This window comes from Convolutriloba macropyga, chromosome 3 (genome assembly GCF_964194025.1).
Source record: "Convolutriloba macropyga chromosome 3, txConMacr16.3, whole genome shotgun sequence".
Lineage (NCBI taxonomy): Eukaryota > Metazoa > Xenacoelomorpha > Acoela > Convolutidae > Convolutriloba > Convolutriloba macropyga.
The window spans coordinates 46,950,309-47,094,487 of NC_134470.1; the positions used below are offsets into that span (position 1 = coordinate 46,950,309).

General features: G+C 36.9%; 1 protein-coding gene across 1 annotated transcript; it reads left to right on the top strand.

Annotated features, from left to right (window-relative positions):
* Positions 1–4,942: 4,942 nt before the first annotated feature.
* Positions 4,943–58,687, top strand: LOC142337095 (arylacetamide deacetylase-like). The gene is made up of 5 exons (XM_075386173.1): positions 4,943–5,458; positions 21,884–22,133; positions 39,245–39,486; positions 39,614–39,713; positions 58,072–58,687. The coding sequence occupies exons 1-5, from the start codon at positions 5,300–5,302 to the stop codon at positions 58,596–58,598; spliced, it is 1,278 nt and encodes a 425-aa protein (XP_075242288.1). The 5' UTR covers positions 4,943–5,299; the 3' UTR covers positions 58,599–58,687.
* The last annotated feature ends 85,492 nt before the right edge of the window (positions 58,688–144,179 follow it).

The window sequence follows — 144,179 nt, forward strand, 5'->3', positions numbered from 1 at the left end:
AGAAAGTTATGATTGCAATCTTGAACAACCAAAGCCTCATAGGGAGGTACTCAGTACAACAAAGTGTATTGCAGGAAAACGTCTCAATGCAAGACCCCTGACAGCAGTAAGTGACGACCCCGAAGATTTGACAGCACTCACACCTAAACAATTCTTGCTAGGTCGAGAAAACGCGAGTGCTCCATTAATGCCATCCAGTTAGCGCTACCATGACCTGAGAAAATACTTTAAAACGGCCCAAATATATGCCGACACGATTTGAAAAAGAGGGACTCGTGAATGTCCTCCACCCACAATTGAATCAAAGGTCGAAGAGTTTAAAAGCACATGTGCGAAACATGAAAGAAGGAGAACGTGCTCGGATGGTAGATGATTCAAAGAAACATTTAAGAGACAAAATGGAAGGTGTCATTCAAGTCCTCAAAGTCAACTGTGGCGTCGTACAATTAGCGAGGGTCAAAATGGCAGATGGAAAATTCAACAGACGAGTAACGAAATTGGCGCCATTGTTCTAGAAGATCAAAACTGGAAAATTTTACAAGTTGGGAACGAAATTTTGTACACAACCGATTTTGGGAAGGGAAACCCTAAGCAACCTGAGATTAAGCGCACGGTTAGGGTAACTTCCAAACTAATTATGCTCCTAATGAATGTTCTGGCATCAGACCCACAAGCGTGGCTATTAGCATTTAAATTGAGCAAAAGCTGCATTTTTTTTGATTTTTTGATATTTAATGTAAAATTTTTTACACCGTCAATTCTACGATCCTTTATGTATTTAATATATGGTCGAATGTCATATTTTGAGGCATTTAGAGATACGTATGTATCAGCCTTGCTTAAATCAACAAACGCAATTTTTGCGGTAATTTGACCTTTACTATGTAAATATTTACATAAATCACTTACTTGATTAACCCATCATAAACGATTAACAATGATGTTATAAATGATATATAATTGTTTAATTATTTAGCTAGCATTTGACTGAAAGATTACAAAATTCAGCGCGAGATTGAACATAGTTTCTCACGAAGGATATTCTCAACTTCAATCAAAATGGAAGTTAAAGCCCTTTAATACAACCATGCGACTAGAAGTTCCGACAAAATTGTTAGTCAATTGGATCCAAATGAAGAACCAAGCTGGCGTAAAACTCGAGAACCAGGCCGTGAAGATTGAGTTCCGCTGAGATTCTTGAGCAGCCGCAACCCAATACTTGTGATCCATATACTATACTTCACTACGTGTAATATATTACATGTGATTATTTGTTGCTTTAAAGCTATTCTGTTTATGAAACTTTCCTTTCTCTGTTTGATGGAAGAGAAATGTCTAAAAACTGTTGGTATAGTTCACTCCACTAATTCGATGCCTCTTTATAATGGGCTGTAGATGCAACGATAATGTTGATATTAGCTGGTTTTCAAAAAGACGTAACTGGTATAACAATGAAAAGGCGGGCTTGATGAAATCAAATTTTCTTGCAACAACGAGTACGCAAACAAAGGATTGAGCAGATTTTACTACAATTCCCCCTCAAAAAAATTAGCGTTAGAATATTTTCAAAAACGGTCAACAGATGCAAGAAAATGAAAATCATTTCCTTTTTCGTTCACAATTGGTCCTTCAAAATCATGTGTGTCACCGTATGATTTGCGAGGTTGGTATAGTTGGTTTTGTTTTATTGTCCTGTTCCAGGAATGGGACATTCAATTGAAGCGGTTATGACAACTCGATGCAATTCCAACATGAATTCGACGCAACCGACTCCTCAAGCTCCAGCTTGCGTCCAGTGGAGCGACCAACATTTCAAGTCGACTTGGGTTTCGTCGACATACAGGCAACAATACTTCACAACGTGATGGTCTCTACAAAAACAATGGATGCAGGGGCTTATGGCCTCGCACTGTTCTCTATCTTTTTTTGATAAATGAGTTCCAGAAGTCTCTTTTAGTCCGGCAATTTTTGATGTACGCATTGTGAGCAAAGTCTTTGTGAGAAGCTGGTTAAAAATTCTCTCCATGGTCTCATGAGATAATTCGAGGTCCGTAGAATCTTTCATTTATTATTTTTTATTATTGTGGCTCAGATAACTTTTGACAGTATCTGTGGAATGTTTTCTCTGAACAACTCGGAACATTTTTGCATCAGGTAGATGATCAATCATGAAGTCAAATGGTAAAATCAATCAGTCCAGGAAGTCAATCTGTTGTGTGATTCATTTGAACGACGTTCTTTCAATGTTGAAAATGGGCTGGATGATCTTTAACAACAGGAAAGGGTTTTCCAAACAGATTTAAAGTAGATTTAAACAGAGTATCTAAAGTAATGAACGGCATCAACCAAACTTCTAAAAATAAAATCCAGCGATTCTATTTTGTTCATCATTGGCATTGAGAATTTAAAATTCGACTGCAATTAATTTCCACTCATTTTTTAATCGGCGTTTTATTGCAGCGCCCGATCCATTTGTAGACGCATCACATTCGAATTGCCTTTGCAGATTAGAATCGCAGTTTATGTTTTTCGTTGCTCGTGGTATTTATTTGTTGTTTTATATATTCAGAGAGAGTTCTGAGTGACCGGCAACGTAAAGCTAATATAGCTATAAATTTGCAAATGCGTTGTACTGATTCTAAGAGTAAGCATATTTTTTTCAAGTCTTCTCAGTCGAAATAAATTGCATTTAAGTTTGCTGCTGTTATGGATTCGAATTGTTTATGTCAGTCGATAAATGAGCCATTGAGTTTCAATTTCTGTAAAGAACATTTCCCTGTGTTTGTTCTTGGAATGTCTACATCTAAGATTTGTAAGCTATCTACCAGTTTCATACGATGCTCTACAGTACCACAACTCACAAAAATTATATCACCATGGAAACAATACGTCGTCTTCAGTCCTAATAACTTGAAGTCTACCACCTTTTGAAACTCTGCTGGCGTACCTTTGAGAAAACATGAAAATGTTTTCAATGATTATGTGCCATTCAAATCCCCACTAATCATAAAATTTTACAATGCTGTGTTCTTTCTGGGTGCAAATTTAGTCGACGGTATAAATTTTGCAGGTGAAATATTGAAAAATTTGTTGTTTTGTTTTTTTTTTATCAGATTCATTTAAACTATGAGTAGTGTTGGATTCTGTTGAATTGTTTTGCATATGACATTAGTCTTTATGGAGAAACTGATTTAATATTTTAGAAGCACAAGCTAACTTTACACGATGATCTTGCGTAACCGCATTGAACAACCGTTATATGAAGTTTTGATCCGAGCACTTTCAATTTTCTCTACATGTTCGTTTTTATGAGGTGATTGATGAGTTGACTTTTGGTTGCAAATTTTCCAGAGATTTCATTTTTTGAAGTGTCCTCATCGTTAGCGGACTTTTGGGCGAAGAATATTTTTCTGGCCAATACGTGAAACGTCTAATGGAAAGTCTCTGTGAAGCGTTTTTTCAATGGGTTTTGATGCTGGATCCGCTTAGCGAGATTATTGAGGCTTGTTGCATAAACATCTTGTATCAATGGTGATTTGTGACCAACTTTTACAAGTTTTTTGTCAACTGGATTTTCTCTCCGATTGTTAAATGAAATTGACCATTGTGTCATCCCAACCGTTTGCTTCTACAATGAGTTCCACAAACTCCGGAACATACAATAAAAGGTCATCTGTTGATACCATTCTATTTGCTAATTTATTATTCGCGGAAGTGCAAATGCAACTTTGCCAATTATAACCATTTAGGTTTTACGTTCTATCAATTGAGTATCGTGAAATATTGCAGCTACAAAATTGTCATCAAAGAATGAATAATTTGACTCACATTGGGGGCCATAATTAAAATGATTGTTAGTGTGCCAAATTTTATAGCTGTACACATTATTGGCACGATCTGGCTTGTTTATGATTGCCAATATTGATTGACACAATTTTTTGTATTTTCGTTGCCAGAACGATTGACATAATTGAATGTAGTGAGTTCGTTGAGAAGTATGAGTTCGCTGAGAGGAGGGAATTCCAGTTTCGATACTGAATTCTGATCTCGTATTGATCACTGATTCCAAGGCTGGCTCCATTTGGTTCAAATTTCTGCACTGAATAATTTTCGATGACTTCACCATAAAGCAGGTTCGCTACAAAACCGTCGCCCATAGGAGGGTCTTCCTTTTTTCCCAAACCTACAGTTTTCAGCTAGTTCTTTTAAGCTTTCAAAAACACTTTCAACAGAGTCGCCTGTCTGTTATTTTCTCATCAATGATTGATAACGATCAAAGATAATTCGCTCTTTAACGAATGCTTCATCCATTGCAGCCCACATTTCCTTTAGCTGTGTTGTCAGGAAGAAAATCCAATTTTGTGTGTGTGTGGTGCGAAAACAGACTTGATATCTGAATAGCGGATATTTGCGTTGCAAAATTATCGGCTGCAGTCGGTGAGAGAAATAATTGTCTTCAATTGAGATTTAGGAGACTAGAGTTTCTGATGATTTAGACGACCTGTCACAAACACATAAATTGAAGAAAGTGAATTAACAAGGAAAATAAGTGTTCAGCAAAATGATTACCTTCAGAGATGTATGACTAAATATACATATCGAACGTTCAAATGGCGAACAAACGCAACATGAACCGATTATACTGCATTTATGGGGCGATTATGACTTCTAAAACAATATGGCTTCCCGTATAGAATTTCTTCAACGATCTAGTTAGATATTCGAACTACTGGAGGTCTGACACACGCTTATTGTTTGGTACACCGTATTAACCCAAAACCATTTTATTACTGCCTCTAAAGTGCACAAGGAGAAATCCCACTTCAAACACGCAAACTTTCTTTGAGTGAGCTAATCATCATAACTTTTACCGCCAAACAGTCATAACTCGGCAAAACTATGTCAATTAATGTTTGTCATCCTTGAAATCAAAGCTCCGATCATACCGATAAGTTCTGCATGCAGACTGGTGCCGTTATGACCTACCATCTACTGCATCATCCTGTGGAGATACCAGTTATACATCTTCCATATTCTCTGACCTCTATCTTTTTATAAGATTCAACTATTATAATTATCCCAACTTATTACCATCTTCGGTGAAACGTTCTGAGAGCATCGAAAAACTGCTTGATTATTCTAATAAAAGATATTCGAGAAACTGTTAACTATGTTTATTCTCAAACATAATACAACAATAATTTACTTATAGTGTTACTTAAACATTTGCTTCAACAAATCACACAAAGCAAAAACAATTTCAACGTTACTTAAGCGCAGTCGAGTTTTACATCTCAGAATGACTTCTTTTGCTCGATTCTGTATTTGCCTGTTGAGTATTATTGTAGCTCTTTTTGCATGTGCAATGTATCAACACTGCATCACAGATGATAGACTGGACCTACCATTTGTGTACACTCATGTGTTGAACCCTTTCAAACGAGTTCTGCCAAAAGTTGTAAGTTTAAAACATTCTGACTTTCATCCCATTGTTACTTCTAACAAAAATTTTTTCATCGTTTCGAGGTCGCAAGCTTCACAACAAAATTGCACAGACTTCAGGTTTAGTGAAATTATAGGAAATTTATGTAGACAAAACCAGCAAAGGACAGTGTATTCGAAATCACAGATGAAGAATCAAGCGTTTCAGCAGCAGCGCCCATTGATAGGTGTTTGACATTTCTTTCCTGACCGAAAGACGCAAAATAGCATCGGGCCGTCAGAAACTGGAAAATAATCCACTTCGGTTTTAAAAAAATGCATCTAGTAGGAACATTTAAAAGTTAGTTCGTAGGAAAGGAGTGCCTAAGCGGCACTGTGTTAAAGAACACCATAAAAACAGCTCAGTTTCTATGTAAACAGCAAGGACTGAAACTGATAAGAATGGTAAAAAAAACGAAAGACAAAAAATCAATATTTAACGTTTTTAACAGAGTTTTTAGCAAAAGGGGCATCTACAGAGGGCAGATTGTTCCATTGAACGTCGAAAAAATAGAGCGAAAATTTCAAGAGTTTAACTTTAGACCTTTTACTTCGAGGGAAATCTTTAGAGTTATTGACAATCTAGACAACAACAAAACACCAGGGCCGGGATACATCATTACTTGGGCATTGAAATCCGAAAAATATGCTATTGGGACACATCTTCAGATTATATTTAACGATTGTATTCAAGAGAAATTTTTTCAACAAATCTTAAGGATGGACACATCACACCAACTTTCAAGAAAGGAGATGTTTCTGTTTTAACTAATTATCGTACAATTTCTGTGACACCAACTTTCGCAAAAGTTTTTGAAAGGCTTTTACTTAATCAGTTAGTAGACTATCTTGAAAAATTTGCGCTCTTGAACAAAAAACAATTCGGTTTCCAACCTCGAAAGTCGACTACTGTTGCTGTGCTTTACCTTGCTGAAAAAATAATAGGAAATATGGATGATAATGACACAGGTGCTGTGTTCTTAGATCTTGCAAAAGCTTTCTATTCAATTTCACATGAGATCTTTCTCAAGAGAACTGAAAATTTCAACCTCTCTCAATCAACAATTTTACTCCTCAAATCTTTTCTCGATACTCGAACACAATGCGTAAAACTGGGTATTGACTTATCAGGTAAAATAACCATTGATTATGGTGTTCTACAAGGAACTGTGTTAGGACCTCTTATTTTTCTATTATATGTGAACGATTTTTCTGAAAAGCTGGAAGGTGAAAATGGTGTTGTTCAATTTGCGGATGACACCAGTGTTATATGCAAATTTGAACGTAATGAAAATATTCCCAAAAAATTGAAAAAATATTAGAACACACAGACAAATACCCAACTCACTTTAAATGCCGATAAAACAGAGATGTTATTCCTTAGAATTTCTACTACTTCGAATCCAGCGTTTTCTTTTAAAGGCAATGTTGTCAAACCAACTCATGCATGTCGTTCTCTGGGAGTAAAAATTGATTCAAACCTAAACTTTGAAAATCACCTGAACTCAGTTTTTAGCAAAATGGCTAATGCAGTTCATTCTTTGTATCTTGTAAGAAATCAAATACTTTTGAAGTAAGAATTGATGTTTTCAAGTCGGTTGTACTCTCTCATCTTACTTTCAGTGGAGCATTTCTTCAAACTCGTACACTGAAAAACATAAACAGCATAAACAGGCAAATTGACTGGGGAATAAAAGTTTTTTATATTCGTCAAAAAGTTGACCACTCCATTGATCTTCTCATTAAGGATCGTATCCTGCCAGCTAAATTGTTTATCTCAAAAGTTAGCCTAATGAAGCTACAAACAGATATAAGACAATGGGAAACATCCGAAAATATTGAAATGTTTACTGGTCGCCATAACGCTAGACAGAACAAGAGAACAAATCAAATTATTATGAAAAAGAAAACGAAAACGAAGTGGAGTAACAAATACTTAATCTTTCAAAAATGGAACAAATTGCCCTCTTCAATGAGAACTTTTAACAGTAAAACTTAATTTTTTAACCGAGTTTTTGCTCGATCAACACAAGAAAGTACCCGTTAATAGACAAATAGGAGCCTTCAAATCCTATTTTTACCTATGAAAACGAACAGCCACAAATTGAAGAATATTATAATAATAGCAATGCTGATTATTTTATTTAACATTTTAGAGCATGTAGATATCTAACCTTAGGGTTATAGTCTGAGTAATTTACATGTTTCAAAAAAAGACTGTTCTGGAAAGACAAAAAGACGCCTTAAAGTCCTAATTTTGATTGCCAATTGCAAAAAAAGTGTTTCGTTATCACCAAAAGGCCATTTCCAAATCACAATGATAATTAATGTGTCACCCCTCTGGAGACGTATATAGCCAGAAAAGGATCGTCAGATTAACAAATCCAGCTCTCTCGGATATTAGTCTAAAGTTGTTGATTGTTGTTTGTTGTCTGATTCAAACAGCCGTTTGAATATGGAATTCAATGCTACTATGCATGATACAAATAGCTTAACATATTTAACGAGCGTTTGAACATATGGTGTAACAAAATTTGCAGAACGATGCAAAACGAACAAAATGCTAAAATGAGGCATTCTTAATGACTGAACAAACCCATTTCAAAACTCAAGGAAACCAAACCTTGATACTATGAACTATGCATCTCAAAAGCCCTCGTCTAGACCTGGAATTGTGAAAAAACCTATTAAATTCAGATGTGGGCAACTAAATTGAACTAAATTACACGGTCGAGGACCCTAGTTAAAGTCCAGGTAAATTCTTTTCATAAGTCCTGCCAAATTCTTCTCATGGCGCGAGTTAAAGTCTTTTTTATAGGCATTTTGAGCCACGCAGGCCTTTTTCATGGTTATCTTCAGTACGCGAGACTAAGTAACAATATTTCTCGTGTAATATTCTTCCGCCAAAAAACCTTTGACAAACGGGACGGTTTAATTTCGTTTTAACTTAATGAAGAGAACAACAAAAATTCTTTAACGATCTAAACGTTTGGTTACCATAGAACAACGGACAGAACAAAAGTTTTTGATCCAATCACCAAAATCAGTTGACTATTATGACCAATGAAGCACAGCCACCTGCAAATAACTCACGGCCGACTAAAAAATATATTTGCCTGTCAATGGGGATTGATAACGTAAAAGCAGATCAAGGAGTTTGAAATGGAAAGGAAAATGTTTGAGCCAGAGGCGCATCGTTGTAACGGTTTTGATTAAAACTTTTCACCTAATCTGGACAACCAGCATGAAGTCCTTGGAGTAAAGGACGCACATCCAGATAACGATCTTGCTACGAGTAATGGAAGTCCATATTCAAATGGATAGAACAAGAAGCAGGGAAGTGTTCTCCTGGCTTGACTAAAAAGGGAAGATGAAAATATATACAAGCATAACCGTTCTATCTAAAAAACCAGAACATGCATACCAACGGTTAGTTAACTTTGACCCCGGGTGGTCACACAAGCCACGATCATTAGGTAAATGTAGTTACTTTTTAACTCACGGTCAAGAGAACGTTAAGCCTTACAAACTCAGTATAAGCAGTCAGCCAAATTTTATTGGATACACTCTTTGGCGACCAGCTCGAACGACTAGAATCGTCAAGTACGTTTGTTGCTACTAGTCATTGATGTAATTGCCCTGCCTCAGAAACAGCCTCATAAAAACGCTATCGAATGGTTAAAAACCATCAGCTATTTCAAATATCGGTTACAGGATGTTCATCTGCGCCCAAGCCTGCCCAGGTTGAGGTGCCATCCGGAAGTGACCCCTGATCAGACCCTCCCAGACCAAAGTATCCTCTGATCAGACTAAAGTGCGCTCGAAACACCGTGTGCGCTCTAAGTGCGCTCGAAACTGTCTCTGATCAGACCTTCCCAGACGGAAAGGACCTCTGATCAGACCATAATCAGAACATTGTCCAGACGATTGTGCGACCATGGCCCAGTTCAAACCCAGACCATTGTCCAGACGATTGTGCGCTCAAAATCACTTCTGATCAGACTATTGTGCGCTCAAAATTACCTCACCGCACGAATTTTGTTATAATATATTCATTTCATACAAAATTATGTTTGCATTATTATATTCATCTAAAAAAGACCATTCTAAAAGTATTATTGCTAAAGAAAAGATAACCCAACTGCTGAGTAAAAAATTATTTAGTATACATTAGTGCATATTTCCAACTCAATGGATAAATTTAGAAAGTTTTTAGACTAAGTAACAATATTTCTCGTGTAATATTCTTCCGCCAAAAAACCTTTGACAAACGGGACGGTTTCATTTCGTTTTAACTTAATGAAGAGAACAACAAAAATTCTTTAACGATCTAAACGTTTGGTTACCATAGAACAACGGACAGAACAAAAGTTTTTGATCCAATCACCAAAATCAGTTGACTATTATGACCAATGAAGCACAACCACCTGCAAATAACTCACGGCCGACTAAAAAATATATTTGCCTGTCAATGGGGATTGATAACGTAAAAGCAGATCAAGGAGTTTGAAATGGAAAGGAAAATGTTTGAGCCAGAGGCGCATCGTTGTAACGGTTTTGATTAAAACTTTTCACCTAATCTGGACAACCAGCATGAAGTCCTTGGAGTAAAGGACGCACATCCAGATAACGATCTTGCTACGAGTAATGGAAGTCCATATTCAAATGGATAGAACAAGAAGCAGGGAAGTGTTCTCCTGGCTTGACTAAAAAGGGAAGATGAAAATATATACAAGCATAACCGTTCTATCTAAAAAACCAGAACATGCATACCAACGGTTAGTTAACTTTGACCCCGGGTGGTCACACAAGCCACGATCATTAGGTAAATGTAGTTACTTTTTAACTCACGGTCAAGAGAACGTTAAGCCTTACAAACTCAGTATAAGCAGTCAGCCAAATTTTATTGGATACACTCTTTGGCGACCAGCTCGAACGACTAGAATCGTCAAGTACGTTTGTTGCTACTAGTCATTGATGTAATTGCCCTGCCTCAGAAACAGCCTCATAAAAACGCTATCGAATGGTTAAAAACCATCAGCTATTTCAAATATCGGTTACAGGATGTTCATCTGCGCCCAAGCCTGCCCAGGTTGAGGTGCCATCCGGAAGTGACCCCTGATCAGACCCTCCCAGACCAAAGTATCCTCTGATCAGACTAAAGTGCGCTCGAAACACCGTGTGCGCTCTAAGTGCGCTCGAAACTGTCTCTGATCAGACCTTCCCAGACGGAAAGGACCTCTGATCAGACCATAATCAGAACATTGTCCAGACGATTGTGCGACCATGGCCCAGTTCAAACCCAGACCATTGTCCAGACGATTGTGCGCTCAAAATCACTTCTGATCAGACTATTGTGCGCTCAAAATTACCTCACCGCACGAATTTTGTTATAATATATTCATTTCATACAAAATTATGTTTGCATTATTATATTCATCTAAAAAAGACCATTCTAAAAGTATTATTGCTAAAGAAAAGATAACCCAACTGCTGAGTAAAAAATTATTTAGTATACATTAGTGCATATTTCCAACTCAATGGATAAATTTAGAAAGTTTTTAGACTAAGTAACAATATTTCTCGTGTAATATTCTTCCGCCAAAAAACTTTTGACAAACGGGACGGTTTCATTTCGTTTTAACTTAATGAAGAGAACAACAAAAATTCTTTAACGATCTAAACGTTTGGTTACCATAGAACAACGGACAGAACAAAAGTTTTTGATCCAATCACCAAAATCAGTTGACTATTATGACCAATGAAGCACAACCACCTGCAAATAACTCACGGCCGACTAAAAAATATATTTGCCTGTCAATGGGGATTGATAACGTAAAAGCAGATCAAGGAGTTTGAAATGGAAAGGAAAATGTTTGAGCCAGAGGCGCATCGTTGTAACGGTTTTGATTAAAACTTTTCACCTAATCTGGACAACGAGCATGAAGTCCTTGGAGTAAAGGACGCACATCCAGATAACGATCTTGCTACGAGTAATGGAAGTCCATATTCAAATGGATAGAACAAGAAGCAGGGAAGTGTTCTCCTGGCTTGACTAAAAAGGGAAGATGAAAATATATACAAGCATAACCGTTCTATCTAAAAAACCAGAACATGCATACCAACGGTTAGTTAACTTTGACCCCGGGTGGTCACACAAGCCACGATCATTAGGTAAATGTAGTTACTTTTTAACTCACGGTCAAGAGAACGTTAAGCCTTACAAACTCAGTATAAGCAGTCAGCCAAATTTTATTGGATACACTCTTTGGCGACCAGCTCGAACGACTAGAATCGTCAAGTACGTTTGTTGCTACTAGTCATTGATGTAATTGCCCTGCCTCAGAAACAGCCTCATAAAAACGCTATCGAATGGTTAAAAACCATCAGCTATTTCAAATATCGGTTACAGGATGTTCATCTGCGCCCAAGCCTGCCCAGGTTGAGGTGCCATCCGGAAGTGACCCCTGATCAGACCCTCCTAGACCAAAGTATCCTCTGATCAGACTAAAGTGCGCTCGAAACACCGTGTGCGCTCTCAGTGCGCTCGAAACTGTCTCTGATCAGACCTTCCCAGACGGAAAGGACCATAATCAGACCATTGTCCAGACGATTGTGCGACCATGGCCCAGTTCAAACCCAGACCATTGTCCAGACGATTGTGCGCTCAAAATCACTTCTGATCAGACTATTGTGCGCTCAAAATCACCTCACCGCACGAATTTTGTTATAATATATTCATTTCATACAAATTTATGTTTGCATTATTATATTCATCTAAAAAAGACCATTCTAAAAGTATTATTGCTAAAGAAAAGATAACCCAACTGCTGAGTAAAAAATTATTTAGTAAACATTAGTGCATATTTCCAACTCAATGGATAAATTTAGACAGTTTTGCATATAAAACATCGTATTCTACAGTTAAACAAGGATTCCTTGTAAGGGGACTGACTTGTTCAATCAGTCGGACCCCTTAAGTTCTGATCAAAGACATCAGACTCTAGATCTGTCTGTGATCAGAATGCTGCTTTTTGTTGCCTCTTGACAGAGCCGACATCTCTCTTAAAAAAACAAAAAATCAAAAAAAATCCGCGCGAAATGGTCGATCAGACTAATGTGCGCTTGAATCCACCTCTGATCAGACCATTCCCATCCTGAAGTGACTTCTGATCATACCATCTCCAGTCCGAAGTGACCTCTGATCATACCATCCCCAGACCGAAGTGACGTCTGATCATACCATCCCCAGACCGAAGTGACCTCTGATCATACCATCCCCAGACCGAAGTGACCTCTGATCATACTATTGTGCGCTGGAACCAAATCCCAGACCCTGTAATTTTGGTCTGGGAACACACCGTGTGCTTTGGAGTTGGTCTGATCAGAGGTCACTTCCGGATGGCACCTCAACCTGGGTGGTCACCAATGGAACTCAAATTTAGCCGCTCACATCTGACTGTTGATTTTTAACTTGCGACGCTCACTAAACAATACCACAGTGAGCAAAAAACCCACGCTTCACCTGCTTCAAAAATAGCTCAACAACGATAAGCAATTTTGTAAACATCTTGGAATAATGCAAACTTAAATGAGATTTGTAATGACGCGCAACGTTTCACACAGAAAAACTGCCGCAACGATCCAAGAATGGCCTCTAAATGTCAAAAAGATTTGATGGTTTTTGCAGATGATTGCCAGAATGATAGACCGGATCTCATTTTGCTTTAAACATGCTTTACAAAATTGCAGTTGTGCTCTAAAGTCATCGAATTTGAAGCTGTCCAATAAGCAACAAATTGAATATCACTTCGTGGTATGCCGCAGTCCTAAGCAACGCTTGTGTTCTGGGTGTCTCGAAAATGGATATGCAAAAAAAAGATTACGCAATCAACGCTCATTGTTACACTTGGTTGTATCAAAAACAACAACCTCAACACAGGAAACCAAGCGAACAAGTCTAATCACGCAGTGATTGTAAGTGCAGCAACAATGAATCAAGGCAACACAGTTATAAGTTTCCCTTAATTAGTTCCTGTGTTACGTCAGAGCGTTTGAAAGAAACCTAAAACTTTGTTCTCCCAATAGTGGATCAACTGTATCTAACGTTTCTTTCAAGTCCACGTAACTAATATTAAATTCAAAATGGCTAGCATACACGGATCAAAAGATTTGAGAAGAAAAATATTCATGTCAAAAAACGGTCTACATTTAATGTTTCAATCCCATGAAGCATTTGTACACTTCTCAACGTCATAGGAAGATACGAACAATGACTACTGCGAGCTGAAACAACGTTTCCTTTTGAAGGTTTCATACTAAACGGATAATTTAATTTGATGGCAGTTGCAACGTTTTTGGGGTCAAGATGCAGTTTAGAAGGGCAAAAAAATTTCAGCTAAGAGATAGAAAAACAAAATGAAACATTAGTTGTCCCAGTGAATATGGGGCGGTCTTTCGTTGGTCCCATGACAACCAAAATGTTTGCCGCTTCGCCAGCAAAATTGTGAAAATAACTAAGAGTACCCTAACTTTTCAACATGGAAAACTATGCAAAGACGGAAATGAAGACCGAAAAGATACTGGAGTGTACGACAAAGTTTACAGCTAAATGATACAAATTGAAAATGCTTTGAATTGTAGCAGAAGGAAAGCTACAAAACAACCATAATTATGCTTTGAATAAGCCTACTCATTTGATCGAAGACTACAAAGGGACCCAAACGTTAGAAGTGTGTATCAACAGTAACCAGAAGTAGAAGTTTAGGAAAGATTCGCAATTATAATGAACGGATCAAAAGTAAAAGACAATTTTGGGAAAAAAGTGTTAGTAACAGCGTTCGGTGGTGTAACCCAAACAACCCGTAAATGTCCAATGTGTTAGCATTTCTGCATCAAAATATAGAAAAATATGCCTGAACAACAAGCAAATAGCAGAACCTGATTTACTGCATTGTTTCTTTTGAACAACATTCAGATTTTGCGAGGACAAAAAGACACGACCGCCGCAACACAACGCATGTTGAGGTTGAACCCAAACGTAGCATTTTGCAGTGCCTGGACAAACAGCAAGTGTTTCTAACGGTATTCTATCAAGTGTGCAGCGGTACCAACAAAGAATTCTAAACCCCAAAAACCCAGAGGGAGATACTCTAACTAATATCCGCAGCGTTTGATACAATCAGATTTTTGATCCTTTCGTTGTTTACGTGGTACGACTTCTGAAAAGCATGAGGACGACGAATGCAGTGAAGGAGATAACTGAATTTCATGTCACTGCTGACGCATCTGATGTCATGATGAGAACTCTGGCCTAATTAACTTTACAGCCACAGTACTACTTAGCCGAATTAGTTTTAGTGAGGTTGTCAGGGAACGTGAGATGATGATCTACAATTGCAGTTATTGGACAGACTAAACCACGGTAGTGCAAAGAATACATAGCTGGCACATCAAATAAGAGGGATTTTTGGACAATTGAGGTTGCTGAATAATTAAAGGGAAGTGAGTTGCTAACTAGGCTGGCTTGGTTGAAGCAAGCAGCTTCAGATGAAGAGAAAAGACTGGCATTTGTGTTTACTAAGCAAAAAGAGGAAAAGGAACACATGTTTCAGTGCGAAAGAACTATCAACTTCAACCGACTGGTTATTACAATGCATCTTGTGAACAACAAGAGACCAGCATTAAGGTTAATTGACAGTGAAGAAAAAACGCACAGTGAATTATCTTTACGTTACAATATAAAGAAGGGTTTGTAGAAGAAGTGGAATACATAAAAACCGAAAAAGAAGTGCGAAAAAGCAGCCACATGGAAAAACGCTTAAAAGGGGGACTAAAACAGCAACACATTACGCAATTAACAATAATGCCACAGAAAAGAGTTCAATTTCTATATTCAGCAAAATTTTTGAGAACACAAACTGACTTGAGCCTTAAAACGTGTTAGCGTGTCTTGTTACTCTACTTAATTTTCAGCAGTAAATGTTTATTATGTCTTGCATTGAGAAATTTTCTTTGGTATTAAATTATTTGTTAATTCCACTGTTATTCTCCCAGCTTCTCGTTTTTCAATTCGTGAGTACAGAGATCAAAATCCAACCTAAATTTAATTTAAAAAATTTCTGCATAAGTTTTTCTGTGGCATATATCCTCTCATTTCCCTATCAGACTGAACTTGTATGTACAAAGATTCCCCAATGCGTGATCTGGATCAGATTCATTCCAATTTGATATTGAAAAACTAAGCTTAACAGATATTTAAAGATCTAGCTTGTAGAGCAATTTTAAAATAATATAGCGTAATTAGTATTAGTGAGGTTGTCAGGGAACGTGAGATGAAGATCTACAAATGCAGTTAGTGGTCAGACTAAACCACGGTAGTGCAAAGATTACATAGTTTGCACAGCAAATAACAAGGATTTTTGGGCAAATGAGGTTGCTGAATATTTAAAGGGAAGTGAGTTGCTAACTAGGCTGGCTTGGTTGAAGCAAGCAGCTTCATATGAAGAGAAAAGACTGGCATTTGTGTTTACTAAGCAGAATGAGGAAAAATAAAACATGTTTCTGTGCGAAAGAACTATCAACTTCAACCCACTGGTTTTTACAATGCATCTTGTGAACAACAAGAGACCAGCATTAAGGTTAATTGACAGTGAAGAAAAAACGCACAGTGAATTATCTTTACGTTACAATATAGAGAAAGGTTTGTAGAAGAAGTGGAATACATAAAAGCCGAAAAAGAAGTGCGAAAAAGTAGCCACATGGAAAAACGCTTAAAAGGGGGACTAAAACAGCAACAAATTACGCACTTAACAATATTGCCACAGAAAAGAGTTCAATTTCTATACTCAGCAAAATTAATGAGAAAACAAACTGACTTGAGCCCTAAAACGTGTTAGCGTGTCTTGTGACTCTACTTAATTCTCAGCAGTAAATGTTTATTATGTCTTGCATTGAAAATTTTCTTGAGTATTAAATTATTTGTTAATTCAACTGTTATTCTCCCAGCTTCCCGTTTTTCAGTTCGTGAGTACAGAGATCAAAATCCAACCTAAATTTAATTAAAAATATTTCTGCATAAGTTTTTCTGTGGCATATATCCTCTCATTACCCTATCAGACTGAACTTGTATGTACAAAGATTCCCCAATGCGTGATCTAGATCAGATTCATTACAATTTGATATTGAAAAACTAAGCTTAACAGATATTTAAAGATCTAGCTTGTAGTGCACCTTTAAAATAATATAGCGTAATTAGTATTAGTGACGTTGTGAGGGAACGTGAGATGAAGATCTACAAATGCAGTTATTGGTCAGACTAAACCACGTAAGTGCAAAGAATACATAGCTTGCACAGCAAATAACAAGGATTTTTGGGCAATCGAGGTTGCTGAATATTTAAAGGGAAGTGAGTTGCTAACTAGGCTGGCTTGGTTGAAGCAGGCAGCTTCATATGAAGAGAAAAGACTGGCATTAGTATTTACTAAGCAGAATGAGGAAAAATAAAACATGTTTCAGTGCGAAAGAACTATCAACTTCAACCCACTGGTTTTTACAATGCATCTTGTGAACAACAAGAGACCAGCATTAAGGTTAATTGACAGTGAAGAAAAAACGCACAGTGAATTATCTTTACGTTACAATATAAAGAAAGGTTTGTAGAAGAAGTGGAATACATAAAAGCCGAAAAAGAAGTGCGAAAAAGTAGCCACATGGAAAAACGCTTAAAAGGGGGACTAAAACAGCAACAAATTACGCACTTAACAATATTGCCACAGAAAAGAGTTCAATTTCTATACTCAGCAAAATTAATGAGAAAACAAACTGACTTGAGCCCTAAAACGTGTTAGCGTGTCTTGTGACTCTACTTAATTCTCAGCAGTAAATGTTTATTATGTCTTGCATTGAAAATTTTTCTTGGGTATTAAATTATTTGTTAATTCAACTGTTATTCTCCCAGCTTCTCGTTTTTTAATTCGTGAGTACAGAGATCAAAATCCAACCTAAATTTAATTAAAAATATTTCCGCATAAGTTTTTCTGTGGCATATATCCTCTCATTTCCCTATCAGACTGAACTTGTATGTACAAAGAATCCCCATTGCGTGATCTGGATCAGATTCATTCCAATTTGATATTGAAAAACTAAGCTTAACAGATATTTAAAGATCTAGCTTGTAGTGCACCTTTAAAATAATATAGCGGATATGTAGTTTACAAAAGCGAATTGCAAAAACCTAATATGGGAACAGATTTGTAACCGCTGAAACGAACTGGGTCGTATAAAGTAAACTGATCGTGTCATAATGTTGAAGAGCAGCAATTACAAAATTCTAAAAATCATTTTAAGACAATTCAGCTTTTCATCCCTCAGTTCTGAAGCACCTGATTGAAGCTGTGAAGCAAAGACAAGCCAGGCAGTTTTCCCGATTCAATCAATACAATCTCATCAATTAGAACTTGGTTTGATGAGTTCTATGCAAAACAAATTGAATGAATTGGAAAACATCTGGCTGTTAATTGTGTGCGGCAACTGATAGTGAAAAACTTCAGTCATAACAGCTTATCATCACCAGGCGTTAAATCAGGGTGCAAATGAATCAGGGTGGAGAATCAAAGTGGTGAATCATAAAAAAATATTTGGATATGGACTCGTATTCTGGACATAGTTTTGGTCTGACACGCCCAAACTTTGATCTTTCGATATGACTAGAATTTTTTTCTTGCTCTGTCTGGCGCATGAACAAATTTCAGTTGTCAATAAGGTCTATTTGCTGATATGGATAAGTTTTTGAATCTCCTCTTGTGGATAAGTCTTTAGTGGAGAGGTAATATTAGTATAACTATAATCAGAGTTCAAACTATATTTATCGATCGATGGAAGCCGAAATTAAGCCCAAGGCTGGAGGAGAGGTGTGCTGAATTGACCACTTTCAAAAGCGACAGTTGATTAATAATCAACAACATAGTATTAGTCAACACATTAATCAACAACTACCCTATCAACATCATAGTGTGGGCGATTTAGCAACTTTATGAATTCGAAGAAATGTTTTACTGTTCTTAGAATTGATGTTTTGCAGAGTCTGTTCAGTAAAAAAAAATTAACATTGTTAATTTCCTCTGGTACACATAAGAATAAAATGCAAATGGTAAAAGAGGCAATGTGAAGTTAAGAATATAACATTATGTAAAATTATAAAATTATTAAATTACTTAACTAAAATTTTGACCTTACATTAGTAAATAATGGCCTAAAAAGCGAGCATAAAATGTTCTCACAATTTTATATGTACATCAAGAAGATTAAAAAACTAAAATTAAAATCTAATGCTCTCAATGTTATCTTTCATATCAGTTACTTTTGAGTCCTTCAAAAATTCTTTCCAAAAAAATTCTTTCAGTTCCTTTTTTAAGGAAGCTTTGCTTTCGATGTTGTTTTCAGTCTAATATTAGAAGGCAGACTATTATAAATTGGAATTGCTTGTGCAAAAAAATCATCAATTAAAAACTTATTGTGCTTTCTTATATCGAAAGTTATTTTTTTGACCTGTCATGATGTTTTATTCTCATGGTAGAGAGAGGTTCAATTTTATATGCTGGAAGATCGTTGCCGGGTAAGCGAAGAAAATGTTTTGAGCAATGATATTCCAAGAGAAAAGAGCCTGGTAATATTTCGTTGCGAAGTTTGAGATCTCTGGACCGATCGTATTTTTTCCTATTAAAAATAGTTTTTCTTCCCCAATTCAATTGTTTTTCTTAAGTTGTGAGTAATGAATTTTGGAACCCTATCAAAAATAAAGCGGAATTATGAAGACGACTTTTTACTAATGCATTAAGTAACAAGATGTTTGTTTTCTCTGGTAAACTTTTTAATGTATTCAAAACTTTAATTCCACAAGCCATTCTCTGAAGAATTGTTTCACTTGTCCATCAAATTTTAGTTTGCTATAAATAATTACGCCAAGATACTTCACACTATTTGATTCTGCTATTTTTTCTTTGTCGACATTCAGAACAGTATTTGTTAACCTCTTCCTGGTGCTGAACACAATATATTCTGTTTTTTGTTTATTCACTACTAACTGGGAGTTTGCAAAAAAATCGATAATTTTTGAGATTTTATATTCAAGTTTTGTTTTTGACGAAATTTCATCAGTGTCGGATGTTAAAAGAAAAAAGTCGTCTGCATACTGGACGACCGTGCATATCTTTTCTACAATCTTTGCTAAATCGTTGACGTAAATTTTAAATAATAGAGGTCCTAAAATAGTAACTTGTTGAACTCCTCTTCTCAAATTTATCCAATCTGACTCAATTCCATTTAGGGCGAAACTTTGCGTTCTTTCACTCAATCAATTCTCTATTAAATTGGTAGTATGTTCGTCAAAACCTATATTTTCAAGTCTACGTAACAGTATTTTGTGGTTTATAGAATCAAAAGCCTTTGAAATATATAAAAACGCAGCTGTAACATTTTCTTGTTGAGTTCTAATATTATTTGTTGTGTCGTTTTCAGAATGGCATCAATTGTTGAAAATTGTTTTCTATATCCAAATTGACTAATCGACAATAATTGCTTCCTTTCTAAGAAAATTGTGATTTGTGTACTGAATGCCTTTTCAAAACAATTTGACAAAACCGAAGTGACAGATATAGATCTATCATTGAGTGGGTCTTCGGGATTTCCTTTCTTGAAAAGTGGAGTTACACAAGCTTTTTCAGGATCTTCTTGAAACTTTCCTTCTGAAATCAACTGATTAATGAGATAACCAAAACTTCCGCTAGCGCTGCTTTAGCATCTTTTATCGCCCAAGCTGGTATTTTTGAAGGACCGAGCGGTTTATTGGTATGAAATGAATCAATGGGCACATTTGTTTCCTTGGTCGTTATGCATCGAAATTTAAATCAGTTTCTCGGAGCAGTTTTGAGAGGAATGTTGTTTGTTTGGTTGCAAGCCAATGAACTCTCCTAGAGTAGAAAATCTGCAATTTAAATATTTTGCAGTTTTCATAGGCTTGTTTATCTTATTACCAAAACTGTTTAATAAAAATTGAATTCTTGTTTGAGTCTTTTTTTATTACGACGATCTTGAATGAAGTTCCATCTGTAATTTTCACCGTTTAACTCCATAAAACTTGAGAGAAGTTGTATTTCTTTTTGACGAACTAAATAGCTTTTAGTTTTATCATCGCTAACGCTTAAAAACTCTGCTTTTTTGTTTTCTCACGTAGTCATTTTTCTTGAAGCAAAAACTTTGGTTTGTCTTTCCTAATATAACAAATTTTAATTGGAGCAAGTAGTGCTAATGCTCTTTCAACAATTCTTTGAAATTCTAATAACATCATGACTCCCGTCACAGCACCAAAAAAGTGTCTCCAGTCTAAAATTTCGACAAAGATTTGGGCTGAAAATTTTTTGTCAAAATATTTCTGTTTTGTTTTTCTTTGATTTTAGCATCACCGATTTAAGAACTGTGATTGTTGCATAATGATCAGTTTTCAAAGTTCAATCCGGTACTAAGCCTGTTTCGTAATCGTCTTTTATGATGTAATCGATAAGAGTTGAAGAAAAGTTAGTCATTCTTGTAGCTGTATCAATAATCGATGGTTTAAGATCACATGGAGAAATTACAGATTGCAGCAGACGTCTGTCGCACTTCGCAAAATAGTTTAAATTGTAGTCTCCAGCAATTATGACAGGTTTTCCTTCAGTCATAGCAAGATCAATTCCAAGGACCAATTTTTCCCAAAAACATTCTTAAAATTTTTTTTGGGAGAGTATGATAAATTTAGTACGCATTTCTTTTTTGTATGCTCGACTCAACCCACGAACTTTATATTTAAAATTTATATCCGGGTAGGAGTTGAGATCATCGCGGAGACGAAGTTTTAAAAACTGTGGAATTTACATTATAATAACACCACCTTTTGTTTTTGTCGTTTGGATGCGATCTTTGTGAAAACGGTCAAAGTTTTGCTTATCTACAAGCCAAAACTCTTCCGGACGATTTTGTGACAACCATGTTCCACTAAACGCATATATGTAGTGGTAATTTTAGTTGACATTAGTTGAACATTAGTTGAATTTGGATGTTAAGGCACATTATTTGCTGCTACAGCTTCCTTCGAATGAAGGTGTTCGAGAAAAACTGCAAATAAAAATTTTTGAGATACTATCGGAGGACATGAGTAGTACACATAGTATAACTATGAGTCGAATACTTGCCATGTTAAGCAAAATATGATTATAAAGCATTACACGTTGCAAAACAGCTTAAGAAACAACAGAAACTGCAGCTAAAACCCATTGTATAATTTAATGCGCGCGTCTGACCAACGCGCGCAATAAATTCAGGATTCAATCCTGAGAAAACTAACTTGGCATATAAATAATTTTCACAGCTGCCACCTTCGATGACCCAGGGGACCGCTTTCTTAGATGTAATTGCCTTCATGGCAAATCTGAGGAACCGGATACTTGATAACAAAGCCCCGCTGGAATTGGATACTGTTCACAAAGACAAAGATGGAAAAGGAGAGATTTTGAGGTACAAGAAGGACAGGGAGCAGCAAAGTCAAGGGGAGCAAAATGGGAAACGGAAAGGGGCTCTAATCTATATCCATGGAGGCGCATATGCATTCGGATCGCCCGGTAAAACTTTGCAAGTTTTCGAGGCTTTTCTATGGTTTCAGTTTCAGCAAGTATGTGATGAGCAAGTATGATAAGGCAGGGCGGGTCTTTCCCATTATAGCCTTCCATGAAAATTATAAAATTATCTCCCATTATGGTGGGGGGGGGTATAGGTTATCTGACCGCTAAGTTGGGGGGGGGGGGGGGGGTTACTGTCGCAAAAACATGCAACAGTAAACAGAAATAGGTTTTAAATTCATCATTCAATCAGAATCAAGAACACAAAACGTGAATCAGATATGAAACGTGAATCAGTTGAATTGTGATGGTTGGCTTTCTCGGTACTGGTTGCTGGTGGAGGTGGTTCTCCTTAATCTCATGGAAAGATTTTATGAAAGATTTACTCAAAGGTGTAAACTATACAAAATATTTGTTGAATGCACGGCCAGGAAACGAAATGGAAGTTCCCGTGGGTTATTATAATTCCAATTTGTTTGTATCGATTTTGTCAGAATTGCATTTTTTCGGAACTAAAAATCTGTTTTTCCAATGTGAATGCAAAAATAAGCGTTGGATTGGTATTGCGGAGAGGACTTTGCCTAGCGTATGCTCTGATGTAATCATAACCTGAAGATTATTTTTATAACAGAAACTCAAACTCGAACTTATCTGAGTCACCGTGTGCAAGGATTAATTTTTCATTCATATCTTAAAAACTATATAAATCAGATGCCGACAAATTTTTTACTCGCATACAATAATTTTAGAGTGGGAAGAAGAATTTAAAAAGTAGGGCGTAACGAAGCAAAATTTTAAAGAAGCAAAAAAGTTTAAAAACGTCTACACCTATATTTTGTTGTTCCTTTCTGTTTTTATCCGTTGATAGCTCATCCACGGATTTAAAATTATTTGTTCATCACCTGTGTTAATGAACTATGGCAACAAGAACGAGCAATTAAATCAGAACATGGAACAAAAAAGAAATCCGCAAATTTTTTCAAGTTTAGTATTCAAGCTCTCTTCAGCACACATTACCACAGTTTACCACATTTTATCTATATCGCTTAAAGTAGAGGAGAGGCAGATACGTAATTTCAAAACAGTTGCTTCAATCGGAAGATATACGTATAATGCATGAAGCCCGTAGAAATGCATCACTCCTGTTCACAAATACCATATAAGAATTATCAAAGGTCAACCATGAATCAATTTTACCACTCAATGTACAAGTCATAAGAAAAAATTTCAATAGGTCGATATATAGTCATTGCTATAGTAAAAATGAGCACAAAATGTCCAAAGATTCATCAAACTTCTACTCAAATAGTGCATATCAGTAGAGACAGGCCAATTGTACTTCATTTTTTTTACTACTTATTGTACATGTGGCATGGAAAAACTTCTTCAGTAAAGTTTTTTCAATATTGAAGATTTAAAAAAGATGAAACGTTTATCATCTTTCGTTATATATATAGTACATATGATTAAAGGTCAACGGTACATCAGTGTTTTTCTCCCAATTTACACTTCCTACAGATAAATTTCTTAGTTAGAAGTAGTTTCCAAAACAAAATCCAACACAAAAATGATCAAATTTCCGTCAATATATTAAATTTGGGAAATAACGGACCAATGCAAACATTTTTTAACTATTGAATTACCAACTGTACGAAAAAAATTCCTTGATGAAAAGTTTTCACTTATTGCAAGAGAGCTTACAAATGTATCACTTTTGGCCATGTATAGTAAATATGAGTCACCTACCACCAAAGGTGCTTTCATTTTAACCTCCCAATTTGCTAATTTTACAGACAATTTTCCGATATTGAAAATCTTTTTCTATCCAACACATGAATCATCAAAAAAATCCATTATGATCAAAACTATTGTTTATGAGTCATCGAAAATCAATTGCGTATCTTTTTTAATTCCTCATGTAGTTTTGCACAAAAACGTCCTAAGTGAAGCCTTTCGAAAACTGAAAAAACAATTTCGAAAATGAATTTTGTCATATTTTCTTTACAAAACGAGTATTAAAATTCAATTGTATATCAGTTTTTAGTTTTCAAGTTGTATATATAAATTTTTAAAGTAGTAGTTGTTTCAAAATGGAATCCATCGCGAAAAAGATCAAAATGTATCAATAATTGTCTTGTATAATATATTTGAGGCCGCAAAATCAATTGCCGTAGTTTTGCAGAAGTTAATGTACTAGATTTATTGTAAATATCTTAAGTAGAAAGTGTTTCGAGGTAAAAACTAACAAAAATAGATTTTAAAAGGTGCAAAAAATGGACTTATATAGTAAAAAAAAGTGTCATTAAGAAGCAATAGTTCATTTTGTTTAATCCTGAGTGTACAGTTAAGACAGAGAAACTTCTTAATTGAGAGTTTTTTCAATTGTTGAGGAGGAACTCAAAAAATCTTGAAATATATTAGTTTTTTCGCATATATATAACAGATGAGTCATCAATTTCTACCGTAAATCTCTGTTAGTACAAATTGGAATTATGGTGGAAAAAGTCGAATTGGATTTTAAATAACGAATGATTCGTATTAGTTTTTTTGGCAGTTTTAACTTGCCACATAGTAATTCAATGATCCTGCGTTTATGAGATTCTCTTGCAGTAGCAATTTGAAATGCGACTGCAGAAAAGGCGTTCTTAGAGTGAACATCAGCCCTTCTTCCTGAAAAATTGAAATCGAAAACTGTTTTTGTTTTAATCGTCTACAACAGTTCGCAGAGAATGGTGACCCCCACATGTGCTTCTTTTGGATTCTTTCAGTATTAGCAGTTTCAAAAAAATCAACGAGTAGGCAAGTTGAGAGAAAGAAAAATTGAGAAAACTTAAAAAGTTTCACCATTGTTTATATATTGCCTTTTCTATGACATTGATAAACAATTGCGATAGTGCAATCAAGAAAAAATTAAGGTTGACGAACTTTTTCTGATGGATTTAAACCATCATTCTGCATATATTTCTGCCTATTTTGGTCTAGCCTTCTCTAAAAACAATAATTTATTCATGATCGCAAAAACCTCGTCCTGCAAGAACCTCTCTTAGTCGTTGAATGTGTTTTTTAAACAAATTCTTGATCACTTGTTTTCTACGAGACAGGTTTAACCTCTCGTTAACGTCTTGTGCCTAAACACAAAATCAAAAGTCAAAATCATAAACTTAGGCGTTTTATATGGAAAGCAAATTTGAACTTAAAAACCAAGTCGAATTCTCCCATAGGACATTTTGCATTGAACAAACGTCATTTTAAGCTAATGCTCAGTTGGTTGCACCAGTGCGTTTCATGTTTTTGGAGTAGCAAAAACAAACACACTAAAGATCTTGAAAATCACAGGTTGATTGGGAAGATATGGTTGACAGATGACAACATAGCCAATAATGAAAGGCGTTGGCTGTTCAGTCAATCGACCAATTCGATATAGTCTTTTTAAAATTCAAGCTCATCAGCGGCAGCAGAATCTTTTTTAAGCCTTCCGCAATAGTTTGGAATCACTTCCCTCCAAGTATTTTGAAAACATAAAAGAGGTTTTGATACTCAATGCTTGCATCAATATTTTTTGCATCAAAAACATGAACTGAGGGTATAGGAACATTTACAAGCCAAAACTGCACAATCCGATTTTAGTTTATATGGAGTTCCGCATGAAAACGATGTCCATTCCAAATTTGAAAAACAAAACACTTTTGGAATAATCGTATTTGGACTCTTTAATAGAATAAAGTTATTTGCAGAAATTTTTCTCTTATTGCTGTTCAACGACAAAGCTCTGACCCATTATTGCTTCATAACAACTTTTCATGCTATTAGGGTTGGTAATTTTGAAGTAAAGATCCATTGAAAATTCAATAAATGAGAACTCTGTTTTCATGTGTTTCCGAAATTACAAACACCGGGTCATAGTTTCTAATTCTGTGGAGAGCACGAAGTTGTTCACATTGCCATGTCAATAAACGAATCTAAGATAGAGTGCGCAAACTGGCTCAAATGTTTCTCACTTCCCTATTTTAAAGTTTTATTGAACCTCGTTTTTTCCTTTGACATGAGAATAGCTGCTTTTTGTCAATGAGTGATGAGAACTGTAAAATCGTGCTGCTTTCGGAAATTTTTCCTCAGCTTTCATATATTTCAAATCTGCATTAAATTTTTCTTGCTCTAAGAGTTATCTTTTTTCTTCCACAACCGCAATTAATTTTGTTGGGAATTGCTTGTTGTTCACGGTTTCTGCTTGAGATTTGAACAACGATAGCAGTATGTTTGCTTAGACTGAAGCAAGTTGACCTGTTCGAGCTATTTGTTTTTCGGTGGCTGCCACCAGACTGGCTCAGTTAACCACCCATCTATCTTTATTTTTCAACATTAGTAACCCTTGTGCCGCCGATGACCGCTGGGTTGTGAACATGACACGCATGTTTCTACTGTCAAAAGTCATTTGTACCCGGCGTCTCAAACCCTCAACTGGCTATAAAAGTTTGTTGTTTGCCGTGAGAGCCATGTATCCATTGCAGTCTTGTAACTGAATTCAACCAGAAATAGCAACTCTGTATAATAATTACGTTTTTGGACTGTCTATGCTAAGTTGGTTGAATATTTTTTTGGTTGTGAATCTTGATACACATCTATGGAAGTGTTAAGTCGCACTTGTGTCTTTCTCTTTTTCACTCCAAGGAGGGTTCTCATGTATTTGCAATGGAGAGTTGAGTTTTGGTCGCCATAAAAACTTTGGATCTATTCTGTTTCGGCTCCCAGTGCTTTTTGTGACCCCCAGTTACAAATTATATATTGTTATATAGAAAGTTAATATGTAAGAAAACAGCAGGTGCGCCGGGGGCTCATAAATGATTTATGCTAACTAAGCCGGGGGAAACAGAATAGATCCAAAATTTCAAGCAAATCTTTTCCCATTTGGGAATTGGCACTGGAGGAAACAGTGTTTCAATGCTGAGCAGCAAGGCATTTAGTCCATCGCAAGATTTGAAGATTTTTCCGATCAACCCATGCGGTAAATCATGTCCAGCCGGCAGGATGTCGTTCAGCCGGGCTTTCTTGTGTTCTTTATATCGTCTTACCTTTTCCGACTAATTCGCTGTTTTCATAAACCCTTTTCAATATTTGTATCAATCGACTACTGGTACAAATAATCATTTTCGAGTCCCTTTGGAATTATTGTTCCAGTGGTTATGCTGGTCAAATGCAGAGCTGTAGTTCTTTGGTAGATTTGGCTCTGATCCACTTTAATGCAGGCCTTTCTCGTATTGCTCTCCTTAAACCTTTAATGTTATTTCTATCATATTTTCTGCTCGCAAGTCCTTCTTCGACCGACAGACCAAATTGTTTTTGCAAGTTTTGATTTCTGTGTTCCACATAGTTTGGATTTTCTCAATAAAACTTCCCACCTTCTGTCCGCGTGGAATGCCTCAGCTTCTCTCTCCTCACCTGCCCGTCATGGGTTTAACTACCACTCATTCAACTTCTGTTAGGGCAGCCAGTTGATGACTTCGTGTTTTTATCCTGCAGTACCGTGACACAAAAACAGAGCATTTTTTTCATATCGATATTGTTGCATTGAACGGGATTGAAACATTATTCGAACCTGTTTTATTCAGAGTTTTTACACGAAACTGATTGGTGTACAAATGCCTCATGTTAGTGCATTTTTGAATATGATCCGTTTATTTGACATGAAAGTATTCTGTTTCCAATCTTTGTTCTCTGTATGCCTGCTATGTTAAGCAAAACATCAAAAATATTTGATTGCACAATTTATTTATCGCTTGTAAGCATGAAAGAATTGATAGAGTTTGTTAAAATTTCATCCACAATTGAGGAAAGAAGGAGAACAAATGTGTTCAACCTGTTTTCACCACTCTGTAGTGACACATCTCCAGGAAACTCATAATATTGTTTTTTTTGGTTGATTGTTTCTGCGCTTACCTTGACTGCGTGATAGCCCTCGTTCATTTGAACTTTTGAGTGTAGCAATCAATAGTGCATTTGTTACATTCACTTATGCCAAAGCGTTTACCTTGCACTCTTTGATTGCTTTTCTTTTCCCCAGACATCATTAACGTAAAGATTTTTTTTCTATTTGCGGTATATCGATCAATGATGTTCATGGTCTTTAACAGAAAGAAGTCCAAATTTGAAGAGTGTCATCTGCTAACTGGAGATGATGATTTTACGTTAGCAAATTCTCTTTGACGTTGATGCTGGCACTGAAATACCATTGAGCCAAAATTCTTTGAAAGTATTTTTTACTACTTGTGGTGCATCGGTCTTCGTTTTTGCGTTCACATTGAAGCACTGAAAACGCTTCATGCACGAATTTTAATCTAATTAGTCATCTTCTAAACCAGATCATGCCTTTCTTCGTCCTTATCAGCAAAATAGAAGATCTATTATTCACTCAGGACCTTTGGATGCGTATCTATTGCCTTGAACAATGTTGAAGTTGGTTTCAGATCGCCAATATGTACAATGTGAAAACGTTCACGAATATAGATAGAATACAAAAAAATAGGCAGTGCTTCCTCAATAGTCAGTTTTTATTTGATTTGGATTTCGAAGGCCCTCTAGCTGTGCATTTATAATATTGTGGTCTTTCACGAGACATTTCTCTAGAATGCCCCGGAACGCAAGGTAAATTTTTCCAGGAATTTATTCCTGCGATTGCAGTTTTTGCTTTCACCATTAGAAGAGATATCAAATGGCTCAATTTCTATTAATTAAGATTCACGCATTTATATAATGTTGCGGTAAACATGCTAGACCACTCAGGCAACTCCAGTGGGCTTCTGTCGGAATTGTTTAACCTCAACTTTCGTAAACTTCTGTAGGTTGTGTGTCCCGTGTGTGCTCGTTCCAGTTTCAAATCAGCTCAAAATCATTCCCAAAATCCTCCCTCGTTTCTTCAATTTTTTTGTCGGCTAATGATGAGTTTGCTCGTATGTTTTGTATATCAGTATTTACAATCGCCTCGCTCGTGCTATCCTCTCTTTATTTTCATTGTCAACTGATAAACATCAATTTTTTGTGTTAGTTGCGGATTGTCCGAAGTTGATTCTGCTTAGTTACTCTTACGACTTCTTTGGCTTTGTTGAACCAGCAAAATTTTCTGCCAGTGGAAAATTGTAACCGGACGGTGTTTACGTTGTTGAACAATCATTGCCGTTTTGTTTTTTTTTGCATGAAAAACGAATACAAATCTAATCTTTTCTATTGAGTTGCCCGAGAAAAATTGTATTCTTTTGTATCTTCTGACAGGCAGGGCCGATCTTTGTTTTGAATTAGATATTACCCTTTTTCATGTTTAGTGACACAATGCAGTTTTTGTGGTTTTCTGTTTCTTTTTGCAGTTTGCTAATGTGGCTGTATATCAGCCTTATTTTAACCTTTGCACTACATTAGGTCAACAACTACTAATGGGGCTTAGTTTTGTCAAAGTCATTTGGACTTGAAATGCTACTGGAGATCACAAAATTTTGGTTCTCGTTAAGTAAATTAGTTCAATCTGAAAAGAAAACAAATCGAAGACCTGCCCATTGAAAAAATTTTTAACCTTAAATTTAAGTTGGGGTTTACTCTGTGAACAAACTAGCTGAGTTAAAAAACCAAAATCTGGGACAGCAACAGTTGATTTGCAGCTCAAGTTATTACATGTTCAAGTCCGTTTTTTGTTGGAACATTTTTGTTGAAAAAAAAAATCGTGTTTTGAGGCGATTGGTGTTGAGTGCATATTCTGTTCTTTTTAAGTCCCTTTTGATTCCTTTGTTACGTGGCTGTCACTATAACTGTACTTATAACTAGGACTATGACTATAACTATGAGGTAAATAGTTGCTATAACAACAGAAAGGGGATCAAAATGAACAACGCTAATAGTCTTTTACCCTTAGCACTGTTCACTGTTTCTTTTATTCTCCTACACAAGCTTAGATACAAAAAAACTGTTCTCTATGCTGTCAAAATCGTTTTAGCAGTATGTTCTACCGTCGATAAAAAAAGCAGATTTCATTCCCTTTCAGCGCTAAATGAGGTAAAGCGCAGGCAAAAAAAATTGGCAAGTGTTCTGAACATTGGAAAACATTTTCATTTTAAAGAGTTTTTCGACCGAACTCTTAATATATAAAAATGAACGCGAAACAACTCCATAGCTTCTCTCAATTTAATTGAACACGGAATTCAACAACAGAGATTGACAAAGACTCAGCTGCTTGCAAGTTCAGCGTTGGTTGTACTAATATTAGATACCAAATCGAAAGCATATGATAGAAAGCTTTTATTGGAAAAGGGAATTTGATAAACTAGAGTTAGCTCATTTACTCTGTTTACTCTGTTAAAAGACTCTTATTATGATTCAAAGAAGTGACCATAACGTACTTTCTGTTGGTTAAGTTAAGGAGCAAGAAACCGCCCTCAATTACCATACTTTTAAGGACGGTAAGCTTCAGGATGGTTTGCTCAATTAACCTAACCAACTGTTACTGAGTAAAGCGAGAGATTATTAGCCAATCAGAATCGAGTATTTAAATACGTATAGAGTTGCGTCCAATTTACGTACAAAGCTCGGAAAAGGTGCAAATAACATAATTTCATTAAACCTAATAAATAAACCTATCAAGTAAGGCTCGTTTGAACTTAATAGTTTTCGGTTTTTTGCACGGTTTCGAATAGAATGGTGACCAGCTTTGATCTCAAGTGTCAAAGCTAGACTGATACCAGTTAAATGAGCAAAAAGACTTTGCTGTCTAAAAAACACTTGTTGCTATGTACGTATTTTAGCTTCTTTGTTGAATTGTTGACCTTTGCTTGCAGAACACGTTGCTTTGTACACCGATAATGCTGACACGTTGTTGCTATCATCGATGAGTTAATACGTTGATATGCTCGCCGTATTCTTAATACGTCATTCTAAGCTTAATACGCTACTTTATGAAAGTTGCTATGTACTTACGATAACTTATACGCTGCTTTATATCGATTTGGATGAAGAATTCAGCTTACGAAAGAGTGTTTTCACCTTTAATACCAACATAAAATACGTTATCGTTGAATATTAAATAGATTTGCGCTCTAAAAAACAGAAGTGGTAAAACTGGGAGTTCATAAGTCTTCAGTACCATATGGGCTGATAGAAGGTGCTTTTACTCAAGCGTGTTCAAGGAAAACGCATTGGAAAACAAAAGATTTGATTTTGTAAATTACTTTTTACGATAGGAGGCGAATGAGGTGTAATCAGCAGTTTTTATTAAAAGTTTCCACAGCCGTTTCCAATTACTGGTCATAAAAATAGTTTCAATTCTATTACCTGGTTGCAAAAATAGTTTGAGATTCGAAACTTTGCATCAGTTATTCGAACCAATTGTTTTTTTAAATAATTCCTTGCCTATGTTTTTGCTGAGTTAAAAAGCGAATGCCGCCACTACTAAAACTTTTCTGCTACCTATGTTCACATTTTTTTCGCATTTTCGCATAAACATTTGCGTTAAAAATTTAAGAAAATTTTTGCTCAAAATTTGAAAACTGTTAAGTAAGTTGACCGATTGCAAAAATTGTTCACAAAAAATGGTTGTTTTCACTTCGACTCGAGTACCTATAAGCATAATTAACAAAAATTGGACCAGAGGTCAAGTGTTTAAAAATTTGTTGGGGAAAATCATAAAACCAATTAAAAAATTAAAAAGTATACTATAGGCAAAATTAGATGTTAAAATTAGGTTTTTTTAATATGCGTTATTCTTCTTTTTTTTTGTCAAAAAATGTGCATGTTTTTGTGCACAATTTCTGATTGTTTAATATTATTCTTGGAAGAGTTTTGCTTCAAGGCGAACCAAATGCTCTGGAATGCACTGAGCAATGAAAAAACTAAAAAATCAACAATTATTTATCATTGCGACTTCTCAAAGAAAAATTGGAAGCATTTGTTAGCAAATTTATACCAAAAAGTAATATAAACTAGTAGTAAGGAATGGGTAAACAACTAAAACAAGAGCGAGTGCAAAACGAATACAGAAGTAATCCCTCTACGGAACTATATGGCTCAACGAAAACAAACAGATAACAACAGTGCAAAAAATTATTTGATGACAGAAATTCAGGTTTTTAATAAAAAAGCCCCAGGAGAATAGAACAAACTATTTAAAAAATTTTACTTCATAAAAGAAGTGAGCTAGATCAAACTAATAACTAATCTGAAACGGCGAAAAATCAAATTCCAAAACAATTCAATCAACGTTGTTCCAATTTTTCACAAAATTAAAAATAGGTCCAAATAGCTTCTGCCTCAAAAGCAATACTTGTCAAGACGTTTTGATATTATATACACATTTAAATAATCAGGAAAGATATTTACAGCAATCAACTAATTTGTGAGGATATTGCTTAACGTTTTCAGTGAGACTATTTGTCTATTAACCAAAACAACTTTCGACAAGCGGACTCTTCCTCTTGGTCCAATGCAAAGTAAATCCTGTCCAGCGAAGAGCGTGAAAAACAGTTGCTCCAATTACAGACCACTTTACCCAACACCAAAGCAAAGCAAAGTCTCTGAAAAGATTTAGTCTAGTGATTTTAAGATCAAATCAACATTTTCAACTGAAATCAGTTTGGGTTTGAGGCAAGCATGATACAATTGATGCAGTAATTAATCTCAAAAAAGTTCAGCGAAAAAAAATATTGATGAAAAGATACCGAGAATTTGTGACATGACAAAAACCTCTGATACTATTAGTTATAGAGTTTCAGTTCAATTAGCAGAAAAGGAAAACTGTAATTGAAAATTGAAAAAGGGTTATCTTAAATAGCAAACAGAATACATTTAATATGCTATCAGAAAAATAAGTGTAAAAATTCTCTAGTTTAGCAGGGTGAAACCCATTGATCGTTGCTTTGCCCTCTACTTTCTCAACTTTATTTAAATCATTTACCTGCTATATGCAAAATTACTTAGCTCATTATGTAAGCGGAAGAAGTCTATAATGAAAATAGCAATCTACAATGGGATAAGAGATTTGTGATAACGATGAAATAATGGTTCTAGTGTATCCAATGTCTAAATTGTTGACAATACAGACAAATGAATATAGACAAAACAGTTTTGATAGTAAGGTAATGAGAACAAAATTGGTGATTTTAATACAAAAATGTCTATCTGGGAAATAGGTGAGGCTCTCAGCTAAGTTAAAAGCGGAACATTGATAAATTTTTGAGATGAACGGCAGGAAAATCCAGTGTTAGTTGTCAGTTGAGAGAATTCTTCTCTAAAATTCAATTTATGCACATTAAATCTGCGGCATTGATTAAAGAAAAGCAAGGAAATCAGATTTAATTACTCTTGACACCCAACAAAAATGGTTTTTGAGATTTTCAAGTTAAAGATGTTTGCTTGGCTGAAACAGCTAAGAACAACAAGTTAAAATACGATTGCGAATTGCATAGACTTGAGGATATGAGGTAACAAAGACGATGACTACAATCTTCATAAAAACAAAAACTGATAAGAGATTTAATTTAAGCTTTAGCAATGATAAATTAGAGATATCAATCTTAGCTCAATCTTTGATCGCCAATTTTAGGCAAAAAATAGAAATAGATGCAAGATGACAATCATGAAAAACTAAAATGCTAGAAGAAAGAGCGAGTATATTTTTTGATTTCCTAGCATAACCAGACCTAAATGTAATTGAGAACACAGCTCTTTGAGGTGGAGATAAAATTAGGAGTCTTTTGCATAAAAATAGAGAGCTATTTATTTATTATATTGCAATAATCATTTCTAATAACAGTTAATAAATTAATTAAGATTTTTTTATTTCTCTCTCTCTCTCTCTCTCTCTCTCTCTCTCTTTCTCCTAACGCTTCGCCGCCATTTTTGAACTTTTTTTTGATATTAGATGGTCAAATCAGGTGTTTCAAGAAGTCGAAATGTAGAATGATAGAAGAATAGAAAGTTGTATGAGACTGCCCCGAAACAGATGAAAATATTGCAACAAATATTTGAAGACGATAACTCATATTTTTGTGGGAATTAGTCACAGAGAAATAGTACAAATAGTTTTAAACAAAAATTACGCACAGTGAGCAATAACACAAAGAATTGAACAATCTAGAACAGCAAAAAATCCAACTGTGAAAAAATTAATTGAATATTTTCTTGAAATAGTTGCAAAAAATTTATTCTGGTTCTAACTTTCTTTAAAATTAACAAATTTTCCTCAAAGAGACTACTCCCCAAGAAGTCTTTGATAATAAATGCTTCTTAAAAACCAAAACCAAATAAAAAATATTTAGAGCAATCAACTGGAAGTTTTCAGTGATGCCATCTCTCCATTACCCAAGAAACTTTGAAAACTTTCGACAAACAAACTCTTCCTCTTGGTTCAAGGAAAAGTAAATCCTGTGCAGAAAAAACGTGTGAAAAATAGGTGCTCCAATTACAGACGAGTTTCCCTATCAGCAAAGAAAAACAAAGCCTCTGAATTGATTTTGTACAGAATATTCTTGTGATTTTTAGATCAGTTCAACATTTTCAACAGAAATAAGTTTGGATTTGAGGCAAACGTATTAGATGATGACGGATAATGTTTCACAAAACATTTTGCAAAAACGCTAAGAAATATGATAGCACAGTGTGCAACTTTTGATGCGGTGAAGCCTATGTTACTGCTAATCATATAATTTTATTGCAAATTGCAGAGATTGATTTGCAGACATTGTTCAATGTAAATCAATTACCTGTGATATGCAAAATTATTTCCTTCACCAAAAAAGCGGACAGAAACGTAATCTATAATGTGACTATTTTTGATAAAAGATTTATGATTGGGGTCGAGCATTCGATGTCAGAAAAGATTGACTTCGGATATAGACAAAACTGTTGTGCTAGAAAATGGACGCAAAAATCATTGGATGAGCCCAACACAAACAATGTCTCCTATCTAATAAATAAGATGTAATATAAAATAGTCTCCGTTGAATAAAATAGAACACATTGATAAAATTATGAGATGAACGGCGAAAACATTCGGTGTCAGTAATTACTTGCGGGAGTTTTTCTCCGAAGGAGAATGGATCCACTTGTACTACATTTACTTGAAATGACTTTACCAAAATACAGTATTGACCAATTGATAAGCAAGGAAACAAGGAGGCTCGTTAATGAGCGTTCGCACATGATGTTCCGATCCGAGCTTATCAACATTCTTTTACTTAATTGTCAACCAAATGACGATATAACAAAAATAGATATTTGAGTTTAAAACAATCGTTACAAAACTAACCAATAATTGAATTACATAATGCCATGCCTCATTACAGAGCCAACAAGATCTGCCGATAAAGAGACTGCGAGAAAAAAAAACAAACAAAAAATTAGCAAAAACAAAAACTTCGCAGCAAAAACTGAATATCAAAATTTAAAAGCACCTAGTAACAATCTCAAAATGCAGTCAGATAAAACCTTAACTACACAAATTTACTTTTTTCTAACTATACAGCAGATGGAAATGTTTCTTAATGAGAATAGGTAACAAGTCGACAAAGAGAAGGAATAATGAGGCAAAACTCAAAAATAGTTCAATATTTTATAAACCAAGAAACTTCAAAAAATTAAAAAAGCATTAGTTTTTAACTAAATAAACCTTGACAAATTACTAAAAAGTTATTACGAAACCAAAAGGATTTGTATTTGGTCAGACTAAGCCTTAGAAACGGATTAAAGATGCAGAACAACTCAAAACATTACAAACGATTTGCGAAAACACAAATTATTGATACCATTAAAATCATTAGCTTTTATCTGAATATTATGTACTTTTAATTCAATTGAAATTCATACTAATTCCACTAAAGGATTTATACTGAGATATTAACTAAGTTTACCTGGGCCACATTTGAAAATCATTGGCATCTGTTAGTACGCGACTGTGTTGAAAGAAGAGAGAAAGAAACACAAAACTGGCCACTCAAAAATTGTATATAAAAAAGCATATTATCCAACAAACAAAACTTCAGTGAAATATCAAATAAGTAGATATGTTATTTTTTGAAAAACAAGAAAACGAACGGGATCCCTCAATGATAAAAATAAGTTACAAGTTGACGAAAAGAACATCAAAAACTGAAAATTTTGAAAAAAATTGAAAATGTATATCATAAACTTTAAGACTTTTCACTATAAACTGAGTTCTTCGGGTAAAATCATTCACTCAATCTTCAACTACAAGCTTATGCGACCGGTCAGCAACTTACGGCTACCTAAATAACAAAAAAAACAGGAAAAAACAGCAAATTCAAAAAAAAAAATTGAGCGAGAAAAGTGTCGAAGTCGTTAAAAAGCGAACTTTCAGAAAAAACTTTTCTTGTTTTAAATAGTTTTTTAACGGCAATGAGATTCTTCTTTTTTAACAATATAACTTCAAAAAATCATCAAATATGAACAAATACATTAGAACCACGAAATTTTAGAACCACCAAATACATTAGAACCACGAGAAAACTCGTAGTATTAACGCCATAAAATTCAATAGCTTTCAACGGAAGCCTGTAAATATGCTGAATTGGTGGGACAACAACGTTCTTTGACATTCAAATTTCATCAATAAACCATTACAACAGGTCATTTACTATGAAAACAACAACAAAAACAGGCAAAAACGAAAAAGTCAGTAAAAAAGTGCCTGAAGAAAGGGTCGAAGCAATTTAAATCATAAGCTCTACTCTGAAAACTTTATTTGTGGTCCATGGAACGTCTTACTTAAAGCATTGGGAAATATCAGTATTAGGGTAATGTAATAAGAAATCAAAGCGAACCAAGAATAAGAAAAAGTAACCAAAAATTAAAAAATTATTAAAACCCGTGCCATTGAAGTCTTAAAACTAATAGGTAGAAAAAACAGCAATCCAGACTAATTTTGCATGCAGTAGAAAAAAGGTGGTCCTCTCTATACTGAGACTGACTAACAGTTCACGAAAATTGTTTAAGTTTGGTTAATGTTTAAAAAAAATTTCAAAAAATTATTTTATAGGACTTAACAGCCATTAAATTCAATAGCTTTCATCAGAAGTCAATAAATACACTCCAAAATGCCTCGATGGGAGCAAAAGGATATTTATCATGCACAGTTAATCAATAAAACGTCACAATAAGTCCTATGACTATGAAATCAACAACAAAAACAGGCAAAAATCAAAAATTCAGTAGCAAAATGCGACAAGAAAGTGTCGGAGAAATTTAAAACATTAGCTTTTCTCTGAAGGCTTTATCAGTGATCAATTAAACGTATGTTCTAAGCCAATGGGAGCTATCAATATTTGGATAATATGATATGAGTTCAAAGGTAACCAGTAATACGAAATTAACCACAAAAATTAAAAAAAAAATCTTGAGTCATTGAAGTCATATATCCAATAGTCAGTATATGAAACCGCTAACCAGATAAAATTTGGTTGGAATAGGAAGGAAGAGGGTCCGGTCACTACTGAGACTGACTAACAATTCACGAAAAAAAATTATGATTTGGTTAATGTTCAAAAAAAAGTTATTTTATTCGAAAAATTCTTCTTAAAGTCTTAACAGTCAATAGCTGTCCGCTCAAAGCGCTAGATGTGTCCACTTAATGCTCATTATGGAACATATTGCACCTTTAGTCAATGATTTTATGCCTTAGGACTCTAAAAAATTTTCATTTGAAGTTTCGAAAAATCAGTGTCGAAGCCAAAAAACACATGAGCAATTCCTTGAAAACAATTTTTATTGTTCATCGGGCTTCCCTTGACTGTAAATGAGGTTTGTCGTTATCGGAACTTCGATATGAAAAGTGTCTAGTCTCTAGGTGACTTAAAAAAAAACAAAAAAACTAAAAAGTTTTCTAAAAAAAGAGCTCTCAAACAGAATTCGATTTTTTTTATAGTGAACTTCCCTATGAGCCAAGAACTAGTCTTTTTATCGCCTTCAGTCTATTAGGAACACACATTTGGTTCATTTTGTGGCATGAAATTTAAATTTGAAATATTTTTTTTCATAGAAAATATCTTAATTTGAAGAAAAATTACACTAAATGTGTACAAAATCATGCCAAATATCCCGTGTTCACACAAAATTTCATGATACCACTCACATTTCTTTACGATGAATATATCGATCGGCCAAAATTGACTGAGCAAAAAAACCCCATTTGAGTATATAGTTCCTCCCCCCACAAGTGGATTGGAACAACAAGACTTCATCACGCTGGAGAAACAACAAAATCATATATGATAAACTGTTTTAAAAAGATAAAGGAGTTTGCTTCTCAGCAACAGTTAAAAGAAAACACAAAATAATTTATATTCGCGAATTGCACATATATATTAGGATATGAGGCGCCAAAGACGATGAGCACAATCATCAGAAAGACAGAAATTGGGAGGAAATTTAGTTCGTGCATTAGCAATGATCAATTAGAAAGATCGCTTTATGCCATGTTTAAGCAAAAAATATAAACAGATGCAAGATGACAGTCATCAACAAAAAACTGCAAGAAAATAGAGCGCGCGTATTTTTTTGATTTCTAGCACAACCAGACGTACGTATAATTGAAAATATTGTTCTCTGCAGTGGGGATGTAATTAGGAATCTTTTGCTTAAGATCAGAGATCTATATTTGCGACATTGATCAACTCATCAGTTTTTGTGGAAACAATTCCCAAATTAATTAATTTCTCTTTGAATCACGATGTGCAAAAATTTTGCTCTAAAAAGTATTACTTGAAGGACTCTTCTTCTGATTGATGACTTTTGCAATTGTTCTTTGATTTGTAAAGATTGTTGTAATCGTGTTAAAATTATGTGGTATACTTAATATTGTTTAATTACTGTTTAAAAATGAATTTTTGATTTCCATTTTGCAAAAATGTGTATTATTGGTTCTTGCGCAGACAATTTTTATCCTTTTTGAGTAGTTTTACTATAGTTCCAAATTGACAGTTAACTCCTTTTATTGAAAATAGTCTTGTTCCTGGCTAGATCTAAACTCCGGTAATGCCTCTGTCCAGACATTACCTCGTTCAAAATAGGAGTTCTCAGATCTGACCTTCGAAAAAAAAATAGAACAGCATTGGTTTCAAGTTAAATTTCAGAGGGACTGTCAGGAACTGTAGCAGAAATTGAGACAGAGACTGGCAAAGAACTTTTCTTCATAAGGTACAGATTGGCACCTCAGCATCGATTTCCGGCAGGGATACAGGACTGTATTGGGATGGTGAAATGGCTGTTTGACAACAGCGAAGATCTGGGTATCACTAAGAATGATATTCAGCTATTCGGTGACAGTGCCGGAGGATCTTTAGTCACTATCATTGCAATAGAGCTGCTAGAGCAGGTTAATAACAAGTATTCACTTTTATTTATGGCACGGCTTCATTCATCAAACAAAAAGAATTTCAATATTTTCATTCTTTAATATGAATCATGATCTCAAGAAGTCTTCGGATTTTTTTGACGTTTAGAGTGACTTGTATCCAATAAAAGGAGTGCATGCAATCTACCCGTGGTACAACATGCTCTATGATCTCCCATCAGCTTACGAGTTCTCTGTTGACCCAGCAGGTAAAATGCAACATTTACATAATATGCAAGATTTACAAAGGCCGATGCTCACAGCTAAATTACTTACACAATTAAGAAACAAACTTTTTAATGCAAATCTTGAGTCATCTTGCAGAATGAAATTTTAGATATGACTCGTAGTATTATATACGCAGATTCCGCTCGCCATTTTTGTCTTGATCAAAAAGAACTGTGGATATGAGCAACGTTTCCGTTTTGTTTTGCGGGTTGATTATATCTCAAACTATTTTAAATGTATGTTATTCGCTTATAGAGAATAATTGAATTTACCAGCTGAAATGTTTCATTGTTCGGACCCCACTTGTGGGGGGGGGGAACTCTATACTCAAATGTTTTTTTTTGTTCAGTCAAATTTTGGCCGATCGATATATTCATCATAGAAAAATGTGAGTGGTATCATTAAAAAGCTCGTCCAGCGTAGAATTCGAAATTAAATATTTTTTTTTGAATTTCGTATTTTTCTAGGAGTTATTGAGGTTTAAAGTTTTGTGTGAACAAGTGATATTTGCATGATTTTGTTCACTTTTAGCGTAAATTTTGTTCAAATTAAGGCTTTTCTGTAAATATGTTATTTCAAAATTACACTTTCACGTTACAAAATGAAACAATTTTGTGTTACCAGAAGACCGATAAAAAGTCTAGCTCTGGTATCGTGAGAAAATTTACTATAAAAAAACTCGAATTCAATTTGAGAGCTTTTTTTTAGAAATTGTTTCCTATTTTTCACTGTTTTTTAAGTCACTTAGAGACTAGTCATTTTCATATCGAGGTTCCCTCAATGACAAATCTCATTGACAGTCACATGATAATCAATGAACAAAAAGTTCAACTTCAAAAAAATGCTCATGCCTTTTTTGTCTTCGACTCTTTTGAGTTTTCGAAATTTTTAATGAAATCTTGATTTCTTTTTGAGATGTAACTAAGTTTTGGGAGCCCTATGGCATAAACTCGCTAACTAATAGTGTAATCGGCTTTCCTATGTGTATTAGGTAAACCTCTATAGCGCTTTAATTGGACAGCTAATGGCTGTCAAGACTTAAAAAAAATTTTGAAAATTTTTTGAACAATAAACAATATTAAATATATTTTCATGAAAAATAAGTCAGTTTCGGTAATGACAGGTGACAGGACCCCAATCATTTCAACTGCAATCAAAACTAATCTGGGAAACGGTTTTATCTACTAACTATTGGTTCTATGACTTCGACTATACGAGTTTTTGTAATTTCAAAAAAACTTCGGATTTTTTTTAAATATTGATTCCTTTTGAAATCTTTTCTGGTTATGTTTGCATTGGCAGCACCCATTGGCTCAGTAAAGACCTTCAATGGATCCTAGATAAAGTTTTCAGACAAAAAAATATGGTTTAAATGACTTCGGCTCTTTCTCCTCAAAATTCCGCTGAATTTTTTTTTGGTTTTTGCCTGTTTTTAACGTCGTTTTCATAATCATAGGACTTGTTGTGATGTCTTTTTGCTGATATATTGATGATAAGCATCCTGTTCTGCCCATCGGAGCATAGCGTAGTGATTTTTTTTACTTCCAATGAAAGCTCTTGAATTTAATGGCTGTTGAGACTTTAATAAATTACTTTTTAGAATTTTTTTGGAAAATAACTAATCTTAAACTTGTTTTCGTGAACTTTAAGTCAGTAATGACATGACCTTTTTTATTATACTGCAACTAAAATGAATCTTGCTAGTAATTTTATCTTCTAACTACTGATATTATGACTTGAGGACTCGAGTTTTCATAATTTTTTTAATAAATCTTTGTATATTTTTTTTGTAATTTCGTTTCCCTTTAAAATTTCATCACCTTAACCTAATAGCAATAGTTTTCAGTGATATAAAAAAGGCGTTCAATGGATCATGGTTAAAGTTTGCAGGAAAAAATTTATAGTTTAAATGGCTTCGACACTTTCTTGCACTTTTCCACTTAATTTTTGGTTTTTGACTTCTTTTGTTGTTGTTTTCATAAGACCTATTTTGACGTCTTATTGATAAGCTAAGTATGATAAACATCTTTATTTCTTTATCGAGGCGTAACTTTGCGTATTTTTTTATTTCCGTTGAGAGCTTTTGAATTTAGTGGCTATTAAGACTTAAAAAAAAACATTTTTGGACACTAACCACTATTCAAACAATTTTCATGAATTATGAGTTAGTCACAGTAATGACAGGACCACCCTCCATTTTACTGCAATGAAAAATACTTTGGAAAATTGTTTTATCTGCTAAATATTTGTTTTATGACTTCGATGCTGTTAGTTCTCATAATTTCAAAAAAAATTCGGATTTTTTTTTGTAAATTTGGTTCCTTTTGAAATCTTATCTCTTTATCCTAAGATTGATAGTTCACATTGGCTTATAAAAGACGTCCAAAGAATCATAGATAAAGAGTTAAGAGAAACGGGCTTGGTTTAAATGGCTTCGATACTTTCTTCTCGGAGTTTTGTACTGAATTTTTGGTTTTTGCATATACTTGTTGTTTTCATAATCATAAGACTTATTCTGATGTCCGGTTATTGACTTATGATTGATAAAAATCCGTGCTTTCTCTTAAAGGCATAACTTAGCATCTTTTTTGTCTTCCGGCCAAAGCCATTGAATTTAACAGCGTTGATATAACGGGTTCTCTCAAAAATTTCGTGGTTTTTTTTATATTTGTTCAAACTTGTTGATTTTTGAAGTCATATTGTTAAAAATGAGAAGAACCCCATCGCTGCTAAAGATTTATTTGCGATTACTACTATTTTTTACTATTTTTTTTTCTTGGCTCCGACACTTTTCCTTGCTCAATTTTATTTTGAATTTGCATTTTTTGCCTTTTTTTAAATTCTTCATGTAGTCATAAAATGCTGACTGGTCGCATAGGCTTCTAATAGAGGATCCAATTAATGATGTGTCCAAATCACTCAGTTTATAGCGATTAGTAGTAAATTTTACGATGTTGTTCGTTCTAAAAATTTTTTTTACTTCTATGTTTTTGTTCTTTTCGTCAACTTGTAATTTATTCTCATCCTTGAGAGGTTCGATCCAATTTTTTAAATTCAGAAATTATTTTTCGATTGATATCATGTCGTAACTGATGTTTTGTTTGCTGGACAATATGCGTTTTTATAAAAGTTTTGTGAGTGGTCAATATTTGTGTTTCTTTTTCTCTGCTTTTATCGTATTCGCTAAAAACTTTTGTTTTTGCTTATTTTGTTATTTATTTTCTCGTAGTCTTTCTAATGGCAGATCTTGTGAGCCCTGTATTGAGACATGGTATTATGCAATTCCTTTAGTAGTTCAATTTTGTAACGATTTTTTAAAATTCAAACGTCTATTTTTAATTAACTCATCATTAGGTTGACAATTAAGTCAAAAATGTTGATGAGCTCGGGTCGGAACATCATGTGCGAACGCACATTAACGAGCATCCTTATTCCACATAGAAAGACAGAAAGGTCACATCTTCCGACCGCTTCGTTTTTTTAAAGTACATCATTGGTAATTCAGGTTAGGTATTTGCGATTGCAGTTTTCTTTAAATTTCTAAAGTAACAGGCTGACTAAATAGAGAAGACAAGGATAATTGGTAATGTGTGTTCGCGATAATTTTCTAACTGGTCATAAAAATTAAATTTTGAAAGGACAAAATTCGACGTTCGCAGATGCACAGCCTCAGTTATAAATTGAACATACTTACGACCCTTCTCAAGGTCAACTTAGATCTAAAAACGACATTTCTAAAGTATTATGAAAAAAGAATCAATTTCTGCGCTCTTCTTTTTCCTTTATTTTTGTGGTCTTGAATTTTGATCACTGATATCGCAGAGGAAGGATTGAAAAAGTAATAGAAAAATCACTATTGACTCTCAAAAAGTTCCTGAGCAAATGCCGATGAAAATTTGTATTTGTCCACGGCAAGTGAAAGAACTCGTACGAGGAGGAATACAAAACAAAAAAGTTTAGGGCTCATCAGAAAGATAATTTTAGAATTTCTCGTCCACAGAGATGTATTTAACAATTTTAACCAGTTTGCAATAAAACTATAAACCGAAATATTACCACTGATGGTTGTCAAAATAAACTGGTTATGGCGATATCTAGAGAAATTGCTGTAAGTTTGAAGAGATCTGCTTCTTTTCACACCGATTTGTTTAATCCGCTATTATTTAACCCCATATAAAATTATCCCGCAGTCATTTAACCCCGCAATTTGTTCACCCCAAAATCGTCTGAACACCAAAACATTTTATGTATTTTGGCGTCCAAAAAACAATTAGCAAAGCTGAAGTTCACAGGACTTAAATAACTCAAAACTTCTGACTTTCAAGAAAAGGACATTGAACAGCTTGCTTGTTTTAAATCGAATAATGACGTAGCGCCTTTTTAGCGCATTGCATTCGAACGAAAATGAACACTTAACAAGTCTGACCTCTTTTATTGTGCAATTTGACTTGAATCAAAAAAGTTTAAAAACTGTCCTGGTCTATATTACGGAAGAAAAATTACTTCCCAAATAGAGGGAAATTTTAAAGCCTACTTTCTGAGCAAGCATAAAGGTGCAAATTAAAAAAAATTTAAACCTGTGTTTATCAGAACCTACAGAGAAAACCAGATTTTAATTTTTGCTAACAGCTATGCTGTGCAAGTTTCATACCTAAAGGTTGCAAAACTGTGCTCCAAATTAGAAGTCTTATCATAGAATCAAGGCCTTGGATCAAATTCTCTTATGATTTACAAAATGAGGCTTTAACGTAACTACGTGAGGACTCAATGAGGCCGCCAACTCAAAAATATTATGATGGATTTCAAATTTAAATTAAAACGAAAACACATAAATAAACACAAAAATATTTTAAAAACACAACTATGACAAATTGGCAATAGCCTTGAAAAATAAATTTTAGTTTCATCCTGGAAACTCTCCATCAAGTTGCGCACCTTTCCTCTCAAGCTCTCATACCTTTTTCTTTGGGTATTTTTGCCCGGATGAGGAATTTAGAAATTTTAAGTATGCACCACATCGTCTTGTTTGCAAATTAGCCAAAACATTTCAAATTTTGGATTGCGATCTGCTGAACATGCCATGTATCCCATAATGCCTGCTATCAACAGCATTAGTTGTTCTTGCAATGTCCTGTATTGCTTTTTGATTCTAGATTTGTGCGGGAATATATAAAGAAAACTTGATATAATTTGATTGAAAATTTAAAGATAGCCCGTCTATTTTTCGAAAACGAAGCTATCTAAATGGTGTTGATCTGCGACATGGTTCATTTCCGCGACAATCAATTCAAAAGAAATTTTCTATTTCCCCAAGTTTTTCAAAAGTTAGAGCAGAGATCATTATAAGTACCACAGCCACTTCATGACTATCGGTCACCAGCTTCTTCAATCCAAGTTCTTCACGCTTCCAATCAAAATGTTGTGTAAAATAGAAATAGTGGCCCGAAAGTGTTGAAGCTGGATGTTCTTTGTGCATTAATGCATTAATTGGGGCAAGTCCGAAATATAGCAAAATCTTATTGGGCTTACAATCTGGAGCAAATGTGTCCGAGCCATCAGGTAATCGGCTGTACGTTTTTCCGTTTTGTTTGGAAGGATAGCATAAACAAGCCGGAGCAATACCGAGAATATATATATGAAGGGTGTGGATTTGGTAGAAGTTTTCAAGTGATAATTTAATTGTTTTTTTCCGCAAGCCAAAACTAAGAACCTTCAAGAACCGATATCACAAACGAATCACTTTTAATTTAAATACGCTCGTGGTTGTCTTTTTCCGCTGTGATACTGCAAAAACTCTTTAAACACGTCTGGTACATCAAAACGACGGTCCGACGGATCATGAATTGAGACAGTTTCCATAGTCTTTCTTAAAAGATGCGATGTTTGTTTTAATTTGGGTTTCAACGGCAGCGAATACTAACTGTGTGGTTAGAGCTTCGGTTACTGGTACCATTGCGGACGCTACAGCTGATGCGGGCTTTAAAATTTTCTCTCCGGGCTTTGATCTTTTTTTATAACTTTTGTAACTTTTATAACTTATGGCTGGCTTTCCAATAGAAGCATTATGATTGTGCTCACGGTTTACGCGAATAAGACATCTTGTGGAAATGTGGAAAAGAGGCACTTGTAGTTTTGATATTTCAAGCAAATTCAGGCAGTCGTAAACGTACTTACGTATTCAGTATAAAACTGATGGCCTTGGCCTTCCACAACCATTATTTTTTGTTTTTGGAAGAAATGGTAAATTCAAAGTCGGCAGTTGTCATAAATATTTCAAAATGCAAAGTGACAAGAAGTGTTCTAGAGTTCCATCCTCGTTTCAATTGCTTTGATTTGCCAATTAGAGACGTGATGAGATAACCAATTCGCTAATTGTTATAGTTTTGTTTTTAGCTATTGAGTCGTAGGCTTTATTTATGAGCCATAAATTTACAGACTAAAATCGGGATGAAATGATTGAGGTGTGAAAAGTATATTCTCACCGCGATCATTTCACCGCTGTTTTAATGTCTATTAATTAAACTAATTACAACTGATTGAGAACTAATTATCCTCACGTGTAGGAAATTTAAAATCGGGATGAAACAGTATAGGGGTTAAATTAATGAGGGGTTAAAGGATATAAGGGTTAAAATATAAGGGGTTAAAAGAATAGAGGTGAAAAAGGACACCGTTTCAAGACCAGAGTAAATTCTTCTTCTTACATTCTAAACGCTTTATTAATTAAAAATTTGAAGTGGCTCATTCTGAAACGCTAACAACGTTGGCAGCTAATTTCAAAAAAGAAAACTACCGTTCAAAGAGAGCGCAAGAACAAAATTCTAGGTTCTTTGTCAAATTTTTAAAAGCTGAAGACTTTTTTAAAAAAAAACAACAGAGCTCGGATACTCTTCTTGCCTAAAACTAAGGCCAATGATTCCAACCTGATGCTTTTTATTTATTTTCTAAACGCCCGATATACTAAACGCCCGATGGTCGTTTAGAAAAATTTTGAAGACTTTATTTAAAACCCTACGAAACGTTTGCTTTTTTTCAAATAATAAAAATTGATCTTTTTTTAAATGCTGGAATAAGTGGAATTCGTTCTTTTATGCAAAGCAATTTTCAGTGCGTTGTGATTGTTCGAAAATGAGATCAAACATTTTGTTTCCTTTAAAATTTTTACTTAGGCGGAATCTACCCTGCTTTCAACCATTTGTATCAACGCGTCACTTGATATATATTCTACAAAATATATGCGGAAAAACTTGCAAGGTTTCCTTTTTTCTTGTACATGTTTCGCATGCTTCAATTGAATGAACACTTTTAATAGGGGACCATAGCCTATCGCCAACCCAAAGTCAGCAATAAGTCTTTCACAATGAGTAGTGTAGGCAGTCGGTCATCCTTACCGCAACCCCAAAGACACAGCCCTTCAAACCATAAAGTTATGTCTCGAACAGCTCCGGTGAAATGCATACTTAGAGTATTGCAAGCCAAACGACTCTAAAATAAGTTAAGGCCCCACGGGCGTTAAGTATTTATCTCGTTTTTGAGGACGAAAAATCAAATTGGTCAGAGAAAAAACCGGTAAGGAAAATTTGCATAACAAATAGCCCGCAGAAAACCGGAAACAACTCGACAAGCCGCACCAATTTCTCTAAATCAGAAATATCAAAAAATTGCCGGTTTTCTACCTAACTGAATAACATATCTTAGGAAGGTACGTAAGTGGGCGTGCAGACAGGTTGCGGCTTGAGTATGCAGTTTGAATAGGATGGAGGGAGTGTTATGGGAAGAAAACATCTCAGAACAACTTTTCCAACTTGAAAATTACCAACATTTCCAATTTATTATGGGCAAGAAAATCAGTTGATATTTAAGTCCATTAGTCGAAAAAAGAAGTCAACGTTTCTAAAACAGTGTCTGAAAACAAATTTCAAAATTTTAAATGATGATAAACTTGAGCCAGAGAAAACATAGCCAGCCGAATACCGGAAACGACTCAAAGAGTCGAGCAAAATAATCAAAAACATAAAAAGCGAAAAAGAACGAAAGAATCTCATTATTACTCAATAGAGAACATGAGATTAGCTCCAAAGTAACTAATAAAAAGACCAATGAGACGTATCCCTAATTATACTATGTGATACAACAAAAAAGACAAAAATTGGCAATGTAAAAAAACTGAGTTTAGAGCTAGTCCTGTGAAAGTAAAGAAAACTGTAAGATATGACTAAAAACCATTTATTAAATTTAATGAAGTTTGGCTAATGAGAGAGACAATAAGAGCTGTGCAAAACGAGACTTAATGACAGGATAAGAAACAGAATGAAAAATTGAAAAAAATCCAAAAAACCGTTTACTTTGTTTGAAAGCAAGTAGCGTCAACTTCGTTAAAACCATTAGAATTGGAATCCAATCAGGACATCATTTATATATAACCCAATATAGAGCCATTGGGACCTATAATTAACGAGAACGATTTGCAAAAGAACAAGGAACAACAAAAGAGTTAAAATCAGAAAAATCACAGATCTCATGAAGACAAATAGAGTTTAAATCTTTAAAAAAAAATTCTGCTTCCCGAGAGATTTAAACAACTGCAATTGTGCATTACTAGGACATATCTATCACCTTTTAAAAGTTTTCTAACAGAAACCAAGGAGAACACGGTGACAACAGAAGTCAAGTTGAGTTAGGTGTGTGGTACGATTGTACCATATTAAGTTCATGTTTATTAATTTGTACTAAATTATTTTATGTTTGCCCTTGTCAGGCTATAAGTCATAGTTCACCTACAAGTAATTTACCGCCGACTAAAAAGTCAATATTTCAGATTGTCCACATCCCCCACTTTTGATTATTTATTCATTCTCTTGAATCTTATTACTGAATTCAGTTGCATTCAATCTAATCTGTTTTGCACTAATCGAGATCCTATCGGATTTGAGGAGAAATTCCACTCTCGCTAATTTTGTCTGCAATTGCAGCACGATTGCTAAGTAAATCTAAAAGTGGTAATCCAACAACTCAGTAAAACTTGGATTCGCATCTCGAATCCATTCACCCAATTCTAAGTGGATTTGTGACACGAATTGTATCTCTACAGTCAGAGATATCACATGGCGCAGTCAGCAACTAAAGAACGTGCACTCTTGGGAATCGAGCCCTTTTGGGAAAAACCAACACTTGAACCTCCATTGCGATGGGATAGATGGCAGATCATGCTAAAAATGGCTATCATGGCTAAAGAAGGCATTTCAATTGACATTCTCCTTGAAGACCCTCCGGACAAGGTCACCCTACACCCAGAACCTATTTACGAGGATGATGCCGAAAATAGCACAGCTGAAAGTGAACGAGATCGACGTACCAGAAATGAACAGCTCAAAAATTCGTGGCTCAATCGATGTCAAAAAATAGAACTTGTTGGCATACTGTGTGGAGAAAAACCTTGGAAATATTGTGATAGCAAAGCAGTCTCTCTAACATACCTCAGCTTGGGAATGGAGGGGAGACGAATATTTGGTTCTCAAGAACCGAGTATCCAGATCGATAGAGTAACAACAAAAGTTCTTTGGGAATGCCTTGATAGGGTTTCACTAAGCAAAGAAATATCACATTTGATCGATACACATTTCTCACTAGAAAACAAATGAAAGGAGAACCTGTGGAAAAGTTCTACGGGTGTCTTCGAGAGTTGTCTCTAAACTGCGACCTAGGAGGTCACGAGGAGTCGATCATTCGGGATGTCTTCATAGCTAATATGCAAGATGGCGAGATCCAAAGGGAGCTACTCAAAGAAACACGGACGGCTAAAAAAGCTCTTGAGGTTGCGATGAACATTGAAATGGGAATACAAAACCAATTGAAAGTTTCTGGAACTCCAACTCCCACACCACAAAAAAATTTCAAGTCAATCGATAAATAATGTTCAGGGATCGTGGAATAGATCCCGAGCACCGACAAACCAGTTTGTCAAACCTACGATTTGCCCAAATTATGGCTATCGCTGGACTCCTTCTCATAGACAAAACTGTCCTGCCCGTGGAAAAACTTGTAAAAATTGTGGAATTGCTAACCACTTTGCAAAAGTTTGTCGCAAATCAAAACAATCCAGTAAACCAAAACCTAGAGTAAATTATGTAGATGACTCGGTTTCTGAGGCGGCTAGAGTAGGTACTTCAGCAACGGCGGCGGAACAAGTTAACAATATCAGCAGGCTTCTACAGCAGGAGAGCATCTACGATGCCAATTACGACTCCGATTACGATGATTATAACGATAACTATGTAGCTGCAATTTCCATCAAAACCGACACTCGTGAGGTAGAACCCGTAAATTTAGTCATTTGTGTTGGAAATACGAGCACGAAAGCATTGGTGGATTCGGGAAGCGTATGCACTATTGTGAACAAAAGTCTGGCGGACACAGTGGTGTCCGAATGCAACGAAAGCTATTGGGTACAGTCATCCGAAATACATGATCTGAAAACTTTTTCTAATGATATAATCAAGATTGTTGGTGTAATCAATACATCAATAAAGTGTAATGGCTGGACAGCCACGGGCTTTGATGTCACTGTAGTGGAAGACGGTCACCGACCCATCATTGGACGAGATCTCTTTCAAACGCTAGGCTTTTCTGTTATTCAATTGAAACAAGTTGCAAATATTGATCAAAATCATTGTCCAATCAAGAGGCAGATCTCTTTTGATTTTCCAGATCTCATCACCCGTGTCGGTAAATCTTTAAAACATTCAGAAAGTCAACATTTCATAATGAATTTACACCTACACATCAAAAAGGACGACGAGTCCCAATTAACTGACAACCACTAGTTATTATAGAACTTAAAAAGTTACTTGACGAAAAACACATCATAAAATTAAACAGTTGCTCAGACAAAAATTTTATTTTATTTTATAGTAATTACAGTTAAAAGAGATAAAACAGTTAAATTAGCTTTAGATTCCAAAATCTTAAATAAATCTATTCATAAAAACAAATATCAAATGCCAAATATTGACAATTTGATTGACACAATTCAATAGAATTTGAATACATCCGCATCACAAGAAACAGCATATTATTCAACATTGGATTTGAATTACGCATACAGTCAACTTAAATTAGATCCGGAAACGGCTCAAAACTGTAACTTTAATATTATTAGCGGTGAGAGAACTGGAACATACCGCTTTATTACAGGTTTTTACGGTTTAACTGATATGCCAGCAGTTTTCCAAAAAGTGATGGATTATACATTAGTCGGACTTCAAAATACTTATTGTTTTCTGCATGACATTATAGTAGTTAGTCGTGGTTCTAAAGAAGACCACTTAAAACTCGTCTATAAATGTTTAAAGAAATTAGATGAGGACAATTTACGGATAAACTTACCTAAATGTCATTTTGCAAAAACAGAAATTGAATGGCTGGGACATAAAATTAGTCAATCAGGAATAGCTCCACTTGAGTCAAAAACAGCGGCAATCGCTTCTCTATCAGCACCTTAAAACTTAAAACAACTTCGATCTTTCTTAGGTTCTGTTCATTATCTAGGAAAATTCATCCCTAATTTATCTCAATTGTGCCATCCCCTTCGTACATTATTAAAAAAGAACACAAAATTCATTTGGAACACTGACCATGACACACACTTTCAAGCAATTAAAGATAAAGTAGCAAACGCCACAGAAAAGACACATTATAATCCTCACTTGGAAACGCGGATCAAATGCGATGCTTCAAGAGCGGGTTTAGGAGCAGCATTAGAACAACGTTCGCCTACGGGCTGGCATGCAGTTGCATTTGCGTCTCGTTTCCTCAACTCTAATGATGAAGGCTACAGCATTAATTAACTAGAATTGTTAGGTGTAGTGTGGTCTGTAGAATATTTTAAATATTATTTATTTGGCAAGTCATTCACAATTATCACTGATCATCGAGCATTACTTTCAATTATGAAAGAACCAAGGTCTAATAAATCTTAGAATAGTAGATTAACACGCTGGATCGATCGTCTTTTACCTTTTGATTTTAATATCGAACATATACCTGGTGCAAAAATGGGGCTGGTAGATTATATTTCTCGCCAACCAAATCAAGAAGCAAAAGTTACAAACAAATATGACGAGGAATTTGCGGTAGCAACAATTAGCCGCATTCGCGAGGCTATTGCTGCAATTTATGTAAATACCACACCACAAACCTGTCAACCACAGCACTTTAACAGCGTCACTCACACACATTCCACACGTGCCTCGCATCCTCGCTCAACAACCTATTCCAAATTGCTTTCTGCCATTAATCGTAATACAACTCAGTTGCTTCTTGAAAATTCTGCAAACGCAGCACAAATCCAGTCTACTTCTACTACTAGTACAACGCCAATTCAAATCCAAACACATCTCAATACTCAATCAAACACATCTCATATCCATTCAATCCACAATCGCACGATGAGCAGCTCAGCATCTAACCCGCAAACTCCCCCTACACACAGCCGGGTCACGTTTCAGTCTACTCCTAATTCCGCAGTCAATACTACCAGATCGTCTAATGAAGGCCAAACTTCCCCAAACTTGGACCTGTCAAAAGAAGAGGTCTTCGAGAACAATCTCACGCAACTCTTCACGAAGGGCTTCTTGGCGGTTCTCACCAGTAAGGATGCAGTCTTGAAGGAAGTACGTGACTGCATTCTTCAAAATGATCCTCAAAGATGTAAGGAAGTGAATCCCTACCTGTTCTTCTACTGGAGAGACCTACATGTGCGCTCGGGCTGTGTTTGAGTGGACGAACGAGTAGCAATTCCGCACTCCATTCAGGACGCTGTCTTGGAAAGCCTCCACTTGACACATCCGGGAAGTTGGGGCATGATAACGCTCGGGCAATACGCGTTCTGGCCGTATATGCACCGAGAAATTTTAAACAAAGCGGCTCAGTGCAAGCCTTGTACTGATATTGGTAAGAACCTTAAGCCTGTTATTCCGGCGTCTAAATGGAAACCTTTGCTACCATGTACAGAGCCTAATGAAGAAATACAAATTGACTTTGGAGGACCTATCACAAATGAAAAAGATCAAGATATTTATTTCCTTGCATGTTTTGATCGTTTTTCTAAATATCCCACTGTAGAAGTATTTGACAAAGCTAATGGACCAAATGTTCTTAAATTTTTAGACGACTACATTCAAATCCACGGTGTGCCCCGAAATATTAGATTAGATCAAGCACGTTGTCTAATAAGTTATAAAGTTAAAAATTGTTGTAAACAACATAATATTAACATACTCACTGCCCCTGCAAACGATCATAGAGCTATAGGATTAGTGAAGCGTTTGATACAAACTATTAAAAGACGCTTAAGCTGTATGAAATTAGACATTAGAAATAAAACATTCACAATTAAAGAAGCAATAAAGTCAATAATATATCAATTACGTATATGTAAACAAAAGACAACAAACTTAACACCTTTCCAAGCACATTTTGGAAGAAAGCCAAACACACCACTAAGTAATATAAGTACACTACCCAAATCATCTAATCTATCATATGAAAACATTCTTCACCACTATTTAGATGCCGATACAGTCCCTGTTGAAGATTACTTGGACGAAAATGGATGGGTGACGGGGGATCGAAGCAATATTTTGATTGAAGAGGCGATGCAAAAAGCACAGGTAGATGCGGGACGCCGCTATAATGGGGATCACAACAAATCTATCTCTCGTTTCATCATGCATCCCAAACTGAACAATCCGATTCCACGGACAGAGCAGTCACTGGATCTTAAACTGGCTCGAAAAGCAACAAAGCGCTCCAAACGGGATCTTTGCGGACTATGGGAAACCCTGGCCCCGGGTAGTACAGTTGTCCGCACATCTGATACCACTACTGTTATTAAGGAACCAGGAGTAGCCGAAGTCTGTGTCAGAAACAGTGATATTGCCAAATTCGGCACCCGCGCCGAACGAAATACAGATCTGTGGGAATACGCCAAACGACGACCTCTTCCATATGAGAAAACTACGGAGAAGATTTCTCAACACACAAAAGAAGTAAAGAAAAAATTCCGCGGAGAGATTAAAATCCGTCATCGACCAACCCAATCTGATGCAGCATCGGGAGTCTCCTCGGCGAATAGCAACATCTCTAAGGCAATGGCGTCTCGAAAACCTCGAAAGCCCCAAGCAGGAGGAAAGCGTTCTCGAAATACGTCTGCAACTTTGAACACATCCAATGCCTCGTCTGTTGCTGCCTCCTCAGTGACATCATCTCTTGCTTCCCCCTCAACTTCTCGAAATAAACGTACTCGCCGCGCTCCCGATTACTTCGGATTTGAGAGTTCGGTGTGCTCAATAAGTGATGATTCAGCCGCTCCTGTTTCTAAGAAACAAAAATCAACGAATCCCGTTATAGAAACTATCATTCAGGAAGAAGCAGCACAGCCCCCTGTTTCTGATACACATTACGAGCTGCGAATAGTGAGCCCTCCTGCACCTCCTCCAGTGGGAACATGGTCCCCTGAGAGCTACGAATATGAGGACTATGCACGAGAAGTTAGTATGAGCGTCTTTAACGCAGAAAACCAAATTTGAGTTAAAACTTTTAGACTAAAATTGTTAAATTGTTCAAATTTCAATTCTGTAATTGTTCATTTAGATATAGATTAGTATCACTTTTCCATTCATTTCGTGTTTGTGTTCGCTAAATAACTGTGTTCGTGTTAAATATACTTTAGTTAACATTGATGTTGCTCATGTAACCATATTTTCTGCGTTATTAAGTTTGCGGGATTTGCATCGCGATTGTGCCTTAATTTATATTGCATGCATATATTTTATCGTAAATGTTGAAAGTTTGCATTGATTCCGTTTCCTCCTGCAATTGAACCTCCTGTCCACTGTTCCTTCGTCACTTATCTGTTGTTGCTCACAATTCTTATTATTTATAATAACCAGTACATATGTTAATATCATAAATTTTACACTGTTACAGTTTAAAATTTTGCTCGAGCCCAGGATATGTGGTACGGTTGTACCATATTAAGTTCATGTTTATTAATTTGTACTAAATTATTTTATGTTTGCCCTTGTCAGGCTATAAGTCATAGTTCACCTACAAGTAATTTACCGCCGACTAAAAAGTCAATATTTCAGATTGTTCACATCCCCCACTTTTGATTATTTATTCATTCTCTTGAATCTTATTACTGAATTCAGTTGCATTCAATCTAATCTGTTTTGCACTAACCGAGATCCTATCGGATTTGAGCAGGAATTCCACTCTCACTAATTTTGTCTGCAATCGCAGCACGATTGCTAAGTAAATTTAAAAGTGGTAATCCAACAACTCAGTAAAACTTGGATTCGCATCTCGAATCCATTCACCTAATTTAAAGTGGATTTGTGACACGAATTGTATCTCTACAGTCAGAGATATCACAAGGTGAAAAAGTCTCTCTCAAAAATGGAAAAACTGTTATTACACCATATTTTCGTATTACTTTAAAAGCGGTTTGCAAAAATGTCACACCATAATTTTACTCGGGTTCCGTACTACACCATCGTGATTACGTCACTTCTACAATTTGACTTCTCATTGACAAGTTAATGTCGCAATTGGTGTCAACGGAGAGCGCACCAATACGATTCAAATTCTCTGAATGGCAGAAAAGCTGTAGAATGACAATACTACTCTTCAAGTCGTAAAGAACATGTGGAATACCAATATTCTTTTTCGAGTGGTGAAAAAAGACCACAGGTCTAATAAAAATGCAGAAAACTGGCTCAACTTAGAATTACGATTTCTTGCTCTTAAAATCGTTAATCACCTCGAAGTTCTGATCATAACTGTAGTTTTAATGGGTACTTAGGAAAACATGTATAAACACAGGCAGTGACCTTTAATTAAATTGGAATGCAACTTTTTCAGATAATAAAATTTGCTCGTTTTTTCAAAATACTGGAATAAAAGGAATTCGTCCTTTTATGCAAGCATTTTTTAATAAGCTCTCATACCGATGTCAATATTGGCAAAAAAGATCCGAAAAACCTTATTTCCTCCAAACTATTTAGATAGACTGAAAACTATCTTGCGTTCATAAACAATTGGAGCAGCGCATCACTGGATATATTTTTCAACAAAAAAACATCAACCCAAACTCAACACTATATCTTTCAATGAGTAGTTCAGGCAGTCGGTTATCCTTATAGCAACCTCAAAGACACCGCCCTTCAAACCATGAATTTATGTCTCGATAACAGTTCCGCTTAATCGCATACCTAGAGTCTTGCAAACCAAAGGGCTCTATGAAAAGTTAATGCCCTCCGTTTGTTGTTTCTCGTTTTTGAGGACGAAAAATTAAATGAGTCGGAGGGAACATCGGCCAAAGAAAAATTGCATAAAAATATAGCGCGTTGAATGCCGGAAACAACTCGAAGAGCAGCGACAATTCTTCTCAGTCGGAAATACATAAAAGAGCCGACATTCTACGTAAATAATAAAAATATCGTGTTTTGGCAGTTGTGTGGGCGTGCGAACAGGTTGCAGCTTGTGTTTTTAAATTTAACAGTATGGAGGGACTGTTTTGAGAGGAGAATTTCTCAAAACAACTTTTCCACCTTGAACATAAGCAACAGTTCTTGTTTATTATGTATTATTTGGTCCGTTGATGTTGAGTTTATTGGTCAGAAACAGTAGTAAACTTTCTAATACAGAGGTTAGTGTTCGAAAACAAAAATTAAAAGTTCAAATCACGAGCAAATTTGCTTTAGCTAAGAAAAACAACCAGTCCAATACCGGAAAGAACTGAAAGAGTCGTTGAAAATAATTGAAAACAAAGAAACAAAAACTCCTCTTTAATACTCAATAGTAAACATGAGTTTAGCTCCAAAATAACTTCTAGAATTATTAATAACAGTAAGTGGTAAAACAAAAAAATACAAAGCGGCGGAGTAAAAAAGTAAAAAAGTGCTGTCAAAGTAAAAAAAAACCGCTAAACATGACTAAAAACCTTTAAATTTATCGCAATTCGCATAATAGTCTCATAAGTTAGACAGCAAGAGCTCTGCAAAACGAGACTATATGACACGATAATGAATAGAATGAAAGAAGGTAAAGAAGGTGGAAAAATCCAAAAACCATTATTTTAATCAAAAATAAGCAGGGTCAAATTCGTTAAAATCTTTAGAATTGGAATCAAATCAGGAAATTGTTTATATATACCCTAATAGAGTGCCACTGAGACCTATAACTAACTAGAACAATTAACAGAGCAACAAAGAACTACGAAACAGGTAAAATCCAAAATAACCATTTATTTCATGAAAACAAATAGTACCAAATAAAAGATTTTTTGCTTTCTGAGGGGCTAGATAACTGCAATTTTTCATTACGAGAAAATGTATCACCTTTTGAAGGTTTTTATACAGAAAACGAAGACAAAACAGCAAAAAACAGAAGTCAAATTAGGCTGCTTGAAAAAATTCTCTCTCAAAAAGCGAAAAAGTGGTAAAACGCCATTCTTCACTTATGCAATTATGCTTTACTAAAACACATGTATCACCTTTTAAAAGTTTTCGTACAGAAAACAAAGAGGAAACAGCGACAACAGAAGTCAAGTTAGGTGAAAGTGTCTCTCTCAAAAAGCGAAAAACTTAAAACTGTTAAACCATTTTTTCGCTTTGCTTTAAAAGCGATTTGTAAAAATGTCACATCTAAAAACTACTCTGTTTTCACTCCGCTTACTACCCCAGCGTGATTAACTTCACTACTGCAAAATGACTTCTCGGTGCCCCCTTAAAGGTCACTATTAATGTGAACAGAGAGCGTGCCATTTCAAAAAAAAAACTGTAGAACACCAATACTCCTCTTCAACTCGGAAAAAGACACGTAAAAAGACCACGCTGCTAATAGAAATGCTACAAACTCTGAGTTTGAGTGCAATTAAACTTGATTAATCAGACTTACTGGTTTGAATTAGACTTACGTTTTCTTGCTGTTAAAGTTGTTATTCCGAGCGAAATCGCGAACATAACTGTTTTTTAATGGATAATTAGGAACACATGTATAAACATAGGCATTGACCTTTAATTGCATTCGAGCGCACGATTGCACGAAATCGCAATGTTCAAATGCGGTCAAGTAGACAGTGATGAAAAGCAAGTTTTTTTTAAATTAAAAGGACCTATCAGGAGACCACGTTATGAGAATCATGAGAAGACTTTTATTAACTAGATTGATTTGTGCTTTCCTTAGCAGACATTTTTGCAACAGCTGAAATTTTTATATCAAAAACCCAAGGCAGAATACGCAGTTTAAGTAAATTTTTAAAACTGCTGGTTTCAGGCGTTGTCAACCAAGAAGATCTTGCGCCTTTTATGGCTATATATTTCTTTGGAGAAGCCACCTGCTCCGAAACAAAAGAACTCAATCAACACATGACACAAAATGTGCAGAGAAAATATAGATCAGCTGTGAAAGAGCTCGGAATTGAAGAATATATAAAGCTACTAGAAGATAAGATCGAAAGATTTAAGTCCGTCGAGAAACAAGAAACTGGTGGTATCGGAGATGATGAACATCACAAATGCGCTAAGAGGTATGAAGAATTTCTTCTGAAATATCAAAACAATATTCTGTTCACTCCTCCAGAAAAGCTGAAGCTTCTGAACAAAACTCATTTCAACATATACAGCTGCGAAATAGACATCTTGAGAGACGACACCTATGTCATGGTAGCAATGTTGGAGAGTCTGAATATCAGTCACACACATATTCACACTGAAAACTGTTATCACGCTTCGTTTAATGATAACACACTGGCAGGAAAGATTTTGCAAGAAAAGGTTGTGGCATGTATGAGTTCACTATAATAAATCGCCGCACCAGGTTACTTATTCACAAATTTTTACTAATCATATGAAGAACATCTTCCAATTAACATTTTAATTATTCCATGGTAACCTCGAAGAAACAGAAGAAACAAGATTTTTTAAAACAAATATATTTGACAGCAGAGAACAAATCTTCTCAGGTTCTCATTGTTAATGTAATCTGCCCACGGTAGTTCATTGCTCGTCTGCTAAAGTGATCAATTGACTGCCCACAATAAACCACTGCAACTGGCCAGTACAAAGCTGCAATAACCCAAAATAAAGAACGATAGCACTTTTTCAAAACTAGGTTAATTTCAAGGGTCACAGCAAAGTTTAAAGAAATCAGAACAATAGTTTTTGGCAACGACAGTTCCTTGGTCTTTACGAGAGCTGCAGAATCAACTGCAATGCTACACAAAATAACTCATCCTAGTCAAATTATGAGATAATTTGTTCTTGTCATAACTGCTATCTCAGAACCTGCGCTTGGTGAGAAGTTGAAAACAGGCTTCTAATAATAATCTCCAATGCTACATCCTAAAAATGTAGACCGATTTTTAAACTTTGCAATTATCAAAACAATCCGAAGAACGATGAAAATCAATTCAATCAAACGTACAGTCAAGAATAAAGTAAATGCATAAATTCAACAGAATTTTTCTCCGACTTTGACAAGGATAAACAAATATTTTGTATCAAACCACAGTTTCTGATTAATGAAGCATTACTATTATTGCCCATTAGAGCTTCCAAAAAATATGATTTTTTCGCTATAAATATACTAACTGGTCTGGAAAAAAGTCAAAACTGATAATTTTTTTGAAGATATCTTTAGGTACAATGGGCCCAAGAACCGTAAGCTGATGTGTATAAACTGTATCTTTTTTCAACTCATATTTTGGCAAATTTCCGACATTGCCAAAGAAAAGACGGGGTTTGTTTTCCGTATGTTTGTTTTAAAACCTATATAATCACTTGTTTCTTTTTCGTTTCAAAAACATGAGAAATCATCGGTATGCGTTGGATTGAAACGTAGGAAATTGTCAAAATGATCCGTTTGAAATGCAGGTAATGGTTGGGTTATTTTCTGTAAAAGAAAGAACTCAAGTTTTTATTGTTTAAAATGTGTTCAAAAGTTAAGTCAGCAACAAAGAGGCTCGGGAATGTGCGTTCGAAAATAAAGTTCCGAACCTGTTCAATCACATTTTTGATTTAATTGTCAACCCAATGATGAAGAGATAGAAAATTTTCAAAAAATCACGTATTGTTCAACAAAACACTAAAAGAAAAAAATAATGCCGCAATAGATGGCCGATAAAATCTGACGTTAAAGAGATTACGAGACAAGACAAACTTAAATGTCAAACAACAAAAAACATTTATTACACTCAAAACTGGTTGTCTATATTTAAGAGCAAACAAAATAACGAAATCAAAATGGCATCAGATAAAACCTAAACAAAACAAATTAAGCTGCGCCGCCAAAAAAATGTATGGAACTGCCTTTATGAGACTACTTAACAATTCGACAAACTACATCAGACAAAGCTGAGTTGAAAAATAAAATTCCATTTTGAAGACCATTATTTTCTAAGTGATTAAAACCAACGCCAGAGGAACCCTACATTAGTGTGATATTTTTAATAAGAAACCAAAAATAACCTCAAAAATGGGCAGGAATACAAAAATCGCATTCATTTTAAATAAAAAAGCCAACAAACCATTGGTTGAAAATAAAAGATATATAAAAATATTTTTGATTTTAACACTCTTGAGAGAAGATGCGAAGTGTCGCCAAAGATATTAGCTACATAATGGCAGAGGTAGGACAAAAGTGACAAAGCTTAGAAGCTTATTGGTTCTTTAAAAACACAAATAGTTTCAAAAATCATTTTTTTAAAAAAAATTCAAATAAAAGAAAAACACACAATTTTGCAACTCCTTGGGAAACCAACTGGGTTTGCTACTTCGGAAACTAAATAATAAAACTTCAAAAAAACAGCAACGGACAGAACTCAAAACTTCTCGGACAACAGTACTGCAATCATTAACACTATGGCACATCAAAAATCTTGAAAATAAACATATAACCTTGAGAAATTGTTTTGCACTATTTACCAAAAAGTTGTTAAGACAAATCGATATTGAGACTACATGAGGACAGAATCACGACAAAGGGGGTAGGGTAAAAAAAATCTTTCAGTTTTTGAAAACACTTCATTTGAAGGTCATTAAAAACCTTAACTATAAACTCAATTCACTGATTTGGCTCATTTAAACTTCTAAAAAAGGCATTGAGATCTTTCATTATCCGGAATATGTTGAACAACTACAAAAAGACGACAAATACTGGTAAAAACTAAAATTTCGCGAGAGAACGGTGTCACAGCCATTAAAACCAGAAAATCTCACAAAGAATTAATTAAGTTCCACGATGCATGCCTCAAATGCAAATTGAACCTGCCATTTAAGTGATAATTTGTCAAGTAAACGAAAAAGAGTCTCAAAATCGGGCAAACATGTAAAAATTCAAACGTTTTATTGAAAGCTGGTAGTACCCCGAACAAGAAAAGCAAGAAAAGATTAGTTATGAACAAAACCACTAAAAAATGAATTCTTTTTCATATGAGAAAAGATTGAGTTTTCGTTAATGAGAATTAGCTGCAAATTGAAGGATATAAAAAAGCAAATTTTTAAGATTCACAGATACTTTCGGAAAACAATTCGATACAAAGTCATTAGAGCCATTAGATATCAAATGAAAACATGGTTTAGTTTTTTGAACTAAATAAAAAAGCCGATTTATTTTATTTGATTAGTTGGACTAAGTCCTGAGACCGCAAAAAATACAAATGCAGACAAAATACAAAAACTCGTCAAGTTTACAAACTCACATTGAAAAGCAATTAAAACAATGAGCTCATCCTGAAAACCTATTATTTATTATGTTAAAAAAACTCATTTTATGTAAATGGGGTTTTCATTCACTGAACATTTATTGGAAATCATTTCTGCTGGTATTTAACATAGTAAACAAAGAATCGCTGGTATTTAACAAAGAAACGATAAGAGACTCTTTCAAAAAATTCGCGCCCCAAAATAATTCGAGAAGAGTCCACGAAGAATGAAAAACTAGCTCTGATAAAGGTGCGCGTCCGACTAAAATGAAAATTGTTCTATATGTTTGCGAACTAGATTATTTGGGGAAGGAAATATTTCATTATATCTAAAATAAGTGCTGCATTTTGGATAAAAAAGGTTAAATTAGCAAAAAACGGGCAAAATATAAAACCAAGAACTCTCCTGTAGCAAGCCGAAGTAAAACTAGCCTTCTTCAGGAGTTGAAAAATTTGGTGTCAACAGTTTTCAGGATCCTATTTCCGGCAAACTTAAACCAAAAAGGGGAAAAGGGGCAAAATTGAAACCAATTTTGATGAAAAATGGCAAATTAGAAATAGCAAAAAAATTTAACCAGAAAATCGGTTGTAACTAATCCGCAACTAGCTCTTATCCTTAGAGGTAAAACGAATAACACTGTTGTTGTTGACAATTTAAAAAAATGACAAAAACTTGGTTTAATGTAATAAGGAAAATGTGGATAAAAGCAACGGAATTTGGTCTACTATTCTCGAAATTTTTAAACCTCGAAAAATCCTTTGAAAAATTTAAATTCATCAAAATCCTTCTAATTCTACGCTAGACGGGCTATTTAATGATACACTCAAAGAGTTCTACGATGAAAGTAGATTGGCCAAAAATGACTGAACAAAAAACAATTTGAGTATATATTACCTCCCCCAAAAAGAGGGGCTAGAACAACAAGCAATACATTATTTAAATGAATAGCACGTTAACTTTTATGGTACCTCAATCTGAATGTATCGTTGTAGGCTATTCTAATTTCACCGACATTACATAGGACATCTAAGTGTAAAGATGAAAACGAACTCAGACTGAGTGCAAAAACCTCTCTTGAGAAAAATAGTTGAAACTGCATCAGTACAAATCTGCAATTATTACAAAAGAGCAGGCACGGACAAGTAATATTGCAATATTTGTAATATTTTGAATGAATGATTTGAATTGTAATAATTTGAGTTGACTATTTTTAGATCACAATTGATCAGAACTCTTTCCCCTAACCTATTGATAAACCTACGCAAAAAATCAAAACCTTAGTTTAAATTTGTTCTAAAAATTTATCACATTTTGATTGATAAGCAAATCCTTTGTGTACTCTCAGAATTTTTTGACATGCTCAGAATTAAAAGGTATTTTTCATGTTCATTTTCTCAACTTTGAAACGGAACTTAAACTGTAAGCGAGTCGTACAGCAATCGAGTTGTGGCTTGAATGACGACTGAGTATCTTCATGAAAAAATTTTCTGAGAAAACAAATCTGCATTCCCGTCAAAACTCGCAGGAGGATTTTCATTCCCATATAAATGTCATTTGAAATAATCAAAGCTAATTCTGACATAGCAGCGCATCCAACTAAAATAGAAGTTGTTCCAAATTTTTGCGAAATAGTTCTTTTGACAATTGGAGTTTCTCAATATAACTAAATAAGTGATGCATTTTGGATAGAGATATAGTTAAATTATAGATATAGCAAAAAACGGGAAATTTTTCAAATTAAGAACTCTCTTATATGAAGCCGAAGTAGAACTAGCCTTCCTTTGGAGTTTAGAAACATGGTGTCAGGAGTTTTCAGGACCCTACTTTCGGCACACTTAAACCAAAGATGAAAAAAGCAATTTTGAAGCCAATTTGCCAATTTTGATGAAACAGTCATTCAAAAAATTAGCAAAACCCTTAGCCAAAAAACTCGTTTGCAACCATTCAAGCAATACATGCAACAAGCATCAATACATTGTTTAATTGAATAATTGAAAAGCACGTTAACTCTTATGGCACTTCAATTTGAATGTATTTTTAAAAGCTATTCTATTTTCACCGACATTACATAGGAAAGCTAAGTGTAAAGATGAAAACGAACTCATATTGAGTGCAAAAAATTGTGTCGAGAAATATAGTTGAAACTGCATCGGTACAAAGCTGCAAATATTAAAAAAAAGAGCAGATACGGGCAAGTAACATTTTAATATTTTGAAAGAATGACTTGAATTGCAATAATTTGAGTTGATATTTTAGATCACAATTTAGAACTGTCTCCCTTAACTTGTTGTTAAAACTATACAAAAAATCAAATCCTTGTTTTAATATTGTTCTAAAAACTTGTCACATTTTGAATGATAAGCAAATCCTTGGTCTACTCTCAGAATTTTTCAACAAGCTCAGAAGTAAAAGGTATTTTTCATGTTCAACTTTTGCAGTCTGAAACGGAACTTAGATTGTAAGCGAGTCGTACAGCAACCGAGTTGCAGTTTGAATGAGGACTGAGTATCTTCATGAAAAAATTTTCTTGGAAAATAAATCTGTATTACCGTTAAAAACTCGCAGAAGGATTTTGTTTTCCGTATAAGTGCCATTGGAAATAATCAGAGCTAGCACTGATATAGCAGCGCGTCCAACTAAAATAAAAATTTCTCCCAATTTTTGCGAAATAGTTCTTTTGGTAAATGGAATTTTTCAATATAAATAAAATAAGTGATGCATTTCGGATACAGATATAGTTAAATTAGCAAAAAACGGGCAATTTTTCTTTTCAAGAATTCTATTATATGAATTCGAAGTAAAGCTAGCCTTCTTTTGGAGTTTAGAAATATTATGTCAGGAGTTTTCAGGACCCTACTTTCGGCAAAATTAAATCAATGATGAAAAAAGCAAATTTGAAGCCAATTTGCAAATTTTGATGAAACAGTCATTCAAAAAAATTAGCAAAAATCTCAGCGAAAAAACTCCTTTTGCAACCATTCAAGCAATACATGCTACAACAAGCAAAACATTATTTAAATGAAAAGCACTTGAACTCTTATGACACCTCAGTTTGAATGTATTGTTAAAGGCTATTCTAATTTCACTGACATTAAATTAGACAGCTAATTGTAAAGATAAAAACGAACTCAGATTGAGTGCAAAATACTGTCTCGAGAAATATAGTTGAAAGCTGCAAATATTAGAAAAAGAGCAGACACGGACAAGTACTTTTGTAATATTCGTAATATTTTGAATGAATAATTTGAATTTCAACAATTTGAGTTGACTATTTCAGATCACAATTTGGAGCTCTTTCCCTTAACTTGTTGATAAGCCTACGCATAAAATCAAAACATTAGTTTAAATTTGTTCTAAAAATTTATCACATTTTGAGTGATAAGCAAATCCTTGGTCTACTCTCAGAAGTAAAATGCTCAGAAGTAAAAGGTATTTTTTATGTTCCACTTTTCGACTTTGAAACCGAACTTAAACTGTAAGCGAGTCGTACAGCAACCGAGTTGTAGTTTGAATGACCATTAGGTATCTTCATAAAAAAATTTTTAGCAAATAAATCTGCAATACCGTTGAAAACTCGCAAGAGAATATTTTTCCCATATAAGTGCCGTTTGAAATAATCCAAACTAGCTCTGATATAGCTGCGCGTCCATCTAAATTAAAAATTGTTCCAAATGTTTCGAAATAGTTCATTTGGCAAATCATATTTTACAATATGTCTAAAATAAAAGATGCATTTTGGAGATATAGTTAAATTAGCAAAAAACGGGCAATATTTCATTTCAAGAATTCTCTTACATGAAGCCGAAGTAAGTCTAGCCTTTTTTTTGGAATTTAGAAATATGGTGTCAGGAGTTTTCAGGTCCCTACAATCGGCAAACTTAAACCAAAAATGAAAAAAATAAAATTGGAAGCCAATTTTGATGGAAAAGTCATTCAGAAAAAATAGTGAAAACTTTAGCCAAAAAAACTTGTTTGCAACCATTCCTCAACTCACCTCTTATGAGTAAAGGTAAAACGAATAACACTGTTGTTGAGAATTTTAACAAATGAGACAAAATTTTGGTTATAGACTAAAAAAATAATAAAAACAACGGAAATTGGTCTACTAGTCCCCAAATTTTAATCCTCGATAAATACTTTGAAAAATTGAAATTATACAAAAAATCTTGTTTATTGCATATTTTACGCTGGACGGGCTTTTTAATGATACTCACAGCTCGCTACGTTGTATATATACCGATCGGCCAAAAATGACTGAACAAAAAACATTTGAGTATATAATTTCCCCGCCCCCACACTAAAGTGGGGTGTAAACAAATAATATCAACAAATTTGATTGTAAAATTTAGAGATGACTATTTCAGATTGAAAGTTTAGAATTATCTTCTTTAACTTTCTGATAAACCTACGTAAAAAAATCAAAACATTGTTCTAAATTTGTTATGAAACCGTATCACATTCTGAATGATAATCATATCTTTGGTCTACCCTCAGAACGCTTCGACAGGCTCAGAAGTCAACAGGTATTTTTCATGTTCAATTCTTGAAGTTTGAAACGGAATTTAAAATGTAGGCAAATCTTACAGAAATTGAGTTGTAGAAAATCACAACCACCAGGATGATAGCTGTCGAGCAACAAAACATCAGATTCAAAAAGTAAAATTAATGAAAGACCGCAGCACAAACTTTCAGACATAACTGCCTATCCTCGCATCCCATTCCTGTGCTCCTGATCAATCTTAACTGAGCACATTTGATAATTATTGTCGAGCACAGGCTGAAGAAGTTGCTATGTGATTCCGGAGTGTCAGATCCTCTACTGTCTCCATGAGAGGGAGTTACCAGTCTACAAATAAGTGAACGCAAATCAAGCCGAAGTAAGAGTAAGCCGACCTAAAAGCAAGCCGAAAGTTATGCAAAAATTATGTAATCTATCAGAATTAACACATTGTCAACCGTTGAAATCAGCGCTGCAGAAACAAAATACGTTAATTTTCAGACATGTAATAGGTACTGGCTCAGCTGCCCGCTGTCCATAGCCATGCCTCTCATCCGCTGTGGGATTCAATTGGAGGCGACGCGGGCGAAGTGCGTCCAACGGCCCGCCAGGGTGAAATTAAAAACGAGTATCCCACAATTTTTTGGCTTAATTTACCTCGTTTTCAAAATGCGGCTTGCATGTCTATTGGCTCACTTGACCGCCACCCACCACCTAGTTCGCATCAAACCAACAATTTTTCTGGCATTTTTAAAGGCTTGCACTGACTTCACTGGAGCAGACAATCAAAACCTCGGGCCTATTTATCTCAATTGCGGATACTTAGTTCAATGGAAAAAAAACAAAATGGGTGCTACTCTTGCAAAACTAAGATTTCTCTTATGGTGAAACTATAATGTTTAGCGATTCACAGCTCCGGTTTTGAACAAAAAAAGTCTGACGCGGATTACAGTTCTAAAGCAGCTTCCGATATTGAGATTTGAATTCTGCATTTCAATATTTCGAGCACCGCTTACCTATCTCCATTTTATTAGCAGAAATAACTGCACCTTCATACTTTTTGTGGAAAAAAATTATAAGACTGGTAACTTCAGCTGATCTCAGAGGCACTCATTTTATTTTCGTATCCAGGTAAGTATTCTCTTATCAAGATTTATTCCATTTTGGAACCATGTTCTAACTTTGTTCTAATAATTGATCAAATTTCGAATGATGAGCAAATTCTTGGTCTACTCTCAGAACGTTTCAACATGCTCAGAATTAAAAAGTTTTTTTCATGTTCATTTCTTGAAGTTTGAAACGGAACTTAAAATGTAGGCGAATCGTACAGAAACTGAGTTGTGGTTTGAATGACGATTGAGTATCTTCATAAAAAATTATCCGAGCAATTGAATATGCAATCAATGCCGCTAAAAACTCAAAAAAGCGCGTTGTTTTCTATATAATACTCAAATTTTAAAAAAAAATTTCAACGGTCATCAGGGATAAAAACGCATCAAAAACTAATCCAATTGCAACTCATCTGAAGATATCTCTTGAAAAATACTGGAAAATTTCTGCAGAGAACTGAAAATGTTAGACTTCAAACTAAAATTAGGTCTCAATTAGATTAGAAGCATTGATGCTTTATGAGGTACAAAAGAACAACAGAAGTTTTTGCTCAGCATTTGTCTTTATTCCTGATAAGTCTCCGATGGTACCTTTATCAGAACAAAAATGCTCCATGTACCATCCTATTTTAAGGATCGCTCAGACTATCACTAATTAAGGTATAATTTTCCGTAAATGTCCTCAACTCTATAGTGTCCTATAAGTGAATAATTGTAATTATGTAAAAAAAAATGGGTTATAAAAATATCACACAATTAGTTAATGTGTCGATTATGTAATGAACAGCACGATTTTGCGCTGGCTGATCTTCGTATGTCAATTTTTAGTGCTATTGAGACAGACTCTGTTTTGAGTTGGGAATGAAATTGCCAAATGATTTTTTTCCTGATAATCAAAGCAATCGATTTATGGAACTTCAATATCATTTTCACAAACTACCTTTAGGGCTTCGACCCATGAGATTTACGAGGTTTGCCAATAGGGATTCTGCTTTCAAATAGTACCAAACTTATAGGCAATAATTAGCAATTGGCAAACAATAAACAATGCCATCAATTGGGCAGAACGAAAAAGCCTAAATTCCATTTCACTAAGAAATCACAACGACCAGAATGATAGCTGTCGAGCAACAAAACATCAGATTCTAAAAGAAAAATTAAAGAAAGACCGCAGCACAAACCATCAGACATAACTGCCTATCTTCGCATCCCATTCCTGTGCTCCTGCTCAATCTTAACTGAGCACATTTGATAATTATTGTCGAGCACAGGCTGAAGAAGTTGCTATTGTGATTCGGACGTGTCAGATATTTATGGTGACCACTCACCCCGTCTACTGTCTGCATGAGAGCGAGTTGCCAGTCTAGAAATAAGTGAACGCAAATCAAGCCGAAGTAAAAGTAAGCCGACCTAAAAGCAAGTCGAAAGTTATGCAAAAATTATGTAATCTATCAGAATTAACACATTGTCAACCGTTGAAATCAGCGCTGCAGAAACAAAATACGTTAATTTTCAGACAAGTAATAGGTACTGGCTCAGCTGCCCGCTGTCCATAGCCATGCCTCTCATCCGCTGTGGGATTCAATTGGAGGCGACGCGGGCGAAGCGCGTCCAACGGCCCGCCAGGGTGAAATTAAAAACGAGTATCCCACAATTTTTTGGCTTAATTTACCTCGTTTTCAAAATGCGGCTTGCATGTCTATTGGCTCACTTGACCGCCACCCACCACCTAGTTCGCATCAAACCAACAATTTTTCTGGCAATTTTAAAGGCTTGCACTGACTTCACTGGAGCAGACAATCAAAACCTCGGGCCTATTTATTTCAATTGCGGATACTTAGTTCAATGGAAAAAAAATAAAATGGGTGCTACTCTTGCAAAACTAAGATTTCTCTTATGGTGAAATTATAATGTTTAGCGAGTCATAGCTCCGGTTTTGAACAAAAAAAATCAGACGCGGATTACAGTTCTAAAGCAGCTTCCGATATTGAGATTTCAATTCTGCCTTTCAATAATTCGAGCACCGCTTACCTATCTCCATTTTATTAGCAGAAATAACTGCACCTTCATTCTTTTTGTGGAAAAAAAATTATAAGACTGGTAACTTCAGCTGATCTCAGAGGCACTCATTTTATTTTCGTATCCAGGTAAGTATTCTCTTATCAAGATTTATTCCATTTTGGAACCATGTTCTAACTTTGTTCTAATAATTGATCAAATTTTGAATGATGAGCAAATTCTTGGTCTACTCGCAGAACGTTTCAACATGCTCAGAATTAAAAAGTTTTTTTCATGTTCATTTCTTGAAGTTTGAAACGGAACTTAAAATGTAGGCGAATCGTACAGAAAACGAGTTGCGGTTTGAATGACGATTGAGTAGCTTCACAAAAAATTATGTTAGCAAATCAATATGCAATGCCGTTAAAAACTCGCAGGAGCGCGTTTTTTTCTATATAATACTCAAATTTTAAAACAATTTTTCAACGGTCACCAAGGATAAAAACGCATCGAAAACTAATCCAATTGCAAATCATCTGAAGCTATCTCTTGAAAAAGACCGACAAAGTTCTGCAGAAAAATGAAAATGTTAGACTCCAAACTAAAATTAGGTCTCAGTTAGATTAGAAGCATTGATGCTCTATGAGGGTCAAAACGTTAATGGGTACAAAAGAACAACAGAGATTTTTGCTCAGCAATTGTCTTTGTTCCTGATAAGTCTCCGATGGTACCTTTATCAGAACAAAAGCGCTGCATGTACTATCCTATCTTAAGGATCGCTGATCAGACTATCACTAATTAGGGTACCAGTTTCCGTAAATGTCCTCACCTCTATAGTGTCCTATATGTAAATAATTGTAATTATATGTAAAAAAAACTGGGTTGTAAAAATATTACATAATTAGTTAATGTTGTCGATTATGTAAGGAACAGCAAGATTTCGCGCTTGCTGATCTTCTTGTCAAATTTTAGTGCTATTGCGACAGACTCTGTTCTGAGTTGGGAAAAAAATTGCCAAATGCATTTTTTCCTGATAGTCAAAGCGTTCGATAAATGGAACTTCAATATCTTTTTCACAATCTACCGTTAGGGCTTCGACCCATGAGATTTCTTATCCATGTACGTATTTTCTTATCAGCATTTATTCCATTTTGCAACCTTCTTCTAATTTTTTTCTGAAAAATTATCACATTTTAAATGATAAGAAAAACCTTGGTCTACTCTCAGAACGTTTCAAACTGCTCAGAATAGAAAGATATTTTTAAGTTCATTTTTTGAAGTTTGAAACAAAACATAAATTGCGAGCGAATCGTTACAGGAACCGCGTTTTAGTTTGAGTGATGATTGAGTATCTTCATGAAAAAGTTTTCGAAGCAAGACCGTTAAAAAGTCTCAGGAGAGTAATGTTTTCTAAATAACTCGGTTGTAATCATTCCGCAACTCTCTTCCTTAAACGTAAAACAAAAATAACAAGGAAAATGTGAATAAAAACAACGGAAATCGGTCTACTATTCACAAAATTTTACCCCTTGATAAATTTAGAAAAATCTTTTCAATTATTTAATTTACGCTGGATGTGCTTTTTGATGATACAATCTCAGCTTTCTGCGATAAGTATACCAATCCGCCAAAATTGAGTGATCAAAGAAAACATTTGAGTTTATAAATTTCCTCTCCCTTTAAAATGGAGGAGGAACAATTATTATCAACAAATTCAATGGTAAAATTTTGAGACGACTATTTCAGATCAAAATCAATACTTTCTTCCTTAACCTGTTGATAAATGTACGTAAACAATCAGAACCTTGTTCTAAAAGGTCATTTCATTTTGAATTATAAGCAAATCTTCGGTCTACTCTCATAACGTTTTGACATGCTCAGAAAAAAGGCGTTTTTCAGGTTAAATTTTTGAAACGGAACTTAAATTGTAAGGTAATCGTACAGAAACCGAGTTGGAGTTTAAATGACCATTGAGTATGTTCATGAAAAAATTTTATTAGCAAATAAATCTGCAATACTGTTAAAAACTCGCAGGAGAGGATTGTTTTTTATAAAATTGTCGTTTGAAAATCTCCAATTAAAAAACAATTTTTCAATGGTCACCAAAGATAAAAACGCAACAGGAATTAATCCAATTGCAACTCATCTGAAGATTTAACTTGAAAAAGACCACCACACCTCTGCAGAGAACTGAAAATATTGGACTATGAGGGTAAACACGTTAATGGGTACGAAAGAAAAACAGAGCTTTTCGGCATAAACATATACACAATTTATGTAAAACCAAACAAGAAAGAAGTTATAATCACAATAAGAAGAATTTGAGTCTATCTAACTGTAATAAAAGTATTCCTCTGCCTCAGGTGCACTCAGCCATTTCAAGTACCATGTAGGACTTCTGCTGGCTGATCTTGACGTATACAAATGAAAATGGCGCGGTTCCTTTGCTAGCCTCATAGAAATTGTGTGAAAGGCGTGTGACAATTTCTTTAGGAAAGTACGATAATTTAAACAAAAAAATTAGAATTGAAAAATAATAAAAGTTCGATGTGCATTGGTGGGGCTCGAACCCACTCGTGTTGATGTTCTGGTTCTACTGGGTATTAGTTCACTAAGCTAAGTTGACTTCTGTAGCAAGTTTTTCCTTTCAATGCTTCGTTCTTTCAATTTTCAAATCGTCGCGAATTAAAATTGGAGAACAACAATCTCATTTGAACTGTTTCAAACAGAAGCGCTCAATTATGATGTGTTTAGCGGACCACGCTAAGTCTCATGTACAATGCTACATAAAATTAGCTTTCCGTTTGATGCAATTAAAGCTCGGACTTGGATATCTGGCTCTGTTTTCGAATAATCCTGCTTCAATGTTGAAATCAGATTGAGAAATAAAAGGAACGGTTAAGAATAGTATAAAAATAGGCAGATAAATAATAAGCGTATAGTATAAAAACGTTGTTTCTTACTTGAAAAAGCATTAAAACAAAAGTAACAAAGCAAGAAATGTTAAAGTGCTACGCCAATCTAAACCGTAAAACCACCGAAACCAAACCACGCGCAGCAAAAATGTGAATGTTTTTATGTATTCTATTTATCTGACATATGTTTTTAAGTAATTTTGAGACAAATAGTTTTTAGGTAATTTTGAGACAAATAGTAAAAAAAAGTTAAATATAGAAATCAAAGGCATCGAAGGAAGGCGCAATTGTTATCATTAATTACGCATAAAGATATTGATGACAGCTGTGATCTGTTCAGCCCGAATTGAATAGGTGAGCGGTTGGCTGAACAGATTAAAACGGAATGAGATGGACAGAGAACAAGATGTTTTTGGCCACGAGGTGTCTAGCCGAGCGGCTGGCCAAATACTCGAACATGTCTGATTGTTCTGTTGCTTTTGATATTGTAATTCTTGTAGTGAAGCAGGGAAAAAATAAAAACGACAGTTGGAGATAATTGATTTTAACTCAAAATACAGTCGGGGAAGAAAACGTTTATTCTTCCGTTAATTCTTGTACACTTTGCTGACCACTGCGCCTCTTTCCTCTTATTCAACACGTTACAAAGTTGTTGGAAATTTATTGGTCTGAAGAAACTCCTCAATGAAATAAGTACAAATTTGCTGGAGTTCGACTCGAACCGTGGTTGTGTGTTCTTGCTGCCAGCATTTCATTTGCACTGTTTGAGTCTCTCAGTTTTTCAGTTTCTTGTTTCTTTCCTGTTACTTCGTTTCTTTCCTGTTTCGTTAGATTTATTTTTGTGTTCTCAGTTCTCACTTTTCTGTCGTTGAGTCCACCTCTGTTGCTTGGAAAAATTATGATCTTTGATATCGAGCTTTCGGGTTTGAATTGGTATTGATCTTCATTTTGTTTGGTTGATCACTGTTTTAAGCAGTCATTTTAGCCAATAGTCTATGGTGGTGAATGCGGCTAGAAGTTTTAGTAATGGAGATGGTTAAGAGTGCTTTTGGAAGTGTTGAGCTGGCACCGCCGTTGATTATATATTAGCTCCGTTACAGACAATATGTGTTTTATTGCCCTTCGAATATACCCGTTGGCCAATTGAATCTGCATTTCACCGTCTGACTACATGTTTGCCTCATCGTGGAGTTTTTGAACCTGGTACCATCTTGGTTTTCGAAATCAATTTTGCAGAGCTCGGCTTTGCACGCTTTGTATTTTATCGATGAGGGCCTCTGAATGGTCCAGACAGCAACGGTTTGAGTACAGAAAGGAGTCGGATCAAGGAACTGTAAACCAAAATTAACTTTCTTCGTTAAAATTTAGGTTACTCAGCTTCCAGAGTTGAAATAGCCTGCTGTTCGTTGATCGTATTGTTCGCTCTTCGTACCTGCTGTTCACTCTTCGTGCTGCATTGTTCATTCAACTTGAAACGTGGAGTGAAAATGATACCCAAGAATTTTATCGACTGTGTCTTCTTAATGTATACTCCTTTTATGTTGAGTTCAAAAAATCTTTCTTTGAGGAGATTTCAAAGATCAATTAATGAGTTTTATTCGAGTTTGTTCTGATTTTCAATGAGCCAAACCAATCAATTAGACTGTTAAGGGATGATTGATGTTTTTAATTAATTTGGTGGGTATTGACCTAGAGTAGAGGGCACAGTCATCATCGAACTGTGAGATCTGCGCTTTTATTTGAGGCAAACGACTGACGTATATGAGAAAGAGAAAAGGAGCAATTACGCTTACTTGAGGTACTCCAGCTGCCGGGCTGAAATTCTCACTGACCATGGAATTTATATTTACGAATACGTTCCTTTGTGATGAAAATCAATTCATCTACCTTATGGTTGTATTATTTAGCTGAAATTGATTTTACTTTGTGAACAACTACCAACCGTCATACTGCATCAAACGATGTTTATCTGTGGTGCAGCGGTGTTTCCTGTAAGCACTCTGAGTCTCAACGATGTTTTTCCCCATAAAGTTTTTCACAACAGTTTCACATATTTCGGCTATGCATGTTGTTAGACTAATGAGTCGGTAGTTTTCGGCCTTCGCTCGGTCTGTCTTGTTTTGGTATCATCTTAATTAGGAATTCTTTCCAATTAGCTGGAACAAACGAGTTGTTTATGGAGCTAGATATGAGGAGAGAGGCAAGGGCTTTAACATTCTTAGTTAACTCTTTAAGGAGATTATAGCAAATTTTGTCAGTAATATGGCATGTTTTTCTCAACTCTTTCAAGAATTCATCAAAACCTTTTGTTGTAACCACAATGCCAAATTGTTCAATATCTCCATTTGTATTTATTATTGCATTGGTTTCATTATCAATGTTATCGTTGAGTTCAGAAATCATTGATGATTCTGTTTCATGATTTGTCATTGTGTTTTTTAGCAGCTGTTTGAATATCTCGCTTTGCAAACAAGGGTTTTACTCAGCATTTTTCTTTGCTCCTGATAAACCTCCGATAGTATCTTACCAGAACAAAACTGCTGCATGTAAAATTCGATGCTAAATATCGCTCAAACTCTGACTAGTTAAAACTCAATTTTCCATAAATGTCCTCACCGTTAATATAATTCTATATGTCTATAATTAAGTAAAATTATGCAAAACATTGGGTTATGAACATTTTACATATTCACTCCAAATTGTCGATTATGTAATGAACAGCATGATTTTGAGCTTACTGATCTTTTTATACTAAGTTTCAGGTCTATTGCGACGGACTCTGCTCTGAATTGGAGATCAAAAAAGCCAAAAGAAATTTTTCTGGATAGTCAAAGCGTTCGATACATTGAACTTCAATATTTTCTTTCACAAACTGCTGATAGGGCTACAATCGATGAGATTTTCGATGTTTGCCAATAGGGCGTCTGCTTTCAAATAGTACCAAACTTATAGGCACCAATTAGCAATTGGCAAATAATAAACAATGTCATCAATTGGGCAGAACAAAAAGTGCATAAATTTCCATTTCACTAAGATATAAATTTCCGCTAAGAAATCACAATGACCAGGATGATAGCTGTCGAGCAACAAAACATCAGATTCAATAAGTAAAATTAATGGAATCCCGCAGCACAACATTTCAGGCATGTTTGCCTATCCTCGCATCCCATTCCTGTGCTCCCGCTCAATTTTGATCCAGCACATTTGATAATTACTGTCGAACACAGGCTAAGGAAAAGGCTATTGTGATACGAAAGCATCAGATACTCATAGTGACTGATCACCTCATCGACTGTCTCCATGAGACGCAATTGCCATTCACCACATAGTTGAAAGCAAAATAAGCCGAAAGTTATGCAGTAGTTTTGTAATCTATAAGAAACAATACATTGTTAACTCTTAAAATCAACACTGCAATTAGTATTATAATGCATAATGTATTCCGGCGCACCAATAAAAACCAAAATACATCAAATTTTAGACATTTTGTGGGTACAGACCTCAGCGGACCGCTGTCCACGGCCAAGCCTCTCATCCACTATGGGATGTAAAAGGGAACCGCGGGCCACTTATCGCACCAACCGGCCAACCAGGGGCAACTTAAAATACGGGTATCCCCATATATTTCATTCTACTTGACCTTTTTTCAAAATTCGCCTTGCTTGACCGCCACCCACCACGTAGTTGGCTTCAACCCAACACATTTTTCTCGCATCTTAAAAGCGTGCGCTGACTTCATTGCAGCAGACGGTCAACGCCTCGGGCCTCATTATTTTAGTTCCGGTCACTTCAAGGGTTTCACTTATAGAGAATTTAATAATATTAAGCGTATTATCGCTCCAGTTTTGTAAGTAAATTACTGTCTCGAATTAGTTCTGAAGCCGCTTCCGATTATGAGATTTAAATCATTTCATTAATTCGAGCATCGTTTCCTATCCCGTTTTTTTTTAGCAGAAATAACTGCTCCTTCATTCTTAATGTGAAAAAAATTTACGGCTGGTGCGATTTACTTCAGCTGTTCTCAGAGGCACTTAACTTATTGAAATCTTTTTCTTATCTGGAATTATTCCAGATTAGATTCGGATGTTGCTTCGGCTTCAAAACTGAACAAACATCTTGCCTCAAATTTTCAAATTGCTTTCTAAAATCACCTTGATAAAACACATTCCTCCTAATTATCGCTGATTGATCCCCTGTTTCAACCAGAACAAAACTGCTGCAGGTACTATCCGCTGTTAAATATCGCTCAAACTCTCACTAGTTAAAACCCAATTTTCCATGAATCTCCTCACCGTTAATAGTATTCTATATGTCAATAATTAAGTAATATAATGCAAAACATTGCGTTATGAACATTTTACATATTCACTTCAAATTGTCCATTATGTAATGAATAGCATGATTTTGCGCTTGCTGATCTTCGTATACTCAGTTTCAGGTCTATTGCGACAGACTCTGCTCTGAATTGGAGAACAAAAAAGCCAAAAGAATTTTTTCTGGATAGTCAAAGCGTTCGATACATTGAACTTCAATATCTTTTTTCACAAACTGCTGATAGGGCTACGACCGATGAGATTTACGAGGTTTGCCAATAGGGCTTCTGCTTTCAAATAGTACCAAACTTTTAGGCACCAATTAGCAATTGGCAAATAATAAACAATGCCATCAATTGTGCAGAACAAAAGTGCATAAATTTCCATTTCACTAAGTTATAAACTTCCGGTAAGAAATCACAATGACCAGGATGATAGCTGTCGAGCAACAAAACATCAGATTCCAAAAGAAAAATTAAAGAAAAACCGCAGCACAAACTTTCAGATATAACTGCCTGTCCTCGCATCCCGTTCCCTTGCTTCTGCTCACTCTTAGCACATTTCATAATTACCGTCGAGCACAGGCTAACGAAAATGCTTTTGTGATACGGAAGCATCAAATACTCATCGTCACTGATCACCTCATCGACTGTCTCCATGAGACGCAGTTGCCATTAACCACATAGTTGAAAGCAAAGTAAGCCGAAAGTTATGTAATAGTTATGTAATCTATAAGAAATAAAACATTGTTAACTGTTAAAACCAACACTGCAAAAAGTATTATAATGTGTAATGAAACATATATTCTAGACTTTTGGTTGCTCATATTTGGTTGCGACTTCTTGTCAGATGTTTTTTGGGAAAGAGTAACTCTCAGGTTTTTGGCGATAGTTTTAATCATCAGCAAATGTCATGCTTTTCTTGAGTTCCCAAGGTCATTGGGAACATGCTCCAAGAAGGAGGGCAGGGGTTGGAGATCATCTTGATTGTCGTTTGATCCGATATCCTTGAACCTATATAATTGGAATGAAAATACTGTAAGGGCAATAACATCAAAGGGGGTGGATGTAGCTCATGTTGCCTAAGACCGAAGCGAAAAATTTGAATTAAAAAACTACGGGGAAAAAACCCGTGCGAGGCCGGCGACAGGACGCACGAACGAGCCGTAAGCCGTTTTTACTTTGGCAACTCGTACTTCACCGTCTCGTCCAGGGGATGTTTCCACAACTCTTCCAAGGGGCCAGATTCCTCTCGGCGTCAAGTCCTTGAGTACCCACACAACATCTCCTAATTTCAGAGGAGGCTGGTTGTTGTCTGTCCATTTACGTCTCTTGAGTAATGTCGGCAGGTACTCCTTAATCAAACGCCGCCACACGTGGTTCATCAACTGCTGCACGTGCTTCCAGTTCTTGAAACTAGCTGGCTGTTGGTCTCCAAAGTTTCCGGGTGGCAGGGAACTGTAAGGGCGTTGAATGAGGAAATGGTTAGGAGTGAGTGGTTCTTCGTTTTCAGGCTGATCAGCAACGTTTGTCAAGGGTCTGGAATTCAGGATTGCTTCGACTTCTACCATTATTGTCTCAAAGATGTCGAAGGAGAGACGCTTAGATCCTAGAATGATTAAGAGTGTCCTTTTGGCGCTCTGAATCAATCGCTCCCACACGCCACCGAAATTAGGGCCGTATGGTGGGTTAAATTTCCATGTGGTTTTGACTGCAGCTAGGGCTTTATAAATCTTTTCTTTGTCTAAAGCCTTAACCGACTTCTTCAGCTCTTCGGAAGCGCCAACAAATGTTTTTCCGTTATCGCTGTACAATAAAACAGGTTGGCATCTTCGGCAGGTGAATCGTCGATATGCATTGAGGAAGGTGTCTGTATTTAAATCTGGACATGTTTCTAAATGGACTGCTCGCGTAACGAGGCATGTAAAAATAAGTCCATAATGTTTCTCGATTTTGCCTTGTTTGTCCTCAATATAAAATGGGCCAAAAAAGTCCAGTCCTGTGTTGGCAAACGGAAATTTGGTTTCTTCTGTGGGGAAGCGGAAAGCAGGAAGTGGGGCCATTATTGGTTGTATATTTTGAGTGTCAAAACGGCGACACAGAAAACATCGGTATTTTATTGAAAGTAGTGTTTTTCGAAGTCCAATGACGTAGTATCGTTGTTGTACGAATGCTTTGACCGGTTCTGTTGCTTGATGAGCACAAATTCTGTGCGCATGTTCAAGGTATAGTCTCGCAATCTTTTCCTTTGCGTCCAAGATTATTGGACATTTTTCGATCTCCAATTCTGATGGAGCAAATAGGAGACGGCCACTAGATCGTAGGAGTCCGTTTTGGTCAATTATTGGATTTAAGTTTCTCAATTTGCTCTTTGCGTCTAATTTTTGTGTTCTTTTTAATGCGTTGATTGTTGAGGAAAAAGCATTGTTTTGAGACAACTTCAGCAGAAAATTTTGAGATAAACAAACATCGTCTTTTGTGTATTGGCTTTTGTCGGAACGATTCTTCTTAGCTCTGTAAATTAAATTGAAGACAGTTGCGAGGGTTAAAAGTAGCTTATTCCATGTTGAAAAGCGGTTTGGGTCTAGAACAGGTTTGATTGGTGTTTTTGTATTTCTGGTTACGGCACCTACGGATGAAATCTTTTTTAAATCTTTCCAAGAATTTTCAGTGTTTTGCAAAAATTGTGGTGCTGTAAGCCATTTCGGGGGGAATTCTGGTGGCTCAAGGCCACGCGTTCCATGGTCGGCTGGATTAAAATTAGTTGGGACATGATTCCACTCATCAGTTTTAGTTGTTTTCTTAATTTCTTCGAGTCGATTTGAGACGAAAACGTTTTGTTTCTTAGTTGAACTGATCCAATCTAAGATAACACGACTATCAGTCCACAAGTAGACTTTTTCAAATTTTAATGTCATTTCGGTTTCTATCAATGTGCGGAGGCGTGTACCTAAAACGGCTGCTTCGAGTTCTAATTTTGGCACACTAATTTGTTTTATTGGTGCAACTTTGCATTTTCCAAGCAGAAAAGATGTTTGAAAAATTTCGTCCTGTTTTTGGGTGCGTATGTAAGCAACTGCTGACAATGCAACGGTTGAGGCGTCAACAAAGACATGGAGCTGGTGATTATTTTCCTGATTCGTTGAGGAGTTCAACCATCTGGGGATTTCGATATCAGGCATTGCAAAGTAACTATCGAGCACTTTTTGTAGGTTGGAATGAAGTTCTGCGGGAAGTGGTTCATCCCACTTCTTACCTAGCTTCCAGACTTGTTGTAAAAGCATTTTGATTCTAATTGTGAGCGGGGACAAAACTCCTAGGGGATCGAAAATTGTTGATACTAAGCTGAACATTTTCCTTTGTGTATACTCGCTTGAATTTCGGGGAAAATGTTCTAATGTCTTCATTAGAAAACAGTCAGTTCTGGTATTCCATTTCTGACCGAGGACTCTGTTGATCTCTTTCAGTTCATCTCGATCTTCTTGCTCAATGAACCTTAGGGCTTCATGTTTGTTTGACACAAATTTTGTCAAGCGAAAGCCACCTTTATGAAGGCTATCTTTAGTCTGGTTAATGGTGTCAATTGCTTCTTCTATAGACGGCAAAGAATGGATATAGTCGTCCATATAAAAATGGTTCTTTATTGCATTTACTGCTTTTGGAAATTCAATTGCATTATCTTCTGCGCAACGGTTCAGAACGAAAATTGCACAAAATGGGGAGCAGGTTGCTCCAAAAATTAATCTGGTGAACTGGTATTGGTTAACCATCTCTTCATTGGGCCAGAGAAAGCGTAATGCAGATTGGTCCTCATGCCTTATTGCTATCTGCATGAACATGCCTTCGATATCAGAGAGAATGGCAACTGGGTTTTCACGAAATCTCAGAAGAATTCCTACTAAGTTGTTCAGCAAATCTGGTCCTGTGATCAAATTGCAGTTCAAAGATTGTCCTCTAAACTTGGCCGCAGCATTTGCTACTCTGCGCACTTTTCCGGGCTTGTTTGGATTAACCACAGGGTGATGAGGCAAATACCAAATTTTCTCGGGTTCTGGCTGCTGCATTTCAACTGGCTTAACATAAAATTTTTGAAGATCTGTTGTGAGAGTTTGCTCATACAACTCTTTCAATTGGAGGTCATTACTGAGTCGCTTCTGAAGACTTTTCAGCTGGCTGAGAGCTGCAAAATAATTATTTTCAATTCTCAATGGTTTTTTCCAAGGCAGTCCAATTTCGTACCTCTCACCATTGTAGCTGATTGTTTTGTTCAATATATCAAGGGCTTCCTTGTCAACGGGATTTTTAGATTCAGGCTCGGGTTGAGTTCCTTCAGCTTCAATTTTCCAGAATTGCTCAAGCAATTCATCAAGAGGCTGATCGTCGGAGCTTCTTCGTGATACGTGGTACACGTACTGTTTCTGCTGGTGAGATCGTTGTTTGGGTTGCTTTTGCACTCTTTCATACTCTCCAGCTAGGGTCCATCCAAGCCTCGTCTTTACGCCGAAAGGCTGGTTTTTAGTTGCCGGGATGACTTCAACTGGATGTGTGAAAGCAAAAGTGTTTATTCCCAAAAGGGCACCGATTTTGCCTTCAGCTATTTCTGGGAAGTGAATGTGACGGAGTTCTTTGAATGCATCGCAAAGTTGGTTGAGTTCAAATGTATTAGCTGGTGCTACATTTAAACAAGGAGTGATATAAGTGGTTGTAATTTGAAACTTTTGATCCAAATTTTCGTAGGATGCAACTGTCACTTGTTCAGAAATTTTTGAAAGTGGCATTTCATGCACTGTGTTAAGATACTGAAGCGTAGTTGCTTCTTGATCTTCGCATGGAAGAGCAAGGAACTCTGTGATTTTGTCAAGTATGAAAGTAAATTGGCTTCCTGAATCAATCAGAGCGTACGTATCGAAAGATTTTTTGCCGTTTAGAAAAGATACTGGGATAAGTTGAAGTTGTTCGAACCATTCTTTTGGTGTAGACTGTAGATGATTCTTGCTAAAACTTTGGTTTGCAATGTTCAAATTAGCGCGCTGAAATTGATTCTGATTTTTGTTTGCAAAAGACTGTCCGTAGCGGCTCTTTTGTGATCTGGATGAGGCGCTTGCGTTGTTGTTACTTCCTGGTTCACATTGCTGTTTGGCAAGCTGATTTGCTTGGTTGGTAACACTTGTACCTATGGAATTGCTGGTGACAAAAGCAGCTGTTGGACGCTTGATAATTTTAGCAGGGTCATGCAGTGTTGTGTGGTGGTATCCGCTGCATGTTTGGCAGCGTTTTGTTGATGGGCAGTTTTGCTTCTTGTGTTTATGGCTCAAACAGTTCGAGCAAAGATTGCTCTTGCTTACAATGTCAAATCGCTGGTTTGGGCTGCATTGTTGGTAATCGGGACAGGTCGCTAGTATATGATTTCCTCGACATTTTTCGCAAGAACGCTTTGGTTGATTTGAGTTGTTTAGGGGTGGAAATGGTGGAGCGCTAGGTGGTTTCACATTACCGCTACTGCTTATTGCTGTTGACTGACTTAGGCTAGTCGGCTGTGCTGGAAAACCTAAATTTTGGGTACTTAAATTTCTTGAGTGATTAACGCTGTTGTTCAAATTTCCAGAGATACTAAAGTTGTTTCTACGAAGGTTATTTTGCTGGAAGTTTTCGCGGTTTATCTTATCGTACACATGTGCTTGAACTTCTAACCATTTCTGAAATTCAACTAAAGTAGCTGGTGTTTGGATTGATGTAACGGTGTGCTCTGTCCATTTGAGGAGGATGTTATGCGGGACTTTTTCTTTAGCTTTCTTCATAAGTGTTGAGCTCTGTAGGTCCGCTGTGTATCCCAGGTATTGGAAAGCTTGCACTAAACGTTTCAAGAACAAAGCAAAGGCCACAAAATTTTGCTTGTTATAGTCATTAGTTGATTTCCAGTTTTCCAATTGGTTTATGAAGGCGTTCACCACTATTGTAGGATCACCAAAATATGACATTAATTCGTTTAAAGCTGTGCTATAATAAGCAGGATCACACGAATAAGCTTGGATTACATCTTTTGCTTTGCCAGTAACTGAATTTTGCAAATAGGTGATACGATGTGTGTCGGTGATACTGGTGTTGTTATGTACGAGGCAAAAAAGTTATTTATCCATTCGTGGTACTTCAATGGGTTGCCATTAAAGTTTTGAATTGTAAGAGGTGGTAACTTTATTGAGTGTTTACTTGTTGAATTCTGGCAATATGGAGCTGTGTTTGAGGTCCACGGTAAAGAATTGATTTCAAATGAAGGGTTTTTGAACCTTTCATTTGATATTGGATTCAATACGCTGGAAAATTCATGTGAATGTGGTAATTGTGGCTGGGGATTTTGCTCTAGTGAAGGCAGTGCTTGTGGGGGAAACGTTGAGATTGAAGGAGCAATTGGAACACTTTCAGTTATTGTTTTTGAACAGGCGGTTTGTTGAACACCGAATGGGTTGACAGGCTCAATGCCTACGGTATTGATTTGTGACTGTGGCTGGAATTGAGTGAAGTTTCCAGGTAAATTTTTATTCTCTGTGTTTTTCGATTCCTGTCTATTATGCAATGGTAAAGAAAATATGTTAGATGTTTGAAAATTGTTTGCGTTCTGGCAGAAATTTTCGGAGAACTGATTAAAATTTGTCATTGTGTTACTCAGTTGAATTGGTTGTTTTGTCTGTTGCGGATCAAAATCTAGATTCTGTGCTTTTTCTTGACTGTAATATTTGACAGAACTGGGATTCATCAAGCGGGGATTATGTGTTCCTTGGAATTGGGAACAACCCATGCTCTTTGGTTCAAACAATTGCGTCTGAAACCGTTCCTCGGCGATATCTCGAGAAAATTCAGATAACATATTTTTTGACTGTAATTGATTATTAAGTTTTTCCTGAGGAAAACGGTTTTGAAAGTTATTTTTCGTGCTTACAAAACTGAGTGGCTGGATTGAATCATTGTCTGCTATAAACTGCTGCTGGTTGACTGTAAAATTATCAACAGCAGATAACTTTGTATCACTGAGAGCAAAACGATCGGGAGTTTTTGCGACGGTCGTCTCAGGTTTCGCAAAATTTTTATCCGAGTGTTTTACTTCTGTTTTGGAATCAACTGTGTTATCGATGTTAATTGGTCTGAATAAACTTGTTGTACTCATTGCAATAGTAGGGGATTCTCGTTGTTGCCATTCAAAAACTTTGACAACAATGGTTTGGTCCTGTGGCATTCAGACAAAAACAGGGATTGTTTCTCCGGTCTCGGTGGGAGAGGTGGTGTTTTGTTGGAGAATGATGAACGTTCTGGGTTGCTTGCTTCTGGAATCTCGTTCATTGATGGTGAGCATCTCCGTGAGGTTGGATATCTGGCAGTCGTATGAGTTGTTACACTGGCATCATCGCGTATCCTAGTTGAAGATTGGCTGAGTAGTCCATCGTCATCTAAACTGTCAATTTCGTGTTCAAATTTCTCTAGCCGTGACAGAAGGTTTGAATATCGTTCCATGACAGATGAAGTACTGCTGGAGTTCGGACTTTCTTTTAACACGGCATCAAGTGTTGTTTTCAGCTCGTCAACATTTGAGTTTGCTTTATTGATGAGCAGGGTGAGTGATCTGAAACTCTTTCGCTGATCAATTGCAGATTGTAAGAGGTCCAGCTTGCTTTTCAAACTCAGCTCTGAGTTTTGAATTTGTTTAAGGCGTACTGACAACTTTGACTGTTCTTCTTTGTCATCTTGCTCTTGTTGGTCTTTTTCGTACTAACAGGTAAAAAACGGCTTCGAAACCGGAGCGACGGAAGTTTCAAAGTCGAAAAACAATAATTATGACACTGTGAGGCTAATCAGCCCCAGTTTTTGTTGTTAAAAATACGACGCAACTTTTCTGAAAAATAGAATCCTATTGTTTTTTTTTGTGCTAAATCTAGCTAGTTTTATCTAAAAAAAAAAATAAACGTGTGCGCTCGCTTGTTTCGTTATTTCAATAAACACGACCAAATAATTGCTAAAACTTGGGGAAATTAAGATTTCCTTATGAGTATAATAAGATTATGGCTCTTGAATAGTTTTTTGTTACAATCTTTTACAAGTACAAAACCTTTTTTGAAAAAGGAACAAAAAAATGCTTAGAGGCTGCTACTGCTTAGTACCTGTGTTGAAAATGTTTAAGAGTTTTTTTTTATTGCGGTGCGAAGAGGCAACGTGAGCTACAGACAAGCAGACAAGACAACTCGACTTGTACTGGGGCTCGTTTGAAATTCTTTCCTCTTAAATTGAACTGCTTGCTTCTTGTTTTCTTTTCAAAACTTTTGAAATCTTTACTTTGAGAATTCCTTCCGCCCTTGTGACTGCTGACATTAAGTTTTGAAGATCATCTACTATGGTAACTACTGACACCAAAAATACTCTCTCCTTCTATCTGGTGACTACTGAGACCAAAAAGAGGGGCAAAAGGTCTTCTTTCGGCAACTTCTGAGACCGCGGACAAAAAAGGAAGAGAGGTTTGAGTTATCCTCAAGGAAGTATTTGTGAGAGCAAATTTAAGTGGGAAAATATTTCGAGCTTTTGATTTTCTTGCTTTTGATCTAATGAGAAAAATGTTGTTAATTTTTCCTCTTTTTGTTTTTTTTTCTTGAAGTTGTTTTCAGTGCATACTACCCCATTAACTAAGCGCGCGGCTAGTAGTATGCACAAATTGAAAGCAAAAATGTGATTGTCTGGTTTTCTTAAGAATAAAGTTTTGCAAAAGTGATAAAATTCATTTATCAGCTTGTTTTGAAATAAACTGAGGGGGTGCGATCAACAGGTTTTCTGGGACTAAATGTTTTAACCAAAACTTTGGGAAAACGTTTTTAATTTTTTTTTTTGAGTGAAAGAAGCAATTTTGCCAATTTTATGTTGCCTCTTTTCTAAAGTAAAATCGAAATAATAATTTTGAAGCTTGTATTATAATAAACTGAGGGGGTTCAATGAAAAGGTTTTCTTAGATCTACTAATTGTATCTATCAAAACGTCAAGAAAAGTTTTTTTTTTTTGAGTTTTTTGAGTCTAAGAAGTAAATTTGCCAATTTTATGTTGCCTCTTTATTGAAATGCAAAATGGATAAACTAACTTTGAAGCTTGTTTTGTAACAAACTTAGGGGGCTCAATGAATAGGTTTTCTTGGATCTACTAATTGTTTATAACAAAATTTCAAGAAAACGTTTATTTATTTTTTTTTTGACTTTTTTAACGTCAAAGATGAAATTTTGCTAAATTCAAGATGCTTCTCTTCTAAAGTGTTAATTTGATACACTAACTTTGAAGCTTGAATTATAAGAAACTGAGGGGGCCCAATCAATAGATTTTCTTGGATCTACTAATTGTTTATATCATACTGTCAAGAAAAATTTTTTTTTGAATTTTTAAAGTCAAAGATGAAATTTTGCTAAATTCAAGTTGCCCCTTTTCTAAATTGTTAAATTGATAAACTAACTTTAATGCTCGAATCAGAGCAAACTGAGGGGGCCCAATCAATAGGTTTTCTTGGATCTACTATTAGTTTATATCATAACGTCAAGAAAACTTTTTTTTTGAATTTTTAAAGTCAAAGATGAAATTTTGCTAAATTCAAGTTGCTTCTTTTCTAAAATGTTAAATTGATAAACTAACTTTAAATCTCGATTTATAGCAAACTGAGTGGGCCCAATCAATAGATTTTCTTGGATCTACTAATAGTTTATATCATAACGTCAAGAAAACATTTTTTGAATTTTTAAGGTCAAAGAAGCAATTTTTGCCAAATTCTTGTTGTCTCTTTGCTAAAAGGCAAAGTCCATAAACTAACTTTAAAGCTTGTATTATAGCAAACTGAGGGGGCCCAATCAATAGGTTTTCTTGGATCTACTAATAGTTTATATCATAACGTCAAGAAAACGTTTTTTGAATTTTTAAAGTCAAAGATGCAATTTTTGCCAAATTCTCGTTGTCTCTTTGCTAAAAAGCAAAGTCCATAAACTAACTTTAAAACTTGTATTATAGCGAACTGAGGGGGCCCAATCAATAGGTTTTCTTGGATCTACTAATAGTTTATATCATAACGTCAAGAAAACGTTTTTTGAATTTTTAAAGTCAAAGAAGCAATTTTTGCCAAATTCTCGTTGTGTCTTTGCTAAAAAGCAAAGTCCATAAACTAACTTTAAAACTTGTATTATAGCAAACTGAGGGGGCCCAATCAATAGGTTTTCTTGGATCTACTAATAGTTTATATCATAACGTCAAGAAAACGTTTTTTGAATTTTTAAAGTCAAAGATGCAATTTTTGCCAAATTCTCGTTGTCTCTGTGCTAAAAAGCAAAGTCCATAAACTAACTTTAAAACTTGTATTATAGCAAACTGAGGGGGCCCAATCAATAGGTTTTCTTGGATTTATTAAAAATTTTCCGTTAAAATGTTGGGATAACGTTTTTTGATTTTTGACCCTCAAAAAAGCACTTTAGCGACTTTTTCGTTTTTTGTGCAAAAATTTTACATAAACAACTAGACTTTAAAAAAGTCAATTTAAGGTCCAACTAAGGTGTTCTATTCAACTACTAATCTTACTGTTATGTAGATTTTTTGCGACAAATTTAGAAAAATGTTTTTGAATTTTTCTGATCCAAAAAAGGCTATATCGTTTTTTCGTACAATCTATGTGTTTTTTTTTGCTGCTAAATGCTGACATGTGGTTTCTCATGGCTATTTCTTCCATAAAGCATCGACAAAAGCTCGCTGGGGGACAATTTTCATGTTTTTGAGATTTTTGTCGCAAAAAAAATTCAAGTTTTTTTTGGATACGTCTAACCGGGAAAGGGACTTCTGAGGTGACGTCTGGGACCTCGGGTTATCATCTCTTGGTGACGTCTGCAACCAAAAAAAGTCAAGCCTTCTTGATCGGGTGACGTCTGGAACCCTTGAAAAAATCTCTTCGTCTTTGGCGTCGTCTGAGACCAAAAACAAATCGTCGTCTTGGGGGGAGGGGGTCTTTTCTTGATGCTGATTGCCTTCGTCTTGATCAGTATTGGTCTAAGAACCCATTGAATTCTCGTCAAATGGAGATGTTGTGTAACTGGGGGGCAGATAGGCTCCGTTCGGACAATCTTGGTACGGTTTCTTTGTCTCTTTGTCCTTGGGGGGGGGGGTGATGTCACCCTCTGTTTAAAAATATTCCGTTTCAGAAGGTAGACTATGTTTCTTAATCACGGAGGTAGGTCTCCATTTTATGTAATGAAACATATATTCTAGACTTTTGGTTGCTCATGTTTCGTTGCGACTTCTTGTCAGATGTTTTAGTAGTTTTAATCATCAGCAAATGTCATGCTTTTCTTGAGTTCCCAAGGTCATTGGGAACATAATGCATGTATTCCGGCGCACCAATTAAAAGCAAAATACATCAAATTTTAGACATTTAGTGGGTACAGACCTCAGCGGACCGCTGTCCACGGCGGCCAAGCCTCTCATCCACTGTGGGATGTAAAGAGGGAACCGCGGGCCACTTATCACGCCCAACGGCCCGCCAGGGGCAACTTAAAATACGGGTATCCCCATATATTTCATTCTACTTGACCTTTTTTTTCAAAATTCGGCTTGCTTGACCGCCACCCACCACGTAGTTGACTTCAACCCAACACATTTTTCTCGCATCTTAAAAGCGTGCGCTGACTTCATTGCAGCAGACGGTCAACGCCTCGGGCCTCATTATTTTAGTTCCGGTCACTTCAAGGGTTTCACTTATAGAGAATTTAATAATATTAAGCTTATTATCGCTCGTTTTGTAAGTAAATTACTGTCTCGAATTAGTTCTGAAGCCGCTTCCGATATTGAGATTTAAATCATTTCATTAATTCTAGCATCGTTTCCTATCCCGATTTTTTTAGCAGAAATAACTGCTCCTTCATTCTTAATGTGAAAAAAATTTACGGCTGGTGCGATTTACTTCAGCTGTTCTCAGAGGCACTTAACTTATTGAAATCTTTTTCCTATCTGGAATTATTGCAGATTAGATTCGGATGTTGCTTCGGCTTCAAAACTTAACAAACATCTTGCCTCAAATTTTCAAATTGCTTTCTAATATCACCTTGATAAAACACATTCCTCCTAATTATCGGTGATAGATCCCCTGTTTCAATTGGGCTAGTAAAGTAAATAGGTGACGCTGCTTTCCAATACTTTTACTCCATGCAGCTAGACCGCAAAATTGATTTCGCTCACTAATCCGAGGATATTTCTCGAAAAAGAACGTATAATCAAGACCTGCTAGGTGTTACATTGAGTAAAAATTTAATTCGAAAAGTGAATAGAAGCGTGACAATATAAGCATTATTAATACAAGCAAGACAATATTTATCGGTACAAATTTACATGCAATTATTGCTTTGCGTATAATCATTTAAAAAAATTAGAAGTGCATAAAAAGTTAAGATATTGACTGATGGTGGTGAAATTTGAATTCCTCAGTGACTCACTAAATTTGCTGTTAAATACAATCTTCGAAACTCTTACTATATCTTACGTTTATGAGCTCATCCAAGACAAGAGTTGATTTTTACTCATCTATACATGATCACAATCTTCGTAATTATTTATTCTGGTAGCTTTCCGAAAAATGAGTTTAGAACAAGCTGTTACAAAATTGAACACAGCTTCTGGCTTCTAACAAAGTAGGTGCCACGTCTAACAAACTGATCACAGAGGCCACAATATCAATATGCAATATTGGATTTTTTCAACAATTGCCCCCTTTCTGTCCTATACTTTACCGCAATATTACTTGGCCTACAGTTTAGATAGCCGAATATCAGTTTCAGCGCAATTGCGGACCGCTGTTCACCGCCACGCCTCTCATGCGCTGTGGGATGTAATCCGGAAATCGCGGGTTGGTTATTGCGGGGAAGCAGCGACGCGCGTCCATCGACCCGCCAGCCGGAAATTCTTTTCGCTTTGTATTCCAATTCGGCTAACTAAAATATTATGACGTATTAATTCTATTCGGTTTAACATAGTATGCGCATACGTGGAAAGTTATTGGTCGTCTCTGATCGGTTAATGAATCGCTCGCTTAAATTCTACTTAAGAATAGCCCCCTGGTGAATGCAAAGTAAACCACAGTAAAAATAAGCCGACATAAAAGCAAGCCAAAAGTTATGTACTAGTTGTAATAATGTAATCAATCAGAAATAATACATTATTAACAATTACAATCAACACTGCGCATAGTATTATTGTGCATTCCAATGCACTAAAGAAACAAAAAATACAACAATTTTCAGACATCTAGTGGGTACGGGCTTCAGTGGACCGCTGTCCATGGCCATGCCTCTCATTCGCTGTGGGATGTAATCCGGAAATCGCGACGCGACGCGATTAAAGACATCTTTTCGTCTAGCGCCCCTGCTTAGTTTGGAACCCCTTTATACATGTTTAAACATACTGTTAAAGCTAAGTAGGTTTATACATAAAAATATATGAACAATATGCATTTATTAAAAGCTAGCACAGCTATGGTTTGAAAGTATTACGTATTGCAACGAAATTTTTTTGCATACACCGTAAGCATCAATAAAAACTGTATTATATCATTTTTGGTGTTATCGGCTACAATAAGGGCTCGATGTTTTAATTAATTTTCAGGAAACTGTTCTAAAAAGGCCTTCAACCTACCTAAATACTCTTGTATCAATGAAATGCCAATATCGCTCTTACAATTAAACTTAAAAATTGGGGGTGCTAAATTAACGGCTATGAAAAGCCCGATGGTGGTCGCTAGCAGAACCGAAATAGGTTGGCTTGCATTACGGTTCTAGGTGACGTCTCAACAAATGAACACTAACTTTTTGCTCTAATTTACCGTACATTGGACACCACCTTCAAGCTAAATCGACCGCGTTTGGCTGTCTCGCGGGACATGGCTATACCTGAGCGGCCCGTGAGACTTGACGCAAATCAATCACAACCGAACTTGAGATGATTGGCCAACCAAAAAATTTCAAAATTTTGGTACGTCTGCCATTTTACTAGCACTATGCTCCCACGAGGGGCTTGAGCAAGATTGTTTTCCAGAGTTATTTGACTGTTCTGGTTGCTTATAATAAATCTGTAGGAACCTGAAGCCGCAAAATATTTCTAAACAAATAATTTACTCCTAATTGTAAATATTTTCCACTCTCTGATAAATTTTTTAAATAAAACCCGGTATTCTGATTAATCGCGGATTGAGAACTTGAATTGAAGATTAGCACACACCCAATGTTATGGCTTTTTAGAAAACTCTTTGGATCATAAAAACTCAGAAATTATCATAAAGAACTATTCAAGCACTCAAGTTTAGGCTAATTGATGTTAAGGCTTATGAAAACCATCAGTTCTAAAATTAGTCTCACTTCTCCTTTATGTACTAATTGAAAGATACACTACCGATCTGAAGGATCTCGACAATTTTGCCGCATTGATTTTGGTCGATTTTTTAATGTTCTTTGACATTAAAATTGACAACCTTTAAAAGGTGTTTTCTATCTGGCTTATTGCTCAATAATGCACGAACAACTTCAATTTTTAAGATTGGATTTCAGCATTGCGGTTGCAGGAAAAACTCCCACTTCACTTCAGATAGGAAATAAACCCCCACGGAAATAAACCCCCTCTTTACTATTAAAGAGCCGCTCATTTAGCGTGCTTGGCCATGCCTCGCGGGCCATGGTCATGCCTCAGCGGCCCGTGTTTTGATATGAAACTATCACAACCGAACAAATTTTCACGACCGAAATTCCATTTTAAAATGGGGGTTTATTTCCTAGATCACAGCATTGACATAAATACCCTCGGGGATCGGGTTACGACGATTGATCTGAAGAAATATTTCGTTTGGGGTAAACTAATCCCATGTTCGTTTGCGATAGAGTCATGTCAAGTCCAGACAACACCATGGCGAACGAGGCATCGCCATGGCATCTAGATTTAGGCTATGATGCATGTGTTATAATTGAACGCATAAAGTGAGTGTTTAAAATTTCTTGACGAATCAGATTCGTTCAAACTTCCATTTTGGTCCTCTCGTTTTTGAGATCTTACCAGTCTTTGGTCGAAGCTACCTTTAGTACGGAGTGGCTAGCAACAGGGGCGAACAAAAAAGAGGCGGGGTTGGTCCGAGATCAGCCTTGAATTATGACTGTTTGTCTTTTCGAGCCTTCCTCGGTGCACGATTACAACAACTGCTTCAAATTTCGTTCGAGAGCAATTAACAAAAATAAACAAATTAACTTCGGTTTTAAGAAAGCGTGGTTTAAACGAAAAATTAACAATTGACGGAAAGGAGTTAATGTCTGAGTAATTCATTGAATCATTCAGTCATTGCAGTCCTTTGGTATTCGAGTACTACACCCAATTCGCTATTTCTCGACTCATTGCTCGCAATCGTATAAAAGCTATCCCCTCCTATTGGGTGACAATATTCAAAAATTTAAACCAAAGATACACGGTCTCCTGACTGAATAATTGCTCCAAATTTTGTCTGAAGGCAGCTATTAAATGTTTTGTTTGATTCATAAATTCTCAGCATGTAACTTTAACTACGAGGTTAATCTGATTTAAATGTTTTCGATTTTAAAGAAAGATAGATTACAAACTGGTGAAGGTGTGTGAATCTGAGTTACTATAAATATCAAATCAAATTTTTCTTGGTTTGCGTATTGTTTTTGTAATTGTAATGTTCTATTTCAATCTATGAATCTTCAAAACCCAAGATTCATTTGCCTTAGATGCTCGCGATCTATGAGCATCTTTATATAAGCGAACCGTAAGGGAAATGAAAAGCCTTCAACCACGTAGACTTCTTGCATTTTGTTCTAGTAACGGACGCTTCTCCATCTGCCATTTATTGGAAAACTTGCCTCACCCGATTTGTCAACACACAATTTTACTAAACTTATAAGAAACGAATAAGAGCAAATGTCAAGTGCTCCACCTTTAACAATATTACTTGATATTTTCTCTAATTAAATATTAAATGCATGATATTTAGTGAGGTGAGGATATTCAGGAGTATTTCTTAACAACTCAGTTTGTGATGTCGCACACCAGGACTGGATGACAGAAGCGTGGCTTCATAATGAAGACGCTGACATATAATTACACTGCACAAATCGACATTATTGCCCTATCGATTATCAACGGCCTAAATTCAAAACATTTCATAACACTAGCACAATTTCTGCTCCATAGATCGAAAAATGCAAATCTTTGTTATCAATGAGCTCACACAATTACACTTGGGGCAGTTTTCTTTTTCCACGTCGGTCTATACAACATGAATCATTCAACCAGCTCTTTGCCGTTATTCCTCTCAGCAGCGCGGTTAATTTTAACAACCAACTTTGGTAAATTTTAAAAAAGTGAACTAGAAACACCTACACTTCAGGATGAATATTAACTGGTCCACGGTACATGAAAACATTGAATTTCAAATCTATCGATGAAATCACAGCGCTATGATGGAGGAGAGAGAGAGAGAGGTTTTATTTTATGGTGACACAACACCGATTAGAGGATATTATTAAAGGAAAAGGTCATTAGAATTATCATTACCACATCAAATTAACGAAAGAATGTCCTTTCTCTGCTGATCTGAGACCAGAAACAGTGGTTGCAGATGTACTTGAACAATCCAGTGTCATTTCGGCGTTGAAGGGCCATTTCTGGTGTTGATACCGTTCTTCAATTTACATTGTAAAATGTCTCTTCGCCAAAGACTCTTCTGGTTTGTGTTCAGTAATTGCTTTGAATTTGAAAACAGTGGCTTGGGCCCAGTCAGACATATTCAGTAAGAAGTCTCGGTTTTGTCATCAAGTCCCGGTGCGCGACACAACTGGGTTAAGAAACAATCGCGCCGTCATCCTTGCCAACAGCTTAATCCTTGCTTTAGACTACTGTTTCTTGACCGGTAAAAACTGGTCGCTGCGTGCGACAGCAGCAAAGTAGATATTCAAGCAGAAACTGAAAAAGGTAAATTAGAATCACATTAATGTTTTCATTGTACAAACTTTTGTTGTTACAGAGTTGGCTTAAACCTTTTTTTCTCAAATCCTTCCTTTTTTTATCCAAACATGTATATTAATAACCAAAAGGTTAAAGTTTACATAACCAAAAGATTACATAACCAAAAGTTGTAAATAGGCTAAATATGGTATATAGGGAAAAATTTTCGATTGATTTTGTAGATTGGTTTGCCTTCGATCAGGCTCTTGAAAAGAACAAAACTTGCTGTACCAAAAATCAATATCCAGAGGAATGGTCTTCAAAAATAGTGAATCAGACTCTAGAAAAGATAATAAGTGGCGGTAAAGACCAATTAAGAAAAACACCAAAAGAGCATCAAAAAAGCAAGACTAAATCTATTGATAAGCCAACTATTTTTCTACAATACAGAGGCAACCTCACTCAAAACTTTGCAGGCAAACTGAAGAAACTATGCGAATTGCAAGTAGTTTTTACAACGCGGAAATTAAGATCGTGCCTCCCCACCCTGAAATCATCTTTCGATAGAGACCTGAAATCCCACGTGGTATATGAGATTAAATATAATGGATGCGGATCCATCTATGTTGGGCAAACAAGCCAGCATGTTACCACAATGATAACAGAACATCAAAAGAAGGTTTCACAGGTGGGTCAACATCTGGTTGAATGTAGTGGCGCCACGAATGACATTGAATGGAAAATTCTGGACGCCTGTCGGACAGTAGATAAACTAATGATTATCGAAGCTATATATATCAGCAAGCTGAAGCCGGCACTAAATACACGCGATGAATATAGGGGGAGGAAACTCACGCTAAAATATTAGTTCAAATCATAATTTTGACTAGGTGAGAATACATAGGGCAAAAAACATTTTGTGCATGACAAAACAAAATGTGCAAAACCTTCACAAGAGGGATACTTATGGTTAGGGCAAATTTGGAATAACCCTAAAAATACAAGAAGATGGCCAAAATCGAAAAATCCGGAATAGGAATGTTTTTAAATAAATTGATAACAGATGTAAATATGAGTTGTAAATAGGCTAAATATTGTATATAGGGAAAAATTTTCGATTGATTTTGTAGAATAGTTCCTAGAATTGTTTTAATTGTCGTCTCAGACAAATGTAAATACATATTCATTTTATCTTTTTTAACAATTTGTAAAACATTTTTAACCTGACGATGGGCGTAAATTTCGAAAACGTTTGTTTTAAATGTTGGGAAAAATTTTAATTCGACAAATTGGTTTCCTTTACAACAAAAGATTAAATTAAAGCATCAGAAATACAATCAGGCTCCGAGCCACTCCACTAAGTACCCTGTGTCGCGTGCCCTCTCCTCCTTCATAATGAGCAAGCACTACACTAGAAAAAAATTGGTTACCGACAGTTGTTCGTCCTGTAATGAGAAGATACCAAAAAATGAAAAGTCATTCGATTGCGCCATGTGTGGAGATCGAATGCCTTTATCTGAGCAATGCACGGAGCCTAGTGACGTAGCACTGAAGGGAATCCTCGCACTTGGAAAAAATGTTCTTCTATTATGCAATAAATGTGTAGAAAAATGCCATGAAACAATCATACAAGATGTTAATGAGAACAAAGAAAACCAAAGGAAACAAATGCAAAAGATCGAATTGGAAATGACTGCCATGAAGCAGACTATCAGTGAAATAAAAACATTCCTGACCCACAGAGCAAAGGAGGCTGAAGCACAAAATTCAGTAAAAACTAGCGGTACAAACATACCAAAGAAACCGCTTGAGGAACTGGACGGAATTCGAATCCGCGGAATTAAGGAATGTGCAGATAAAAAACCAATGAACCGCCAAAACTATGACTACATGAAGGTGCAAAAAGTCTTGACTCATCTAAATGTGAGCACTGAAATCAATGATATAATCCGACTTGGAAAGTACGATGAGAATAAAACAAGAACGATACTAATCAAAATACCAAATCCATGGCAGCGAAGAAAAATCTTTCTATCCGCGAGAGAATTTAAAACGTTTGACACACCAATACTTCTTAGTCGTCAACTAACTTGCGAGGAAGCGGACCTGGAAAACAAAGCACTTAAACGAAGACGCGAGATGATCCAAGAAGGCATTGAATCCAAAAACCTTAGAATAAACGACAGCATTCTCTACCAAAGATCGCAAGCGCATGGTCTGAAATCAGACTCTCTCACTCAGCAAGTGAGGACTGACTATCCGCCTACCTGAATATCCTTGTTTTCAACGTGAGAAGTATTCTTGAACACCAGAGAAGGACAAACTTTGCAAACTCAAAACAAACAAAAAATATATACGAAGTTTTATGCTTAACGGAAACCTGGCTCATTGAAAATATACCTGATGCGGTTTTGTTTTTACCGTGCTACGAAAGTCACCGAAAAGACCGCCCAAGCAGCAACAGCAAGTTAGGGCATGGTGGGGTCTTGATAGCAATCTCTAACTGTATTATAGTGCGACTGTCCATCCAGAAAACTGTTATCATATGCTGCATCTATAGCTCACCCAAAGATAGTACATATAAATGGGAATCAGTCCAGTTTTCGAACTTGATCAAATTATTGAGAAGCAAAAAGCTTGAGTTCAACGCTGCGTGTGTCTACATTGTCGGGGACATAAATTTTGACCACACAAAATGACGTCTGCCACTCCTGATCAACAACTTGTACTAGATGATTTAACCGAGCACAACAACCAGCAGTTAATTAAAAGTAAAAATGGTCGATTGCTGGATATCACTCTGTGCAATAAACCGCAAACAGCTCTGAACGTGGCGGTAGATAACCAAATAAGACTTCTTCATACCGCAGACCATCAACCATACTCAAAATCAGCATCCAAGCTCCACCCAACCATAAACACACGCCTTTACCAAAAAGGAAACTAGATTTTTCGCTATTTTCTTTCAAAAAAGCTAACTGGAAAGAAATTATCGAGTTCATAAAAGATCACCCATGCAATCCATACTATTTCAACAATCCCAATCAAATGGTCGAAAAGTGGTACGAGTGGCTCTATGAAGCTCTGAAGGACCTTGTTCCACCGAAAACGAAGAATCGTTGAGAGCTAGCACCATGGATAACACCTGAGTCTTCCAATTTTATCAAAAAGCTGAAAACTTTACAAAAGAAACAAGAAACCCGCCCTACGAACGAAAACGAAGGAAAAATAGAAGAAGTACAAACGAATCTAATGACTTCCCTTCAAAAAGAGCAGCATAGCTATGAAACACAGCTTTTCCAAAAAGGCAGGTTCTCGGAGCCCCAAAAATACCTCAAAGCGCTGACCAAAGCCAACCATATTCCACAAGAGGTTTTCCTCGATGACAAAATAGCTCGAACTGACGCAGAGAAGGCAGAAATGTTCAGTCAATACTTCCAATCGGTGTTCACCGAACAAACTTACACCGCTGAAAAGCGTGTTGCACATCCGACACCGCTAGACAGTATCCACTTCAGCCAAGCCGAAATAAAAGAAGCGATGTCAAATCTTGATGTAAACAAAGCAAAAGAGCCAGACAGCATAGGAAATGAAGTCCTCAAAAACTTGTCAAAATAACTGTGTAAATCTCTTTATATGCTCTTCAACCTTATTGCAAACAAATGTTACTTTCCAAATGAATGGAAAACGAGTGAAATTGTACAGATGTTCAAAGATGGCAACAAGCAGGAAGGTACAAACTACAGACCGATAAGCCTACTGTCGACTGTCTCGAAACTGCTTGAGAAATTAATATTCAACAAGTTAAATCCCCTTGTCTCGCCATTCTTATCAGAATCACAGCACGGATTTTTTCAAAAATGTCAACGGAAACGAATCTAATTGAATTCTTACACCACCTTTTCATCAATATTGATTCGCCCAGCTGCGATTTCCTCATGGCTTTTTATATTGATTCCAAAAAGGCATTCGACAAGGTGAACCACGAACGACTGATAGAAAAACTCTCTTCATTGGGAATCGGAGGAGCATGTCTGAGATTGTTGATTAGCTACCTCAAAAACAGGAAGCAAACGGTTCGAATCAACGGAACTATCTCGACTGTACTGGGCGTTATAAGTGGAGTGCCACAGGGATCAGTTCTTGGTCCCTTGCTTTTCTTGGTTTTTATCAATGACCTTCCCAACTGCTCCATGTTAGACTCTTTTGGTTACGCTGATGATTTCAAGATAGTTTGAACCAACCCAGTGGCAATAAATATCGACATTCGGAGGATCTGGAAATGGTGCCAAAAAAATCTCATGGAAATAAGGTTATCAAAAAAGTAAATGCTTGTGGTTGAAGGGCGTGGGCACAGTCCGCTCTCCAAATATCAGTTTTGGAAGCATTTCAGTAATGAAAGACCTAGGAGTAATTGTAGCTGACACTCTTACATGGGAAACTCATTCTCAATCTCGTACTCAAAAGGCTTTAAATGCTCTTTACTTTATCAAGAGAAACCTTTCTTTGGAAAATGACGCAAACAGGAAAAACTCGTATGTCAGTTATATTGTTCCAAATATCAGTTACGGCTCAAATTCGTGGAAACAAGGCAAAATTGAACTCAGTCAAATTGAAAGTGTACAGAAAAAAGGAGCAAATTGGATCACTGGAGCCAAAATGCCTTACAAAGAACAACTCATAAAACTCAATTTACTTCCCTTATCCTTATACCATGAGCTACATGTCATTTTGTTATTCGCAAAAGTTTTAACGGGGAAAGTTGATTTAAACTGGAAACTTCATGTATCAAAAACCGAGCCAGGTACAACTGGATACCAAACGACTCGTAACTTCATTTGTCGACAACCAAATTTCTCGTGAAATGTGAATCCGATTATTGGTAGAGGCCTGCCAACTTGTGAACACCTTCAACGAGTTCTTCCAATACGTTATCCTATTTCATGAAAACCACACAGCCAAACTTCTCGATCTGTATTTTGTCTACTTCAGACTGCATTACGATGAAAAAAACACGTGCTCTTGGCGAATTATGTGTGGTTGCAACAACTGCATGAACGTGAAAAAACTGAATTTTGTTATCTAATAAACTGAACGAAACAAACTGGGGTTAATGTAAAACCCTTGGACTTTTTCCTAAATTAGGACTTGGAATTTTTCTTTTTTATTAATATTATTACAATATAATAAATAGCAATAAAAATATAGTGTATGGCAGGGATTAGGAAAAATTAATTGTAATTGCAATAATTGGCAATTAATTGATTGCAACAATTGATTGTTTACTATATTTCAATTTCAATAATTGATTGGAGCGACCCAATTAATTGCCCAATAATTGGCGAAAATTGAAGCAGCAATTTGCCAAGTCGCAAAGCCGCCACCAGAGAAAAAGGTCCCAGATCACAAACTTCTGTCAGAGATCGCATGTAATTTGATAGATTTGGGTGATAAAAAATTTTTTTCGTTGAATGGAAATTGAACAATTCTGATAACATAACCATCTGCTTACATTTTTGGGTAAATCAAGGCAAAAATATTCTTAAATCTAGGAAAAAACATTACGCTAAAATATTAGTTCAAGTAATAATTTTGACTAGATAAAGATACATAGGGCAAAAAACCTTTTGTGCATGACAAAACGAAAATTGTAAAAATTCCACAAGAGGGATACTTTGGGTAAGGGCAAATTCGGAATACACCTAAAAATACAAAAACATGGCCAAACTCGAAAAATCCGGAATAGGAATGTTTTTAAAGAAATTGATAACAGATGTAAATATGAGCTGTAAATAGGCCAAATATTGTATCTAGGAAACAGTTTTCGATTGAATCTTTTAGAATAGCTCCAAGAATTGTTTCAATTATGCTCTCACACAAAAATAAATACATATTCATTTTATCCGTTAACAATTTGTGAAACAGTTTTGACCTGACGATGAACGTAAAGTCCGAAAACGTTTGTTTTAAATACCGGAAGTAATTTTAATTTAGACAAATTTGTTTCTTTTACATTATTTTCCTTGTCAAATGTTTTGAGAACAAGGCCTAAAGAAGGGCTAACTGCAAAATACTTTGAGGAGGGTTCATTGGTTGTGTCTTAGCGAGTAATATTTTTATAGATTCACCGAGTTGGTGCATATTTTGGCTGCAAGTTCGCTTCACCACGCTGTAAATAGTCTCCCATATTCAAGCCAATCAACAGACAGTGGGGCGGTATGATGTTATGAATTTGGTATGACAGTGGAGCGGTTTAAAAGGTATGTGGACGATATTATCTGCACGGTTCATGATGACCCGGACGAGTACTTAAAATTTGCAAATTTATTACTCAACAAACTGCAATTTACCTTAGAAAAAGTTAACATGGAAGGGGATTTGGTTTTTCTTGATATTAATTCAAATGTGAGCAGCAAAAGTAACATCACCTCTCGTTCGTATCAAAAACCAACTGAAACTGGAATTATCACATCTGTGCACAGCTTCAGGATAAGAAAAATGTGATTCAAGGTACGGTTCACAGTGATTTCAATGTAACCTCTACTTGGTTGGCCTTTTATCAGGCTCTTGAAAAGAACAAAACTTGCTGGACCAAAAATCAGTATCCAGAGGAATGGTCTTGAAAAATAATGAACCAGACTTTAGAAAAGATAATAAGTGGCGATAAAGACCAATTGAGAACAACACCAAAAGAGCATCAAAAAAGCAAGAATAGATCTCATGATCAGCCAACTACTTTTCTACAATACAGAGACAACGTTACTCAAAACTTTGCCAGCAGATTGAAGAAATTATGCTAAATGCAAGTGGTTTTTATACCGCGGAAATTAGGATCATGAATCCCCACCCTGAAATCATCTTTCGATAGAGACCTGAAACCCCAAGTGGTATATGAGATGAAATGTAAAAGATGGGGATGCATCTATGTTTGGCAAACAAGTCGTTAAGTTTCCACAAGGATAACAGAACATCAAAAGAACGATTCACAGGTGGGTCAACATCAGGTTGAATGTTGTGGCGCAACGAATGGAAAATTATGGACAACTGCCGGACAGTAGAAAAGCTAATGACTATGGAAGCTATATAAATCAACAAGCTGATGCTGGCACTAAACAAAAGCGATGAATATAGGGGTGGAAACTCACGCTGAAATATTAGTTAAAATAATAATTTTGACTAGATAAAGATAAATAGGGCAAAACGAAATTTGCTAAAATTCCACAAGAGACATACTTAGTGTTAGGGCAGATCCGGAATACCCCCAAAAATAAAAATCATGGCAAAACTCGAAAAATCCGGAATAGGAATGTTTTTAAATAAATTGATAACAGATGTAAATATGAGTTGCAAATAGGCTAAATATTGTATATAGGGAAAAATTTTCAATTGATTTTGTAGAATAGTTCCTAGAATTGTTTTAATTGTCGTCTCAGACAAAGGTAAATACCTATTCATTTTATCTTTTAACATTTTGTAAAACATTTATAACCTGACAATGAACGTAAAGTTCGAAAATTTTTGTTTTAGATGTTGGAAGTAATTTTAATTTGACAAATTGGTTTCCTTTACATCTATGAGAAAAATAATTGAGGAACATCAAATTTAATTGATCAGTAATTGCAATTGTTGCAACAATTGCTTTTTGTGTTTTGCGAAATAAATTACTCCTATTTTGTCCTATTTTGTCCTGATTGCTCCTTTTTTGTCGAGCCAATTAATTGCAATTAATTTTTCCAAATCCCTGGTGTATAACAATACACTGTGTGGTGATTTTGAATCAGGATTAGAAAACAATGTAAGAACATTTAGGAGAACAGCCTCCTTTCCTCTACAATGGTTCCTACTGACGCCTGCACTTCAGGGCGCCAGCGCATGGAGCGTGCGCCACGGAGGCAGAGTATGGAGCTACGCATAAGCGCGAATCTTCTTTTTGTCCTTATGTACGTGATCACGTCCGAATAAGAATCTTCTTTCTTGTTGGTGAACCTGGAAACCAACCTGTGTATGGCTTTTGATGCTGACGGACTCGCTCCTCCTTTACATGAGAAGATTAACAGACAGGAGATTGCTTTCTCGACTTCGAATATCCTTTGCTCGTGTTTCAGCTTCTTGAGGGATTCGCGCGATATTTATAGGAAGCAAGTGCGCTTCTTGGGAAACTCTTAGCATACTGATCAAACATTTTCACATCAAAGGTTGTAGGACAAAACCTAAAATTGTAGCGCAAAGCCTAAACTGGAACTCAAACTACGAATTAAGAACAACAAAAACCTTCTTTCAAATCAAACGCATCCTGTCAATCATTTGTAACTTAACGACTAAACTGGACGCGTACATTGGTTACGTTGTCCCAAGTGTCACATTCGCATCACAGTTGCGGCTGCCCTCCGGAACAAACATGTTAGATCTTGAAAAAAATCAGAAGCTGGCAACAAAATGGATTCTCTGCCCAAATGAAAACTACCGAGCCAGATTGACCAACCTTAAACGTCTACCTCTGTGTCTTTATGCTGAACCACACGACCCACTCTATCTCTCGGCAATCATGAGGAGAGAATTTGACAATACCTTAGATCTCCAAGAAAAGCCCCCTGAAGCCAACCAAAAAGATACAAGAGGCAGATTCAAAAATCTGAAAAGCCGTTTACAAAAAACAGACAACGACTTTTCTCGTACAACTTAGTCTCTCACAACCTAGATAACATAGTATACAAAGACTATGGGCAGTACCTAAAAAAGCAATTTTTGCTGAGGATCTAATACAAATTGTTCGAAAAATCCTTCACCGAAAACAATAAATGCACACGGTGCAAACGCTGCAGATGTGGACATTGCAAACCCCTGAAACCAAATTAAACTGAACCCTATAAACTAACTTTGATACGCGGGTCGAAATCATTGATAAAATGATCTAAAGCCTTATTTACTACGACTACTACTAAAGAACATTCTGCGGAAACGTGAGTCGAAGAAGCCAATAGCTTTCATATCTAGTCGAGCATCGTCATCAGTAGTGGTGCTTCTATTTGCGAAGGTTTCAGTTTGCAAAGTCTGAAGACAGGACTCTACTTCGACATCATCGCAGACCTCATCCAACAGGTCAATAAAGTCATGGATGTCATTGCGTCTGCTGTGTGTATAGCGACCTTTTGGACAATGAAGAACATGTGCTACATAGAAAATTTCTCCGCATACGCATATTGATGAAAATTTTACGGGATCCCATCTTTATCTACAGAAAATTCTATCTCTAAACTCACCCTTGTTTAAATCAAAATGATATCTTGTCAAGGAAACTCTGTTTAGCCAGCATAATGCTCTTTTCCCTGGGACAAATCTAGAGAATGAGCCTCTTCTTCATTGATAAGATCTTCGATCGCCAGCGTTTTTGCTCGAGCTTTTTTCTGTTTTTCTTTTCCGCTTTTCCGAAGAATTTTTTTAAGGATACTCAGAATCTAATGCGTTATGATTCTCTATCGGCTCATAGCCTAATAGATCTTTCATATTCGTTTGCCCTGTCTTCAGAGAAAAGTGTTTGAGCCACCGTCTTTAATCGGAAGAGAGAAAACTTTCTGGTATTTCTCATTGTAAGAAGGACGTTTCAACATTGAAGGGATGAGATTTTTGTCACTTATGTTCGCTGTTTACCTCAGCAGACTCTCCCAGTTTGGGGTAGTCCTAGCAACAAAGGTTATTTTTTGTTGCAGTTCATTTGTAACTGATTTGTACACTTGCTGAGGGGAACCATTAGTATATTTGGCGAGTTTTTTAAGCGCGTTGGAGTAGTTCATTGACTTTTTCATAGAGTCTTTGCAGCTGTTATCAGCCAAAAAAATAACCCACAACACGATGACCTTCAATAACATCAGCATCTAATCACAAAAAAATTTTGTTCACCTTCTGAACAAACTCCAGTTTGGCATCGAGATGATATTTGATCACATTATAACCAAATTCAACACCATATTCATTGAGCTTGTCTAGCACGATTATTAGTGATCTAAGGCCACCGGCCACATTATTGTTATCTGGTAAAATTTTCGAGTCAAACTTTGATCTCTTAGCATGTCGACGAGAGGGAGTATAACCAATCCGTACATTGCCATGTTTAATGGATCGACTTATGTAAGACCTTCTAAAGACTTGATTACATTTTTATCAACTAATAGGTCTGATGGGGTCTTATAAGAGTTTCTGACTGTTGTATAAATTGAGCGACATTTTTTTCAGATTTCTTAGAGCCAGATCTCTATTCAAGCTATTAAACTCTGGGCATCAATCAAAAGGATTGCATCAGTACTATCTTGAATAAAGCTTCGACGGAGTGCATGGATAGCATGTTCGATGCCACTCATTGGTTCAAGGCACATCAGTACGTTTCCCCCAACTAGTTGAAGATCTCGTTTAGCGCATTTCACTATACTCCTTCACTATACCAAAAGGTCCGTCACTATACCCACTTCACTATACCAAAAGGTTAAGTTTAGTGCCTTTAGAATAAGCAGATATTTAATTTGAAAAATTTAAAAATTTTGTTAATGATTTATATTACCCAATAGGCTGTTCGTTCCTTTATATAAAAGTAGGAAGAGAACGATCCTAATAGAAACATGTAAAGTAAAGTAAAATCCAAAAAGTTTAAACAAATTCCATTTTTCCAGATGGCTAAATTTCAAAACACAATTTTGTTCCATTCTTTTCCGAGATCAGTTTAACGTGACTCAGAAGAGACAAAATCAATTGATAAAACTAAGTTTTCATGAGACTTTTCGAATACTTTGTTGTCCACTAATACTGTGTTATGGAACTTGTTTTTTCAATCATTTGGTTTGCTGAAAAATGAAACTCTTTTTGAAGAATTGATGTTCTCTGAAGTAGGCTAATTTATAATTGATTCTACAGATTTCGTTCCCATGTTTTCAGTTTTACTTGCAGCAAAGACTAGGCAATCTTCAGCATATTGTACCATCGTTATATCGCTATTAATAGCTCTTTCAAAGATCGTTTACGAATAAATTGAACAACAGTGGCTTCAATAACATTCATTGGGCTACACCCCAGTATATCAAGTTGGAGCATATTGAATCTAATTTTATAGGTTGGAGACTATTAGAAGGAAAACTTCTTTAGGTTTTGTTCATCACCATCGAAGCTAATTATTTTTAGTTTGTCTATTAAGATATCAAGAGCTAGGGAGTCAAATGATTTAGAGATCCAAAAGAGCGGATTGGAAAAACTTATTTGCGTCAACACATTCCCGGAATAAATCTATTAAAAAATAAGGTCTCGGCTGTGGAAACCAGAACGAATTGATTCATAGTTTTGAAAATTGTACGTGATCCGTTATTTGTTGATGTAAAATTCTTTCAGCAATTTTTGAAAATAATATTTTATTGTAAGGTAGTTGGTGTCATCCAGCGGTTCACCCTTTTTGTAGATAGGACTGATATAACTATCCTATGGGGCCTTGGTGAACGCCATCTCGCTGGCGGTCCTGGATGGTTTGTATTATGTGCATGCTGACCTGAGGTTCAATTAAAAATTTGTATGCTGGAAACGTTTTCAGGAAAATTTTTGAACATGGTTGCTTTTACCTTACCTCCTGCATTTTTAAGGCAATTTTACCTGATTTTTTTTACCTTTACTGGTTAAGGTAGATTTGCCCTGTTACCTGAACATAAATTTCAGCATCTTTTGACGCCATTTTAGCTCCACTTACCGTTAACGTTATGGCTTCACCACTTTAAAAAGCCTTAACTTTACGCTAACTTGCCTTAAAATAACCGTTTAATATTACCCTAACGGTAGCGGTAAATTTCACCTAAATTTAAGGCAAGTTGGCGTAAATAGGATCGAAAAAATAGTAAAATCTAAGTTAAATTTACCGCTACCGTTAAGGCAACAATTTAAGGTATTTTTAGAAGGCAATTCTTAGGGCAAAGTTAGCCTAAGTTAATGTGAGTCGAGGAAAGCTTGAAAAGCTATTAGTCCAACCTTAATATTGTATTTGTATTTCAACTTTGTAATATTTGTATTTCAATTTCTTTAAATTCAATTTCTATACACGCTTCGGAAAAGTTGAAAAATTTATCAACATAAATAAAGACTGCGGAAAGCGAAACAGTAATTACGTATGTTTAAGGTGATTCTCTCTATTTACAGCTTTATTTTTGTAATGACGCATACGCTAAGAAAAACGGGAGGGAACATATAACGTTTATGCTCGAGCACTTTTATCCTTAGATCCAGAGTTGACGTTATTCCTGTGCTTAACGTCCAAGCGGGAACGCCTTGGCGGTGAGAACACCTGATGCTGATGAGCGTCCCATTCATTGTCTAGCACATAAGCTGTTCCTCTTGAAAGCAGGGAAACTTTGGTTGGTTCGGTTTTTTAAGCAGTCTGAGGTATAGATTACATGACTCTGATGAAATCACTAAGAAGGTTTGGCATATATAAGCGTCTACAGCTTATATATCGAAAAACAGACTGAAGTGTAAAAGTTTGTTATGGGCGCAGAAAAATTGATCATTGTCGATTTTTTTGCTTACAGTGGAAATTTTGCTAATTGAATTAATAATGAAAAAGTTTCCTTCATTCAGCTCAATGTAGACTTGATGCACTGAGGAACATCAGTTTTTTTAAAAAAAAAATGCGCAGGCCGCAGGCAACTTGTGTGGAACAGAAGAACGAATGAACTTATATTGCAGCACAAAAACCGTCCAAAAAAGGAAAAAATCTTATTTTTTTTCAAACACCACCCGGGCCGAGGAATTTGGCCAAAATTATGTAAGATCACCGGCAACTAGCGTTGACAAGTTGGAAAATTCACAGCAATTTTCTTACATTATCTTGCGTTGAATGCGTTGAGTTTGAAGACAAAAATTCAACGCATTCAACGCAAAATTATGTAAGAAATGGCGATGAATTTTCCAACTTGTCAACGCTAGTTGCCGCTGATCTTACATACTTAGCGTTGAATTTAGCGTAGATCTTACATATTTAGCGTAGAATTTAGCGTAGATCTTAGATAATTAGCGTTGAATTTAGCGTAGAACTTGCTTATATTTTGTTGAATTTAGCGTAGATCTTACATATTTTTCGTTGAAATCAGCATTGATCTTACATATTTGGCGCTGAATTTAGCGTAGATCTTACACACTTTGCGTTGAATTTAGCCGAGATCTTACATAAATTCAACGTATTCAACGCATTTAACATGTGATGCGTACTGGGAAAAATTTCAGAATTCCTAAAAAGATCTGAAATGGTTTTTGCACTTTAAGAGCACTCAAGGGTTATTTTTTGCTGACTTAATTTTTCTCACTTGTGCAGTATAGGGGTCGAAACAGTAAAAAAATTAATTTTTCGAAAAAACTTGAAAAAAATTGAAATCGTAAAATGATCTGAAATGGATTTTGCACTATAAAAGAGCACTAAAAAGCAATTTTTTGCTGATTTCACTTTTCTTACCTGTGCAGTATAGGGGGTCGAAACAGTAAAATAAAAAAAAATTTTTGAAAAAAAATTGAAAAATTTGAAATCGTAAAATGGTCGTTATTGGATTTTCCACTATAAAAGAGCACTAAAAATGGTATTTTTCTGACTTCATGTTTCTAACCTTTGCAGTATAGGGTTCGAAATACTAAAAAAATTGATTTTTCGAAAAAAAAACTTGAAAAAGTTTTGAAATCGTAAAATGATCTGAAATGGATTTTGCACTATAAAAGACCCCCAAAAAACTGATTTTTTGCTGATTTCACTTTTCATACTTGTGCAGTATAGGTGGTGAAAACAGTAAAAAAAAATAATTTAATAAAAAAAACTTAAAAAATTTGAAATCGTAAAATGGTCTGAATTGGATTTTGCACTATAAAAGAGCACTAAAAAAGATTTTTTCTGACTTCAGGTTTCTCAACTTTGCAGTATAGGGGTCGAAACAGAGAAAAAATTGACTTTTTAAAAAAAATAAATTGAAAATCTCTTGAAATCGTAAAGTGCTCTGAAATGGAATGGCAAGAATTCAACGTTAAATATGTAAGATCTACGCCAAAATTCAACGCAAAATATGTAAGATTGGCGCTGAATGCGTTGAATTTATGTAAGATCTACGCTAAAAGTCAACGCTAAAAATGTAAAATCTAAGCCAAAGTTCAACGCAAAATATGTAAGATTGACGTTGAATGCGTTGAATTTATGTAAGATCTACGCTAAAAATCAACGCTAAAAATGTAAAATCTAAGCCAAAATTCAACGCAAAATATGTAAGATTGGCGCTGAATGCGTTGAATTTATGTAAGATCTACGCGAAAAATCAACGCTAAATATGTAAAATCTAAGCCAAAATTCAAGGCAAAATAAGTAAGATTGGCGTTGGTTGCCTTGAATTTATGTAAGATCTACGCTGAATTCAACGCTAAATATGTAAGATCTACGCCAAAATTTAATGCTAAATAGGTAACATTGGCGTTGATAGCTTTGAATTTATGTAAGATCTACGCTAAATATGTAAGATCTACGCTAAATTCAACGATAAATATGTAAGATCTACGCCAAATTTCAACGCAAAATATGTAAGATTGGCGTTGAATGCGTTGAATTTATGTAAGATCTACGCTAAATATGTAAGATCTACGCTAAAATTCAACGCTAAATATGTAAGATCTACGCCAAAATTCAACGCAAAATTATGCAAGATAGGCGTTGAATGCGTTGAACTTATGTAAGATCTACGCTCAAGCGTAGATCATACACAAATTCAACGCATTCAACGCCAATCTTACGTAATTTTGAGTTTTTTAAGCGTTGACACCTCGGCCCGGGCAAATAAATTGGCTGATATATATTATCTTGTACCTAATTATCGCTTGCTTACATTTATTAAACTTAGGTTTGAATTGGAGCCAAAACTACGAAGCAACTACAAAGCAACGGGGGAGTTTTGTCCAAATTTCGAAGTTAGTGAGGAGCTATATAACCACTTTGAAGCACGCCTTATACAAGGTGAATTGAAACAATTTTTTTGAAGTGATCAAAACCTATAATTAAGCAATATAGTCGGGAAAGAGCTACAGAGCTAAAAACGTTGGTTAAAGTGAGTGAAAATCGACGCCATGCGCGCAAATGATGTTAGTGAGAGGAAGAAGTCATTCAGAAAATTTGACTTTCAGCTTTGCTGCGAAGAAATATAAAACAAAAAAGAGCGTCAGGCGACAAAACAAAAAACATAGCAGGACAGGACAGTTCCTGAAAAAAAATCCAAAGACCCGAATGAAAAACTGAGAACTACTGTTCTTGACCAGCAGGTCAATTGAACAATCCCAGCCAAAAACACAATCTCAAAAGTTGAGAAACTAAAATAATCAAACTAAACAAAAATTAATCATTGCTAAAACTCTTGAAGCTTTTACCCTGAAGTCGCAATATATTACAAGTCAATATACTCTTTAACTTACGCATAAGCTTTGAAAGAGGTGTATTTGCCACTAAAGGTAGATAAACCCGAGAAATATGACAAAAGCTTCAAAAAAACTATGAAGTGTAATATTCAAAGAAAGTTTCCAAACGTTGAGGAAACAAAAATGTTCAAAACCATTTTTTTGGTCTCTGGGGTTCTGCCTTGTAATCAATTTGACAACCTAAAAAAGTTTTGTGACCCACTAAATATAGTTAGACTCCGAAAATGACAACAATTTTCAAAAAATTCAAAAACAATAGCGAATTTTAACAAATTGCCAAAAATAGTCATAATAATATCCTGATAACCTTTTAAGTTTCTTCAGAGACTATACGGTATCACTATTTTAAGCTATAAATAGTTTCACTGGATCATAAAGGTCGATAAACTTAGAATATATTTTCCAGAAAAATTGAAAAAATTTAAATTTTTAGGAAAAGGTTGCGAAACATCGTGAAAGTAAATTATTAATACCCGTTCCATTAACGCTAGCAACTATGCGGGAATTTATTATAAAAGCCTAGAGGAGGTACCTTGGCCCCTGTTATCAGCAAGTGTTATAAATGAAGCAGCAACAATTTTTGACATTAAAAGGTTGAAATCAGCTCGATCGGCAATAGAAACTATGCAGTAAGCAATTATGAAAACCTAGAGGAAGTTAAATAAAGAACAAACTGGTAAAGTTCGTGATAATAAAAAATTGAAAACTAACAGCAATGCAATAGAATACTTGAAAACCCTAGAGGTTCCCTGGCCACTGGGAACACGAATAATAAAAAAGACAAAATTTTCAGAAATTAAAAAAAAATGCTGGTTTTTAAAATTTTTACCAAAAATTGTGATAGTGAAATCTTGCAATAACATTCCATTGCCTTTAGAAACTATGCCTTAACTTATTATCAAACCCCAGAGGAGGTTCCTTCAACATTGCGGCTGGAGAATTTTAAAAAATCGCGATTTTCCGAAAAAAAAACAACTTGAAAAAGTTTGCAAAAATTAGTACCATTTTTATCTTTATGTTTGCAGTAGCAAATCATATAGATCATGAAATGGTCATAAAAATTAATTATATCTTGCGAACAAAACTTATTGACTTAAGCAAATGTCATATCAAGAACATGCATATCAACAGTCGAACAAAAAACTCGAAAAATTGCACCATTTTTAGCTCAAAAACTCTTAAAAATGACTTTCTATCCTTGCAACTAGGCATTCGTAGGTGCTTCACCACCCAAAGCATTTGCAAGACTAGTAAAGTGTCTTTAGCGCTTCTAATGAAACTTAATGCCCTCTGGGCCTTACCAGTTTATCCCGTTTTGAATGATCGAAGTAAAAAAAATGTGTGAAAACATCTTACAAAAAGAACAGAGCATCAGTACAATCCAATTCTTGGACTCTAAAAATCAAGAGCACCGCAATATAGCTCTGCTCAACTTACAGCTTCGCAGCGATAACAAAAGAAATAGCTTTTACGTGGGCATAAATTATAAACATTCCTACTGTTGCATAGTACCATGAAAAGCATCAAATTATAATAACAACTTAAAGTCATAAAAAAACTTGAAAAATATGTTTGACCCAATGTTTTTAGATAGTTAACGACAAAAAACTTTTGCAGGTAAGAGCCCATTTTCTTTCCTTGAAAACCATGTTTTTCATCACTTGCATTTTATCCATTTAACTTTGCTGACAATTTTAGTTGAAAGCAAGTGCCTGTTTCTTGGACAAGAAAGGCAACAAAATTATTTGTTGTGATTGACTGGTTAAATTACAGCCTATTTAACGACATTGTTTTCCATGCATTCTACAAAAAAGTTCAGTTAAATTTGCCTAAAAAACACCGGGACTTACCGGAATCGTTCAGGCAAATTCTTCTCACCTGAACAAGACCCGAAATTTACCTTAAAAATTCAGTAATCACCGGCTGCATTTTTACTTGAACGTGCCTGAAAAAAAACCTGAACAGTTCAGGCAAATACTACTTTTTCAGGGGTTCTTTCCAAAAATTTTTTCTGACCAAATTACATGAAAAATTTATGTAAAACTCAGGTGAAAACTGAGTTTCACGTCAGTTTTACACAAGTTTTCAAGTAATATTGTCAAATGTTATTAGAGCGTAGCTCAATATGTGCTCTACGGGGGCCGTGTACAACACATTTTGATCGCTCTAGTTATTCATACAGAGATCTGTAGTCCGATTTAACTCTTAACTTGTGTGAATTACACTTACGTTTTCTCGCTAGTAAGACTGTTAATCCTCACAAAGTCGCGAACACAAGTTTAGCTCACAATGGTTAATAAGAAGACTTGACGTGGTTCTAAAAAGACACCAGAACACATCGATACCTTCTGGGCGAGATCATTAGCTAGTCCGCCACTAAACTGTGAAAAGTGGAAGATACAATGAAAATGGGCTCTACTGGCGAAAACAATATCCCACCCAAATATTTGTTTCTTTAAAAGAGAACCACTGAAAATATCCTACAGAACCAATAAATGGAGGGAAAATCGAAGGACACTCGGTAATGGAAACAAGATCGCGCAATGCCCGATTAAAATTGATTTGGCAAAACCACAGTGGACAAGTTGAAGAAGTTGTCATCTTATGTAGAGACAAGCCATGAGAAATCTAAAAAAACATATTCAAGTCTAAGTCTCTACTTTAGAGTTTTCGCACAAAAGGTAGAAGGATTTTCAACAACAAAATTTCACCTCTCGAAACTGAAGAAAAATGTCAAGGATGCCACCGTGAACAGCAATGGAAGAAGTTTTCGTAGGAAGAGGTGAGTTAACACGCGATCGTTATGTCCTACTCACATCAAAACATCAGAAATGAGAGTCAGTTGAGCGCTTTTTTGGAGAACCAAAGGAGCAAACATAAAATTGTATTTTGGGCCCGAAGAAGATACAATAATTAGAGAGGTCTTCATAAAATTTTTGTTGGACTTCGCAAATCAAAATAAGTTTTGAGAAAAACACTAAGCCCAAATAAAGCGTTAGAAATTGCCGTTAAGATAAATGGCCGTTAAGAACCAAAATGATAATAGGTGAACATGCTAAAAAATTGTGTAAAATTTATCCCACCAGTAGATTTCCTTCATTAAACGCCAATCGCTGTAAAATATCCTCTATCCTCCAGAACCAATATATGCACAAAAAGTTGAACGACACTCCGTAGGAGAAACAGGATCACGCTATTCACAATACAAATTGTTTTGGCAATAACACAGTAGATAAGTTGAAGAAATCATCATCTTATGTAGAGATAAGCCATGGGAAATCTGTGTCGCAGAAGGTAGGAAGATTTTTAGCAGCAAAATTTCACGCCTCAAAAATGAAAACGAAAATGTCAACTTTGCAACTCTGGACTGCAATGGAAGAAGCTTTCATTGGATGCCGCAACGTAACAAGCGATCGTTTTGTCCTATTCACATCAAAACATCAGAAAGGAGAGTCAGTTGATCGTCAACACGAAGAGCCAAAAGAACGAATATAAATTTGTAAACTGGGGCCGAAGAAGATACAAAAATTAAATAGTCCTTCATAAACAATTTGATGGACCTTCGTTAGCACAAAAGTTAGAAAGATTTTCAAGAAAATTTCACCTCTCAAAATTGAAGAAAAATGTCAAGGATGCCACCGTGAACAGCAAAGGAAGAAGTTTTCGTAGGAAGAGGCGAGTTAACTCGCGGACGTTATGTCCTACTCACATCAAAACATCAGATATGAGGGTCAGTTGAGCGTTTTTTTGGAGAGCCAAAGGAGCAAACACAAAATTGTTTATTGGGATCGAAGAAGATACAATAATTAGAGAGGTCTTCATAAATTTTTTGTTGGACTTCGCAAATCAAAATAAGTTTTGAGAGAAACGCTAAGCCCAAATAAAGCGTTACAAATTGCCGTTAAGATAAATTGCCGTTAAGAACCAAAATGATAATAGGTGAACAAGCTAAAAAAAATTGTGTAAAAAATATCCCACCAGTAGCTGAAGGGTTCATTCAGTAATGGTTTCGACACTTTTCTCGATTAATTTATCTTTGATTTTGCTGTTTTTGCCTTTTTTGTTCTTTATCGTAAAATGCTGACTGGTCTCGTAAACTTGTAATTGACGACCATATGAATTACGCTACGCGAAGCAGTCAGTTCATATTGAATAAACTTAAAGTTTATCATCCAATTCCTTGAATTTCAAAAAATAACATGTCTATAGAAATTATGTTGTGACTGATGTTTTGTTTGTTTGGACAATATGCGTTTTCATAAAAGTTTTGTGAGCGATTTTTTTGTGTTTCTTTTTCTCTTCTTTTAGAACACTCGGGTAATAACAGATCCCAACGACTTTCAAATTTGGCCCAAATGAACTTATTTATTTTCTCAGTATAATTTTACCTGAATCAGTATAAGTGAAAAATCAAATAAAAACACACAATGTTCAAATAATAGCTAATGATTTTAATTGCTTCAATAAATTGTGTTTTCGCAAAATAATTGTAGTTTTTTAGGTTTTCTGCATCTTTAGTCCGTTCTTATGCCTTAGTCTAACCAAAAACAGATCCCATAATGACTTCAGAAAAAATTGGTTTCATAATGACTTCCTGGAAACTTTATCAAGAATTTTTTCGTTATAAGCTAATGATTTTGTAGACTTTTGAAATTATTTGGTTTAAAAAATGTTGATTGATTTTTGAAATTATCCTCATTTTTCTCCTGTTTGTCGACTTGTTACCTAGTCTAGTTAGGCAAAACATCTGTCTGCTGTATTTTTAGGAAAAACAAAATTTGTGTATATTAGGTTATCTGATTTTTTTGACGTTGTTACTAGGTGCTTTCAAATTTAGATATTGAGTTTTTGCCGTGTTTTTGCTTACTTTGTTGTTTGTTGTTTTTGCTCGTAGTCTTTTTAATGGCAGATCTCGTGAGCGCTGTAATGAGGCGTAGCATTATGTAATTCAAGTAGTAGTTAGAATTTGTAACGATTTTTTTTAAACTTTATCATCTATTTTTGTTATCTCTTCATTTGGTTGACAATTAAGTCAAAAATGTAGATGAGCTCGGGTCGGAACATCATGTGCGAACGAACATTAATGAGCTTCCCTGTTATTTTATAATCATAAGTGATTGAGACAAATCTGTCAAAAATGTTGGTTTTACGGTTGAGCTAAACAAGGAGGATCGGTAATGTGCGCTCGCAAATTACGTTCCGACCCCGCTCATCTACTTTTTTCACAAAATTGTCCATCAAAGAGATAATAAAAATAACATATCAACATATCGTTCAATAAACTACTAAAAGAAAAAAACAATCTACTCTAGAGGGTTTATGGGACCTGTGGCTACCATAATATGACTACCAGAAAAGACCACTAATAAAAATTGTCCCTTTTTTGAAAACCACTAAAAACCAAATGAAAACGGCATCAGATAAAATTTATTTTCGGAAGATTAACTGGCACCTTTCTGGAACAAAATATGGGACTTTTCCTCAATGCGACTTGACAACAAGTTGACTAGAAATAGGCAAAAGTGGCAAAGTTTATTAAAACATTGCTTCTTTAAAAAAAAATAAATTCGAATTGATTAGAAACATTACGCATCAAATGAAATCATCGAGAGAGTCTTTTATACCTTAACAGAGAGCGGCGACTGAGGACTTTCATTATCCAGGATATGTCACACGACTACAAAAAAACGACAAGTACAGGCAAAAACTAAAATTTTGCACGAAAAATTATGCACGAAAACGATGTCCCCTCAATCAATTAAATATTAAGCTGATCACTAAAAACAATAAAAATCTTCGTTTATTTTTTTTAATGCAAACGATTTGTAAATCGAATGACGCCCAAAATTGTGATACTGTGAAAAGAAAAGAAAAACCTACAAAAAGGGCAAATATGCAAAAATCACAAAAATTGGTTTTATGAAAACTGGTTGTTCCAAGAACACGGACCATTTGAGAAAAAAAACCGTTATAAAGAGCAAATTTTATTTCATTGAATAAATTATTTGAATTGTATATAGAGATGCTTAGCGACAATTTAACAGAAATAAAATTGGCAGATCTCAAAAATCTATCTCTTTTTTTTATTAAAAACAAATATTTTAAATGCATAGCCAACAAAAGCTTTCGACTAAAAGAGTAGACAGTTTGTCTTGCAACTTTTCGGAAAATTTATCGCGACTGTTATTAATGAGACTTAAATCTTGCGACCATAAAAAAACATTAAAAACAAGCTGTACTAATAATTTTCACAAACAACTTTACGAAACCACAGTTTTGAAGCCATTAATTCTTTAAGCTATTAACCGCGAGAAAATAAAATCTTCGTTTGCGTCTCCTTTGAACACATAACGTATTTTTATAAAACGACTAACACAAAATGACATTAAAAAGAACCACAAAACTGAAAACAAACTCAACTTCACATTATTCTTCTGAAACAATTTGTCTAAGCCCTGAAGACATCATTTAAACAACAAAAAAATTAATGTTTCAATCAACAAAACATTAAAAAGAGCTCTAAATAATGAGGCTAATTTATGAAAATGATACAACATTGTATAATACGAAAAAAATGCAAACCAGAACAAAAAGGGATAAATTGAAAAATACTATTACTCCTTTTTAGAAATTTAATTCGAAAGTCAAATCAACCATTAGCTATTTACTGATATCAATTATTAAGTTCAGTTATTTATCTATAGCTGGACACTGAGACCTTTAATTACACAATATTTAGCATATGATAACAAAAATTATCAACAAATAAAGGGCGAAAATAAAAAAAAGAGAACGGTGTCGCAGCCCTTCAAACCGCATGTTATGAAAAAAAGATGTTCAGTTTCAAATGTTGTAAAGTTGTTTTCAGTTAGGTTGTTAAATAATGTTACGATTTTCAAAAGAAACAAAAACAACAGCAAAAATGGGAAATTATGCACAAAGATCAGAAAATTTTGTATGAAAACTCGTAGTACCAAAAGCAAGAAAATCTTCTGTTAAAACAGTCGGCCAAAAAACTAATTTGTCTTCTTATGGAGAAGAGATCGACTTGTACTTACTGGGCATAAACAGAATATTGACTAAAATATTATAAAAAATTGCCAAGCTCAAAAAATCACAGAACTTTCCCTAAAACAAATACATTCAATAACATAAGAGACATTAGGTATCAACCAAATGAATAGAAAAAGTCCACTTGCAACTCTTAAGGAAGAAGTTTAGATCTTTGAGTGGTTAAACCTAAAATTCAGGCTGCAAAAAGAATAACAATTGAAGGCAAAATACAAGATTTCAGTTAAATTTTACTAAAACTATTCCTCAAAGGCATAAAAACACTTGTGATTCTTTGAAAACAAACTATATCTACATTCAGCTTCAAATTTACGTAATCCAGAGCGATCATTAACGGAGCCGCGAATAAAAATATTGTCAGTAATTAACATTAAAAAAACAAAAGCAAAATATTTTGAAAAAAGGCTGAATCAAGATAAAAACCAATAAGTCTCTGATTCTAAGAATCCATGATATTGTCGAACCTCTCCCTGATTTTGTCGCTTGCCCAGCAAACCGACCAAGTGCTTCAAGTGTTTACGAATTGGACCAATTGTTGCGTGGAATTCTTCAAGTAATAATAAAAAGAAAGAAGCATTTTGTATAATTATCGAGACAAATCTGCAAAAAAAGGCAAACTTTTAATTCCAAAAGACTTTCATACGGCGCTTAATTGAAACTAACGTTCTTTTTGAGATTAGGGAGTCTGTTTCAAGGTTTCTAGGTCACTAATTCTGGCAAAATTTAACGAAGTGGACCAAAAAATCATATTTTGTGCCATTTTTGATGAAAAAAGTTTGAATTTGAAAATTTTGAAGATTTTTAGCAGCAAAATTTCACGCCTCAAAAATGAAAACGAAAATGTCAACTTTGCAACTCTGGACTGCAATGGAAGAAGCTTTCATTGGATGCCGCAACGTAACAAGCGATCGTTTTGTCCTATTCACATCAAAACATCAGAAAGGAGAGTCAGTTGATCGTTAACACGAAGAGCCAAAAGAACGAATATAAATTTGTAAACTGGGGCCGAAGAAGATACAAAAATTAAAGAGTCCTTCATAAACAATTTGATGAACCTTCGTTGGCACAAAAAGTAGAAGGATTGTCAAGAAAATTTCACCTCTCATAATTGAAGAAAAATGTCAAGGATGCCACCGTGAACAGCAAAGGAAGAAGTTTTCGTAGGAAGAGGCGAGTTAACTCGCAGACGTTATGTCCTACTCACATCAAAACATCAGATATGAGGGTCAGTTGAGCGTTTTTTTGGAGAGCCAAAGGAGCAAACAGAAAATTGTATATTGGGATCGAAGAAGACACAATAATTAGAGAGGTCTTCATAAAATTTTTGTTGGACTTCGCAAATCAAAATTTTGAGAGAAACGCTAAGCCCAAATAAAGCGTTAGAAATTGACGTTAAGATAAATTGCCGTTAAGAACCAAAATGATAATAGGTGAACAAGCTAAAAAAAATTGTGTAAAAAATATCCCACCAGTAGCTGAAGGGTTCATTCAGTAATGGTTTTGACACTTTTCTCGATTAGTTTATCTTTGATTTTGCTGTTTTTGCCTTTTTGGTTCTTTATCGTAAAATGCTGACTGGTCTCGTAGACTTGTAATTGACGACCATATGAATTATGCTACGCAAAGCAGTCAGTTCATATTAAATAAACTTAAAGTTTATCATCCAATTTCTTGAATTTCAAAAAATAACATGTCTATAGAAATTATGTCGTGACTAATGTTTTGTTTGTTTGGACAATATGCGTTTTCAAAAAAGTTTTGTGAGCGATTTTTTTTGTTTCTTTTTCTCTTCTTTTAGAACACTCGGGTAATAACAGAGCGATCATTAACGGAGCCGCGAATAAAAATATTGTCAGTAATTAACATTAAAAAAACAAAAGCAAAATATTTTGGAAAAAGGCTGAATCAAGATAAAAACCAATAAGTCTCTGATTCTAAGAATCCATGATATTGTCGAACCTCTCCCTGATTTTGTCGCTTGCCCAGCAAACCGACCAAGTGCTTCAAGTGTTTACGAATTGGACCAATTGTTGCGTGGAATTCTTCAAGTATTAATAAAAAGAAAGAAGCATTTTGTATAATTATCGAGACAAATCTGCAAAAAAAGGCAAACTTTTAATTCCAAAAGACTTTCATACGGCGTTTAATTGAAACTAACGTTCTTATTGAGATTAGGGAGTCTGTTTTAAGGTTTCTAGGTCACTAATTCTGGCAAAATTTAACGAAGTGGACCAAAAAATCATATTTTGTGCCATTTTTGATGAAAAAAGTTTGAATTTGAAAATTTTGAAGATTTTTAGCAGCAAAATTTCACGCCTCAAAAATGAAAACGAAAATGTCAACTTTGCAACTCTGGACTGCAATTGAAGAAGCTTTCATTGGATGCCGCAACGTAACAAGCGATCGTTTTGTCCTATTCACATCAAAACATCAGAAAGGAGAGTCAGTTGATCGTTAACACGAAGAGCCAAAAGAACGAATATAAATTTGTAAACTGGGGCCGAAGAAGATACAAAAATTAAAGAGTCCTTCATAAACAATTTGATGGACCTTCGTTGGCACAAAAAGTAGAAGGATTGTCAAGAAAATTTCACCTCTCAAAATTGAAGAAAAATGTCAAGGATGCCACCGTGAACAGCAAAGGAAGAAGTTTTTGTAGGAAGAGGCGAGTTAACTCGCAGACGTTATGTCCTACTCACATCAAAACATCAGATATGAGGGTCAGTTGAGCGTTTTTTTGGAGAGCCAAAGGAGCAAACACAAAATTGTATAATGGGATCGAATCGAAGAAGATACAATAATTAGAGAGGTCTTCATAAAATTTTTGTTGGACGTCGCAAATCAAAATTTTGAGAGAAACGCTAAGCCCAAATAAAGCGTTAGAAATTGACGTTAAGATAAATTGCCGTTAAGAACCAAAATGATAATAGGTGAACAAGCTAAAAAAAATTGTGTAAAAAATGTCCCACCAGTAGCTGAAGGGTTCATTCAGTAATGGTTTTGACACTTTTCTCGATTAGTTTATCTTTGATTTTGCTGTTTTTGCCTTTTTGGTTCTTTATCGTAAAATGCTGACTGGTCTCGTAAACTTGTAATTGACGACCATATGAATTATGCTACGCAAAGCACTCAGTTCATATTAAATAAACTTAAAGTTTATCATCCAATTCCTTGAATTTCAAAAAATAACATGTCTATAGAAATTATGTCGTGACTAATGTTTTGTTTGTTTGGACAATATGCGTTTTCAAAAAAGTTTTGTGAGCGATTTTTTTTGTTTCTTTTTCTCTTCTTTTAGAACACTCGGGTAATAACAGATCCCAACGACTTTCAAATTTGGCCCAAATGAACTTATTTATTTTCTCAGTATAATTTTTTTGAATCAGTATAAATGAAAAATCAAATAAAAACACACAATGTTCAAATAATAGCTAATGATTTTAATGGCTTCAATAAATTGTGTTTTCGCAAAATAATTGTAGTTTTTTAGGTTGTCTGCATCTTTAGTCCGTTCTTATGGCTTAGTCTAACCACAAACAGATCCCATAATGACTTCAGAAAAAATTGGTTTCATAATGACTTCCTAGAAACTTTATCAAGAATTATTTCGTTATAAGCTAATGATTTTGTAGACTTTTGAAATTATTTGGTTTAAAAAATGTTGATTGATTTTTGAAATTATCCTCATTTTTCTTCTCTTTGTCGACTTGTTACCTAGTCTAGTTAGGCAAAACATCTGTCTGCTGTATATTTAGGAAAAACAAAATTTGTGTAGTTTAGGTTATCTGATTTTTTTTGACGTTGTTACTAGGTGCTCTCAATTTTAGATATTGAGTTTTTGCCGTGTTTTTGCTTACTTGGTTGTTTGTTGTTTCGTAGTCTTTTTAATGGCAGATCTCGTGAGCGCTGTAATGAGGCGTAGCATTATGTAATTCAAGTAGTAGTTAGGTTTTGTAACGATTTTTTTAAACTTTAACATCTATTTTTGTTATCTCTTCATTTGGTTGACAATTAAGTCAAAAAAGTAGATGAGCTCGGGTCGGAACATCATGTGCGAACGCACATTAATGAGCTTCCCTGTTATTTTATAATCATACGTGATTGAGACAAATCTGTCAAAAATGTTGGTTTTACGGTTGAGCTAAACAAGGAGGCTCGGTAATGTGCGCTCGCAAATTACGTTCCGACCCCGCTCATCTACTTTTTTCACAAAACCGTCCACCAAAGAGATAATAAAAATAACATATCAACATATCGTTCAATAAACTACTAAAAGAAAAAACAATCTACTCTAGAGGGTTTATGGGACCTGTGGCTACCATAATATGACTACCAGAAAAGACCACTAATAAAAATTGTCCCTTTTTTGAAAACCACTAAAAACCAAATGAAAACGGCATCAGATAAAATTTATATTCGGAAGATTAACCGGCACCTTTCTGGAACAAAATATGGGACTTTTCCTCAATGCGACTTGACAACAAGTCGACTAGAAATAGGCAAAAGTGGCAAAGTTTATTAAAACATTGCTTTTTTTTAAAAAAAAAAATAAATTTGAACTGATTAGAAACATTACGCATCAAATGAAACCATCGAGAGAGTCTTTTAAACCTTAATAGAGAGCTTTCATTATCCAGGATATGTCATACGACTACAAAAAAACGACAAGTACAGGCAAAAACTAAAATTTTGCACGAAAAATTATGCACAAAAACGATGTCCCCCCAATCAATTAAATACTAAGCTGACCACTAAAAACAATGAAACTCTTCGTTTCTTTTTTTAATGCAAAAAAAATTGTAAATCGAATGACGCCCAAAATTGTGATACTGTGAAAAGAAAAGAAAAACCTACAAAAAAAGGCTAATATACAAAAATCACATAAATTGGTTTTATGAAAACTGGTTGTTCCAAGAACACGGACCATTTGAGAAAAAAACCGTTATAAAGAGCAAATTTTATTTCATTGAATAAATTATTTGAATTGTATATAGAGATGCTTAGCGACAATTTAACAGAAATTAAATTGGCAGATCTCAAAAATCTATCTCTTTTTTTTATTAAAAACAAATATTTTAAATGCATAGCCAACAAAAGCTTTCGACTAAAAGAGTAGAGAATTTGTTTTGCAACTTCTCGGAAAATTTATCGCGACTGTTATTAATGAGACCTAAATCTTGAGACCATAAAAAACATTAAAAACAAGCTGTACTAAAAATTTTCACAAACAACTTTACGAAACCACAGTTTTGAAGCCATTAATTCTATAAGCTATTAACCGCGAGAATATAAAATCTTCGTTTGTGTCTGCTTTGAACAGCATAACGTCTTTTTATAAAACGACTATCACAAAATGACAACAAAAAGAACCACAAAACTGAAAACAAACTCAACTTCACAAAATTCTTCTGAAACAATTTGTCTAAGCCCTGAAGACATCATTTAAAACGTTTAAACAACAAAAAAATTAATGTTACAATCAACAAAACATTAAAAAGAGCTCTAAATAATGAGGCTAATTTATGAAAATGATACAACATTGTATAATACGAAAAAAATGCAAACCAGAACAAAAAGGGATAAATTGAAGAATACTATTACTCCTTTTTAGAAATTTAATTCGAAAGTCAAATCAACCATTAGCTATTTACTGATATCAATTATTAGGTTAATTTATTTATCTATAGCTGGACACTGAGACCTTTAATTACACAATATTTAGCATATGATAACAAAAATTAACAGAAAATAAAGGGCGAAAATAAAAAAAAAAGAGAACGGTGTCGCAACCCTTCAAACCGCATGTTATGAAAGAAAGATGTTCAGTTTCAAATGTTGTAAAGTTGTTTTCAGTTAGGTTGTTAAATAATGTTACGATTTTCAAAAGAAACAAAAACAACAGCAAAAATGGGAAATTATGCACAAAGATCAGAAAATTTTGTATGAAAACTCGTAGTAACAAAAGCAAGAAAAGCTTCTGTTAAAAGAGTCGGCCACAAAACTAATTTGTCTTCTTATGGAGAAGAGATCGACTTGTACTTACTGGGCATAAACAGAATATTGACTAAAATATTATAAAAAATTGCCAAGCTCAAAAAATCACAGAACTTTCCCTAAAACAAATACATTCAATAACATAAGAGACATTAGGTATCAACCAAATGAATAGAAAAAGTCCACTTGCAACTCTTAAGGAAGAATTTTAGATCTTTGAGTGGTTAAACCTAAAATTCAGGCTGCCAAAAGAATAACAATTGAAGGCAAAATACAAGATTTCAATTAAATTTAACTAAAACTATTCCTCAAAGGCATAAAAACACTTGTGATTCTCTGAAAACAAACTATATCTACATTCAGCCTCAAATTTACGTAATCCAGAGCGATCATTAACGGAGCCGCGAATAAAAATATTGTCAGTAATTAACATTAAAAAAGCAAAAGCAAAATATTTTGAAAAAAGGCTGAATCAAGATAAAAACCAATAAGTCTCTGATTCTAAGAATCCACGATATTGTCGAACCTCTCCCTGATTTTGTCGCTTGCCCAGCAAACCGACCAAGTGCTTCAAGTGTTTACGAATTAGACCAATTGTTGCGTGGAATTCTTCAAGTATTAGTAAAAAGAAAGATGCATTTTGTATAATTATCGAGACAAATCTGCAAAAAACGGCAAACTTTTAATTCCAAAAGACTTTCATACGGCTCTTAATTGAAACTAACGTTCTTTTTGAGATTAGGGAGTCTGTTTTAAGGTTTCTAGGTCACTAATTCTGGCAAAATTTAACGAAGTCGACCAAAAAATCTTATTTTGTGCCATTTTTGATGAAAAAAGTTTGAATTTGAAAACTTTATCAAAGTTTTAGCAAAAAAAACTTCAATCAAACAATTCAGCAACGCTCTTCTATCTCTAACGGTAACAAGAAGACTATGCGGTTAAAAATTTTAACTTATTTTGAACTATATTAGCGAAATTGTGCCAAATTGTAGCAAAAATTACTGAAAATGTGAACAAAAACAGTCGAATGTTCACAAAACTTTAAACCTCGATAACTCCCTGTAAATAACGAAGATCGAAAAAATCTTTTTAATTCCGTATTCTACGCTGGACGGACTTTTCAATGATACCACTCACAATTCTTTACGATGAATACAACGATCGGCCAAAATTGACTGAACAAAAAAAAACCCAGTTGAGTATATAGTTCCTCCTCCCCACTAAAGTGGGAGTCGGAACAATTAGTTTTTCAATATGGATGTTGATACTTTTTTACACACTTGTGATTAATGTGGAGACTAGCGCAGAAAAATAACAATTTATACACTCTTCAATAGGGCTACTAAAGTTGTTACCAATGGCGTACTTTGTGGCTTTTAGAGCGCGGTGATATATATCGTACGGTCAAGGTGCATGCGTAAATAATGTCATATCTGTCAAGAGCGTTATAAATATATCATTTTTGTTGAAATAATGATAGTTAGTATCGTATATCGCTTAAACTGCACAAAGTTTAAAGAGATGATGTGAATTTTTAAAAGACCTATTTCACTACCAACATTAAAAACGTTGAAATCTTATACTTTTTCGAAAAAATTTTAAACCGGTTTCCCCAAATTCCGTGACAATGACGGTGTTCGTATTTTTATCATTTATGCATAATTGATAAAAATAAGAACAGCGTCATTGTCGCTGAATATGTGGAAATCGGTTTAAATTTTTTTTTATTTTATTTTCAAGACCAAAATATGGGTATTGGCCAGACCAAACAGACAGAAAAATGGTATTGGCCAGACCGAACAGACCGAAATATTGGTCTTGGCCAGACCGAACAGACCAAAATATGGGTATTGGCCAGACCAAACAGACCGAAATATGGGTATTGGACAGACGGAACTGACCGAAATCGGGGTATTAGCCAGAACCAATACACCGATATATGGGTATTGGCCAGACCGAACAGGCCGCGATTTTGGTCTTGGCCAGACCGAACAGACCGAAATATGGGTATTGGCCAGACCGAACAGACAGAAATATGGGTATTGGCCAGACCGAAAAGACAGAAATATGGGTATTGGTCAGACCGAAATATGGGTATTGGCCAGACCGAAAAGACAGAAATATGGGTATTGGCCAGACCGAAAAGACAGAAATATGGGTATTGGTCAGACCGAACAGACCGAAATATGGGTATAGGCCAGACCGAACAGACCAAAATATTGGTATTGGCCAGACTGAGCAGAAGACCGAAATGTGGGTATTGGCCAGACCGAATAGGCCAAAATTTGGGTATTGGACAGACGGAACAGACCGAAATCGGGGTATTAGCCAGACCGAACATAACGATATATGGGCATTGGCCAGACCGAAAAGACAGAAATATGGGTATTGGCCAGACCGAACAGACCAAAATGTGGGTATTGGCCAGACCGAAATTTGGGTATTGGCCAGACCGAACAGGCCGAAATTTGGGTATTAGCCAGACCGAAATATGGATATTGGCCAGACCGAACAGACAGAAATATGGGTATTGGCCAGACCGAACAGACCGAAATATGGGTATTCGCCAGACCGAACAGACTAAAATTGCCATTGGCCGGACGGAAGGCGCGACCCAAATTTTTTCCAGGCCATTGTGGACGGTGGCACCGGACCCCCCTGTCCGCGACCCAACTCGGTCTGGCCAATATCTGTCTTGGGTCGCGGACTTCATCCTGGGTGTGCTGAATAAAGTTCTTTGTCAGTTTTTTGATTTCATACTTTATGAAGCGTTCTTTCAAATAATTCTTTTGTGCCGGTCCTAGTACACTTGTTAACAATTTTCGTAACTTTTGTTATTTGATAAAATTAATTCATTACTGTTTCAATTTTAAACGGTTGAAAAAGTGATGTTTCCCATTTGTCCATTTTCCAAGTTCTCTTTTTATTCTCGGATTCTATGCTAACATATTGTAAAAAAACTACCAGCCATTATTGTGACTATTGGTGTGTGACTAAGGTTTTTAGAAAAAGAACTGTTGAGTTCAGTGAAAACTTTGCAATAGTTTTTTTTACAGTTTTTGGGCCCCTCCTTTGGAGTCTGATCTCCATTGAACATTTTATGCCTCAATTTGTTCTTATTCCTTCCCGGGTCGAATGTCCTCCCTAAAATCCTCCCATTTTGATGTAAGATTGGCGGGGATTTGTCTATGGCGGGTAAATTGATGTAAGAGTGTGGGGGTAGTTTGTTCAGAGGGTGTAAAATGATGTAAGAGTTGGGCTGCAATGGGAAAAGTTTTGAGGAGTTAACCCCCTGACTGAAATTGCCATGTAAGAGTGGGCTGCAAAGGGAGGACTTTTCAGGAATTACCCCCTTCACTGAAATTGTCATGTAAGAGTGGGCTGCAATGGGCTGCAATGGGAGGATTTTTCAGGAATTACCACCCCCCCCCCCCTCCTGACTGAAATTGCCATGTAAGAGTGGGCTGCAATGGGCTGCAATGGGAGGACTTTTCAGGATTCATCCCCCTCACTGAAATTGCCATGTAAGAGTGGGCTGCAATGGGCTGCAATGGGAGGTCTTTTCAGTAATTACCTCCCCCCCTGACTGAAATTGCCATGTAAGAGTGGGCTGCAATGGGCTGCAATGGGAGGACTTTTCAGGAATTACCCCCCTCACTGAAATTCCCATGTAAGAGTGGGCTGAAATGGGCTGCAATGGGAGGAATTTTCGGGAATTACCCCATGACTGAAATTGCCATGTAAGAGTGGGCTGCAATGGGAGGACTTTTCAGGAATTACCCCCTCACTGAAATTGCCATGTAAGAGTGGGCTGCAATGGGCTGCAATGGGAGGACTTTTCAAGAATTACCCCCGTGACTGAAATTGCCATGTAAGAGTGGGCTGCAATGGGAGGACTTTTCAGGAATTACCCCCCCACGACTGAAACTGCCATGTAAGAGTGGGCTGCAATGGGCTGCAACGGGAGGACCTTCAGGAATTACCCCCTGACTGAAATTGCCATGTAAGAGTGGGCTGCAATGGGCTGCAATGGGAGGACTTTTCAGGAATTACCCCCATAACTGAAATTGCCTTGTGAGAGCGGGCTGCAATGGGCTGCAATGGGAGGACTTTTCAGGAATTACCCCCTGACTGAAATTGCCATGTTAGAGTGGGCTGCAATGGGAGGACTTTTCAGTAATTACCCCCTCACTGAAATTGCCATGTAAGAGTGGGCTGCAATGGGAGGACTTTTCAAGAATTACCCCCGTGACTGAAATTGCCATGTAAGAGTGGGCTGCAATGGGAGGACTTTTCAGGAATTACCCCCCACGACTGAAATTGCCATGTAAGAGTGGGCTGCAATGGGCTGCAACGGGAGGACTTTTCAGGAATTACCCCCCTGACTGAAATTGCCATGTAAGAGTGGGCTGCAATGGGCTGCAATGGGAGGACTTTTCAGTAATTACCCCCCCTCCCTGACTGAAATTGCCATGTAAGAGTGGGCTGCAATGGGCTGCAATGGGAGGACTTTTCAGGAATTACCCCCCCCCCCCCCAACGAAATTGCCATGTAAGAGTGGGCTGAAATGGGCTGCAATGGGAGGAATTTTCAGGAATTACCCCCTTGACTGAAATTGCCTTGTAAGAGCGGGCTGCAATGGGCTGCAATGGGAGGACTTTTCAGGAATTACCCCCCTGACTGAAACTGCCATGTGGGCTGCAATGGGAGGACTTTTCAGGAATTATCCCCTAACTGAAATTGCCATGTAAGAGTGGGCTGCAATGGGCTGCAATGGGAGGACTTTTCAAGAATTACCCCCGTGACCGAAATTGCCATGTAAGAGTGGGCTGCAATGGGATGCAATGGAAGGACTTTTCAGGAATTACCGTCCCCCCATGACTGAAATTGCCATGTAAAAGCGGGCTGCAATGGGCTGCAATGGGAGGAATTTTTAGGAATTACCCCCCCCCCCGACTGAATTTGCCATGTAAAAGTGGGCTGCAATGGGCTGCAATGGGAGGACTTTTGAGGAATTACCCCCTCACTGAAATTGCCATGTAAGAGTGGGCTGCAATGGGCTGCAATGGGAGGACTTTTCAAGAATTACCCCCGTGACTGAAATTGCCATGTAAGAGTGGGGTGCAATGGAAGGACTTTTCAGGAATTACCCCCCACGACTGAAATTGCCATGTAAGAATGGGCTGCAATGGGCTGCAATGGGAGGACTTTTCAGGAAATACCCCCCCCCACTGAAATTGCCATGTAAGAGTGGGCTGAAATGGGCTGCAATGGGAGGACTTTTGAGGAATTACCCCCTCACTGAAATTGCCATGTAAGAGTGGGCTGCAATGGGCTGCAATGGGAGGACTTTTCAAGAATTACCCCCGTGACTGAAATTGCCATGTAAGAGTGGGGTGCAATGGGAGGAATTTTCAGGAATTACCCCCTTGACTGAAATTGCCTTGTAAGAGCGGGCTGCAATGGGCTGCAATGGGAGAACTTTTCAGGAATTACCCCCCTGACTGGAATTGCCATGTTAGAGCGGGCTGCAATGGAAGGACTTTTCAGGAATTATCCCCTCACTGAAATTGCCATGTAAGAGTGGGCTGCAATGGGCTGCAATGGGAGGACTTTCAGGAATTACACCCCACGACTGAAATTGCCATGTAAGAGTGGGCTACAATGGGCTGCAACGGGAGGATTTTTCAGGAATTACCCCCTGACTGAAATTGCTCTGTAAGAGTGGGCTGCAATGGGCTGCAATGGGAGGACTTTCAGGAATTACCCCCTCACTGAAATTGCCATGTAAGAGTGGGCTGCAATGGGCTGCAATGGGAGGACTTTTCAGCAAGTACCCCCCTGACTGAAATTGCCATGCAAGAGTGGGCTGCAATGGGCTGCAATGGGAGGACTTTTCAGAAATTACCCCCCTCACTGAAATTGCCATGTAAGAGTGGGCTGAAATGCGCTGCACTGGGAGGAATTTTCAGGAATTACCCCAATGACTGAAATTGCTTTGTAAGAGCTGGCTGCAATGGGCTGCAATGGGAGGACTTTTCAGGAATTACCCCCTGAAAGAAATTGCCATGTTAGAGCGGGCTGCAATGGGAGGACTTTTCAGGAATTATCCCCTCACTGAAATTGCCATGTAAGAGTGGGCTGCAATGGGCTGCAATGGGAGGACTTTCAGGAATTACCCCCCACGACTGAAATTGCCATGTAAGAGTGGGCTGCAATGGGCTGCAACGGGAGGACTTTTCAGGAATTACCCCCTGACTGAAATTGCTCTGTAAGAGTGGGCTGCAATGGGCTGCAATGGGAGGGCTTTCAGGAATTACCCCCTCACTGAAATTGCCATGTAAGAGTGTGCTGCAATGGGCTGCAATAGGAGGACTTTTCAGCAATTACCCCCCCCCCCTGACTGAAATTGCCATGCAAGAGTGGGCTGCAATGGGCTGCAATGGGAGGACTTTTCAGAAATTAAACCCCTCACTGAAATTGCCATGTAAGAGTGGGCTGAAATGCGCTGCAATGGGAGGAATTTTCAGGAATTACCACAATGACTGAAATTGCTTTGTAGGAGCTGGCTGCAATGGGCTGCAATGGGAGGACTTTTCAGGAATTACCCCCTGACTGAAATTGCCATGTTAGAGTGGGCTGCAATGGGAGGACTTTTCAGGAATTACCCCCTCACTGAAATTGCCATGTAAGAGTGGGCTGCAATGGGCTGCAATGGGAGGAATTTTCAAGAATTAACCCGTGTTTGAAATTGCTATGTAAGAGTGGGCTGCAATGGGCTGCAACGGGAGGACTTTTCAAGAATTATCCCCTCATTGAAATTGCCATGTAAGAGTGGGCTGCAATGGGCTGCAATGGGAGGACTTTCAGGAATTACCCCCTCACTGAAATTGCCATGTAAGAGTGGGCTGCAATGGGCTGCAATGGGAGGACTTTTCAGCAAGTACCCCCCCTGACTGAAATTGCCATGCAAGAGTGGGCTGCAATGGGCTGCAATGGGAGGAATTTTCAGGAATTACCCCAATGACTGAAATTGCTTTGTAAGAGCTGGCTGCAATGGGCTGCAATGGGAGGACTTTTCAGGAATTACCCCCCTGACAGAAATTGCCATGTTAGAGCGGGCTGCAATGGGAGGACTTTTCAGGAATTATCCCCTCACTGAAATTGCCATGTAAGAGTGGGCTGCAATGGGCTGCAATGGGAGGACTTTCAGGAATTACCCCCACCACTGAAATTGCCATGTAAGAGTGGGCTGCAATGGGCTGCAACGGGAGGACTTTTCAGGAATTACCCCCCTGACTGAAATTGCTCTGTAAGAGTGGGCTGCAATGGGCTGCAATGGGAGGGCTTTCAGGAATTACCCCCTCACTGAAATTGCCATCTAAGAGTGTGCTGCAATGGGCTGCAATGGGAGGACTTTTCAGCAATTACCCCCCCCTGACTGAAATTGCCATGCAAGAGTGGGCTGCAATGGGCTGCAATGGGAGGACTTTTCAGAAATTACACCCCTCACTGAAATTGCCATGTAAGAGTGGGCTGAAATGCGCTGCAATTGGAGGAATTTTCAGGAATTACCACAATGACTGAAATTGCTTTGTAGGAGCTGGCTGCAATGGGCTGCAATGGGAGGACTTTTCAGGAATTACCCCCCTGACTGAAATTGCCATGTTAGAGTGGGCTGCAATGGGAGGACTTTTCAGGAATTACCCCCTCACTGAAATTGCCATGTAAGAGTGGGCTGCAATGGGCTGCAATGGGAGGAATTTTCAAGAATTAACCCGTGTTTGAAATTGCCATGTAAGAGTGGGCTGCAATGGGCTGCAACGGGAGGACTTTTCAGGAATTATCCCCTCATTGAAATTGCCATGTAAGAGTGGGCTGCAATGGGCTGCAAAAGGAGGACTTTTCAGGAATTAACCCCCCCCCCCCCTCCTGACTGAAATTGCCATGTAAGAGTGGGCTGCAATGGGAGGACTTTTCAGGAATTACCCCCTCGCTGAAATGGCCATGTAGGAGTGGGCTGCAATGGGCTGCAACGGGAGGACTTTTCAGGAATTACCCCCTCACTGAAATTGCCATGTAAGAGTGGGCTGCAATGGGCTGCAAAGGGAGGACTTCTCAGGAATTACCCCCCCTCCTGACTGAAAATTCCATGTAAGAGTGGGCTGCAATGGGAGGACTTTTCAGGAATTATCCCATCACTGAAATTGCCATGTAAGAGTGGGCTGCAATGGGCTGCAATGGGATGATTTTTCAAGAATTAACCCGTGACTGAAATTGCCAAGTAGGAATGGGCTGCAACGGGAGGACTTTTCAGGAATTACCCCCCTGACTGAAATTGTCATGTAAGAGTGGGCTGCATTGGGCTTCAATGGGAGGAATTTTCAGGAGTTACCCCCTCATTGAAATTGCCATGTAAGAGTGGGCTGCAATGGGCTGCAATGGGAGGACTTTCCAGGAATTACCCCCACCACCTCCTGACTGAAATTGCCAGGTAAGAGTGGGCTGCAATGGGCTGCAATGCGATGACTTTTCAGGAATTACCCCCCTCACTGAAATTGCCATGTATGAGTGGGCTGCAATGGGATGCAATGGAGGGACTTTTCAGGAAATATCCCCCCCATGACTGAAATTGCCATGTAAGAGCGGGCTGCAATGGGCTGCAATGGGAAGAATTTTTAGGAATTACCCCCCCCCACTGAAATTGCCATGTAAGAGTGGGTTGCAATGGGCTCCAATGGAAGGACTTTTCAGGAATTACCACCTCACTGAAAATGATATGTAAGAGTGGGCTGCAATGGGCTGCGACAGGAGGACTTTTCAGTAATTACCCCCCATGAGTGAAATTGCCATGTAAGAGCGGGCTGCAATGGGCTGCAATGGTAGGACTTTTCAGGAATTACCCCCCTGACTGAAATTGCCATGTAAGAGTGGGCTGCAATGGTCTGCAATGGGAGGACTTTTCAGGAATTACCCCCCTGACTGAAATTGCCATGTTAGAGTGGGCTGCAATGGGAGGAATTTTCAGGAATTACCCCCTCACTGAAATTGCCATGTAATAGTGGGCTGCAATGGGCTGCAATGGGAGGAATTTTCAGTAATTACCCCCCGCCCCCCTGACTGAAATTTCCATGTAAGAGTGGGCTGCAATGGGCTGCAATGGGAAGACTTTTCAGGAATTACCCCCATGACTGAAATTGCCTTGTAAGAGCGGGCTGCAATGGGCTGCAATGGGAGGACTTTTCAGGAATTACCCTCCTGACTTAAATTGCCATGTTAGAGTGGGCTGCAATGAGAGGACTTTTCAGGAATTACCCCCTCACTGAAATTGCCATGTAAGAGTGGGCTGCAATGGGCTGCAATGGGAGGACTTTCCAGGAATTACCCCCACCCCCTCCTGACTGAAACTGCCATGTAAGAGTGGGCTGCAATGGGCTGCAATGGGAGGACTTTTCAGGAATTACCCCCTCACTGAAAGTGCCATGTAAGAGTGGGCTGCAATGGGATGCAATGGAAGGACTTTTCAGGAATTACCCCCCCCATGACTGAAATTGCCATGTAAGAGCGGGCTGCAATGGGCTGCAATGGGAGGAATTTTTAGGAATTACCCCCCCACTGAAATTGCCATGTAAGAGTGGGTTGCAATGGGCTGCAATGGAAGGACTTTTCAGGAATTACCACCTCACTGAAATTGCCATGTAAGAGTGGGCTGCAATGGGCTGCGACGGGAGGAGTTTTCAGTAATTACCCCCCCATGAGTTAAATTGCCATGTAATAGCGGGCTGCAATGGGCTGCAATGGGAGGACTTTTCAGGAATTACCCCCTGACTGAAATTGCCTTGTAAGAGTGGGCTGCAAGGGGCTGCAATGGTAGGACTTTTCACGAATTACCCCCTCGCCGAAATTCCCATGTAAGAGTGGTAAGAGTGGGCTGCAATGGGCTGCAATGCGAGGAACTTTCAGGATTACCCCCGTGACTGAAATTGCCGTGTAAGAGTGGGCTGCAATGGGCTGCAACGGGAGGACTTTTCAGGAATTACCCCCTCACTGAAATTGCCATGTAAAAGTGGCCTGCAATGGGCTGCAATGGGAGGAATTTTCAGGGATTACCCCCCCCCCCTCTTGACTGAAATTGCCATGTAAGAGTGGGCTGCAATGGTCTGCAAAGGGAGAACTTTTTAGGAATTTCCCCCCCTCCCCTGACTGAAATTGCCATGTAAGAGTGGACTGCTGCAATGGGCTGCAATGGGAGGACTTTTCAGGAATTACCCCCCTCACTGAAATTGCCATGTTAGAGTGGGCTGCAATGGGATGCATTGGAATGACTTTTCAGGAATTACCGCCCCATGACTGAAATTGCCATGTAAGAGCGGGCTGCAATGGTCTGCAATTGGAGGACTTTTCAGGAATTACCCCCCTCACTGAAATTGCCATGTAAGAGTGGGCTGCAATGGGATGCATTCGAATGACTTTTCAGGAATTACCGCCCCATGACTGAAATTGCCATGTAAGAGTGGGCTGCAATGGTCTGCAATGGGAGGGCTTTTCAGGAATTACCCCCCTCACTGAAATTGCCATGTAAGAGTGGGCTGCAATGGGATGCAATGGAAGGACTTTTCAGGAATTACCCCCCATGACTGAAATTGCCATGTAAGAGTGGGTTGCAATGGGCTGCAATGGAAGGACTTTTCAGGAATTACCACCTCACTGAAATTGCCATGTAAGAGTGGGCTGCAATGGGCTGCGACGGGAGGAGTTTTCAGTAATTACCCCCCCCCCATGAGTGAAATTGCCATGTAAGAGCGGGCTGCAATGGGCTGCAATGGGAGGACTTTTCAGGAATTACACCCCTGACTGAAATTGCCATGTAAGAGTGGGCTGCAATGGGCTGCAATGGTAGGACTTTTCAGGAATTACCCTCTCGCCGAAATTGCCATGTAAGAGTGGTAAGAGTGGGCTGCAATGGGCTGCAATGCGAGGAACTTTCAGGAATTACCCCCGTGACTGAAATTGCCATGTAAGAGTGGGCTGCAATGGGCTGCAACGGGAGGACTTTTCAGGAATTACCACCTCACTGAAATTGCCATGTAAAAGTGGCCTGCAATGGGCTGCAATGGGAAGAATTTTCAGGGATTACCCCCCCCCCCCGTCTTGACTGAAATTGCCATGTAAGAGTGGGCTCCAATGGTCTGCAATGGGAGAACTTTTTAGGAATTTCCCCCCCTCCCCTGACTGAAATTGTCATGTAAGAGTGGACTGCTGCAATGGGCTGCAATGGGAGGACTTTTCAGGAATTACCCCCCTCACTGAAATTGCCATGTTAGAGTGGGCTGCAATGGGATGCATTGGAATGACTTTTCAGGAATTACCGCCCCATGACTGAAATTGCCATGTAAGAGCGGGCTGCAATAGTCTGCAATTGGAGGACTTTTTAGGAATTAACCCCTGACTGAAATTGCCATGTAAGAGTGGGCTGCAATTAGCTGCAATGAGAGGACTTTTCAGGAATTACCGCCCCATGACTGAAATTGCCATGTAAGAGTGGGCTGCAATGGTCTGCAATGGGAGGGCTTTTCAGGAATTACCCCCCTCACTGAAATTGCCATGTAAGAGTGGGCTGCAATGGGATGCATTGGAATGACTTTTCAGGAATTACCGCCCCATGACTGAAATTGCCATGTAAGAGCGGGCTGCAATGGTCTGCAATTGGAGGACTTTTCAGGAATTACCCCCCTCACTGAAATTGCCATGTAAGAGTGGGCTGCAATGGGATGCATTGGAATGACTTTTCAGGAATTACCGCCCCATGACTGAAATTGCCATGTAAGAGTGGGCTGCAATGGTCTGCAATGGGAGGGCTTTTCAGGAATTACCCCCCTCACTGAAATTGCCATGTAAGAGTGGGCTGCAATGGGATGCAATGGAAGGACTTTTCAGGAATTACCCCCCATGACTGAAATTGCCATGTAAGAGTGGGTTGCAATGGGCTGCAATGGAAGGACTTTTCAGGAATTACCACCTCACTGAAATTGCCATGTAAGAGTGGGCTGCAATGGGCTGCCACGGGAGGAGTTTTCAGTAATTACCCCCCCCCCCATGAGTGAAATTGCCATGTAAGAGCGGGCTGCAATGGGCTGCAATGGGAGGACTTTTCAGGATTTACACCCCTGACTGAAATTGCCATGTAAGAGTGGGCTGCAATGGGCTGCAATGGTAGGACTTTTCAGGAATTACCCTCTCGCCGAAATTGCCATGTAAGAGTGGTAAGAGTGGGCTGCAATGGGCTGCAATGCGAGGAACTTTCAGGAATTACCCCCGTGACTGAAATTGCCATGTAAGAGTGGGCTGCAATGGGCTGCAACGGGAGGACTTTTCAGGAATTACCACCTCACTGAAATTGCCATGTAAAAGTGGCCTGCAATGGGCTGCAATGGGAGGAATTTTCAGGGATTACCCCCCCCCCCGTCTTGACTGAAATTGCCATGTAAGAGTGGGCTCCAATGGTCTGCAATGGGAGAACTTTTTAGGAATTTCCCCCCCTCCCCTGACTGAAATTGTCATGTAAGAGTGGACTGCTGCAATGGGCTGCAATGGGAGGACTTTTCAGGAATTACCCCCCTCACTGAAATTGCCATGTTAGAGTGGGCTGCAATGGGATGCATTGGAATGACTTTTCAGGAATTACCGCCCCATGACTGAAATTGCCATGTAAGAGCGGGCTGCAATAGTCTGCAATTGGAGGACTTTTTAGGAATTAACCCCTGACTGAAATTGCCATGTAAGAGTGGGCTGCAATTAGCTGCAATGAGAGGACTTTTCAGGAATTACCCCCTCACTGAAATTGCCATGTAAGAGTGGGCTGCAATGGGCTGCAATGGGAGGACTTTTCAAGAATTACCCCCCCCCCCCCTCATGACTGAAATTGCCATGTAAGAGCGGGCTGCAATGGGCTGCAATGGGAGGACTTTTTAGGAATTACCCCCTGACTGAAATTGCCATGTAAGAGTGGGCTCCAATGGGCCGCAATGGGAGGACTTTTTAGGGATTATCCCCTCACTGAAATTGCCTTGTAAGAGTGGGCTGCAATGGGCTGCAATGGGAGGAATTTCAGGAATTATCCCCTGACTGAAATTGCCATGTAAGAGTGGGCTGCAATGGTTGCAATAGGAGGACTTTTCAGGAATTACCCCCTGACTGAAATTGCCATGTAAGAGTGGGCTGCAAAGGGAGAACTTTTCAGGAATTATTCCCTCACTGAAATTGCCATGTAAGAGTGGGCTGCAATGGGCTGCAATGGGAGGACTTTTCAGGGATTACACCCCCCCCTCTTGACTGAAATTGCCATGTAAGAGTGGGCTGCAATGGTCTGCAATGGGAGGACTTTTTAGGAATTACCCCCATGACTGAAATTGCCATGTAAGAGCGGGCTGCAATGGTCTGCATTTGGAGGACTTTTTAGGAGTTAACCCCCGACTGAAATTGCCATGTAAGAGTGCGCTGCAATGAGCTGCAATGAGAGGACTTTTCAGGAATTACCCCCTCACTGAAATTGCCATGTAAGAGTGGGCTGCAATGGGAGGACTTTTCAGGAATTACCCCCCCCCCCCTCAAGACTGAAATTGCCATGTAAGAGCGGGCTGCAATGGGCTGCAATGGGAGGACTTTTTAGGAATTACCCCCCCCCCCCCCCGGACTGAAATTGCCATGTAAGAGTGGGCTCCAATTGACCGCAATGGGAGGACTTTTTAGGGATTATCCCCTCACTGAAAATGCCTTGTAAGAGTGGGCTGCAATGGGCTGCAATGGGAGGAGTTTCAGGAATTATCCCCTGACTGAAATTGCCATGTAAGAGTGGGCTGCAATGGTTGCAATAGGAGGACTTTTCAGGAATTACCCCCTGACTGAAATTGCCATGTAAGAATGGGCTGCAAAGGGAGAACTTTTCAGGAATTACCCCCTCACTGAAATTGCCATGTAAGAGTGGGCTGCAAAGGGCTGCAATGGGAGGACTTTTCAGGGATTACCCCCCCCCCCCCCTCTTGACTGAAATTTCCATGTAAGAGTGGGCTGCAATGGTCTGCAATGGGAGGACTTTTTAGAAATTATCCCCCCCCCACCCCCTGACTGAAATTGCCATGTAAGAGTGGGCTGCAATGGGCTGCAATGGGAGGACTTTTCAGGAATTACCCCCCTCACTGAAATTGCCATGTAAGAGTGGGCTGCAATGGGATGCATTGGAATGACTTTTCAGGAATTACCGCCCCATGACTGAAATTGCCATGTAAGAGTGGGTTGCAATGGTCTGCAATGGGAGGACTGTTTAGGAATTAACCCCCGACTGAAATTGCCATGTAAGAGTGGGCTGCAATGGGCTGCAATGGGAGGACTTTTCAGGAATTACCCCCTCAATGAAATTGCCATGTAAGAGTGGGCTGCAATGGGCTGCAATGGGAGGACTTTTCAGGAATTACCCCCCCCCCTCATGACTGAAATTGCCATGTAAGAGCAGGCTGCAATGGGCTGCAATGCGAGAACTTTTTAGGAATTACCCCGTGACTGAAATTGCCATGTAAGAGTGGGCTCCAATGGGCCGCAATGGGAGGACTTTTTAGGGATTACCCCCTCACTGAAATTGCCATGTAAGAGTGGGCTGCAATGGTCTGCAATGGGAGGACTTTTTAGGAATTAACCCCCGACTGAAATTGCCATGTAAGAGTGGGCTGCAATGGGCTGCAATGGGAGGACTTTTCAGGAATTACACCCTCACTGAAATTGCCATGTAAGAGTGGGCTGCAATGGTCTGCAATGGGAGGACTTTTTAGGAATTAACCCCCGACTGAATGGGAGGACTTTTCAGGAATTACCCCCCCCCCCCCCTCATGACTGAAACTGCCATGTAAGAGCAGGCTGCAATGGGCTGCAATGCGAGGACTTTTTAGGAATTACCCCCTGACTGAAATTGGCATGTAAGAGTGGGCTCCAATGGGCCGCAATGGGAGGACTTTTTAGAGATTATCCCCTCACTGAAATTGCCATGTAAGAGTGGGCTGCAATGGGCTGCAATGGGAGGAATTTCAGGAATTATCCCCTGACTGAAATTGCCATGTAGGAGTGGGCTGCAATGGTTGCAATAGGAGGATTTTTCAGGAATTACCCCTGACTGAAATTGCCATGTAAGAGTGGGCTGAAATGGGAGAACTTTTCAGGAATTACCGCCCCATGACTGAAATTGCCATGTAAGAGTGGGCTGCAATGGTCTGCAATGGGAGGACTGTTTAGGAATTAACCCCCGACTGAAATTGCCATGTAAGAGTGGGCTGCAATGGGCTGCAATGGGAGGACTTTTCAGGAATTACCCCCTCAGTGAAATTGCCATGCAAGAGTGGGCTGCAATGGGCTGCAATGGGAGGACTTTTCAGGAATTACCCCCCCCCCCCCCTCATAACTGAAATTGCCATGTAAGAGCAGGCTGCAATGGGCTGCAATGCGGGGACTTTTTAGGAATTACCCCCTGACTGAAATTGCTATGTAAGAGTGGGCTCCAATGGGCCGCAATGGGAAGACTTTTTAGGGATTACCCCCTCACTGAAATTGCCATGTAAGAGTGGGCTGCAATGGTCTGCAATGGGAGGACTGTTTAGGAATTAACCCCCGACAGAAATTGCCATGTAAGAGTGGGCTGCAATGGGCTGCAATGGGAGGACTTTTTAGGAATTAACCCCCGACTGAAATTGCCATGTAAGAGTGGGCTGCAATGGGCTGCAATGGGAGGACTTTTCAGGAATTACCCCCTCACTGAAATTGCCATGTAAGAGTGGGCTGCAATGGTCTGCAATGGGAGGACTTTTTAGGAATTAACCCCCGACTGAAATTGCCATGTAAGAGTGGGCTGCAATGGGCTGCAATGGGAGGACTTTTCAGGAATTACCCCCTCACTGAAATTGCCATGTAAGAGTGGGCTGCAATGGTCTGCAATGGGAGGACTGTTTAGGAATTAACCCCCGACAGAAATTGCCATGTAAGAGTGGGCTGCAATGGGCTGCAATAGGAGGACTTTTCAGGAATTACCCCCACCCCCCCCCCCCTCATGACTGAAATTGCCATGTAAGAGCAGGCTGCAATGGGCTGCAATGCGAGGACTTTTTAGGAATTACCCCCTGACTGAAATTGCCATGTAAGAGTGGGCTCCAATGGGCCGCAATGGCAGGACTTTTTAGGGATTATCCCCTCACTGAAATTGCCATGTAAGAGTGGGCTGCAATGGGCTGCAATGGGAGGAATTTCAGGAATTATCCCCTGACTGAAATTGCCATGTAGGAGTGGGCTGCAATGGTTGCAATAGGAAGATTTTTCAGGAATTACCCCTGACTGAAACTGCCATGTAAGAGTGGGCTGCAATGGGAGAACTTTTCAGGAATTACACCCTATGACTGAAAATGCCATGTAAGAGTGGGCTGTGTTTTAAAACATATCTCTAGTCTAATCATTTGTTAAAAGAGCTTGTCTAAGTTTCACGTTGTTGACAAAAGAGTTTTCGTTGCAATTTTGGCGGTTTTCGAATCATCTTGAAAGTTGCAATAACATTGGCAACATGCTGCAAGGGCACAAAGGGGGCATCAAGGGTTTTCGGAGGCAAGGGTTTTCTTGGTGTTTGGTCTTGCAACACCCAAACAACGTCGTCCACTTTGAGAGGTCGATCGTTGCTGTTTGACCATTTCGACCGTCGACTAAGCGTTGGCAGATACTCTTCCACCATGCGTCGCCATATATGGTTCATCAGCTTCTGCGTGTTCTTCCATGTCTTTAAGCTTGCAGGTTGCTTGTCTCCAAATTGTCCTGGTGGCAAGCTATTGAAGGGACGCTGTATCAGAAAATGGTTTGGAGTCAAAGGTTCCTCGTTGTCAGGCTGCTCAGCAACGTTAGTCAGTGGTCTGGAGTTGAGGATTGATTCTGTTTCCACCATAATTCCTAGGAAAGTGTCGAAAGAGAGTCTTCTGGGTCCTAGAATGAGGAGGAGCGTTTTTTTGGCGCTCTGGATCAAACGCTCCCAGACACCGCCAAAATGAGGTTCGTATGGGGATTGAATTTCCACGTTGTATTGGCTACTGCTAAAGCTTTGTAGATTCTGTCATTGTCCAAGGCTTTAACAGTTTTCTTCAGTTCTTCAGAAGCGCCAACGAAACTTTTCCCGTTGTCGCTGTAGAGAAGTTGGGCTGGCATCGACGACTGCAATATCTTCTGAAGGCATTGAGAAACGTATCTGTATTGATGTCTGGACACGTTTCTAAGTGAACTGCTCGCGTCACCATGCATGTAAATATTAGACCATAATGTTTTTCTAAAATGCCTTTGGAATCTTCAATGTAGAAGGGTCCAAAGAAATCTACACCAAAATTAGCAAAGGGGAACTGTGTTTTTGCTGTTGGAAAACGAAAACTAGGTAATGGTGCCATAATTGGTTGAATATTTTTCGTGTCAAAGCGTCGACATGAGAAACAATGAAACCGTACGCTTGCTAACGCTTTCCGAAGGCCAATCACATAGTAACGTTGTTGAATGAATGCTTTTGTCGGTTCTGTGGACTGGTGAATACAAATTTGATGGGCATGTTCCAAGTACAAACGAACAATTTTGTCCTTGGCATGCAAAATTATTGGACGTTTTTCTAAATCCAGTTGTGTTGGTGCATACTGCAATCGACTACAAGATCTGAGTAATCCGTCTTCAACCAACAGCGGATTTAAGCATCGTATTTTGCACTTAGAATCTAGTTTGATTCCACTTTGTAAGGAATTAACGGTCGAATGGAAAAAACTGTCCTGAGATAATTTCAGGAGATAATTTCTTGATAATTGAATGTCTTCAGTTGTGTATTGGTGATTGTTCGTTCGCATTTTTTTTGCACGATTAATTAGGTTGAAAACTGTTGCAACTGTCAGAAGAAGTTTGTTCTAAGTTGAGAATTGACTCGGATCGACAATAGGTTTAATTGTCTTGGGACTTCTCGTGACTGCCGCACATGTTGCGCGTGGTTTGTTTATCTCATTCCAGGTCGACTCGCTTTGGCAAAAAAAATGGGGTGGATCTAACCATTTCTGCTGAATTTTGTTGGTCTCAAGACCGCGAGTTCCGTGATCGGCGGGATTGAGATAAGTTGAGATGTGATGCCATTGCTGGGGTGAAGAATTTTATGAATTTCTCGCAATCTGTTTGAAACAAAAACGTTTTCCTTCTTATTTGAGGCTATCCAGTCCAAAACTAATTGACTGTCGGATCAGAGAAAAATTTGGTCGAATGTCAGTGTCATTTCTCTTTGGATCAGTTGTAGAAGGCGCACTCCTATAACAGCGGCTTCTAGTTCCATTTCTGGCACAATTATTTGTTTAATGGGAGCAACTTTGTATTTTCCCATGAGAAAACATGCTTATGGCGGAGTGGTTTGACTATTGGTTGTACGGAAGTAAGCAACGGCTGCCATAGCTGCCATTGAGGCATCCACAAATACATGAAGTTGGCTGCTTGTGATTTTACCGAAATTGTAAACAGTTCTTGGTATTCGGATTTCGGGCATGGCAAAGTAGCTGTTCAGAACTTTCTGGAGGTCATGGTGTAGTTCATGTGGTATCAAATCATCCCATTTTCTTCCAAGTTTCCAAATCTGCTGCAAAATCATTTTGATTCTAATTGTCAGGGGAGACAACAGACCGAAGGGATCGAAGACTGAAGATACCAAATTGAATATTTTCCTTTGTGTGTACACTGTTGCATCTTTAGGAAAACGTTGTAGGGGAAACATGACAAAATCGTCAGTTGTTATGTTCCATTTTTGACCAAGGACTCTTAAGATCTTTTTTGTTTCGTCTTTGTCGTCGGAACAGATTTCAGCGAGTACATCTGGTTCGTTCGAAACAAATTTTGTCAACCTGAAGCCACCATTTTTCAGGCATCTTGTTGTCTGTGATATGACTTCTTTGGCTTCTGAAATTGTTGGCAGGGACTGGATGTAGTCATCCATAAAAAAGTGGTGTTTAATAGCGTTCAAGGCGGCTGGAAATTCACTTTTGTTGTCTTCTGCACATTTAATGAGCACATAAATTGCGCAAAATGGTGAACATGTTGCGCCAAAAATTATTCTAATGAATTGGAATTGTCGAATGGAGTTGTCTATCATCCAAAGGAAACGAAGAGCAGACTGGTCTTCTTGTCTCACGGCAATCTGCATAAACAATCCTTCGATGTCTGACAAAACAGCAACCGGGTATTCTCTGAATCTCAACAGCACTCCAACCAAATTATTTAGCAAATCAGGACTAGTTAGAAGATTTAAGTTCAGTGATTTACCGCGGAATTTTGATGCTGCGTTGGCAACTCTTCTCACTTTTACGGGTTTGTTTGGATTAGTGACTGGATGATGAGGTAAGTACCATATTGACTCGGGGGGTGGTGCTTGCATTTCGACTGGCTTGACAAAATTTTTATCCAAGTCTGTTTGGAGTGTCTGGTTGTACTTCTGATTTTGGGACCGGGATCGTTTTGTAGTCGTTTTTGTAGACTTTTTAGTTGACTGACTGCTGAGAAATAGTTATTCTGGAGTTTCTTTACAGGTTTCCAAGGAAGGCCAATCTGATATCTTTCACCGTTGTGAAAGGTTGAGTTTTCCATTGTTTGCACTGCTAATTGGTCTAGTGAGCTGTCTTCATTCTGTTCGGGTAATATACCTTCAGCTTCTATTTTCCAGAATCTTTGAACCAATTCGTCCAATGGTTCTTCTTCAATGTCTCTCCGGCAGACATGGTAAATGAATGGTTGGCGAGGGGGCTTGTTTGCGTTCATTGTTTTAGGAGATAGCACGTACTCTCCAGCGAGAGTCCAACCAAGCTTTGTTTTTACGCCGAATGGACGCTTTTTGCTACCTTGGATTACGTCGACTGGATATGTGAAGGCAAACGTATTGACACCAAGAAGGGCGCCTATTGCACCGTTGGCTATGTCAGGGAAATAAATGTGACTAAGCTCCTTGAAGGTGTCGCATAATTGATTGAGTTCAAGAACATTGAGACATGGCGTGCTATAGGCTCTTGCAATGCTGAAGTGTTGATTGATTTTGTCATAAGGCGTTACTGTCACTGTTCCACTAATTTTGGACAGTGGCATTTCATGTTCAGTGTTTAGGTACTGCAGAGTTGTTGATGCTTGTGCTTCGCAGGGAAGCTCAAGAAAGCTAGTAACTTTATCCATGAGGAAGGTGAACTGGCTTCCGGGGTCAATCAAGGCGTAGGTATCAAACACTTTACTTCCGTTTACAAATGAAACTGGTATTAATTGTAGTTGTTCACACCATTCAGGAGGAGGAATTTTGTTTCGGTTGATACTGAAGTTTTGGGTCGGATTCGAAGCATTCAATGGATTCAATTGGACGGATATGACTGCTTAAAATGTTTGTTGCTTAAACAGTTCGAGCAAAGATTGTTCTTGCTCACAATGTCATACCTTTGTTCTGGCGCACATTTCTGGTTTTCAGGGCATGTTGCGAGTATGTGACTTCCTTTGCATTTCTCGCAAGACTTGTTTGACTGATCAGCATCTTTACGCGGAGGAAAGGGTGGTTGACCATGCTGGTTTGCAGGGCGACTTGAGTTCAATGAACTCGGTTTCCAATTGTTTTGTGAATTATTAGAAAACTGATTCATAGCATTGCTGTTCCTATTATCATTGTTGTTGTTAATTCTGCTAATGCTATTCCCGTTTTGACCGAAAGTGTTCCAATAATTAAACGGCTTATGAACATTTTCTCTGTTGATTTTGTCGTATATTTGGGCCTGTACTTCAAGCCACTTCGTAAAATCAGAGACGGTTGGTTGATTTCCAATTGATGCTATTGTATACTCTGTCCATTTTATCAGAATATTATGTGGAATTTTTTCTTTTGCCTTTTTCATCAATGTTGAACTTTGCAAGTCGGCTTTGAAGCCTAAATATTCAAAAGCTTGCACTAATCGCTTGAGAAAAGAAGCAAAAGATACGAAACTCTGTTTGTTGTAGTCATTGTTCGGACGCCAGGCTTCCAGTTGATTGATGAAAGCATTCACAACAATGCTGGGATCCCCAAATAGATCCATGAGCTCTTTCAAAGCAATCGCGTAGTAAGCTGGGTCACACGAGTAGGCTTGAATTTTTTCTTTGGCTTTTCCTTCGACCGAGTTCTGCAAGTATGTTATACGGTGTGTATCAGTAAGGCTAGTATTATTGTGAACTAGCTTGAAAAAATTGTTTATCCACTCATGGTATTTCAGTGGGTTACCATTGAAATTTGATATGGTGGAAGTTTAATGGTGGAAGTGTAATGGAATTTTTGTTTGTGGTTTGTAAATTAAAATTACTTTCAAACGGGATTGTTTCTGTTTGTATTTCAGTTCGTGGCTGAAACAGTTGCTTTCCAGAAAAAGACCAATTTGGAATTTGTTTCGAATTTCCCGAAATGTTTGTTTGGCTAATATGTTGAGTAAAGAGGGGAAGAATGGCTGTTTGGTAGTTTGTAAAGGGATTTTCCGGAGTAAGCGGACAACTAGGTGGCTGAGATGATGTACAGCAAACAAGGTTGGTACCTTGGTTGTTGAGTGTTGTATTTGAGGGGAAAACAATTCCATCGTTTGGTTCTTCCGTTCGATTTCCATTGCTAAAATGAACTCCAGTTGGGTAAAGTGGGTTCTGAAATTGTTGGGAAACGTTTGTTTGCGCTGCTGTTGGTAACGACATTGCTGACACCAGTTTTCCGCTGTTCTGGTTTTCACTTATTGGAACAGCTGAAAATTGAGTGTTTGAAACAGTTTGAGCAGTTGCACTTTGATTGTTGTCAAAATTTGGGGGTTATGACGACTGTCTTCGTAACAATATGGATTTGGCGTGGTCTCATTTGTCAGTCTATTTGTTCCTTTTTCTGAATGAAATTGACGCTGAAGCATTTGCTCATTCAAATTGCATGAACTTGATATTTGGGATTTATTGGTTTTGTTAACTGAGCAGTTATGTTGAAGTGAGTTTTGTAAATCTAATGCGAACCGTTGTATGCTTTGATCTTCTCTTTTGTTATTTAAGGGAACAGAAGACTTTTCTTTTGGTCTAACTGTGGCATTTGCTGGTTGATTCATTGGCAATTCGGGCAATGTGATCAGCTTTGAACTAGTGAACTGGTTCAATTCTTCAATTGATGGCTGAATTAATTCCGGCTCTTTATCAATAGATTCAACAGGAAATAAGACTGCAGTTTGATTCATTGGAATGGAGGGTTGTTGAATTGAAGCAAACTGGTTGAAAGTGTTCTCCTGCTCTCTGGGAACAACGTTG

Bases quoted from the DNA above. Each gene is read 5' to 3' on its own strand.
- LOC142337095 (XM_075386173.1), top strand. From the start codon at position 5,300: ATGACTTCTTTTGCTCGATTCTGTATTTGCCTGTTGAGTATTATTGTA. The intron at 5,459-21,883 runs GTAAGTTTAAAA...TAATTTTCACAG, and splicing joins AACGAGTTCTGCCAAAAGTT to CTGCCACCTTCGATGACCCA. The intron at 39,714-58,071 runs GTAAAATGCAAC...TGCTGGTTTCAG, and splicing joins GTTCTCTGTTGACCCAGCAG to GCGTTGTCAACCAAGAAGAT.